General features: G+C 38.1%; 2 protein-coding genes across 4 annotated transcripts; both read right to left on the bottom strand.

Annotated features, from left to right (window-relative positions):
* Positions 1-10,045: 10,045 nt before the first annotated feature.
* On the bottom strand, positions 10,046-10,775 carry KCNE5 (potassium voltage-gated channel subfamily E regulatory subunit 5). Its single transcript, XM_074358813.1, has one exon. The coding sequence runs from the start codon at positions 10,638-10,640 to the stop codon at positions 10,197-10,199; it is 444 nt and encodes a 147-aa protein (XP_074214914.1). The 5' UTR covers positions 10,641-10,775; the 3' UTR covers positions 10,046-10,196.
* A 13,077-nt stretch (positions 10,776-23,852) lies between these two features.
* ACSL4 (acyl-CoA synthetase long chain family member 4) lies at positions 23,853-95,189 on the bottom strand. Of its 3 annotated transcripts, none has more exons than XM_010963671.3 (16): positions 95,005-95,189; positions 69,250-69,302; positions 57,044-57,575; positions 56,623-56,800; positions 55,130-55,239; positions 54,874-55,012; positions 50,863-51,013; positions 50,584-50,707; positions 47,283-47,354; positions 41,162-41,301; positions 40,231-40,403; positions 38,226-38,300; positions 35,820-36,011; positions 34,169-34,283; positions 30,984-31,141; positions 23,853-26,720 (listed from the first exon to the last, which is right to left on the bottom strand). In XM_010963671.3, the coding sequence occupies exons 3-16, from the start codon at positions 57,392-57,394 to the stop codon at positions 26,563-26,565; spliced, it is 2,136 nt and encodes a 711-aa protein (XP_010961973.1). In that variant the 5' UTR covers positions 57,395-57,575; positions 69,250-69,302; positions 95,005-95,189; the 3' UTR covers positions 23,853-26,562. The 3 variants fall into 3 exon arrangements, with proteins under 3 accessions (XP_010961973.1, XP_010961975.1, XP_045379089.1); XM_010963673.3 differs by having other exon boundaries at positions 57,044-57,283; positions 95,005-95,188; XM_045523133.2 differs by having other exon boundaries at positions 57,044-57,280; positions 95,005-95,188.
* Between the last annotated feature and the right edge of the window lie 48,990 nt (positions 95,190-144,179).

Raw genomic sequence — 144,179 nt, 5'->3', positions numbered from 1 at the left:
GTTGCTTAACCTTTCTGATCCCCAGTCCTTTTATATGTTTTTTAAAAAGTGGTTTGACACTACAATCTGGCCATGAAGATTAAATTAGATAACACATGCCTAGAGCAATAATTTTGTAAAAAGAATTAATGCGTATTTATTGAAGTATAATCAATTTACAATGTTGTGTTAATTTCTGGTGCACAGCATAGTGACTCATTTATACATATATATTTCTTTTCATATTCTTTTTCATTATAGGCCATTACAAGATATTAAGTATAGCTTCCTGTGTGATACAGTGGGACCTTGTTGCTTATCTATTTTATATATAGTACTTAGTATCTGCAAATCCTGAACTCCCAATTTATCCCTCCCCACTCCCTTCACATCCCTGGTAACCATAAGTTTGTTTATAATGGGTTTTTAAGCTTACCAAAAAAAAAAGAGAGAGAGAAAACAAATGATACATATTAAAACATAGTTTTTCATTGAAAATCAGAGTTGTTTTATCAGTACTTATCCTAGTGTACGGTCCATATCGAGAACTAAATACATTTTTTGCTGCTGTTATTATTAATATCATTAAGCAGGGAGGGTATAGCTCAAGTGGTAGAGCGCATGCTTAGCATACACAAGGTCCTGGGTCCAATCCCCAGCACCTCTTCCAAAAATAAATAAAATAAGTGAACCTAATTACCTCCCCCCTAAAAATAAATAAATAAAAATAAATAATTAAAAGAATATCATTAAAGCTGTGGCTAGGATCAAGCACACTGGTGGAGAGCTTAATCTTGGCGAGGTGAAGGAGCATGTCTTCCTGAGAGCCGGAAGCTTTTTAGATGGTTATGTGGAGATGGCTCCAATGGAAGTCAAAGAAGCTCCTGTCAGTTGGCGTCAATCTTCTCAGTAATGAAGGAGGTGAAGTCATCTCCTGAGAATGAGGGGGAGGGCTGGGGCTGGGGGCTTGAGGAGAGGGCAGGAAGTTTGGAGCAGCTGCTGTAGGGAATGTGATAGGGAGTCAGCAAGCGAGGAATGAACGGATTGTTGAACAGCCAGAGGGGCCAGCTTAAGGGTAGAGAGCATGCATTGGCAGCGAACCCGATAAGCAGGGTTTCTCCAACAAGCCAAGAGTGGAAACACTCACCTTCAGGGGGTCACCCAGGGCTGCAGATTGGAAAGGCAGGAAGAGGACAAAAGTTGTGGTGGTGAAGGATTCTAGGGTAGGCACAGGAACAGTGGAAATATCCACAAACCTGGGCTAAAAAGGAAGGCTCACCTATTCATTCAAAAGATACTTAAGCATCACATGCTGTGTAAATATCATACAGGTGCCTGGCATGGAAGATGCTGCAAAGAACCAGACACACAAAATCCCTGCATTCAACAGATATCCACACAAAGACTTGTACACAGATGTTAATTGAAGCTTTGTTCATCATTGTGAAAAGCTGGAAACAACCCAGATATCCTTCAACAGGTGAATGGATAAACTGTGATACATTTCTATAATGACTCAGTAATAAGGAGAAACAAACTCTTGATACATGCAACAACGTGGGTGAGTCTCAAAATCAATATGCTGAGTAAAAGAAGTGCATACTGCATGATTACATTCAAATAGAATTCTAGAAAATGCAAATGTATCAATAGCGACAAAAAGCAGATCATTGATTGTCTAGACCAGTAGGAAGAAGGCAGAAAGGATCACAAGGAAACTTTGTGTGTGACGGATGTGTTCATTAACTTGATTTTGGAGATGATTGCACACGTGTGTATACAAAGGCCAAAATCAACCAAGGTTATATATTTTAAATGTGTGCACTTTTTAATGTAATTATACCTCAAAAAGTTACAAAAATAAATTTAAATGTTAAAAAAATTGACCTAAAAATTCCTGCCTTCATGGAACTTACAGTTTACATGGCAAAGATCGACAATAAACTAGTAAGTAAACAAAACAATAATTTTAGACAGCGCTTTGTGCTGTGAAGTTAAAATAAACAGGGTAATGGAATAGAGAATAGGTTGGGGGCAGGGAGAAAGGAGCAACCTAGATAGGATGGTCAAGGAAAGTCTCTGGGGAAGTGGCATTTGGGCTGAGACCTGAATGATAAGAAGGAAATAGTCTTGAGAAGATGTAAAGGAAGAATATTCCAAGCAGAGGAAACAGGACGTGCAAAGCCTCTGAGGCAGGAATGAGCTCGATGTGTTCAAGGAACAGCAAGAAGACTAGTGTAACTTGAATTTAGTGAGCAAGAGTGAAAAGTATCAGAAAATGAGTTTTAGAGACGGCAAGGGTCAGATTGCATGGGGTCTTGTAGATCACAGTGAAGAGTTGAAATTGTATTCTAATTGGATGGGTAATCCAATGGAGGGCCTTAAGTAGAGATGGAACATGATCTGCTTTATGCTTTAATATTGCTCTGGCTGTTGTGTAAAGAACTGACTGCAGGAGGGCAAGGGTAAAGGCAAGAGGACCAGATAGGAAGTGTTACATTAGTCCAGGTAAGAAACGATGGGGGTGTAGACTAGGGTGGTAGAAGAGGGGATTACAAGAAGTTGTCATATGTACAATCCCTTTTGGAAGTAGAGTTGAAAGCACTTCACTCTTAAATTGAATGCGGAAGGGTGAGAGAAAGAGCAGAGTCAATATGACTCCTGTTTTGGCCTAATGATTTACCCAAAAGGAGGAGGATTAATGTGTTAATGCTCTCCAGCCAAAGACCACCAGGAACAAACCTGTAGTTGAAAAAGTTGGCTGTATTACTCGTGTCCGGAAGGGAGAATGCACACCATGGTGAACCATGGGTATCTAAGTAAGAAGTGTAAGAAGTGTTAGAAAGGACTGGTTATTGGATTGGAGCTTATGTTGGGTATTTTTAAGGAAGGTCCAAGGAAGCAAGTGTTCACTGTGGATTGGATGCTATTAGGAAGAGAGGGTAATTCTATGATTGGATGCCTTAATAAGTCTTATCTAGAATGAAGGAAAGCTAGAACAAGACCAAAGCTGTAATGGGTAGAGAAGTAGTAGTCACTCAAATTGACTGTTAGAGGATGTTTAGTACTTTGTGAGTTTCACAGTAACCTTGTTTTTGTCTGTACTTAGATAACATTATAAAATAACCTTGTTTGGTCTCATTCCATTATGGTCACAGAAACATGCTTTGTCTTGTCATTAGACTAGTCTGATGTGGCTGTTCTGTGAGATTATTTCTCTCCCACAGGAGAACATAGCTTACCTGTGAACACCAGGCCAGCTTCTAACCAACAGTGAGGCTTAGATGTAAATGTCAGACCAGTTCCCAGATGGCAGGAAACATTTTTTTTTTCAACTGGAGGAGTAAATTTTGGAGGAAGGGACTCAAATACTCTGATTTGGCCACATAAACTTTGAGACAGGTAGAGATACTCAGGTAGAGATGTTAAGTAGGTAGTCAGACATGAAAGCCTGGAGCTCAGAATTGGGGTTTCAGGGATTTAAAATGTATATTTGGGAATCATCATTGTAAAGATGGTATTTATGAAGATGATTCTTTTGCATGAGACTAGTCGACATCACCAAGGGAGAGAGAATAGATGGAGAAGAGAAGAAGTCCCAGAATGGAGCCTTGGGCAACTCAACATTGAGAGGTTGAGGGGATGAGGAGGAACCAGCCAAGGAGACTAAGAAGAAAAGGGATTGGTGAAGAAGGAGGCAAACCAAGAGACTAAGGTGTTCGGAAGTCAAGAAAAAAAGCTTCAAGGAAGGAGTGATTGGATTGCACTAAATGCTGCTAAGTGTCATGGAAAATGAAGACTGAGAGTTGAGCATTTGATTCAGCAACATGCAGGCTATTGGTGAACATGACAAAGTAGTTTTGCTGGTGGGGTGTAAGTGACAACCTTACATGTATTGGGGTAGGATTAGAAGCTACCACTGATGAACCTTTTCCCTGAACCAGGCACCATGTTAACTATTCAATCTTCACAACAACCCTGGGAAGTAGGTATTAGTTCTTACATCCATTTTACAAATGAAGAAAGGAAGCTTAGAGAAAGTCAAGTCATGTTCTTGACATTACTCAACTGATGAAAAGCAGACCATAGAAGTAGACCCAGGCAGTCTGGCTCTAGAGCCCATACCTTATGCACTACACTATCCTACTTTATTGGATGATGGAGAAAGTCTAAAGATGGGGGCTCTTGAACTTCCAGCCCCTGAGACTTGCTAGAGGGAAAGCCCAATCCTCTGAGGGATGGTGCCAGTTACTTGGGACTGGGATTCAGACTAACCCAGCTGATTCCAGAGCAGCTTCCACCAAGCAGGACTTGTCATTTGGCTATGGCCTTGGTTTGGTACAGATGTATAGGGTGATGGCAGAAAAAATGATAGTAACTTCATTCTTATGGTTCTCAAGGGATCCATCTTAATATTTCTTTTCTCACTTACCTCAGCCATTCCTCTCTGGTGTCCTGTTTGCTAAGTTAGTCTTCCAATGCACAGAGATATAACTGGGGAGCAGGCCAAGGGTTCCTCACCCTTCTTCCTGTCCCAGTTACTCCCATCCCTGCACCCATCCGCCTTCTACCCCAGGAGACTGGCATGGAAATGTAGGTACGCTCCTAGATGGCTAGAGGGTGCAGTCTTCTGAACATCCTCCAGAAGGAGTGGTGATAAATAAAGAGCCAAAGTTCTCTTTTTGAGCTTACTACAATGATGGGACTGCCAGAACTGCCTTACCCAAATCAGATTTGAGGGTCCTAGGACAATCCCCCCTTATACTGCTGTACCTCAGCTGGTATCTGAAAGCCACCATTAAAGATACATTCTTTGGATCATCGCTGGGATGAATAGCAGATTAGATGTAAATGAATAAGATCATTGGACCCTGGCAGTAAGGAAGAAACAATTCTGGCGGACTGGGACTGGGAATGGCAAGGGGAAGTTTGGAACAGGAAGGGGGAATGAGATAAACACCAATCCCACAGTTTTGCCAAGGGCTGGTCCCGACCATGGTGTCCCCAGAAGAGTGGCCCCACAAGAAGAGGAATAAAATTAATGTGCTCCCTGGTCTCCATTCTTTTTATCCCAGGCCTGTGGAGCTGCAGCCCTCACTAGATCACATCTAGATCCTAATAGGGCCAAGGGGAGGCCCCTTGTCCTTCCAGAGACCTGAAGGGTTTTCACAAATGGACATCTTGTGGGTCAGGAATGTGGAAATGTAGCAAATTTGTACTGAAATCTGGTCATTCATGACCACCCTGGTCCTCCCCAGGGTTCTAAGGGCATCTGGCAGTAGGAGCAGGATGTGACTTGAGAAGTTGTGGGAAGTCCAGTACACGTCTCCCCCAAGCATCCTCCCTGATGTGCATAGACATTTCAAGATATCTCTCCTTCCAGATTCCACTGAAGTCCATAACTCGAGATTCTTTCTGGATTTCACCTTTACATTGTCCTGAGGGGTCCAGTATAAAATGTGAATAACCTAGAGGGGGAGTCATCTGAAGCAAACAATTAACCCCTGCTGCTTCTATATAATTTAGCTGCTTGCCTTTTCCTCTGACTTAAAAGGGCACTGTCACAAAAACAATATGGATGTACTTAACACTACTGAACTGTACACTTTTAAAAATGACTAAGGTGGTGAATTTTATGTTATCTGTGGTTTACCACAAGTTTTAAAGAAATGTATCTGAACTATCGCCCTGTTGCTCTGACTATATTCTCTTCAGAGGAAGAGGACCAGGCTGCGGCTTTTACCAAGACCTCGCCCCCCTGAAAACACAGCTGATGAGACTCAGATATAGAGAACAAACTATCGGTTACCAGTGGGGAGACGGGGAGGGGGAATACAGGGGTTGGAGGGAAAGGGGGTTACTATGGGACTATACGAATCCATGTATGTAAAACTTTTGAAAATTGCAAAGCATTATAGAATATAAAGAATCTTTCACTCAATTTAAAAGAGCACAGCTGAGGCGCTGGTGGGGTCACCTGGTCCCTAGGCAGAAAGAAGAATTGCCTTAATCACATTATTTGTCTTCCTGGATAAGCTGTAGCATAGGTTAAGTAACAAAGGAGGCTGAAAAGTGATTTTCCACCCAACTTCTTCTCCCAAAGCCATTCTGATGGGTAGTCCAAGTTCATCTAGGCTTGTTTATTGACCACTCTAATCTATTCACCTTGTTCATGCTCCCTTAACTTCACAAAACATTCTAGATTGCTCTTCTTCCTCCCTCCCTCATGAAGCCCACAGCCTGTGATTCTTTCCCTTCCTTCTCTTCTTTTATGCCCTCTCTCAATCCGTGACCTCTGTCTTCAAGGTCTAGACACCAGTCCTGGTGGAGCCCTGAAAATACAGTATTTATTGTTTTTTTTTTTAAAAAAGGGCACTTGCAAGCCTACAGGTAAAAAAGAGTAGAGTAGGTTGGTGAGACAGTTATGCACAGATTACTAGTCATCCAAGATCCTCAGAATGGGGGAAATAGGCTCAGAAATCTGGGAGCTAGTGGCCAAGTCTCTGCAATCCTCTTCTTTGAGCAAAAGAGTAGACCTATGCGGTAGAGAATTTCTCTCCTCCTCTTGCCCCACCCAACTGTCCAAGGGCACTCCCCCAAGGAAGGAAAAGGAAAACATAAACATTGCACCTTGTACTTCTGCTGTGCTTCTTCTTTCCCATATATTATCTCACTCGATCCTCAAATCCCCACAGCTATGGAGATGGACCCAGAGAGGTTAAGCAGCCCACCCAGAGAAACAAAGCCCGTTAAGTGGCAAAGCCAGGGCTGAACTCCAGTTCTCCTACTTCTCATCCTGGGCTCTCTTCGCAACGCCACAGTGCATTGGCTTTGGCTGTCCAGGTGACATTGTTTGGAAAGCAGCCCCAGTCCCTTTTCTCTTGTTGATACAAATCATGTGCAGATCTTTGGTTTCTAAAGGAAGTGGCAAATTGAAAAGGAGAAGATGGTAACTACACAGAGGGTAAACGGGGTGGGAAGGGATAAATTGGGAATTTGAAATTTGCATCTCTTGAGGAGTGATGGAAATGTTAGCTACTTGATCGTGGTGGTGGTTTCACTGGTGCATACATCTATCAAAATTCATCAAATTGTACTTCTGAAATATGTGTAGTTTACTGTACAGGATCATACCACAATGAAGGTGTTTTTATTTATTTATTTTTGGAGGAGGTACTGGGGATTGAACCCAGGACCTCATGGATGCTAAGCATGCACTTTACCACTTGAGCTATACCCTCCTCCTTGTTTTTTAAAAAAAGGAGAAAACTGTAACTACAAACAGATGAAAGACCCCGTTTACATCCCTCTAGAAAACTGAATGGACAACCCAAAATTATGTCTGTAATGGGAAAAACTTCTGTTTATTTTTGTGCTGTTGATAAGCACTTCCAGACATTGGAACTCAAAACGTCACCTAGCCCCACTTTACTGAAAGCCACAAGTGACAATTAAGGAAGTGTGGTTCTTCTTCTTCATTATTATTATGGAGCAAAGATCTGAACCTGAACTGTAATGGGACCTGCTTACACAGAAGGGAGATGTAGACTGCTGGCGGGAGGGAAGGTTTGGGAAAAAAATCACTCTAATTGATTAGAATCACATTCAGGAGAAGGCTAACATTTTCCCAATCTGTACAGTCAGCTCCTGCTATTCAGGAACACATTATTAAAACTGGGGGGCTGATCAGGCCACTGGTTTTCCTTTCTTCTTGCTATTTCTTGCTGACCACAGTGTGATTGCTTTCATGCTGCTGACACCCCCACTGGCGGCTAGACAGTGGAGTGTCCAGGCTTCTGGGAAACTTCATATTCTGGGACACAGCTGCAACCCTGAAAGCGTTTGGGAAAAGTGACTGGGCAGTAAAGCAAATCACCCTCCCCCTCCAGCTCACTTCTCCCACTGGGAGAACTGTGTGGCTACTCTTCCCTACATGTGCTTAATGAGGACCCTCATCATCATCAGAAGGTTAAAATGTGTTTAAAAGTAGGAATATTTTGGTGGTGGGATTTGTTTCCCACAGCCGGCACATTCATGCTTATTACGCACCTTGTCCCAACTGCTCCCAGCTGCCATTTATTTTTGGTGGGGGGAAGTATATATTTTTTTAATATCTATGAAAAAAGGACAAATGTTTATGCAATTTCAACACCTAAAGCAGTGATTATGCTTCATTATCAAACAACCTTGTGTCCCCAGTTATGCCAGATAAATAAGGGGAATTGTTGTACCTGAAATACAATGTTGGGGACTGTCCCCTGCCCTACATGCCCCTGGCATGGCTGGGTATCTGTGCCATCCCTCCGCATCCCACTTAGGCTTCCTTGCCTGGCCCTAGCATGGCTCTCACAGCATCACCTTTCTTCCTCTCATTGTCTTGGACCGCTGCCCAATCCTAGCCCCCACCTTCAAGGAGAGGTGGTGACTTTAGGGTTGGAACTAGGGCTGGAGAGGAACCTATGGGGCAAGGCCAGTATACCTTTCAAAGAGTGAATCCTGGGAATGAAAGTAAGTTCATTTAACTTATTAATAGCTCCAGTAAAATGCCAGATGGGCCGCAAGGTCAAAACCAGTGACTTGAATGAGGTTGGTGTATTATCAGTGCATTTAAGTAACCCATGATATCTTTGTCCTGCTATTACGGAGAAACCAGCTGTATTGAAGCAAGTCGGCTCAATGCTAAGAAGTGATTTTATGTGTGTTTGATGAAGCCCAAACAGCCATCATCAGGTATAAGCATTTAAACCCTAAGCAAACAAGTTTCTGATGACCTTCAGGGAAGGAAAATAAATCAATAAACCTACACCACTTACCCATCATTGGTTAAGATAACTTAGTTCAAGCATCTTCTCTCTAACTTAAGATATACACTGTTTGGTGGCTTTTTCTCTTTTAATAAGACACTTCTCTGAGAGAGTTATGAAGATGGCTTCTAAAAATTTACTTTGATAAAAGCCAATATGATGGGCATGAGAGTTTTTTTTTTTATGTGTATCCTGAAAAACTGCAAAAGGAAAGTGGGAGATCCTTATTTAGCACTGTGATATTTGAAAGTGCTTCAGAATTAAGGGGAAAATGAGAAGAGGTAATAAAGCAGTTGTAACTTGGAAAGCCTTGAAAAAACAACCCATTCAGCCATATGTAAAGCTTTTCTTCACCCACAGTGACATCTATTGAATTGGAACGAGATTTATAGATATAAGTATCACAACAATCCACCTCCCAAATCTAAACATTGATTCCAAAAGCAAAAGGGATTCCTCCTCTAAATAGTGCTGGGTCTCAAGGCTGCGATCTTTGAGAAAAGAGTCTTAGGTTATTGTTGAAACGACCTTTATTACCTGCCTCTGTCATTCCCCAGGTTACAGTCGTCTGAGCCTCACGTTTCACGGATGAAACAGACAGCTGCCATAACAACTGAATCAATACAGGAGAGGCATTTGGAAGTACTGGGGTAAGATGCTTAGCAATGTTTACCCACGGCAGAAGATGGCAGAGCTACTTAAAATCAGGCAAGTTACCTTTGGGATGACAAATGGATGCAAGAAAACTATACAGTTGAGGTCACAGGTCTTCCCCTCCCTTTTGAGCCCCCCTCCACCTCCAGTCCCCATTAAGTCCATTCTATGCCACAGACTGGTCCCAGTGTCCTGTTAGCTCCCGGCTGAAAGAGGGAGGGAGGGAGGGAAAAGATGTCTGAGGTCTCTTCATTGTCTTTGTCTCTGTCCCTAAGGCAACAGGAAGCTGGAGCTGCCACAGCCGGCCTGGCACTGACAGCCAGCCCGTTGGCTCTGCAGAGTGAGCAGTCCCTGGCAGACCCCGGAGCAGCTGCCAGTTAGACGGCCCAGAGCTGGAATAGACTTCATTGCTTCAGTTCAATGCCAAGTGTTGGACGTGTTGGATTCAGTTCCCAGAGGGCTGGAGCGTGGTGTCAGGGCTGTCTGAAGACAAGAGAGCAGAGGCAGTTTAGTGCAGTGGGATGTGCGGGGGTTGGGTGGGGGCAGAGGGGGGAGAGGAGGGAGAGGGTGGCTGGGAGCGGGTAGGCTGGTGCTTCTTCCAGGGCCTTCAAGACAAGGTCTCCTGGCCTCTCAGCGCTGTCTGGGCCTCAGGTGAGGCGAGCCTGGGGAGGGGAGGAGAGGAAAAGGCGGCAAGGCGGTGCCGCGCCCAGGGATGAGATGAGGAGAGCGCGAGCGAGGCATCGAGCTGGGGCTGCGGTTCTAGACCCCTTCGGTGCCCTGGACGGCAGCCGGGGCCGGCAGCCCGGAGGGGTCGAGCTGACGGCGGCCCGCCGTGGGCGAGCCGGCCGCAGTCTCGGCGTCGGCGGCGGCCGGGGCGCCTCCCGGGACCCACTCGTGCTGGGCGCAGGCCTGCGCCGGCTCGTCCTTGGCCTCGACGAGCTTGCGGGAGCGAGTGTAGGCCAGGATGAGGCCTCCGGCCAGGCAGGCGTAGAAGATCATGATGAGCAGGATGTAGAGATAAGCGTCGTCGCCCTTGGCGCTGGTCACCTCGCGGCCCACGAAGGGATCGGGCACGACCCCCATGCCCATGCTCGGGCCGGGGCCGGGGCCAGCGCCCAGGCTGCTGGCGTTGCCCCGATGGTGCAGCTCGAGCAGCAGGCGGCTCAGCAGGGTCCGCAGCCGCTGGCTCTCGCTGCAGTTCATGGCTGTCGGGGAGTGACACGGCGGCTCCAGGTCGCTGCTGACCTTGCCCCCGTGCCGGGCCGAGGGGGTGTGGGCAAGCGGCGGCGGCGGCGGCGGCGGCGGCGGCAGCACCAGGCTCCGGGGCGGGCGGTACAGTGGCTGGGGGGCCTCCCCGCCCGGCCCTCCTTATCCCCTCACCCCTGCGCCTCCTCCCCTTCCCCACCACGCCCCCTCCGGCCCGAGGCCGCCTCTTCCCAGGCTCCGGCTGTCTCGCCGCCCCGGGGGAAGGGGACAGCTGGTGGGGGGAGGAGAAGGGGACGGGGGAGGAGAAGGGGACGAGGGAGGGGGCGAGGCCGAGAGAGGGGTGGAGGGGGCGGGGGCGCGGAATGCGCGAGGCCCCGGGCGGCAGAGGCTGGCAGGGCGGCTCGCTGGGGCCAAGCCTGGACCCCGGGCTGCGGAAGAGAATTCCTTCCAAGCTCTGGCCACCTGCCCTGCAGGCCCGGCTTTGGCCCAGATACAGCATCTGGCCCCCCAAGGCGGTCCCTGAGCCGGGGTTCCATCAGCTCTCACGGAACGTGGCAGCCAAGACCACTGGTCCACATCCTTAGGGCGGGTGATTACTCCCATAGACAAGGACGTTGGCCTATCTTTCCAGCCCTCATTGATTCCGATGGACCGAGGTGAGCATCTTATTCAGAAGACGCTGAAGACAAATTTGGTGACGGAAGCAGAGTAGGATGCCCTGGGCTTCCAAAAAGGTTTCTGATAATACCCCAGCCTCCTGGGAAGTACCCCTGCTTTGATCTCCTATCACATTTCCAGGGGGGCCTACACATCTTAGCATGGGAGTGTACCATCCATGATGTGACCCTGTTTTCCTTGGGTAAGCCATCTTCCCAGAAATGCAACCAAGTTCTTCCATTACAAGGAGCAGGGATGTTTATAAGGCCCTTTGGCTACATTCTATAGATGTCTCAGGATCTGAAATGTGCCAGTTCTAGAGAATATGCTTACTTCTACATCAAATTAGGCAGATACTCAACTCTGTGCCTCTCCAGGGCTTGGTAACAGATCTAGGCCCTGTTGGCTCATAGGGTAGCCATTTTTTTCTCAGAGGGTATCTTCTTTTAGGGGAAAACAAGGCACTAAGACAGAGATCATCTGTAGTAGGTCAAATTCACAAAGGGAAAGTACTCAAAGGATGATGTGTAGACAGTGAGTAGGGGGGAAAATGAGGTAGAGCTGGTCAGGTCTGGTTGTATATGATTGCCAAGTGAGAATAGAAGGAATGAAAGAAAAGTCTATCTAGCTGCCTGTTCAAGACCATTCAGTCCAGGGGCCATTCAATCTTCAGGTACCATGGGTTAAAAAAGAAGGTTTTCTGATGCCTCTGCCCCAGCCACCCATCAGCCCACCATCCACTCGGGGTCTGTAGCGTTCTGTGCGTTGGAGGGAGGTTGGTACCAAACTATATCCAGGGTCTCAAACAGAGCCTTGCTTAACAACCTCTGTATAACTTTTAGAGACATTCCACGTGACCCTGACCCCTGGCTCCCTCCTAATCACCTTGCCTCAATGTCCTCACTTTAGAAGGGCTCAGGAAAGAAATGTTAAAGTGACCTGGTGTGACTAATGCCAGAGGACACAGCTAGGGAATTCTCAAAGCAGTACCAACTTAAGGACAGGACTGTTAAGTTCAAAGACTCTTCTGATCTGTTAGAGGATTCCCAGAAATCTCTAGGTGTTTTTTTTGTTTTGGAGAGTGGGAGGAAGAAATCTCTTCACTGCAGCACAAAAATCATCATTTAAACTTGTACTTTCAACAGATTTCTGAGCTAGTCGATTCAAGTGGTTAAGTTGCAGGACAAGAAGAATAAAGTTTAACCTTGTTCTTCTCAGTTGTAACGTGTCACTGTTGTCCCATGGGTGGCATCCATGAGCTGCCTCCATTTCTCCCTTCCCTGGAACCTTCTAGAATCAGCGCTTTCTGCCAAAACCACTCTCTGTAAGTAAGTTCACCAACGACCTCCCAGCCTAATTTAAGGGTCTCTCCTCAGTTTGACCTCATCTTTGACCTCAAGGATGAATTCGATACCATCAACCACCCACTCCTTCCTGTAACTGTCCTGCCCTTGGCGCTCATGGCATGGCATTCTCAAGTTTCCCTTCTTATCTCTCTGACCCATAATTCTCTGTCTCCTTTGCTGGCTCCTCTTCATTCCTCCTCCCATTAACTGTTGGAATTCCTGAAGACTCAATCCTCCACTATTCTCTCTTAAAATCCATTTCCTTGGAAAGTGTCTCCTTACATGGTTTCACCTACCACCTGGCATATATTGAGCCAAATTTGAATCTCTAGCTCTGATTCTTAAGAAAGAACGTCTCTCAGATCCATCTGCTCCTTCCTTTCTGGTTTTATTGCCACGAGCTTAATCCAAGCTCTCATTACTTCAGGTCAAATATGCAAACTGAGAGTCTCCTGTCTCCCTGCCTAACATCCAGTGCACCCTGCCATGGCTAGACTAATTCTCCACCAAAACCACTTCTAGCCATTCACCCCTTTGTTTAGAAATCTGGAGATGCTCTCCCATGGCTTCCCTAATGGAGCCCAATCGTCTTTGGTGGGCCTGACGTCCTCCCCACCAAAAGACACCATCTCCTTCCCTTTGCACTTGAAAAACAGCATATTCCCAGAGTCCCTCTCCAATTCTTCGTGCCTTTCACCTTCCTCAAAATACACTGGCAGAAGGAAGCCTTGCTTGATACCCCTATCCGTGCTCTCAGAGTACTTACGATCTGTCCCTACTGTTGTTGCCCTGACTCGGGCTGCAGGATTCAGTACAGAAAATTTGGAAAACACAGAAAAGCACCAAGAAAAAAATGACCACGCATGCCGACACACACACACACACACCATCCATCATTGTTTTGTACCCTATCTTTTTCACTTAACACTCTATTGGGAATTTTTTCCCATGTCAATTACTATTTTTTATAACCTTGTTTTATTGTCTAGACAGGATTCCAGATGATGGAGCTGCCATTATATATTTAAATTAGCTCTTATTGAAAGATTTCTGATTATTTCCGGGTTCTTGCTATTAAAAATAATGTTTTAATGAACACATACAAGGCGAATTCCAATTCTATTAAAAGAAATAATTACCATAGAGAAAGCAAACTGCAAATTTACAGAGCAGGAGATGTGGAGAAGGGGGCGGAAACAGGAATGGAGACTAGTCATAAAATTTAAAAAGGCCCAACCCTCAGAAAAAAACAACAGGTGTGTGTGGGGGGATTCTAGCTTTCTTTTCACCCAAGGGGCTGCTGGACATCCCTTCAAATCCCCGTCCCAGGCCAGCCCTGAATGGCTGAGATGCCAACCCCCTTTTCCCCACTGCACTTAATGAAATTGCAAATCCATCAGACAAGGATTGAGTCTCATTCCTCCCCAGCTTTCCACCCCCATCTATGACTGCCCCATACCTGTCACATAATCATCTGTTTAATCTATTGCCCAGAACTCACTTACTTCCTGAATGGTAATCAAGTGTGTGGACAAAGGGAAGTAATTTATAATCATGTATTTAGACGTTTCAAAAAGTCTTGGAAAAGGTTCTCCTCCATGCCAAGGTTGTTTTAAAAGTACAATTGAGGCGCCATGGGCTAGGAAATGCTTTCGCCATTCCCTGAGACTGTGCGCGCTTCCTGCCAATAGTGCGGCTCCATGGAAGTTGGTTGAATTGAACTGAGTTGAATTTGGCCAGTTGCCAAAGGACAGGCACAGATGGTCAGCACTGCTGGAGTCCAGGAGGCTGGCAAAGCCACAATGGGCTCTGAGGGAGGGGCGGAAAGAAGGACCAACGAGAGAAGCACCAACTATAGACCAAAAAAGAATCATTTGTTCATTCATTCATTCAACAATTATTTATTGCATGTGACATGCAAGGCACTGTGCTGGGTCCTAGAGACACATCCGAGAACAAGTCACACTGGCGAACTGTCTGGCTTTGAATGCTCATGGCTACTTCTTTGCGAGCTGGGGGAGAGCAGAGAGTGCCAGGATCTGGAGCGGGATGAGCAGTGGGCATGAAAGCCAGCCAGAATTCTGGTTTGGAGAGAATTTTGACTCTGGACCCAAGCTTTAAGCACTAGAGTTCAAAGCCTCGTTTGAAAAAGGAAGGTTCCTGGTGGCCTGAGCTCACTGTTGTTGCAACCTGCCCTACCTGCTTCTAGCAGCGCCGTCTTGGGGGTGTCGCCTGCCACAGGTACCATGGTAGGTCCATTCTCAAAAGAGGAAGGTAACTAAATGGAATAGTTTCTGGGTCCAACTGGGGCTTCTCAGTTGTTCCAAGGGAATATGTGCAATATTTGGAGGGATGGGTACCGAGATTTGATAAGGATCAATATTTGTGGGTTGGAATGGACCTCAGGGGTTTCCAGTGCCTACTTTAGGGATTTCTTGGGGATGTTGGTGGGCTTGTGCCAAGGTCACCATATATCCAGGCCACATTCTAGAGCATTCAGTATGGCCCCTGACCTCATTTATCCAATGCCTAGCACATGCTAGGCATATTACATACATTATATTAATGAACCTTACCGCAACTCTATGAGGTGAGTAGAGTTGATATCAAAAATATTTAACAGCACTATGTCTTGGGCACTGACCAATCAGAATGGACTAGCAAACAATCAGATTAGATGCTGGGCTGTAAACAACCAGTATAGCCTTCCAGAGCCACAACATCATGGGGCATAGAAGTAGGAGAGGGGCACAGACTAAATAGCTTCCCGTTTGCCAGAAGATGAAACCAAGATCTCATCTTCTTGGACTTCAGAGCTGTCCTGGGTCATTCTGAACCTCCTTCCTCTCTATGGATACCTCCACTCCTTCCTGTGTTCATGGCAGGTACATAAAAAGCTCCCTTGCCTGCCAACTCCTCTAAAGCAAGGATATTGACTGCAATAGTTTTCTAAGGATGCCACTTGGCTCAGAATTCTGAATGGGTCTCATTGGATTGACAAATGATCACTTTAGTGTTGCCTTCAAGACTCTCTGTGCTCTGGCTTGAAGTTGCCTTCTAGGCATGTTTGCAGCAATAACTACCCAACATCCCAACATGTCTGCAATGCCAGAAACCTTTCCTATTTTTTTTACAAATTAATTTTTATTGAGATATAATTGATATATAACATTGTGTAAGTTTGAGGTGTCAAATATGTTGATTTGATACACTTATATTGCAATATTATTATCACCGTACCATTAGCCAATGCCTCTGTCACATCACATTAATGATCATTTCTTTTTGGTGGGGAGAACATTTAAGACACTTTTTCAACTAGATGAAATTCCACTGTTTGTCCTTAGCAACCCCACAGCACAGGATAACGGTGATATGTGTGTTTGTCAGATGGTCCAGCAATCCTTTTTAAGGCAAGTGCTATATCCCTCCTCTTCATATTCCCCACCTAGCTTGGCACAGTGACTGGCACATAGTAGGTGATCTAGAAATATTTACCTAAGTCTGACACTTCCTCCAACTAAGACTTTTAAGTTTGAAAAAAAAATTCAGTCCATTCAGGATATGGAACTCTGTGGATAGACTTTTTCCCAAAGTAAATTATTATGCAAAATTGCAAATATATAACAAAGTTGAAAGAATTTTCCAACAGTGCCTTGCTACTTACAAGCCAGATGCTATCACTAATGTTTTGCTGTATACTGGTTTTTTCCATCCCTCACCTATCCATCTGTCTATCCAGTGTCTTTTTTTTCTTTTTAAAGTTGTAGGCATCAGTACACTTCACTCCTAAACACTTTCTACATACCTATCCTTAACTCGAGTTCAATATTTGCTTATTATTCTTTTGTTTTCCTTTTGAGGTAAAATATGTGTTTGATGAAATACACAGACATTAACTGTACATTCACTGAGATTTTTAAGGTTTTTTTGGGGGGTGTGAGGGAGGTAATGAGGCTTGTTTTTAGAGGAGGTACTCTGGGGATTGTACCTGGGACGTTGTACATGCTAAACTCGCACTCTACCTCTCAAGCTATACCCTCCCCGCCCTGTTTGCTGAGTTTTGACAAAGGTAACTGTAACTCAGCCCCCTACTAAGATATAGAACATTACCACAACTCAGGAAAGTTTCCTCTCACCCCTCCCCAGGCAATCTCCTCTCTTTACCCCCAGAGGCAACTACTGTTTTGAATTTTCTCCATCATTGATTAGTTTCACCTTTTACAGAACTTTCATATAAATAGAATCATATAGTATGAAGTCTTGTATAAGACTTCTTTTACTCAGCCTGATGTTTTGAAGAATCATCCATGTTGTTGCAGGGACCTGTAGTTTGTCCCTTTTTATCGCTGAGTAGTGCTCCATCGTGTGACAGTATGAGTGTTTATCGATTATCCATTCATTATCCATTCTCCTACTGATGAACACTTGGGTTGTTTCCAGTTTCTATCTATTAGAAGTAAAGTTGCTATGAATGTTCTTACACAAGTCCTTTTGTGGACATGTGTTTTCCTTTTCCTTGGGTAAATCCCTAGGAGTGGAAATGCAGGGTCATAGGGAAGATGCAGCTTAGTTTTGTAACAAACTGCCAGACTTTTTCCCCAAAGCAGTTGTATATTTTTTACACTACCATCAGTAATGTCTGAGGATTCCAAAATTTTGTGATTACTTTTGCAGCTCTCTGCTTCAATCACATACTTAGCTTTGTCTTGTACCCATGGCATGCATTTACTCTTATAATAGGGCCAAGCCTGACTGTGGCTTATTATTTAAAGCCCCCCCCCCACATTTCGCTGACTACTAAATGTATATCCAAACTCTAGATGAGGTAGCTAAAATGTGAGAGTCAACTCTATGTGATAATAGCTTTTACTGAAAGCTTATGTGTGCCGAGCACTGTGTTAAGCACTTTATATGCATTAACTCAATCATTACAAAACCCCTGTGAGTTACATACAATATCATTACCTTTATACAGGTGAGGAAACTTAGGCCTAGAGAGGTTAGCTTGCCCAAAGTCACCTAGCTTGTAGGTAGCCAAGCCGAGACTTGAACAGATTTCATAATTGATTACCACTATGCAATCATGCTGCTGTATAATGTCCTTTGTCCAGATGCTAGCAGAAAAAATAAAGAGCTACTGCCTTCATTCATCTAATCCTCTTGTTAGTCAGCTGAGTATACAGAGGTCCAGAGAGGAGAAGGGACTTGCCTGAAGTCCCCCAGTAGTTAATAGCAGAGCCATCAGAATCCAAGTCTCCCAGTAGCCTTTCCACTCCAGTGGAGACACAGCCTCCTTTAATGCTTTGGGCAATTTGGACTTTATTTCTAGCTTTTCTAACAATGACAAGAGTCTGAAAACCACTTTGAGATTTTTGAAAGAAGTCCATGAATCTAGGAGGGTGGAGGAAGGACAACTTTCCCTTTGGAGCCAAAACATAAGGTCATAAATTGTCAAACTGAAGCCAATTCATGCCTAAACATTATCTTAAAAAATGTTTCTCCCGCCCACTCAGTCTTCTCTGGAAAGGGAAAGAAAACAATGTGGAGACTAAGGGTATTCTGTGGGAAAGGAGTGAGTGAGAATGAAAGAGGCCAGAGGGCACTTTTCTCTTGGACTCCCACAACGCCATCTGGTGGAAGCCTGGGGTTTTCATTTTTCTTCATTCAGAATGTCTTTCAGTTCAAACGGTGTATTGCCCATTTCTGTGCCGGCCTTGCCTTAGGAGCAGGGGATCCAGATGAGACTTGCTTCCAGCAGTGATGGAGCTGACACTATAGGGGGCGGGGAGTAGTCAGACCATTACAACAACGTGTGGTAAAGGCCATATTAGAGGCAAATTGTAGAGCATGGTGCTTAGAACAGCAGCTCCAGCCTGAGACCAACTTCCATTTTCATTCTGGCTTGGCCACCTACCAGCTGTGTTACCTTGACCAGTCACTTAACTTCTCTGTGCGCCTGTTTCCTCTTCTGTAAAATGGAGATAATAATAAAAGCGCTCACTAAAGGATTTTGTGGCAAGGGTTGAATAAGATAATGCTTGGAAAGCACTTAGCATGATGCCTTGAACATATTAAATGTCCGATGATGTCAGCGGTGGTTATTTTACCATTAACAATGAGTGTATGGTGCTGTGGGGGCCCAGAAGAGGGGCATTTAACTCAACCTCAGAGAACTCAGAGCAGACATCACTGAGGATGTGACACTTGAGTTGTTTTGAATAGGAAATAGCCACTCGGACCCTTTCTCCACATGGAAAGCAATATCCGCAACATATGGGTAAGGGAAACCACAGAGTTCACCTCTCTTCACCCCTGCATCCTGAGGGCTGGCACAGCATCCTTGCCTCAGGGGTGCTGGAGGTTTCAGTGAGGGCCTCTCAGCTGGAAGACGATGTGGGAACATTTAGGAATTATTGGAATCAGGACTCAGTCCAAGTGAGAAATTGGTTCCCACAGTGGGTAGGCAAAGCTTGACTTGAAATTAGATGCTAAGAGAAAAATCAAGACCAGTTGTGTCAACTACCACGTATTTGTTTTAATTTTGACTTTGTTTTGGGGGCAATAATGCTTCAGTGGCTCTTTATTCATCCAATACCATGTTCACTAGGCATGATGGAGCCTGCTAATTTCCCATTGCTTCAAAACAAACAGTTCTGGGCCCCTCATCTGCTTTTCAAATTGTGCCTGCCACACACCATGACCACAACTGACTCAATTCATATTGTTTTTCCTTGCAAACCCTAACTCTTCCATGTTATCTGAATTTTACTCATCCTTCAAGGTCTAGACTTTATCATTCATTCATTCCTTCATGAAATATTTTCTTTTTTTAATTGAGGTATAATTGACATATAGCATTAATTAGTTACAGGACAACATAATGCTTTGATATTTGTATACATTGTGAAATGATCATCACAATAAGTCTAGGTAACATCCATCACTATACATACTTACACATTTTTTTTCTTATCAGAACTTTTAAGGTCTACTCCCTCAGTAATTTACAAATATGCAATACAGTCTTATTAACTATAGTCACCATGCTGTACATTGCATCCCCAGGACTTATTTATTTTATAACTGGAAGTTTGTACTTTGACTCCCCTGCACCCATTTCTCCTACACATCCCACAACAAACACCAATGTTTTCTGTATCTACGAGGTTTTTTTTTCGATTTCATATATAAGTGAGATCATGCAGTATTTGTCTTTGTCTGACTTATTTCATTTAGCACAATGGTTTCAAAGTCCATCCATGTTGTTGCATATGGCAAGATTCCTTTTTTTGATGGCTGAATATATATATTATATATATATAATATATATGTATATACATATATATATATCACATTTTATTTATTCACCCGTCAATGTTGTTTCAGTATCTTGGGTATCGTAAATAATGCTGCAGTGAACATGGGGATGTATGTATCCTTTCAAGTTAGTGTTTTCATTTTCTTCATTACTGGATCATATGATAGTTCTGTTTTTTGAGAACCTCCATACTGTTTTCCACAGTGGCTGCACCAATTTACATTCCTACCCACAGTACACAAATGTTCCCTTTTCTCCACATCCTTGCTGACACTTGTTAGTTCTTGTCTTTTGGATAATAGCCACCCTGACAGTTGTGAGCTAATAGCTTGTTGTGGTTTTGACTTGCAAGAAATATTTGCTGAGGATGTACTACGTGCCAGACACAGTGGCAGGCATGAGAGATAGAGCAGTGAACAAGACAGACAGCCTGTCTACCTTCCCAGAGCTGACAGTCTGCCTGGAGCTACAGAGATGAAAACAAAGCAGTGTGGCTATGAGTTAGCAGTGCCTTCCCAGAGGAAGGTATCTCTAGAATAGAGCTTTCCAATTGTTTTCATCATATAGCAGACATAGATAACATATACGACCCCCTTGGATAATGGATAAGAAAGCAGCCTGCCAGGGAGCTCTGGCCACCCCAAGGGCAGAGGGCATCAGTATCTCAGGCCCACCTGGAATCTCTGGGAGATCTCTGGTCGAGAATCTCAAACCATGACCCGTGATATTCCTGTTGCTCTCACCCCACTTTGTCCTTGAGAGCTGATGGGCATGGAAGGGATGCTGCTGCCGATTAATACGCATTCTTTGTTATTAGCTAGAAGTTGGTCAGGGTCACTCTTGCCTCTTCAGCATTAGGCTCAGACTGCAAGCCCCAAGGAAGTTTCCCCAGGCAACTGAAGCCTAAAAGGATCTCAGCCTTTCCCAAATTCCTACATACTTCGAGTCTTCAACCCACAGTTCAGCTTCTAATTCACCCCCAGAGTCTGATACTGTGTGCTGACAGCACAAGATCATTTTTGTCTCTCCTAAAGCACCTAGCAATACTAAACAAGAGAGGGCTCAGAAGTACTTCTTAAGTGTCATGTTTCAAGACAAAACAAATCTTATTGGAACTCAGGAAGGCCTGAAAATAAAAATGGCTTTGCTATCTAAGGAAAGTCCAGTGCCCAACCCATCTTTAAAAACTTCAGAGAGAAAGTCCCAAAGCTGTAAGAGAATAAAGTCATCCAGCCTTCCTCCTGGAGACAGGATGCTGAATCCCCACCGCTCCAGGCCACTTGGGAGTTTTTCTTCTCTGAGTACAACTAAAGGCCAACCAAGATATCCCACAACCCCAGGACATGGGATCGAGAGAATGACTGTTTATATCATAAGCAAAGGGGAAGAATTCACAAGCAAAGAGAGCCCAAGGGGCGTCTTACAGAGAAAACAAAGACTCCTGCTGAAATGAAACAGAAGGGTCCACATCCTTTCCTTCACTTGGACTCCCGGAGAAAGGTTAATTCTCTCACCATCATGAATCCTGATGGCTAATGAAATGCAGAACTGAACTAGAAATGATGCAACCTTGAGAAAGGCTGGGGATCAAATTTGACAAATTTTAACTCATCTCTCTGCATTGCTCACTCACATTTATGATTCAAACAGTCACTAGACAGGGAGGCATCCTTATTTTCCTCTCTGGCCCTGTCCCTCTCCCTGTCACCCTTGGGAACTACCTTGCTACTTTCCTGTGTTGATGCATACAACTCATCATCCCAAATTAAATGTAGGTATTGGAGTGCCCTATCCTAAGGAATGTCAAAGATACAGCTAAGGTAGAGCTGTTGTCCATAAAGAAGAAAATATATGTGGACATGTCTGTAATATCTGTGTGTGTGTGTGTGTGTATACACACACACATACATATATGTATGTCTGATTCTGAGCTTCTTATAACTCCATGAGTTGCCAAAAGCTGGGCACAAGAATAAAGACCTGAGTTCAAAAGAATCCTCGTAATTCTGCTGCAAAAGTCAGTCACATGGATAGGTCAACATATTCTCTTCTTTTCCCTTTCCTTGTGTCCCTAGGAGTCTCTTGACTCTTTTTGTTGGATTGATTTCTTACAACCCCAAGGTCAAACTATGAATTAGGTACAGTTGATGTTTAGTACTTGCAAGTAGTCCCACCACGAGAGCTCATTTCTGATTCTTGATACCCTTAGGTGTGTCTTCCAAGAAGCACCTTGGTTCTACATCTCATTTTCTCAAAATCTCTCAGGTTTTCAAGTGTCAAAGGAAATAGCTAATCTACCAAAGCAAAAGAAAAACTGATCCCACACAAACAGGAGAAGGCCAGGGAAGCCGACAGTTATGGCCACTGTGGTAGAGGAGGCAGGAAGATGAGGGCAGGGGGCAGCTGTCTTTCATGGACTTTGTAGGATAGCTGACTTTCAACCTGTGCTTTCCAAATCGTGGCTTGCAAACTCTCTAGAACCATGCTGTCCAACATGGAGATGAAATTAAAAATTCAGTTCCTCAGTCACACTAACCACATCTCAAATGCTCAATGGCCACACATGGCTAGTGGCACTGTAATGCAGAGCACAAATACCGAACATTTCCAACTTCAGCATTTAAATACATGAAATAGAAAGTCAGTGGGCATGAGTATTTTTTCACATAAACCTTGTCATAAAATATCATTTCATATACACATAAGTGTGTATGCATAGCATTATGGATCATTGTTTTTAAAAAAAAAAAGTTGAAAGCTCTGCTTTAAATTATGTGTGCACAATCTTGATTTTTAAAAAGAGAGAGAGAGAGAACATTAGAGTGACAGTATCTCCTTGTACTGAACATCATTCACAGTCTCATATCCCTATAGGAAACTTGAGATGGAGGGAATCATTAAAAAACAAGCAAAAAACCACCTTGAGACAGCAAACTCACAATATGAAAGCCAGATATGATGGACCTTACAATTAGCATTCCCTATCTCTTTTGTCATTCATCTTTCCGTTTTTGCAAAGAGCATCTTTTTTGAAGCCCAGTCTTTTCTTTCTTTCCTTCCTTCCTTCTTTTCTTCCTTCCTTCCTTTCACAGGAAGAAGAAACTAAAGCTAAAGAGATATTATGAGAGTTGTCCATGGCTACAATAACTAGTGATAGAATGAGCCCAGGTCTTCTCACCTCTAAATCCAGAACTCTTTCCACAAAGTCTTCAGGGACAGCAATCCTTTAAGGCCCTGAGTGTGCTAGCCAATATGTTAAACAACCTGACTGATGAATGTTGCCATGAATAATGATGATGATAATAGCTAACATATGCTTACTATGTTTTAAACACTTCACATGGATTAACTCATTTTTACCCTCGCAACCATACTATGAGGTAGATCCTATTATTAATCAACCTCATTTTTCCGGAAGGAGAAAAGGCAGCAGAGGGATGTTAATGAATGTGTCTGGAGTCACACAGCTAGTGAGTGACAAAGCCAGGAAATAAGTTGAGGCAATGGTTCCAGAGCTCGAACACTATTTTATATACACCTTTGTATAACTCAGATAAATTAATTTCTCCCTAAATTTTAATTAGTCCAAAGGTAACAGTTATCATTTATTAGCACATACTAATAATCAACACAACACAACTATGTTTTGTCCCACAGTATCAGTGCTCTCTACAAAGGGGTTCTACTCTACTAACTGTATGTAAGTAACAGCTTTGGGTTCAAATCCTCCAAACTAATGGATGGGATTTATACAAACCAGGTTAACTGCTTAATGCAATTCCATAAACCTAAAGATGAGTACTTTTGAAATATGTGTTTAAAAGTTTGGCTAAAATTCTTCGACCTTGCAGATTTTATCTCGGCACATAATTAAGCACAAATTGGTATGATAACATGGGTGGATTTATTTCTTAAGATTCGAGTGCAAACTTAAAAACAAGAACAAACAAAGCTTTTCATCAAGAATAAACACAGAAATCTAAGTAACAATCCTGCAATCGTGCATTTTAACAGAAATTACAAATATGAATACATTTTCATTTGTAACTACATTTGAAATTAAAATACTTCTCTCCAAATCCCAAATACCACACAATCTTTTCTCATTTGTTACTCTAGAAACACTTGTCACATGCGATCAGGAAAGCCTTTATGACCAAAGAAACATTATTCTCCTTAACGTCTGACTTTCTGAATCATTCATCTGTTTCTCAGTTCCAAAAAGTGATACAATTATACCTCCACTCTGGGAAAAAAAAAAGAATTAATACAAATATCAAGGAGGCAAGATATTTTCATATAATTAAAGCAAAAGTCACAAGTGTTTGACTTAGAAATGTACCTAAGTGTACAGAATTTTTAAGTACAACTGTATTTATGGCTGATGTGTAATAGTAACAGTGAACGATTTAAACAGGTATAAAAATGTAGGATCAAAATCTTTAGGCTCAAATACTTGAAAAGTCACTATGAATATGGAAAGATCTGTTTACAGAAACATGTATATCTTTTGATGAAAAATCGGGGTAGTGGCATCTCCCTGGTCCCTTGATAATATTTGGATTTTTGCAAACAAATAGCAGCACCCAAACTTAAGTGTTAATCACGTTTCTAAAGGACCTCTACAACAGATTAGTTGGCAGTGTTCTAGCTTTGGGGAGATGGGAGTGGGTGAGGGTGCAAATATCTGAGTATGCATGCACTCACACATTTAAAATCACCATTCCAAAAGGGGGAGAAAGTCACCTATGGAAAAGGTTTAAGGACATCATCCGTAAAGGATCAACAGTGGGCCAGGAACAGTAGGAGCTGAATAGTAGTCTACTTGATAAGAATGGTTTTTCGTTCTCCGAAGGCAAGTTGGGAAGAATGGGAACAATCACATACATGTAACTTCAGGGAGAACCTGCTTCAACTTTTACATTGCAGAACACTGAACATTCTTTACAAAAAACCTTCATCCTTGCTTATAACAACACCAGATGATTTTTTCCTTTTTACCACCATATACATAACATTTAAATATTTTCTTTATAAATATTCTAGAGTAAAAAGAATGTGTTTTGTTGCGGTGGTGGCCCACATCTGTACAAAGCAATGTAAGCAATACATATATATATATATATATATATATATATATATATATATATATATATATATATATGTATGTATATATATAAAATGATTAAGAAAAAAGTGCAAAGAATAACAGTATTAAGAATTTTGCTTTTTACAGTAACTATGGTTCAAGTGTGACTATCCATCAGGGATATATATAATCCCAGACTTTAAAGATTCAAATAAAAAAAGCCTACATGCCAAGTTACTGCACAAGTATCAGTCCCTTATAGAGTAACTTCCCTTCTCCCAAATCCAGCATTTCCAGTTTCTAAACTCTTGTCACAAACAGGAAAAAAAGTCGTAACAGTGTGTTTTTCCCTTTAACTTCCCAAAACTCATCCAAGTTAATTAATTCATTCATATATTCCACACAAGATATTGGGGAAGTCATTTATCATAACCCGCTTTGCTAAAATTAAAGCAAAATAAAAGGCTTTCTGAAATATAAATTACTGACCAAGAATCAAATCAGCAACAGCAAACAGACCTTAAATTACAAGTGTACTTTAATACACTTTAAAATCAATCCCTGTTATCAAAGATAAATTCAGAGTCTAGGTTTCCCAGGTTCAGTGCTGTACAAGGGTGGTAATTCTAAATACTCATGATTTCATCCCCTTTTCTAAAAGAGAAAATGCTTCTTATTAAAATTGGATTAATTTTCTATCATTTTAAGTCTTGGTTTCAGTTGTATTTTGAACAAACATAGAAAGGCAATTTTCAGCATTTTTAAAGATGTACTTTTACTCTTAAGTCATTCCAATAATTACAGTTACTGATTTCAGACCTCCAAGTTTCAAAAAAGCAGTTCAATTTCATTTTAAATATATTACTAGATTTTTTTTGGTGCATTTATATTCTTACTTCAGGCACTGTAATTATTCACAATATTACAATGATTCTATGTCTAACCTACAAAACAATTATGAATCTTAAAATGGTTTCCAAGGTATTATTTCATTCTGTATATTCCATTATGATTCAAGATAAATGGTTGGAAGAGAATTTTGAAGCCCTGTAGCACTTCTGCTTTGAGTAGTGTTAATATGTATTTTTTTTTGTCATGCTTAATATTTAAGCATCTTCTGAACTAGGAAGACAATAGACATTGGAAGTTGCAAATTTCTTCAAACTACATTCTACTCCAACTCCAATTTATTTTGTTCAACATTAAATATTTTTCTTTAACAAAACAAGTACTTCTTAGGCTAATTTTTGAAAACAGAAATTTTGCTCTAAAATTAATAACACAGCTACAGGGAAATAACTTTTCAATTTCGGCTTCACTAGAACTATGCAAAACTAAGTTAAAGTAGACTCAACAACTATTTTAATCACTTTTGGTTTTTGTTTTTATTACCATGTCTTTAGAATGATACACTGTACATTCTAACAGCTCAACAAGGCTTAAAACTCTAGAACTGAAAAACCACCAGGCCACCTCCTGCAAGACTGTAAATAAGAGAGCAGTGTTTTATTTGCCCCCATACATTCGCTCAATGTCTTTGAGGTAATGGTTCTTCAGTTCCTTCCTTTTCAGTTTGAAAGCATCAGTGACCAAGCCAGTTTCAGGGGTCCAGGGCTCGGGGCTTAAGCGCACCTTGATTGGAATTTCAAATCGCTCCAATTTCACTGAAATGAGAAGGGAGGGGTGGGTAGGAGAGACGAGAGAGGGGAAAGGAGGGGGAAGAGCAAGGAGGGTTGGGGAAGTAGGGGAGAGTGGGAGAGAGAGAAACAGTGAATAAAACCTGAATTTTGCCAGATTTACCTAGATGATGCAGGTGATGAGGCACACTGACTTAATGGCATGTTCTAGTTCATTACTGATACCACCACTTGACAAGTTCATTTTATATTTCTCAAAGTACACAGCAATTGTTTCATTATTTTAAATGATATAAGAATAGATCCAGTATATATTGTACTTGAATTAGACAACTCAACACATGGAAGATGTAAGAAAATGGTAGAAATATGGACATAGAAGGAATCAATACAGTATTCAATCATTTTAAATTCAGTAAGTTATATTCCATCAAGTTACTTATTATTAATACGAGGTCAGCCTTAAATCTCTGAAGGCACATTGATAGTAATGCTAGTCTACAGATGAGCTTTATTTTATATGCAATTATTTAAAATAGCAATTTCAAAGCAGCAGACACCTGCATGCTTGAAAACTACTGCTAAACAGCGTAGGTAACTTTAGAAACAACTTTGTTTCAGTGACAAGCACAAAGAACTCAAATTCATGGAAGTTTCTGTTCTAATCCTAGTCTGAGTTTTATGAAAGCTTCATTGAATTAGTGAAGTTCTCACTAAAATGAGAGAAAAATAGAAAGCTGGGTGTGAAAAATAATCTTTCAAATGACTTAGAATCAACTTCCTAAAAGTCGTATCTGAACAGGTAGTAAAGGAACTTAAAACGTGTTCAAATTAACCATACCTACTCTGATGATAGAGCACAGTTCAGCTACACAGAGGTGCCTGAAATAAGCCATCTGCTCCCAACATCACATTTGGATCTCAAGGAAACAGTTAAATTCTCAAATATTGACCTGGCTCCAAAACCTTTTATTTCATATTACTTTCCCTACTTATATAGGTCCTATTCCAGAAACACTGACAATATTGGGACAAAGCTGGCACATTATTTCAATTGCACACAAACAAATTAAGCATATTTATTTTAAAAAAGACTGCATTCGAGGTTTCATAATTTTGGGAACTCTCAATCATTATCTAGCACCACAAGCTCTAGAGAGCAACGGGCAATCACATAGCTTCTGATAAACAGGCTAAACTGCCAACAAGTGAAAAAGATTAGGGGAAGGAAAAACCAAAAATGATCTTACACATGGCATTTTATCAGAATTGCCTAGAACATTATGAAATGTGACCTGCAAATGTCAATTATTTTGCATTCTTATGCTACTATCTCTACCTTGCACTTACGTTTAAAACATGAAGAGGCCTGCTGTGAACGATGTATGATTTCAGATGGATTTAGCTGAATACAATCAAACCTATTTTATACTTTTTCGCCTAAGTCTCTGAAATTATAAACTGAAGCAAAAGGTTGGCAAAATAAATCCTATAGCACAGACAAGCTTATGAGTTATACAGATTTCGCTCATGATTAGTGTTCATTATCCAAATCATGAATTGTTCAATTTCATGCCTCAATCCAAGCACAGGAAAGCTATGTGGGCCTAGCAGGTCCTAGAATTTTATTCCATTTTCCACCTGATTATGATCCAGCCTGACTTTCCCAATTATTGCTTTTACAGAGTTAACTATGAAAGACGAATTAGTCAAGTCACATTCTACTCCATTAGTACATTTCAGAGAGTGACTAAGAATAACAGCCTATTGGCTGAAATACTTTGTAAAATACTACATTCAAAGAAAAACATCAGGGTTCATATCAAAGAAAATTTTGGTAGCCTGGCGACATTAATATAGAAAGTGTGATATACCAATAATATTATAATTAATAAAACCAACTTTAAAAAAAAACATTAAGCTGTCTTTAAAAAGTAACTTACTTTTCCAGTTATGTCAATAGGCAACTGTTATTTAAAACTTTACAGTGTCCAGTGTTAACGATAAGAATCTTCTCCTTGGGGAAAATAGTTTTTCAACTTCAACTTGCTAACAAATGTTACAAACTATATTTTTTAACCAAAATGTAATCTAAGCAGTTAATTTAAAAATCAATAATAGTAGCTTAATTAGGGAAATAGGTGTGTTAATGAATCTCTGATAGGAATATAAACTAGCCCAGTTTTTCCGGGAAAAGGAGTTACTTGGCAACATAAGAGGGAAAAGCCTTTAAAACACGTATTTTCTTTGACTCAGAAATTCCATTTCTAAGGATCCATACTAAGAAAATAATTATATAAGAAAAAAATGTGTATAAAAGATACATATTCTATTGTTTACAGTGGAAGGAAGAAAGTCTAAGAACAAGGACTTAAATGGACACTCCTATACTGGATGACTATTAAAAATGATTGTGCAAATTGTAATAATAACTAAAAAAATTACCATGCAATTCTGTATTGACTTGACTTAGAAAAATGTCGATGATGTTGACAGGTTAAGTATACACACTAGAATGTAATGTCACCACCCAAAGGTAACTACCATCAAGTGGTTTTTACTTCCTCTTTTAAATTTTCTGGATTGTCCAATATTTTATAATATAACTAACATATATACCTATAATCCCCAAAAAATGATATTTTCATTTTTTAGGAGGAAAAGCAACAGGTTAAAACTAGGTTAAAAGCATCCAATTAAACATGAAGAGTACACAGTTGATCTCTGCTCCTCTGCAAAATAATTTGAATGGTTGAAAATAATTTTTAAAATCAAAAAGGTATTATCCATAAGAAAAAAGCAAATAACAAAACAAGAGAAAGAGAACACTGGATGAGAGGAATCAACAAAATCTTAGAAGACCAAAGGCAAACAAACGGACTAGCAGTAACTGACTGGGAGCCAAGAGAGAAGGACGCCGACAAGAGGCAAACCGATCTCCTGAGCCAGAAGACAAGGGGTAGAGGGCAGAGGTGAGGGGAACTCTGAAAATAGGAAGGCTGGTTCCCAGCCTGTTAAGAGGATAGTTCTCCCTCATCCTGCTCCTCCTCAACCAGGCTTAAGACAGGTTTACCTTTTGGGAAAAGTGAACTAGAGAGACTCTGGACTCAAAGACACTAGGTACAATAGAGGCAGGGAGTAAAGCTGAAAACATAAGGATTCAGTGAGAGTAAGACCTACCCATCCCGCCTCCAGCCCCTTTTAAATGTCCTTTCTTTGGCTACCAGAATACTGGCCCCAGATAAGAGACTAGAGAAGTCTTCTTTGGAGAAATGGAATGACATAAGACAATAACATTTGAATAACTTTTCAGTGAAGCCCAGTAAGCTTTCCAAATAGCTTTTTAGTACCTTATTCTCACATATGAATGGACAGACATGGATCCACAGATACATGTGAGGCTATGACCAAAGCAAGCAGAAAGTGGAACTTGGAGGAAGCAGAGATAGTAACAGAGAAGAAAACTTCATAAAAGGGATCCCTTTAACAACCTTAGAGGAATAAGAGACAACACATTAACTGCACCCATGAAAGAGCAACATTATACTATTAAAAGGACACCAAGAAAGCAGGAAAGAGGTCTTGCAAATTAAAATTCTGACATTGGAAATTGGAAATTCAATAGAAGGAAGCAAAGATAAAGTTGAGAGACTCTGCCAGAATATGAAACAAAAAGGAAAAGATAGAATACAAAAGAGAAAATAAGATAATAAGATTGGAGGATGAGAGTAGAAGGTCCAACAGCCTTACAAAAATAGTCCCAGATAAAAACATGAACACAGAACTTGAAGGGGAAAAACTATGAAAGAAAAGCAAGCAAACAAAAAAAAAGGTTAATGGATATTTCCCAGAACTGAAGGGCAAAGAGCTCTAGACAGAAAGAGCCCACATCAAGTACGTATGCACAATAGTAAATGATAAGAGATCCACACCAGGGCACATTATTATGAGCTATCAGAACAAAGATGGACCATTCCAAACACAGGGGAGATGAGCACCTAGCAGGGATGCTGTGACATGCAATAAAGAATTAGTTAGGTTATTCTACTATATGACATTTAAAGATCCTTTCAACATGGAAACTCATTATATATATTTAAGAGGCAGAATTTAAATTTATTTGATTATTAAAACAAATCAAATATACAAATAATATATATAACCTATAATTAGAAAATATGATTTTTTCAGGAGGCAAAGCAACAGGTTAGACATCTTGAAAAGCCTAATGCATAGGACATCACTAAATGACTTTTAGGGACTTCAACAGACGAGCAATTTCTTACTTACTGGTATTTGCAGCTTCTCTAATTTCTTTCAGTATTTCAGCTTCCATGGCAGGGTTATTGCAGATATCAACCCAAGTTCCTTCCACTCCTTTCTGTTGTGCCAAAAGTGTCAATCTTTGCTGATTAGGAACCACAAAACTTATCACATAGGACTGGTCACTAAAAAATTGGAAAATAAAACAAAATAGTAATTAAAACATTAAGAACAATTACTCATAAATGATTCAATAAATAATCCCAAATACATATTTCTTTTATTTGTTACAGTTTCATTAAGAAGTAATAAAACCCATAATACTACCATAAAGACAGACATATAGATAGACCAATGGAATAGAATAGAATCCAGACATAAACCCTTGCATATATGGTTAGATGATCTTCAACAAGTGTGCCATGACCACTCAGTGGGGAAAGGACAGTCTCTTCAACAAACAGTATTGAGAGAACTGGATATCCACATACAAAGGAATGAAGTTGGACCCTTACCTTTCAGCACATAGAAAAATTAATTCAAAATAGATCAAAAGACCTAAACATGTAAGAGCTAAAATTATTAAAAAGAAAAAAAAAAGAAACACCTAAAAGAAAACATATAGGAAAAGATTCACAACACTGAATTTGGCAATGCTTTTTTAGCTATGACACCAAAAGTACAGGCAACAAAAGAAAAAAAAAGATGAATAATACAACAAAAATAAAAAATAATTTCTGTGTACCAAAGGACACAACAGAATATAAAAAGGCAATCTATTGAATTGGACAAAATATTTGCAAATCATGTATCTAATAAGGTGTTAATATCTAGAATGTATTAAGAACTCCTACAACTCAGTATCAACAACAACAACAAAATAACCCCATTAAAAAATGGGCAAAGACCTGAAACCATAAAACTCCCAGAAGAAAACATAGGGGGAAGCTCCTTGACATAGGTCATGGCAATGATTTTTTGAATTTGACACCTAAAGCAAAAGCAACAAAATCAAAAATAAACAAGTATGAATATATAAAGCTAAAGACCTGCACAGTAAAGGAAATCATCAACAAAATGAAAAGGCAACCTATAGAATGGGAAAAAATATTTGAAAATCTTATCTGATAAGGGGTTAATATCCAAAATATCTAAAGAACTTATACAACTTAATAGCAAAAACGATAACACAAAATCAGTTAAAATATAGGCAGGGGAACTGAAAAGACATTTCTCCAAAGAAGACATACAGATGGCCAACAGGTACATGCAAAGGTACTCAATATCACTAATCATCAGAGAAACGCAAATCAAAACAATGAGATATAACTTCACACCTGTTAAAGTGGCTATTATCAAAAAGACAAATAACAAGTGTTGATGAGGATGTTAAAAAAAAGAGAGAACCCTTGTGCACTTTTGGCAGGAATGGAAATTGGTGCAGACACTATGGAAAACAATATGGATGCTCCTCAAAAAATTAAAAACAGAACTACCATGTGATCCAGCAATCCAACTTCTTGGTATATATCCAAAGGAAATTAAAACAAGGTATCAAAGAGATATATGCATTCCCATGTTCATTGCAGCATTAGTCAACAATAGCCAAGATATAGAAACAACCAAGTGCCCATCGTGGATGAATGCATAAGGAAAATGTAGTGTATGTGTACAATGGAATATTACTCAGCCATGAGAAAAATGAAATTTTGCCATTTCCAACAACATGGATGAAACTGGAGGGCATCGTGCTAAGTGAAATAAACCAGACAGAGAAAGGCAAATACTGCATGGTATTCCTTAAATATGGAACCTTTAAAAAAAAAAAAGTCAAACTCTTAGAAACAGAGTATGAAAGTGGTTGCCAGGGGCTGAAGGTGAGGAAAATAGGGAGAGGTTGACAAAAGGATACCAACTTTCAGCTATAAGATAAACAGGGTCTGAGGGTCTAATGTACAACAGGGTGACTATAGTTGATAACATTGTATTGTATAATTGAAATAAGAGAAAAATATTTTAATGGGCAAAAGACTTGACTAGACATTTCTTCAGAGATGATATACCACTGGCCAACAGGCAGATGAAAAGATGCTCAGCATCACTAATCATTAGCGGCAAGATATCCCCTCAAACCCATTACAGTGACTACTATCAAAAAATAGAAAAAAGTGTTGGTGAGGATATGGAGAAATTAAAACCCTTGTACAACTGTTGATGGGAATTAAGAAAACAGTGCTGCCACTATGGAAAAGAGTATGGCAGATCCTCAAAAAATAAAAATAGAACTACCATATGATCCAGCAATCCCACATCTGGGTATATATCCAAAAGAACTGAAAGCAGGATCTTGAACTGATATTTGAATATCCATGTTAATAGTGGTATCATTCACAATAGTCAAGAGGTGGAAGCAAGCCAATTTGTCCATAGACGGATGAATGAATAAACAAAATGTGGCCTATAATTACAATGGGATATTTTTTCAGCCTTGAAAAGGAAGGAATTTTTGACACATGCTACAATGTACATGAACCCTGAGGAACATTTTGCTATGTGAATTAAGCCAGTCACCAAAAAAAACCCCAAAACTGTATGATTCTGAGTAGCCAAATTCATGGAAACAGAAAATAGAATGGTGGTGGCCAGGGGCTGCGGGGAAGGGGAAATGGGGAGTTGCTTAATGGATATAGAGTTTCACTTTTGCAAGATGAAAAATTCTAGAGATTGGCTGCACAGCAATGTGAATATACTTAACACTGGTGAACTGTATACTTAGCAGTGGTTAAAATGGTAAATTTAGGTTTTGTGGTTTTTACAATTAAAAACTTTAAGGGAGTAATAAAGCCCAGAAAAATAAACCGTATTAACATATAAAAAAAGAAAATGGTTCAATCAAGTTTTTAATTTAGATAACTTACTAGCTGTGTTACCTTCTTGGGACAATTACTTATGCTAAGTTTCAGTTGTCATGGATGTTAAATTATATGACTGCTATGGCATAGCTAAGTATTTAGCAAGATACAGTAGGTGGTCTAATAAATAGTTAAAATGCCTGGATTATCTCAAATGATCTTTAAGCTGTTGAATTCAAGAACTTTCATAAATGTGTAACATTCCTCAACTCTGAAAGTTTGGTGTTTCCCTTATATCAGTTTTTCCCAATTATTCTTTTACTGTAAGTATATGAAACACAAATGCAACTTTAAAATTACCTTTTGGCAAAAGCACAGATGTTATCAATAAGTGGACAGTTCTTCAGTGCAGCTTCTACTTTCCCAAGAGATACATATTCTCCAGCTTGTAATTTCACCAGATCTTTCTTACGATCTGTAAACCATGAAACATGTTAAGTTATCCATAGTACGTTTATTAAGGTATGTGCAGTTCTGATTTTCTTTCAATCTCATTGCCTTAATCTTTATTTAGAAAGACACTTCTAAAATCCTGTTATGTATACTGCTTGCCCATACACATCAGTTAAAAAGAAAATGCCCAGTTAAAGAAGTAGTGGCTAAAATGTTACATCCTACACCAAAAGCTTTAATATCTTATTATAATCTTTAATACTACAATGAACTTAATAGAAGGAACGAAGACCTTGGAGCATTAGATCTGAATAGTAGTAGTTTTGTCCATTGCTAGCTATGTGATCCTGGGCACGTCAGCTGACCTCTCCAACCCTCAATTTTATCAGGGATAATGATGCCTTCCTCATACAGGCATGTAGCACAATGTCCAGCATATGGAAGACAGTCAATAAGTGTTAATTCCCTATTTGCTAGATTTGACACTATCTTGTTAAAGTGACAGTGCTCTAATAACGTGCTGGCACAGGATGGCACAGCTTGGATAATCACCAGGTTGCCTTATATACTTTGTGTGAGTGTTGACTTGCCTACCCCTAGGCCGGGACCCCACTTTACATGCCAACAGAGCCAACTTTTGATTGCAGTACAATTAAGGATCAAGGGTGAAAAAAAGGGGAGAAGGGAGGTTATTGGGTCTAAATTGAACCATGTCTCTTGGGAAGTTCTCTGGCAGATCAAACTTCTAGGCAAAGAATCAATTTTCCCAGGAAATCACTAACTATATTTAGGTCACATATGGGTCCAGAGACAGATTTAAATGGGCCACTAGAGATATGACAGTAAATTTTATGGCTCAAAAAGAACTTGAATAGGACCCATCAGAGTGGCCCTTATCAGGCAGTCAAATTTTTAACTTTGCCTGACTAAAGCAAACAGTGTAAGGGCTATTTTGGAGTACCTTTGAACTTAAAAGTCTGTTTCAGTAGGCTCAGTAAGAGCAGTGCCAAATCAACTGGCATTCTCAGAAGAACAGATTAATGTTGAGGACTGACATTATAATTCTCCAAGAGTCCAGGCTAGTTAGAGCCATATAAATGACCACTAGGGCAAATAACATGTCCACAATGCCTCTTGGGTGGCGAGGTAAATGGAGAAGAAGGCCTAGAATAGGGGATGTTACAATAGATGGTTATACAGAACCACATGTAGTTAACAAAAACAAAACAAACAGAAAAACTTATGAGCAATTTTTGTTTTCTCATTACCCTGTCCATCCTTCCCCCTGTCAAACGCTGCTTCTGCTACCACTTACTAAAGTGCAGAGATTGCCCTGCTCTAAACATTTAATATCTATCAACTCATTTAATCCTAACAAAACCCGTGGGATTGTTGTCCCTACTTTACAGATGGAAAAGCACAGACAAAATTTCAATAACTTATCTAAAAGTTAAACCAGTGGAATCATCAACCCTATTCATGACTTGACCAATATTGCCTTTCATATATGTTAAAGTTGCAAAAGCTAAAGAAAAGTGCAAAAAGAGAATCCACTGACCTATAATCTGTAAACACCCATCAGGATGGAATTCTCCAATATCACCAGTGCAAAACCACCTTTGGCCATTTTCATCCACAGAATAATCCTCAGCCGTTTTCTCTTCATTTTTAAAATATCCCATGGAGATATTCTGTCCACCGATTACGATTTCACCTCTGGGGTTTGGCTTGTCATGAATTGTATAACCGCCTGGAAGTCATAAAAGCAAATTAGTTATTACTATAAAACAAGATTTACTTGAATTAATTCTTAAAGCTCCTTTGCTAATATTTTTCTGCTGATCAAATTTTACTTCCCCTTATAGGAGCATATTAGTTTACATTTACTCAGATTTGTGTGAGGATAGTGGATGACTGTGATTTCAGAAGTACCAGGGAAGGCTCAATGATAATCACCAACCAACACCCATCCCAAAACTTCCCAGGATCATAAAATTTCCCACTTAGAACATCTTCAAAGCTTCACAGAGCTCTGTTAAGACAAAATTACCTCTGAGAAGGGTAACACTTCAAGTTGTTATAAGTTAATTATTAATATGTTGATATTAAATGTATTTCAGATATATTCTAAGAAGATTTTAATCAAAGAAAGCAAGTAGTAAGTGCCTATCAAAGGCAACACCATTAAGTGAGAAATTTTATTTTCTTAACTTTGCCTATGACCACTCATAGCTTTAAAAGTAGAAGCACTGAAATAATTGACAATAACTACTAAAAATTTGATCATATCCATTATATGTTTATTACTGAATAAAGCTTACTTTAAGGAAAATATGCAAAAAATCTGAGTTCATAAATGGAGACATCGGTTACATTTTATGTCATTAAAGAATTAAAAGCAGAGTTCCTTTCAGCTGTTAGCTATTCTTATAAATGTAAAGCTATTCAACATTTCAATATGACAAAACCTACTGTGTGCCAAACATTAAGATCATTCTTATTATATAAAGCAAAGGTTCTTTCATAGCAAGGAAAACTCCAAATATGGACCCACTCCCCAAAACTGACATTAAAACACAGTACCTGAAAATGAGAAAATAAAAATCAAGGGCAAAATTCTCCTTATCATGTTTTATGATATACCTTGTTTCTCTGATTTCAATGCTTAATAAATAACCAACTTAATAAAACAATTTTGATGCTGATGCCCAATACATGCAGACATATACTCCCTATAATTCTTCAGATTTTCATTTTAGAATTGGATAGGAATTACCATGGGAGAAAGGAGAAGGACTTATTCTCACATGTAAAACATTTGGGAATGAAGTTGGCTTTTCAATGTAGTATTTCAAAAGGAATGGTTATTTCCTCATAGAGCACCAACAATAATGCACAGAATAAAAAAATGACATAGGAGAAATACTTTTCAAAACTTCACATCTATGTCAGATAAAGCCCGTTCATTTTCTTGGGTTTGAACAGCTTAAAGGATGTGTCCTACAAGGTAACTGGTCCTTAAAAGTTTCAGTCTATGGCTCCATCCCAAGGTAAATATTTTCTTTCAAAATCTTAAGCTTTTTTTTTTAAAGACAACATATTGTACTATGTTTATCAAACTTGCTTAGAGGCTAAAACTTAATTATCCCATCCACTAAAAAGAAAAGGCAATTATGTAATAGAGATGCTAAATATTACTAAGGCAGCAATCATATTACAATACATAAATGTATCAAATTAACATGTATACCTTAAATTTATACAATGTTATATGTTAAAGATATTAAATTTAAAAATAAAATAAAATCTTAGGCTTTTTAATTACTCTTCCTTTATCTGACATGGCTAGGCTATTAATTACTTGTTTTGCAGTCAATGAATATGTTTAATATTTTTCACAATTTCATCATGGGAAGACTGGTTTACTTTTACCTTCAGCTGATTTACTAAAAGAATTATTATCAATGTCTGTAAAGCACAGGTTTCGTCTAAGTGGCTCACGTTTTATAGTTACTTATAAAAATTAAACTATACAAAGAGCTGAACAATTGATTCTCAACCTTAAAAATGTTTGTTGGGGTCAAGAGCTAGGAAATTGGACTGTGTGTGTGTGTGTGTGTGTGTGTGTGTGTATTATTAGTCACTCTATCCCCTGAAAATCTGGGATTTCATTTCCCAGCCCAAACCTCCTTACTAGCAAAGTTGAGCTTCAAAGGATAGGAAATCCATCCTTCTCCAAACCCAGGGAATGCCCTACTGAGAATTTTTCTTCTTCACTATCAAGTATCCCTAAGTTCAGAATCTAAAGATGTTACTGAGGAAAAAGAAAGCACAAGGAGCAAGCAACAGCAAAGACTCGCTTGCTACTGCAGACAACCTAACACTTAAAAAAAATAAAAGTCTAGAGGCTCATGGTAGTTTTCAGCATATCTAGAAACACTAGAGCTTGTCATAAAATGCTTACCTTCCTGCCAGTCTTTTAGCTTAATTTCACAGCAAATAAGAGGGGCTCCAACTCTGCCAGTAGTATAGTCAGTAACTATAAGAGAAAAAGCAACAAACGTTAGTTAGGGTAACACATTTCAGATTCGTACCAATGAGATAACAGGAATACTGCAGCTAGAGTCAGATTCTGAAAGATGACAAAAGAAGAGGCCACAGTGAGAGGATTGCAGTGTGACCATTTTCCAATATTTCAGCTTCATTTTAACAGTGCAATTGATCCCAATGTCATTACACCATTTTCGCTTCTCATGGCTATATTTCAGATAATTACGAACATAAATCTCTGTTAAAGGAAGAGAGTTGGCATCACCATTATCTACCCAAGATTCTGGTAAGACAAATTTTCATTGGAATTCCTCCTCTGCAGCTCATTGACTGGATGTGTATCTTGGACAAGTTACTTAAATTCTCTGAGCCTCCACTTCCTCATCTATCTAAATGGGGATAACATCGGAACCCATTTCACGTAGGGATATGCCGCGGGAATTAAATGAGATGATGCGTGGACAAGGCTCAACACTTCTGGCAAGAACCAAGTGTTCAAATAAATGTCGGCGGTTATTATTAAACATGATGAGGAGGAGGGTGGTGTCCTTTTGTAATTTGTGATTATTGCTAGCAATAATCAAGTATTTATGGACAACCTATTTTATACCTAGCATTATATTAAACATTGTGAGGAAAACATATTAAAGGTAAGGAGACCCTGCCCTCAATGAGTTTACAAACTACCTGGGGAGAAAAGCATATGAAATAATTTTGAACACATTTAAACACTAAACTGCAGGGTATTGATGGTGAGCACAACAGTACCTTAGAGACTAGAAAGATCAATGTAAAACGAAATAGGTGGGAAAGACTTCATTGAAGAGTTGTACATGAGAAGATGGCCATGATCAGACAGCAAAAAGGTCATTCCAAGAGAAAGGAACAGAAAATACAAGAGAGAGTGAGAAGATGGGCTTGTCTCGAGACAAGAGCCAGGTGTGTTCATACATGGGAGATAATGGGAAATAACGATGAATAGGGACAACAGTGCCTGGATCAAGATGCCTTGAAAGTCAGGTTCACCAGGTAGGAAGCAGTGTTTGAGGTGGATGTGTCTAACAGAAGACAGGATGAATCAAAAGTGATATAATAGAGGCAGACATGTCAGTTGAAAGGCTATCACCTCAGGGCAGTGTGAAATAATAAAAGGCTGGATGCCAAAGGTGGCATGCAGGGGAGGAAGAAATCCAGTGAAGAAATGGGAAGATCTGATGAAAGTTAAAGATATCCAAAATAAACAATCAGAGGACTTCAAAGCTAGGATGGTAACAACACAAGCAATTTGGCAGTGGAGAGATGGTTTTGGATAATGGCATTTACTTTGGCCACAATGAGTTTAAAGTGAAACTGAGTTAATAAAAGAAATTACTGTACCCCATTGTTTCACAACCTGGGGTAATTTGCCCCTTAGGGGATATTTGACAACGTCTGGAGATATATTTCACTGTCACATAATTTAGATGCTCTCTAATGGCTAAACATCTTACAGAATTATCTGGCTGAAAATTTCAATAGTGCCAAAGTTGAGAAACCCTGCTATAGGCTATTGAAAACAACAGAAGAGAAAGCAAACAAGAAGTCAAGGTAGGAACATAGATTCACAAGGGAGCACAAAAGTGCTACCTTATTCCAAGAGTCCTTTCTCCAAGGAAGTGATCATTTAGAGGGAGAAGATTAAAAGACCACAGAGACAGAGATTTGAGGACTAACAATGTAGCAGAAATACTTATGAGGCTTCAAATAAAGGGTACACATGACTCAGCTAAAATTTCCTAAAACTCAAAAACTATGTAGATTTGCACTGAATCTGACATTACTTAAAAGGTATAAAGTCACCGTGGTTCCCAAAGACAATGCAAATTGGCTTTACTAGTAGCGATTAATAGAGAATTATTTGCCATGTTAAAAATGCTTACCTTCAGTAACTGTCCCAGCACCACAGGATTCTGTCAACCCATAACCCTGACCAATTGGGCAGCAGAAGCAGACATTCATGAATCGGTGTGTCTGTGGGGATAGGGGGGCTCCACCAGACAGCATCATACGAACATTCCCTCCTAGCAGAGCCTTCACCTTCTTAAACAGTATCCTTGATAAAAGGGGGAATCAATGACTTTAATACATGCATAGATTAATCTTGGTGACACACTAATTTGTACATTCTGGAAAAGATTTCTCAACTTTGGTCTAACATCTAAATTTCAGAACCGTGATGATAATGAGAAATGCCCCCCAACAACTAGTAACACCTTGAAAAAATGCCAGAAAAACTCTTTAAAATGCAAAAGAAATGTGCAGTGTCAGGAAATGAAAGAAAATGATGATGTCAAAGGGAAAAACTATAGTTATCTTTGGGGCATTTAGTCATCTATCTTATTTCCCTTCCAATGAAAAATATTTCCCCACCTTGACTCCCTAGCACCACATTTAAAATAACTGTTACATTCATATACTTAATACACTATTTTATGAATAAATCAGGAAACTTCATGCAGAATAAGTCTTGAAAATCACATTTTTTTTAGTTAGAAATGGCACTTTTTAAACTCAAATGTCTTGATACAAAAGTCTATTCCTGTTTTCCTTCCTAAGGCCAAATTTTATAATTAAATCTTAAATATGTACTCAGTTATTAAAATTTGTTAAATGGCCAAGGTCAGAGTTCAGAGTCCTCTGCTAGCTGTATAAGCAATGAGACTTAGAAATGGATAAAAGAGAAATTCAACCTCATGACCATGGTGGTGATGCTCAAACTAAATTAACTTACCATTTACTTATTCATCTTCTAGATGTAAAACCACGAAAAGATTTAAAGGCTCAAACTAACAGTCTGTGAGATATACTTACAGATTGCAAAGTGGTGCATCATATCCCTTCTTGATTTGTTCCAACTTGTAATCATATCCTATCTTGAACAGAGTTTTCTGAATATAATTCATCTCTTGGACTTTGCTCATAACATTCTTATAAATTCTATCCATGATTTCCTAAAAGGTAAGCAACATATTCCATCATTGGAAAAGAACTGCATCAACACTGAGACAGTCTTTAGTTGAAAATACCTTATTTACAATATCTTAGGTAATAGAAATAGTTATTATATAATTAATTTCACTGACTTGTTCACTGTTTCAAAACATGAAGGACAAGTATAGGGTTTCTTCAGTTCTATATAGTAAGTTTGTCTTAAAAGATTTAAATGTTATAGAGTGTAAATAATTCATTCACCTGTCACATAAAGATAATTTTTTAAAAATTCTTTTTTTAACCATTTGTACTTTATTTACATATTTATTTTACAATATCATATTTTTAAATTGAAGTATAGTTAATGTACAATAATTACATGTTCCAGGTATACAATATAGTGATTCGCAAATTTTTAAAGGTTATACTCCATTTATAGTTATCATAAAATATTGGCTATATTCCCCATGTTGTACAATACATCCTTGTAGCTTATTTTATACCTAATCGTTTGCACCTCTTAATCCTCCACCTTCATCTTGCCTTCTCTCTCCCCACTGGTAACCAATAGTTCCTTCTCTACATCTGTGAGTCTGTTTCTTTTCTGTCATATTCACTAGTTTGTTATTTTTTTTAGATTGCATATGTAAGTGATATCTTCAGTATTTAGTCTTTCTCTGTCTGACTTATTTCACTTAGCATAATGCCCTCCAAGTCCATCCATGCTGTACACCAGAAACTAATACAACATTTTAAATCAACTGTACTTCAATTAAAAAGCAAACAAACAAACAACCCATTTAAAATATGGGTAGAAGAACTGAACAGATGTTTTTCCAAAAGAGGAAATGCAGGTGACCAATAGGAACATGAAAAGTTGCTCAACATCACTAATATCAGAGAAATGCAAGTCCAAATCACAATCAGATACCATCTCACACCTGTTAGAATGGCCATCATCAAAAAGAACACAAATAAATGTTGGCAAGGATGTGGAGAAAAGGGAATCCTTGTACACTGTTGGTGGGAATGTAAATTGGTGCAGCCACTATGAAAAACAATATGGAGGTTTCTCAAAAACCTAAAAACAGAACCACCATATGGCCCAGTAATTCCATTCCTGGGCATATATCTAAGAAAAACAGAAACATCAATTCAAAAAGATACATATACCCTACTATTAACATCAACATTATTTATAATTGCCAAGATATGGAAGCATCCTAAGTGCACATCAATAGATGAATGGATAAAGAAGATGCAGCATATATATGCAATGGAATACAACCCACCCATAAGAAAGGAGGATATTTTGCCATCTGTGGCCCTTCATTCACTTTTTTTTCCACTTTAAAAACTAGAATTTTATAACTGACATAAACATTTCCATGGCATCAAAAACAACAAAACACCTAGAAATAAACTTAACCAAGGAGGTTACCTATACTCTGAAAACTATAAAACACTGACGAAGGAAATTGAAGATGATACAAAGAAACGGAAAGATATCTTGTGCTCTTGGATTGGAAGAAGCAACATTATCAAAATGGCCACACTACCCAATGCAATCTGATCCAATGCAACCCCTGTCAAAATACTCACAATATTTTTCACAGAACTAGAACAAACAATTCCAAAATTTATATGGAATCATAAAAGACCCTGAACTGCCAAAGCAATCTTTTGTAGGTCTTTTTTTTTTTTTTTCTCTCTTTCTTCTTTTTGTTCTCTTTTCTTATGTTTTGATGACTAGAGAAGTTCTTTTAACATTTGTTGTAAAGCTGGTTTGGTGGTGCTGAAATCTTTTAGTTTTTGTTTATCTGTGAAGCTTTTGATTTCTCCCTCAAATCTGACCAAGAGCCTTGCTGCATAGAGTATTCTTGGTTATAGGTTTTCCCCTTTCATCACTTTAAATATATCTTGCCACTCCCTTCTGGCCTGTAGAGTTTCTGCTGAAAAATCAGCTGATAACCTCATGGGAGTTCCCCTTGTATGTTATTTGTTGCTTTTCTCTTGCTAATTTTAAAATTTTCTCCTTATCTTTAATTTTTGTCAATTTGATGACTATGTGCCTTGCTGTGTTCCTCTTTGGGTTGATCCTGTGTGGAACTCTGTGCTTCCTGGACTTGGGTGACTGTTTCCTTTCCCAAGTTGGAGAAGTTTTCCATTATTATCTCTTCAAAGATTTTCTCAGGTCCTTTCTCTCTCTCTTCTCTTTCTGGGACCCCTATAATGCGAATATTAGTGCAATTCATATTGTCCCAGAGTGCTCTTAAACTATTCTCATTTTTTTCATTCTTTTTTTTTTCTTTTTCTGTTCTGTAGTAGTGATTTCCACTAATCTGTCTTCTAGCTCATTGATCCATTCTTCTGCCTCATTTAGTCTATTCTTGGTTCCTTCTAGTGTGTTATATTCATTTCAGTGATTTTATTCTTCAATTCTGTTTGGGTATTCTTTATGTTTTCTAACTCTTTGCTAAAAACTTCACTCTGTACATGTACACTCCTTTTGAGTTCTCTGAACATCTTCGCCATCATTACTTTAAACTCTTTCTCAGATAAATTGCCTATCGCCTCATCACTTATTTCTTCTGGGATTTTATCTTGTGCCTTGGCCTAGAAGATATTCCTCTGCTGCCTTACATTGTCTAGATTTCTATTTGTATTTATAAAAAATTCTTGTCTTTCAAATATATTCAGTCATTCTCATATAGCACCAAAACACTCAACTATGTAAAATCTAATGCTAATTTTTTTCTTTATTACTACTATCTTGGGACTCTTACAGCATAGCTAAGAGCTTTACAGTTTCTTAAAATTCCTATGTCCCTATAATTTAGGCATTTATACTCCATTTTAAGAGAAGCTAAAATAACAAAAGAAAATAGGATTCTTGCTCACAGCTCCCTGGAAAATTAGAAGTAGGACTAGATTTGGGATATACTAACTCCCAAGCTAATACATGCAAAACAAAAAACCAAACAAACTAAAAACAAACAAACATACTCTATCACTAAATGATATTTTCTTGGCATTACTTAGCAAAAATTAACAATAATTATTGCTTAAAGCACACCTATTCATAAATCCCTTGCATTTTGCTAAGTGAAATAACTCAGACAGGAAAAGACAAATACTGTATGGTTTCAATTACATGTGGAATCAAAAAAGCTGAACTCACAGCAACAGAGAGTAGACTGGTAGTTTCCAGGATATAGGGGGAGGGGGAAACGGGAGGATATTGTTCAAAGGATACAAACTTCCAGTTAAAGATGAGTAAGTCTAGAGATCTAATGTATAGCATGGTGACTATAGTTAATAAGACTGTAAAAATAGTTAACAAGACTTGAAATTTGTTAAAAGAATAGATCTTAAACTGTTCTTATCATAAACACACAAACGGTAACTCTGTGAGGTGATAAGTATGTTAACATTATGGTAACCATTTTGATATATGTGTGTGTGTGTGTGTGTGTGTGTATAATTATCACATTGTATACCTTAAACTGACACAATGCTGTATTTCAATTATATGTCAACAAAGCTGGGGGGCACAGCATTCAAGCACGGTACAATGTTGTTTTCTCCATTTCCACAAAAAGAATCACTACTGTGTAACTGAAATCTTTATCTATACCTGTGATTGAGAAATCCCAAAGGTTCCCTAAAGAGACTTTAACATCCTATAACTAACCCTCTTAAGAAGGTATATGGTATGCAAATATCAAATCATTATGTAGCAAACCTGGAACAAACATAATATTGTATGCCAAATATATTTTAAACTGAAAAGAATCACCTCCTAAGGGAAGTAAGTAAATTGTATCATGTGGATGCCTACCAATAAATCAGGTATAGTTTAAGAAAAAGTATATGGGATGTTGGGCAGAAAAAAAGCATATGGGTGTGAGACAGATATGTGAAAACCACCCCTGATACTAGATACTAATCTGAGGCACAGAAAGGCCTCACTGAGTAAGGAACACAATGAAGCTGCAACAAGTTGGCAGGATTTATTGTCAGCACATTTAGTTAACCCTTTACAGCAACCTAATGTTACATGATGTTCAGTTGACTCCCTGTTTATAAGTAGTGATTTACATTGAATTCTCACACTGACTACGTGACTATTACAATACTACATGAATCTTTTATTCTGACTCAGGAAAGAAAGAAACTCAGAAAATAGAATCTATCAAAACCAATTCTCAATAAAAATATTTTTTAAAAGGTCTATTTACAGAGGATTGGGAGGAGCTAAGGGGGCCAGTAAGGTTTGGTGAAGCATCAGTGGACTAGCAACATGAGAGATCGTTTACTATCCTTAAGCCTGAAGAAGTAAGAGAAGAGAAACATAGTTGGACCTGGTGAAGGGTGGTAGCCACAGGAAAGACCGGGTTAGAGCCAATGGGAAAGAGACTGTCCAATGAGCGCCTGACAGCAACTGACAAAAATCACAGCCCAGCAGGGAAGGAGCAAAGGCAATAAGCATGCAGACTTCTCTCTCTTTCCCTGCCCTCTGATCTCGCATGAGTACTAACAAGTGGCTGAGCCCAACCAGAAATGAGAAGGCAAGCACTTCCTCCTGGTAATTCACCCACAGAGGTTAGCCTCCCTAGACACAAAGTAAGGAATAATGAACAATGGGGTAATTAAAGGATACATAGTGTATCAGCTAACTCCTGTTTCTCTTTTGGGCCTAAATTCAGACATTACTTCCTAGACTCCTTGGCCACTTCCCCTCCCTAATTATGTTCTCTGATACGGTTTCCTAGGGACTTCTGGGTAATAAAGCTAACGTATTGTTTCCCAAAACAAAAGATAAAAAACAGTCCTAAACGGACAGCCATAGTGGTTAAGAAGACTCTGGGATCAGACTGATATAGTTCAAGCTTTAACCACCACCTCTGGGCTCTGTGACCTTAGGCAAGTTTTTTTTTTTTTTCTTTTTAAAATGGGGATAACAGGACCTACGTAGCAGAGTTTTGGGTAGGATTAAGTGAGATAATCCACCTAAAGCACTTACCACAGTGTCTGGAGCATAGTTAAGTACTATGCTACCTATTATTAGCATCATTTCATATGTTTTTAATCAGAAGCCTATCCTTTCCACTTGTAAACTTGCTAAATTCTACAGCACCCCTAAATAAAAAGGCAAACGCAGTTCTGATCTGTTCTAATTCTTTGGTTATTTGGTAATTTTATAATTAGAAGCTTTAAAAATTATCTTTCATCTGTAATTCTTAGAAAAACTTGGACTGAACACTTCGTTATCTAAACTCAGACTTTTCATGTGCAAAAAATAATTCTTTGAAAGATATTGGAGTAAGATTTCAAGTCTGTAATATAAACAATATCAATACTCCCACTGGAGTTTCCAAAGCCTATAGGTGCTAGAATATATTTGATTATACAAGTTAGAAGCACTGTGTTAAATATTTCACAATTTATCATTACAAGACTATAAAATGTAATATCTTATTTTTGTAAAAAGCAGTATTTCACATAAGGATTTTGAATACCTCGAATTCAGCCTTTTTTTTCTTTAGGAGCTCTCTCAAATGATAATTTTCTCAGTCTTTCTTAGTCACCATAAGGGTCAGGAGGCTTGGGTTCTAGGCCAGCTCTGTAACCTTGGATACACTGTCCCAGTTCTCTAGGATGGCCTAGGCTGCCTCATTTTTTAAATGAAGTGATTAAACAAGATGATCTTTAGAGTGTATTCTACCTTTAAAATATGATCAATTCTTTGACTAGGTAATTTGAGCTAGGTCAGTTTCATCACCTAATTTTCAAGTCCCAGCAAACCTTAACAGGCATACATCACAGAAGTTTGCCATTTCATCTTTCCCCACCACTTATCTAAGATTTTAAAGGAATCATTTTACCTAATTTCCACAAGGTAAAACTATTTTAAAATGTAAACAAATACACCTGAGAGCGTTACTTTTTTAAAAGTCCAAGTGCAGGTAAAGAATTGACATTGCCAATCTATACTCACCGGGACAGCTGCCATGAGTGTGGGCTTCAGTACAGTGCAGTCTCCTTTGCTTCCCTTTTTAATTTTGCTGGACTACAGTAAAGAAAAAGTACATAGGATTAGGGAAACCAGCCTTAGCAAACAAGGTTATAATTCAAGTATGAACAAGAGTGCAGACAGACATATACACATGGAATTTGATCTGCTGTATGAATTATCTGTTCCAATTATCAGAACCTACATCTGAGGTATGAGTATATCAGTGCTTTAACCTGTGGATTATTTCTTCTAGCATATTTCAGCCTTCCTTAGAGGAGAAATTCTGATCCAGAATAAAGGAGAATGGGATATTTTGTTAAACTGGGCGTTCTTATTAATAACATATCATCAAACAGCACAGACCATCCATTTTCCAAAAGAAACCCCACCCAAAAAGACTCAACTAAGGTAGATCAAACACTAAAACAAAACTGAAGATAATTTTAACTTCCTTTGATTCGCCGAAAGGCAAAGCCACATCTCAAAGTCATCACTATGAACATCAATTAATATCATATGGGAATACTAATTTGATAACATTTTGGTTCATAGAACACTGAAGACATTGCCAGTGATTTTCTGGGGATATGCACATATATACGTAAATGTGTGTATATTTCTTCTTTTTCTTTCTTATAAACATAAATACTATTTGGGATTTCAAATATCAGATGAGTAGGTAGAAAAACTGATAAAGTCACCCACTGAAAAAGGTAGGTAAAAATCAGAATCTGCTATAATGCAGTTCATTAGTCTGTAAGTTTAGATGTTATCATGTGATAGCCATGGTTAACACGGGCAAGAACAAACTCAGCTCTTAAGAAGCAGTGTGATCCACCAGTACCACCAGCTTTGCCATATAGAAGGTTCTGCTGGTAGAACCTAACTGCTTTGATCCTATTCTTCTTTAAGATGGATAAAGGAAATAAAACAACTCCTTGTGTTTTATGTAGGTGCAAGCATGGGCACATGCATACGACACACAGGGGGGCTGCTCTGTAGAGAGAAAGGCAGGCTCTGGTGTCCTTCAAGACAGAGCTGCCCTCCACATGCCGCTGACCAGTTTCTGCTATAGGGAATGGTTCCAGGGTAGCAGTAGCCACAAGGAGCCCTTCCTTGCTTTTGTAAATTAGTCTTAGTAATGCTATCAGTGCTCCTGCCTTATAATCACAGTAACCCTAGTTATGACAATATCACTACCATCTGCCGGCTTCTAATACAGTCTGCCTATTCTCTCACCTTTTTCTGATTTCCTACCTGAGGGAGGTTCCTGGGTTTTAGATTCCTAGTCAGATTGAGACATTTTATTATAAAGTTCATTAACAAGGTAGGTGTGAATGCCCCTGACATTTTCTTAACAAGCCTCTAATGTACTGCTTGGCCTAAGAGACAGCAAGAATGAAGTCAGACCAGCAACAGACTCCAACTGCCCCCCTTCACCACACTGAGGCTATTGTTTTCAGAAAAGCAGTGAAAACAAGGATCGCTAGTCTCCGGCTTCTGACTTTTCCCAACAGGAAAAAAACAGTCTTACTCAAAGCTTATGGAAATATTTTTCACATTTTGAAAATGTCTCCCTGTCTATGGCCATGCCACCCTGAATGCGCTTGATCTCATCGGAAAATATCTCTGAACATAAGAGAAACCCACTACAATGCATCAAAACATAATCACAGGTTTTTGTAAAACTTTTGTTTTACAATGCAAACCCCAGTCTTACTCATAGATCTATTTTGACCTTGCTGAATTAAGTCCTGTTTAATAGCTTACTTGATAGTTTACATACTCTCTCCATTACTATTCTAGTGGGTTTTAAATGTGAACTTTTAGCTGAGTGGTATGGTTAAACACAGCAGCTCTCCATCTTTTAAAGAGGTTGTGTTCCTTAAAGTACAAAGTAGGTAGTTGCTAAGAACACAGAACATTTTCTCCTAGAAAAGCCCCTTAAAAAGTGGTTGGATTATCCTTGGAGGTGGGGGTCTAATAACTAGGAGGAACATTCTGAGTTGCTAAAAATGTTCTTTTTGTTCTTGATCTAGAGGTTGATGATCCAGAGGTCTATATGTATGTGCCTATTACATTTAATCAAGCAGTACACTTATGATTTAAGCACTTTAAGTTATATATCCAAAAAACAAAACAAGCAAAAAATGATGGTTGGACTTTTAATCTCCCCACAATTTATTTAAATTTTTTTGCCTTAATATTATATAACTTACCAATCTTTCCCAAAAATGGTATTTCTACCAAAAAATAAAAAGTATTATAATTTCTAACTGTGAGCACCAAGGGCACATCTTCTTAGCAAATGCATGCTCCATTGGGACTCCCAATTAAAAGGCAACACTGCCTGGAGTTCTGAAAAATTAACAGCTGGGCTTCCAGTGATGGAAGTAGCAGAAGCCATACAGAAAGCCAAGTCATTCCTACCTATACTCAGTCTATCTTTCAACATCCTGAACCCCACAGCCCCCATAGAAGCTCTTTTTTCCACCAATGTCTGGTTGAAGCTTTTCTATATCAACTATTTCAAAGAAGAAATTAAACAGAACTGTGGACAGCAGGTGCTCAATGTGTGATTTCAAATGAGGTTAAAATACATGAGTTAGCCTGACCCATTGTTGGGCTTCCCGCTATGAACAACAGGGAGAAAGGGAGAACCGTGACTCAGGGTAGAAAGCTGAAGGCTGCCTTTGGACATGCTGTAGTGCTGTCCAACAGAACTTTCCACGATGATGGAAATGTCTGCACTGTCCAATATGGCAGCCACTAGTCACATGAAACTATTGAGAACTTGAAACGTGGCTAGAACAACTGAGAAATTAAATTTTTCTAATCTAATTTTAATTAATCTGTATTTCAATACAGGGCTAGTAGCTACTGTATTGGATAGCACAGCTCTAGAGAAAACTCAGAGCCAAAATGGGCCAAAGTCCAACCACCACATCTCCCCCAGAACCCACCGCTGTTCATGGATAATATGTCAAAAAGGCTCAATGTATTTATATTCTTTATCCCAGCTCTCCAAAATATAAAACCTAATAGAGAAAAATAAGATGAAAGTAATTATTAGTCTCAAAATAATTCAAAAAATAAGTAGATAAAGCAATGCTAACAAGTCTACAAGGTCATTTACTATAGCTGCATAGTGTTCATGGGAACTATTTTTGAAGTCAAGGTGAAAGTTTCAGCTGAATTAAAATATCTCATGTTTTAGTAGTATGTTCTCAGTCAAACACTGTGACTTAGTATGATCATGCCAATATACTGAAAAGCTTGTCACCTGGTCAGAGAGTGTAAGTGGAGAAGAATATCCAATCCTACAGCCATAGGTGAAGCAAGATATCTCTGCTGTCAATTCTAGTACATGAGCCAAAGGCAGGTAGCCAATGTATGTGTCCTTTGGTCTAAAACAAAATGAGAGAAACATTTTAGCCATTCTTAAAAAGACACTGCATATTAGAAACATCAATAACCTCATCATTTTAATACAGATTGAGTTTAGAGAATGCTAAACATGAGCTCTGATTTCTAAGAAGAAAGTTGACTAATTCTCTCTTACCCCAGTCCAGGAATCCTCTCACATTGGCCTGTCATTCCAGCTATCAAATTGCTATGATGCATCATCACCCCCTTAGGTCGGCCAGTAGAACCACTGGTATACATGACGATAGCCATGTCCGAAGGAGTGGGTCTATTTGGAGGAACGCTCACTAAATGAATGAAAAAGCACATTTTCCTTAGTTTAAAAGTTAAATTGCTAAAGGAAGATAAGTTTGTTTAGAGTTTGGCGTAATCAGAAACTATTTACAACAAATACTCTCAATTGATAATCAACACGAAAATGGTTATCAAATTCTGGTTACCTGCAATGAGAACCTAAACTCAATCTGGCCCATTTTCTGGATGTTTAGCCTAATCCCTGTCTGCTCATTCCTCTCCACATTATTGTTCACAGGGCAGTGTTGTGGAAAGATTTCTAGGACTTTGGAGAATCAAAAAGATAGAGTATTGTGTGTTACTTCCTCAGGTCTCAGTTCTCTCATCTCTAAAATGGGACGATTGACCTAGATTATGGTTTTTGACCACTAGTGAGCATGAGAATCACCTGTGAACTTAAACAAAATATTATCTTTGGACCCTAGTCCTGAAAATTCTGATTCTGTATGTCTGGGATGTATAAAAAGCTCCACAGGTGACACTCACATACACTCCTGATACGTTTAACATGTTATTTTTTAAGATTAGATTCCAAGTACCAGGTAAAATCCAAAGGACAGCAAACCAAACCTATCTTTTCTATGCTTTTGATTGTTGCTTCTTGAAATTTATGCAGGAAATCATTTTTTGTATTGGAAGTGCATTTAGATAAAAATTATAGAAGATCGTTTCTCTGCTACAGACATACATACCATCCCCCCACACACCTATAGTTAGAATACTTGCTATGTGTGTCTGGCTTGGGGGTTCATTTGGGTCTTCCAGATTTAGAGCTTCTTCCCCTATCAGGGTCAGATCATACTGATCATCCAAATCAGACAGGAACTTTAGGACACCAAGAGACAGAGACTGTATGGAGGGGTTTACATGCCCTTCGTTCCCTACCAAAGGTAATATCTAAACAGTACCAAACTTCATTTCTTCTAGCCCTCTGTCCTCAGGTAGGAACGCGGAATCATCTTAAGGGTCCTGAGCCCCAGTGCTGTATCTGCCTACTGAATGATTGGGGGAGGGAAATAAAGAGGTCTTCCCAACAGATTAGAGTCAGCCATCTTGAGCAAGGATCAGCAGGCTTTCTTTTGCAAAGGACCAGATAGTAAAATATTTGAGACTTTAAGGGCCATATGGTCTCTGCCAAAACTACCCATCTCTGCTGTTGTAGAGTGAAAGGAACCATAGACAGTTGTTAAACAAACGCATGTGGCTGTGTTCCAATCCACCTTTATTTAGACAAATAGATGCAGGCTGTAATTTGTCAACCTATGTGCTAGAGTTATGCTTTTCAAAGAGGACCTTTTTCCCTCTAATAATTTATGGATGGATGCATTTGTAAAATACAATAAAAGTGAATTGCTGGAAAACTAAAGTTAAAAAGACATAACATACAAGCTTAAAATTTTTAGTTTAAACAGGTAACAAATTACATTTCAATAAATAAAGTTAGAATAGTCACAGGGAAAAAGCATTAGAAAAACTGTCAATGTTCCCTGAAAGTGCCTTCCAGCCTATTCATAAAGAGAATTACTATTACAAGACAGACATTTTTTGTCATTCCACAATACTAAACAAAAAGTTGGGTAAAATTGCAATTTCCCATTTATTAAGTGCCTACATGCACACTCTAAACAAACCCTGTATATATCAATATTTTAAATTTTAATGTGACATAAATTTGCTTCTAGCTGTTAATTTATCTAATCTGGGTTGGATGAACAACAGTGCTGCTTTGCTACTTACAAGAGATAATGTGTATCTAAATTGTTCTTACTTTTTTTTAAAAAAAATAGCTTTACTGAGTTATAATTGATATATAAAGAACTTAATATATTAATGTGTACAATTTGATGATTGAACATAGACAAACATCCGTGATACCACTACCACAATCAGGGGAATAGACATACCTATCAACTCCCTAAGCTTCCTTGTGTTCCTTTGTTGTTGTTGTTGTTTTTCATTTGACCTTTAAGGTGACATCAGCTCTAAAATTCTAACATGCTAAGTTTTAAACAGCACATTGGGGCCTTCACTTTCAAGATAGTGTATCATGCTAACCTAGTAACATCCTTTCCTTTCCAGAACACACCAAAATGCCAAGAATCCACAACTATGTTATCAGAATAAAGTAAAAAGTTTGATAAGGTTATTGGATTTTAAAAAAATCAGTTTATATTCTGTATGATTCATATTCTGTATGATACTATAATGATAATATATGCCATTATACATTTGTCCAGACCCACAGGATGTACAACACTAAGAAGGATCCCTAATGTAAACTATGGATTTGCAGTGATAATGACATGTCAATGTAGGGTCATCAATTATAACAAACAGACCACTCTGATGGGGAATGTTGGTAACAGGGGAGGCTGTGCATTGTAGGGGCAGGAGGTATATAGGAAATCTCTATACCTTCCCCTCACTTTTGCTGTGAAACTAAAACTGCTCTACGAAGTAAACTTAAAAAAATCAGTTTGTAAAATGAATTAATTTTTATATACAAGTTAAAATAACAATTTCAAACAGTGTGATTTACCACTGAAATAACCAAAGATAAAGTTATACTTAAATTGGATAATGCTAATGCTCCTTAAAGATAGCTACCGTTGTACTTTATAAAACAAGCACAAAGGAACTGCACCCTTCTTCTGATGACTAATGGAAGCAGCAGCAGTAAATATGTTATGCTCTTCTCAGGCTAAGTATACAATGTGATACTTCACTTCTTGCCATCATCATAACAACTGTCTACTCAGGTAAAGTATCACAAAAAATGTGTCTTATTAACCAGAGAGATGAGTGGAACTAGATGGGATATGTGGTCTATCATGTTATTGCTCACACAAAATTATGAGGATAAATATACCCCATAGTTTCTAGGCGAATCTTTTGGTGAATCAGCAGTATTGGCAACAGATCCCTAAAGATCAGGACTTCCCAGCCAAGTTTACCCCAATCTTGCAGGGTCAACCTGGTGTTGAGAGACAGTTCTCCATGGGTCTCTTGAGTTTCTGCACATCTTGTGAGCAGAGCCACTGACTTTGTTCCGGACTATCTTTCCAAGGATGCTTGCACAGTGAACGGCCTTGGAAGACAGAGAAAGTGTCTCTGGCAAAGGGCAAGCATGCTCGCTGTCGCTGTTCAGTACAATAAAGATAATAGCTTTCTCCATGGCAAAGGGCAGGCATACTTACTGCTTGTTATGAAAGACTTAGGTTCCTCATCTAGTAGAGTATTGCGATCTTCTCATTAAACATGAGAAATAAAAACATCTAAATGGAGTATTTCATTTTCTCAACCCTCTATCCTGATGACCAACTGACATTTTGCTAAAAGACACATTTAACTTGTTTTAAATGAAATACCAGCTATGACATCAATGGTAGAACAAATTCAGGTATTGTCATGGCAAACAGCTGTGCAGCCATGACTAACAGGATTAAAATCACTAGCATTATGCATTAAAAAAAAAAGAAAGTTTACTGAATGGAAGGCCTCAGATCTTTTCCTTATGTGAGGTCCAGATTAGAAGGTTATAGCAGGTTTTTGTGAAAAAGAAAAGTTTGGCAGCAACTGCCAGAAGTCTGAACTATTAACTGCCTCTCAACTATTTCATACATTTTCAAACAGCAGTTACCTTTTTGAGGAGAAAGGGAGAGAAAACCTCAATCATATATGGTCTTGATAGTTTTTTTTAAGACTTTAAATGTTATTTTTTTATTGAGTTACACAAAACTTTTTTTTTAATCAGAGAACTTTACAGTTTTTACTTGCATTACCTCTTTTCCTAACCTACTGGAATAACAAGCCTTGAATGGATTAATAAATTTGTTTTAACTGCTTTACTTACAGTTTTCTGGCTTGGATCCCAACTCTTCTACTGATTGCATGCTGTGAATCTCAAATCCTTCAGGGTATTCTGCTTTATTGACAGACTTATTGTCCACATAAATGATATGTTTAACACAGGTGATATCTAACAATGCAGTCTATTGAGCAGAAAGAAAATTCAATTATTAAATATGAGCCTGCAGTAAACTCAAGTACTGAACACTTTCCTATGCTGTCAAACACTACTATGAATTAAAAGAAAATTTCTTATTTACCTTAAGTTTACTTTCCAGAAGTTCAACACTAGTAATCAGATAGGTAGCCTCAGATTCATTTAACCCATGAACTACAGCTTCTTTGCCAAGTGTGGCATACAAAGTCACAACTACATATAAAAAAATAAACACAAAAGTTAAATGATAAATATTTATTAGATATATTATTTAAGTCAACCTTTAATGATGGATACACTCACAGATGCAAAGACATTTTATAATCTAATTTGGTCTCACAGTCACTGCCATTATCCTTCAACCTTGCCTCAAACTCCCAAATTTTCCTTAAAAATCCTCAGGATGCTAACTTTCTAAACATAAAGAAACCCAGAAATACTGGAAGTGCTACAACTGGTCAAAAATCAGTCAATTAAGATTCTGAAGGCCAGTAGGTTCCAGCTGAACCCCTAATTCAGGTCAGAGCTAGCCCAGCTAGGGCTCTCCTGTGACACACACTTTCATTGGTCATAGCACCAAAGAATGGATAAGTCCTTGAGAATCCTCAAATTTTGAGGGTCTCAAGTCAGAAGATCAGCCATGAGTCATGTTCTCAGTCCTTCAGTCTTTCCAGGAAGCTCTTTCAGTGGGTCCAATGTCCGAGCTGATTGGTGACCTCCAAGCCTTAACTGGAGGGGCCAAGGAGATTGACTCTTTAGGAGCTACCAGACAAAGAAAACATGCCCTGACACCAGGATCAGTCAGAATCAAAGAACATCTGCTAAATTTAGATTAGACTTGGAAATTCAGCTCTAGGCTGGTAACCAAACCAGTAACATGGTTAAGAAGGGCCACTTCTCCTAAGCTGTAGATTATAGAAGTTGGATGAATGGGTCTATTGGGGATCATTTTCATATTATCCATGTTTGTTTGTTTGAAATGCAAACTCTTGATTCTTACACTAGGCCTACAGCGCTCTATTTCATTCAGTACATAATTGATAGCTTGGTATGTGGTCAGGCATTGTTCTGGGCATTTAATTTTTAAAAATAATTTCTTGCACAATGCCCAAAACAAATGCTTATGAATCAGAAATAAACCCAATCTTACCTTCTGTCCAACATAACTAATGCCAGTTCAAGTTGTTACATGTTTATTTCACATGTAAAATGGAATAAGTCAAATAAGAGATCTCGAGGTGAAGCAATAAACTAGAATCATCCTAAGCAATGATTTTGTTTGTTTTAATCATTATTTTGTGTGTCACTCCTTAAAAACTACCTCTAAGCCCCAAATATTTCAGGTATAATTCATTTCCAATTGAAAAGTAAAATTCTAAAGTCTATCCATTAAGCTGGCAATTCCCATACTAGCTCTTAGAAGTTACTGTCTTTAACAGGAGCTATCAGATATCTTTTAACTATATTACATCCTGTTTTGTGGACGTAATTTATGCAGAAAAACAGCTAAAGAACACTTGCTTTGAAAACAAGAGGATGTCAGGACAATTTCACACATAAGCAAAACCCGCTCTCTCCCCCTCCAAAAACACTTACGAGGAAAGTTGTTCTTAAAGCAGGTCTGTGCTGCAATCATCCATTCAGCCCTGGTCTCGCAGAAAATGGCAATAGTGCTCTTTGGTTTTAGTCCCAATGCAGTGAGTCCACTACCAAAGTTATTCACTCTGCGGTTCACATCAAGATAGCTCATCCATTTATAATTTCCAAGAATTAACTGTTAAAGTGAGACATTCTGTAACATTAGTATATGTATTCAAACAAGCCATTAAAATACTATTCAAAGTGTAGAACTCTAAAAATGCCCTGAAATGAAGACATGGAAGCTCTGAGCATCTTCTGAGAATTACTTATACAGCACTGTAATGGAATGTCAGCCTGTTTTAAATGCACTTGATTTATCATAAAGTAAAATGTACCTTCCCCTTTTAAAAAAATAGAAAGTACAAAAATGCTTTACCTTCTTAAAAACCTTTCCATTTGGCTGCATTTCATTTTCTTCACTTAGGATTTCCCTGGTCCCAAGGCTGTCCTTCTTCCCAAACTTGGCTACGGCATGATCAAATAATTTATCCAGGGTGTCTGCTCCAGGGATGTCTATGACAGCTAGCGAGTCGAAGTGAGTGACAGAGCGGTATGGACTTCCAGGTTTGTCTGAAGTGGGCTTAGCTTTTATTCTCTTTGCCATAGCGTTTTTCTTCTTGGCATTGGTAAGAAAATACCATGGAATAAATATAAGGGCACTGTATATTGTTATTAACAAGTGGATAGGCAGCAAAATAATGGTGAGCACATTCTGCTTAAGTTTCATAGTGGCAAGGCTTCTAAAATGGTGTTTTATTTCTTGTTATTCTTTGGCTTCGGAAAGCCTGATTTTGCTGAAGAAGGCAATAATGGAAGCAGCAGTAAGAGTAGCAGAATAGTCAAGGCAGTTCAATTTTAATGATAAAGATAAGAGTTAGTAATCTTTGGAAGCCGACAATAAAGTACACCTGCAGGTGAAGACAATGAACCAGGCAGAGAGCAGGAAAAAAAAAACAAAACAAAAACAAAACAAGAGAGTATTAACAAGTTGATAGCACCATTGATTTAAATACTCAGGTCTTTATTAGTTTATATAATTGATTTGATACAAGAAAGCGGAAATAACTGGTTTGAAAGACTGGCATTTTCCATTTAAATTATTATTGCCATAAACTCCTGAATTTAATTTTTGTAGGTTTTTAAGTATACTGGTAATCTGCACATTGTTCTAGAAGTCAGTCAAGTAACACTATAATGCTTATATGAGTGCATGCATATGATATTTAAGTTTGCCTAAACTTTGGGAGAGTAGAGAATGCCAATTATGAGGTTTCTCTTAAATATGTGTATGTAAACCAGACAGCTTTAAATAGGATTTGGTTTTGTATCCAAAAGAGGGAAAAAATTCCACCAATTTAGGTTTATTTCTCAAAGATCAACCCAGAAATATTATTCTGAGCTCTTCATTAAGGTAAATTCCCCAGTAATGTTATTCACTATCCCCCAAATTGGAGCAACACAATCAGAAAATCATTTCCTATGTGTCCCCTTTGTGCTCAAAATTGCACTAGTTGCCTGGGAGGAGTAGTACTAAGTCCCGAGTAGCGTAAGTCTTGGCCCTTGCCCGTTATGAGTTAACGCTTGTGAGGCCGTCAGCACACAAAGTAGATCCAGTGTTTTTCAAACTTTTTTGCAGGAGAGAGGAGCAGCTAAACCATTTCTTCAAATAAACACTTGTGTAGACCTGCCATATATAAACACTAAAGTAGAATTGCTCTGGCTGGAGCAGGGACTGGCGGGTGCCCAGAGTCCCACCCTGGACTTCTGGAACCCCACTCCCAAGGTTACCACTGAAGCCTTCCTGGTGAAAAGCCTGCGGAAATACATAAGTGCTGTGGTGTGCAGTGCAAGCAAGAAATGTGGTATGAGTTCGGAGCAAGTGCAAAATGGTCAACAGTAACTAGGGGAGGCTTTGTGGAGATTAGACTTAAGCTGGACCTTATGCCAGGGATCTGGAAACAAAGGAGAAAGAATGGAGGTCATTCCAGGCTAGGGAACCACATGAAGAAAGATACAGAGGTAGGAATGAGAAGACTTTGAGAGAGTAGAGAGTGTCAGTGGTAAGGACACTTGCCTGACTGGGGCACAGACCACTCAGTGGCTGAATGGGCTATGGCAGTACAGGATCTGACAAATCAGGCAGAGTCATTCTGATTTGATTTGGAAGGAAACTGGAGGCCACCACGAGTCAGAAAAGCAGTGCCAATCGGAAAGGAGCTGCAGAAACAGCCTCAAGGATAATAACCTCTCTTAGGGAGCCTGCCTTCAGCTGCAAAAGGTATTTTGTTGAGTGGCAGTATATTTCAACTATAAAAATTAAATTATTAGTTCACTTTGAGGAGACAAATTGGAGTCCATCCTTCTGCAACTCTTGTGGAAATTGACAGACTACTGACCCCAAGATAGTTGTTTGTTTTTACACTGATTATGAAATGGTAGCTTAATCCCGCCTCTGGTTTTTGTTCATGTCCTTCAATTGAGTGTGGTGAAATGAGTAAGAAATTACATATGAAAAGACCTGGGTTTCAGACCCTATCTCTGTCACTAACTGGCTATGTAACCTTGAGCAAAACCATCTGTCTGAGCTTAAGATCTGACAAGATCAGTAGCCCTTAACGTCCTAGAGCTGGTGGGCCCCTTTGCGAATCCAATGAGAACTATGAACCCAGCTCCCCTCAGATAGCTATGTAAAATGGTACATACACATTCAGGGGATTTGTGAGCTCCCTGGAACCCATCCCTGAACACCAAAGGTGTTCTACCCCTAAACTAAGAATTTCTGACCTAGGTGATTTCCTGGAGTCCTTCTGACTTTAAATTTTATGATTTATTATACCTAGAAATTGCTTTCTCGGTCTAACAAACTTTGTCATTCATTTTTTTCAAGATAAGGTATGTCAGTTTTCATCATAGTACCTAATCCTCAATATGCAAGATCCCCTCTAACAATCCTCTCCTCCATCAGACATTTCATGACTATCCAAATCCACAACAATCTTTCCTTTTTCTAATTTCCCACATCACTTGAAATGTCTACCACTCATGCTGATCCTTGATTATACCATCATTTTTAAACCTCTAAGCACCTAAGTATAGAGCACAGACCAGTAGTTCTCAACCCTATCAAACCCAACATCTCTTTCTTATAACAAATACCTTATAATGCTCTTTTGTAAACCTTAAAGGACAATCACAGATGACAGTCTACCTATGCACACAGTTTTGGAAATAATTCCTTACTGCTAATATAAAGAAATACCAAAAGGAAACTAATTCAAAATAAAATAATATTTATTTCAATACGTAAATTCTCAGGGACCATACTAGAAGACAAACAAAAGTCGTCAGATTGAAAAAATGTCCCAAGGGTGGAGTACCACCTCACCTTCGCTTGAGACATTGTCAGAATGGGGTCTGAAGATACATAAAAGTAAGTAGAAGGCAGCTTTTGAAGGCCTTATCATCTAGTTGGATTTAAACTGCACTGAATGTTTTTTGGACATTCATGTTGTTATATACACTTAATCTTTTATACATATTTGCCTTAAGCCTTGTAGGTAGGGAAACATCCTCTGATTCCTCATACTACAGAGGTGCACACACACAGAGTATGCAAGACTCTAAGAATATTCAGGTAAAGAGAGATCCAGTCCAGAGGCTTCTCTAATTCTCTCTGATGGTGCTTAGAAGGGCGTGGGTCATTCATCTGAATAAAACCTTATATGGGCATGAAAACACAAGTACAGATAAAAGCCAAAAGCAGAGTTGCTTTGGTGGGGGAGGCTGTGACAGTCCAGGAAGGGACTCCCTGGAATCTCCATTTCAGCTGAATATTTGAGCCACTGGTATTGTCTGATCCTTCATCTCAAAGAGCAGTGAATTAGTGACAGTGCAGATTGTAACCAAGGCCTGTCCCCAAGTCTGGTGCTTTTTCAAGTCCCCAGCCAGCCTCTGCCCACTTTTGCCTGTCATCTAAAAATCCTTCCTCGTCAAAGATTTTCCAGGGTTACACTTAGTCTATTGACAAATTTGTTTCAAAAAAAGATTTGAACACCTACTATGTGTAAGTTTTGAGCATTTAGAACAAAAATAAGTAACAGCTGCTCTCAATCCTTTATATGCACGTGTGCAGGTACACATGGGTTCATAAGTATGGTGGGGGGCAGGGAAATGAGTCCACAGGTATATAAGGTAGAAGATGGTAAATCTCATCAGAGAAGCAAGAAAAAAATGCTAAAGCTATTCAAAAGAAGGGTGAGACTGCATCAAGTTTGGGGGAAAAGAAGAGATTAGGAAGTAGAACCATTCAGAAAGGTTGCACAAAAAACAGAGTATTGGGGGTCGGTGCGGTGTGAAGGATGAGTATATTTTCAAAAAGAGAGGACAATAATTGGGAAATGAGGACAGTCCTGTCAAGAGAGTGAATGGGTCGGGGCAGAAGTGCAGGATGTATCTGAAGACAGCAATTAGTGTAGCAGACTCTTTCCAGCTTTCTGTATAAAGTGCCATTCCTCTTTCATCATCTATGTCAATGGGAAAATGGAATTATTTCTTAGTCAGCACTACTAGAATGCCTCTACAGCACGAGACATGGGAGAGTGATGATTTGGCAACTCAAGATGAAACACCCTGCTAGGGGAAATGAATTGTTCTCTAAGGAAGAGAAAGTCTGATATCCTGGGTGGTGAGCGAACTAAATGAAGTTAGGAGATCTAGCTTCTAACCTCAATGTCTGCTGTTAAGTTTGACTTGAACAAGATATATGGCCTTTCACCTAAAAGCTCTGTATCAGTGGCATCAAATGTAAAACAGGAATACTGCTTGTGTTATCTCCTTCACGGCACTGCCAGGAGAATCCTACATCTTATCCAGCTTTAATTACAGGGTGGTTAATATTCGGTCCCTGGAATACACTTTCAACCCTCATCGTCTCTCCTACTTTGTTGTACTTACTGGCTAAACCACAACCTGGTGAAATCCAGTTCTCCACCTAATCAGCACCTGTCCCCACGTAGCTGAATTTGGCTGGAGAAACATCCGACTGTGCTGAACATCACCCTTTAGGTCCATGGTCCCTCACTCAAGTGGGCCCTCAATGTGGCCCAGAAACCGCATTGCATTGCGCTTGGCCATTCACAGGCTTGCTCTCCTGCACGTCACATTTTGTTCTGTCTCTTCAGATCACCAAGACTCATCCCTCCACCATCCTCATCCTCAGCTGCTGACCTAGCTTATCATCTGGCTGAGAAAACCGCAACATTCTGAAGAGAGCTTCCACAGACTCCCACCAGTGTCTCCGCATCTACTCACATCTGTGGCCATGTGCTCTTTTCTCTCCTGTGACTAGAGATGGACTAATGATGCTCCCAGGGAAGGCTGACCCCTTCACTGTGCATGACACCCTTTCTAGACAAGATCTGGTGGTGCCACTCCACTGATTCTTCCCTCTCTCCAGCCTCATTCATTTTTCTGGCTCGACTGAGTTGGTCCATCAGCATCCTCACAGTCTATTGTTTATTTCGTCTTCAAAACCATTCCCTCTCTTGTACCTTCTTCTCCAACTACAGCCTCGTTTCTTCTCCTTCTCTGTAGGACTCCCTAAAAAAGCTGCCTGCGCACTGTAACCCAGATCTCTATCTTTTCATGAACCCGTCACACTCGGGCTTTTCCCCTATCACTCCACAAAATTGCTCTGATCAAGGTCACTGATGACTTCCATGTTGGCAGATCCCAAGGTCATGTAAAGCTCAGTCCTCATCCCCATTGACCCACACCAGCATTTAACCCAGCTGACCCCTCTTTTCCTGCTGGAAAGTTCTTCACTTGGCTTCCAGGAGACCCCATTCTTCATGTTTTCTTCCAACTTCCCTAGCCATTCCTTGTCTTCTTTGCTGCTTCTTCCTCACCTCCCTGACCTCTAAATGCTATAGTGCTCAGTCCTTGAAACTTTTCTTTCTCTATCCTCTCTCCCATGGTGATACCATTTAGTCTCATCGCTTTAATCAGCACGTATGTGGTGATAATTCCCCAAATCTCTCCCCTTAGCCTGGAAGTCTCCCTTAAATACCACGTTTGTAGATCCAATTGAGTCCTCAACAGATCCATTAGATATCAGTTACATACTCACACTCAAATACATATGTTCAAAACTGAGCCTTGATCATCCTTCCACGAACCTATCCCACCCAGTCCTGCCTGTCTCCATAGTGCCCATTACTTTGACCAAAAACCTACAATCAAATTCACTTTCCCTCCTCTTTCTCACACATTCCACACCCAATTCCTCAGCAAGTCCTATCGACTCTACTTACAAAATAAAGATCAGATTCCATTACTTTTCACCTTCAAGCCACTATCCCCTCTCATCTGGATAAATGCAATAGCCAATCTGATCTCCCTGTGTCCACCTTTCTAGTAAATTCTAAACTTAGCCACCAGAGTTGTTCCAGTTAAAATATGTTAGATCATGCCACTCCTCTGCTCAAAATCTGTCAAAGAATCTGCCTTTGACTCACTTGGAAGAATAGCCCTTACTCTGACCTGTGAGATGGGCTCTGTTCCCCATCTCACCTTTCCGACTTCATCTCCCACACTTTCCCCTGGCTCCTCCCTTCTGCTACAGTCCCACTTGTTCCTTACTGTTTGGGGAACACACCAAGCATGATCCTGTCTCTGGGCCTTTGCACATGCGATTCTCTCTGCCTGGAGTGCTCTTCCGAGACACCTGCATAGCCTATTCTCTCCTCTCCTTTTTGTCTTTACTCAAAGCTCACCTCAGTGAGGCCTTCTCCAGCAGCTCTAAAATTGAACCCCAAGACCTCCAATTCCTTTCTCGCTTTATTTTCCTCCTTTGCACTTATCACTAGTGTGTCATATGCTTTATTTTTCACGTTTATTATTGATGTCCCCATTACAACATCAGCTCCACAAGGCAGAGTTTACTGTTTGCTGCTGAATCCTCCTACAACAGTACCTCTGTGTGTTAGCTGTCTGATAAGTGTTTTGACTGATATAGGAATGGACATAGAATTGCTCTAAAACCGTAAAGTAAAAATGAACATAAGTGCAATAGCCTGAAGACAACCAAACTTAGTCATCTTTCTTTAAAAAACCATTTGTCCATCCCAACACTCTAGGAAATGGCATACTCATCAAATTCCTGGTAATTAAATTTGAACATGTTTTTAGTTGCTTGATAGAAAATATGAAACTGGAAAAACTGCCTGTTGCACAGAGGGAAGAGCCTGGTGTTTTAAAAGCAGGAGGCAGACATAATTTGTACTCTGTGCTTTTTCACGGATGCCTTTCACAAAGGTATGCTGTCCTGCCATGTATGACAAGGAATACTGCTGTCCCACCATCAGCAGGACATGAACTCTGAGCTGTATATCCTTGAAGTCAACTGATGCATTTGTATTTCAGCTGGAAAAGGGCAGGCCATCAGCTGCAGTCAGGGGATAGCTGATGGTTCCTGCTGATGCTTAGCATTCCATGTGGGAATCAGGTTAACAACCACTTATTGAGCATTGACTACAGGCTAGGCACTGTGCTCAGTCCTCTACATACATTGTCTCATTTAACCCTTCAGGAAACCCCTTTGAGGTAATACCCTGATGATATAACTGATGATGTAACAGTCTCAGACAGATACTTTGCCCAAGGTAACAAAGCTAAATAGGGATTCTGACCCAGGTCTATCTGATTTTAAAGTCCATGCTTCTAGCTGTATTATCTGTGACCTTCATCGCACTGGCATAATCTAAATGGATGAGAGTGACAAACTTTGTGAATGAAAAAATTCTGGTAACAACTTTAGCACTGATCTGTCCCACAGCCTAAGGCATTTTTATAGGGATAAAAAGCCCTTTAGGTGTCTAAAGTCTTAGAAGTTTAAGTGAGAAATCAGATGCAATTCTATTTTTTGTTGTTCTGAGGTCAAGTTTAATGTGAAGTATTTCATTCCAGTTACTTCAAACGCTCTGAGATAGTTAGGTTAAACACAAGAAGCATTAGTGATATATTAAGCTCTAGTACACAAAGTAAACACACACTATATATTGATTAAAGTCTGAATTTAAAAGAAGAAATCATCTCCCCCAGAAGCATGTGAAACAACACCAATTTAAGAATTAAAGAGAAAAACTAATAAACTGAAGTCAATTAATGCCAAGACTTTTTCTCAAAAGTTTTAGAAAACAGACTAAACCAAGCAAGGATCAATGCATCTACCAGGTTGATACATGTGATAAGGACAAATTAACTTCATCTGTCCTTGATATAATACCTTATGAAAATGTAAAAAAGATCAATTTGATAATCAATAATTAACTATGTCAGTGCTACATTAAGAAATCACATTTTCAAATCATACATTATTTCAAGGTAATTTAAATACCAAATAAAGAGATAATTTGCCTTCTGAAAAGGATAAGCCATATCCACTTAACATTAAATCAGAAAACAATTATAAAACATCCAAGAGATTAAGCAGATAAGCATACCTGTTACACTTTAAAAGATCATATTCCTACATACATATTGTTTCACCAAGACTTTTGTAAAGGGGTGGAGTACTTTTTTAAAAATCCTATTTTCTTTCACACACTATTAAAATCTCCAAAGTATTTTAAATAGGAGAAAGCTCATATACATGTTTTTTTTTTAAAAAAGGTTGCATTTGATTAATGAAATCAAACTTTATAGGAGCTATACTACAATATAATTAATTTTATATTTTAATATTAAAACTTTTTAAATGTTAGTATTTTAAGAAAATAAAAAGCATCAAGAGTAGCTAAGCTAGTAGGATCTTTTGCTTTCAGTCTGCAAGACTGAATAATCATGTGCAATATATATCCATCTGCCCCTTGTAAGTCTCATCTGACTCAAAGTTGGTAAACCAACTCAATCAATATGAAATAGCTTATACAGTCAAACTTTAAACCTGTATACAGTAATTATAATAAATATATTTGAAAACTGAAAAAAAAAGCAAAATAAAAACAAATCCATAGGGTGAACATACAGATGTTCTATACCACCATGCTGCACCTGTACCTAGCTATTTTGCCTAGGAGAGTCTCACAACTCTGACTGATCTTTGGGTGTGTCTCTAACTAGATTAACCAAACCTATTTACTTCATCACCTGGAGAGGTGTTAACTCCTGAAGTCGCCATCCTATGAGCCTCTTCCCAGCTTTCCCCAGCAAACAAAGCACCTCAGCAGCCATGTTGAAGATACTCTCATGCTCTAGCACATACTCTCTCCCATAATGCCTTAAGAACATCCCCAGCACGCATCAGATAAGGCTTTTTCTAGGTCATAGGATAATATAATTGGTATCCTGTCTGTATGTGTTGAAATGATGAGATCTAGTGTTGAAATGAGATCTAGGAGCCAATGTTGCTGCCTACACACTTCACACACACTGTGTATGATTACTTATCTATCCTTCATTTTAAATGATCACAACACACTTGATTTTTATCTATGTCACTTTCTAAAGTCAGGAGTGGGTTGTATATAATTTAATCCAAAACTTAACATGTAAGGAATTTTGAAGATAAATCGTGCTAGAAGTAGCACCTACTGGCAAAGCGTGATCTTACAATCCAACTTTGTCAGGCATCATGAAAAGGGGAGAAAAACTAGGTTCAAGGAGTTATGCGTTTGGGGAGAAATAGAATGGGTCCAGTGCTGTAGAAGGGGAGCAGACAGTACAACAGCAATTCCAGTGTTCTACAGCTGCTGTTAAAGGTCCCTGTAGACAAAACCTGCTGCTAAAATAGATGGCCCATCACACGTGGTGTAGACTTGAATTTTGTCTGTAAAGTCTTCCATTTACTGAGTGTTTTTTTCCCTTTATAATCTTAACATAAGTTAATCAAAATAATTGGTTTACAGAGCTGAATTTTCAAATTAGCTCATAGTTATAACACATGTTTTCGTCTGAGTGAGAAAATATAGACTCTATCTCCTGTCATCTTACCTATTTGTTACACATCTATCTCCTGTCATCTTATCTACTTATTATGATAAATTAATAAACCTGTGGACTGCCAACACAACCATGAGCACAGGGCAAAAAAAAAAAAAACCTGTAACCAGTAATGATACTTCCCACAGGAATATCTTTGTGCTACAGGGAGAATTTTGCAACTATACCTTTTTTGGGGGCACATGACCTACCCTCTGCATTTGCTAAAGGAGAAGCCAGGTGAATAGGTTAGTTCTCTACTAATGCTGTTTCCCAGTACTTCATACTGGTAAAAAAGTATGCAACAATGTAGTTTTAAACCATTTCTTACAGAATGGTCAAATAAATCACCACAGTGCAGCCACCTGGCCACCACAATGTGAAATTGTATCATGGTAGGGAAAAAAAAACAAACACCTCACCCTGTTCTTCTGTATTAAATATACCTTATAAGTGAGATTAATAAAAGAATTCAAAGACTGATAAATCTTTTGAAGCTTGAAATCTTACAGCTTCTCAGTCAACTCTTAAATATCAGCAATAGTAAAGAAGAGAAGGGAACAGATGCTCCAAAGACAGCAGACAATTCAGAATGGATTTTTGTTCATAACAGTTCATTCTGGGTGTGCCTGACATTTGAGAAATCAAAGGGTTTTTAATTAAAGAAGGAAGCCACATGAAACCAAATACAGGAAGCCAGGGGAAAGCACTCCTAGAGTTGACATCTCCATGTTAGGGATGGGGAGTACTTTCCATTCTGTCCTCTCTTCACGTTCATTTTTTCTGGCCCATGCATGCTTCACAACCATGAGCGAGGCAAGGGAGATAAGGCAACTAAGTATTTCTGTTTTGAAGTGTATTCTGGGACCGCCAAGGCAAAGCTATGCCAAGTGAAGAGGAGTCCCCAAAGTGCCTGTAAACTCTTGAACACAACTGGCCAGATGTCCTTGCTAATGCTTCTGGCACCTCCTAACCTTCACCTTTGTAGGCTTTTCTCTTTTACATCTAGATGGGCTGCAGGCCAATTGCCATAAATGTTTATCTATGTGTATAGGCGGTGTGTATGTGTTTGTGTTTGTGTATAAGTGTGTGTGTATGTGAGAGACAGAGAGAGAGAATAAAAATGAGAACAACCTCTCAGTGAATAAATAAGTTAACTGTAGAAGCCTGAATACTACAGCCCTCACAACTGCACCATAGGCTAGCATTTCCCAAATGCTAACCTTATTATCTCTCACCTCCTTTTCAGCCATAGGATAGCATGCTGCCTGTGTAGCTGAAACCAGAGACAGCTAATTCTGCTCTGTTGATGAAAATCTTTGGTCATGTTTAAGATTTTCCTAATGCAGGCTAATCAGTAGACTTTAACACTTAGCTGTACAAGAACAATGTCTTTGGAATTTCTTTATACTTGGAATTCAAAAATAGTTATTAGTACATAAGAACTACTAGACCTTCTGCTTCAATTTCATAACATATTATAGTGAAAGCAATTATCAGAAGACCAGAAATACAAGAGCAGCAGCAATGTATACAGGATTTTGGTCCTGGTTCAGCAGCTTGCTGAGCTGTACAACCTGGAACAGATTATTAACCTCTCATCTGTTTCTTCATCTGTAAGATGAGAAAGTTGGATTCAGATTTTAGGATATCACAGATCAGTAAAAGTTTTAAAAACAAAGAAAGACAGTTGAGGAGAGTGACACAACTGCCAATTCTTTGTCAGGTAGGGACATAAAGACAAAAAAACCAAAACCAATTATTTACTATCACCATCGTTTCAGAAAATACAGAATGTGTCTAACTCTACAAAATTAGAAGGCTATATCTTATAAAAAGAAGTAATCCTTTCAATGGAAAAAGCTCAGCTTTAAAAATCTCATGGCCTCTTGTCTCCTCACTGACTAGGGCACTGGTCTAAAAGCCAATGTTCAGGAACCCCCAGACCAGGTAATTTTCAAAGTCCAAGGCTCAAACACTATAATTCTAAGTTTAGGTGCTCTGTTGTATGTCTTTTACCCTGTATTATGGTCTAGAGTAGGTGTCTTAGTGAAAGACAGTGCTAGTACTTAAATTTTCCAAAATCAGAAATATATTTAAGTCAGTTTGAGAAATAGTAACCAGAATAAGCTTAAGTTTACTGGAGAAAGTATACACTACTAGAGATTCAACTTTATCAATAATAATGAACCATTCACTGGACATTTACTATGAAGCTCATTTTACGGATGAGGAAATGGAGGCAAAGGGAAGCTAAACAGCTCACCAAAGATACACGGCCTCTACACCTTAGTAGTCAGATATGGAACTCTAATCTGTGGTCCATTTTTTGGTAAGACTCAAAAGGAAAAAAAATTTATTTAGATTGTAATTATCACTTACGCTTTCATAAATGAGTGATAGATGGTATACATTTTAGAAGTTGCACAGAGCAAAAAGTCTTCCTAGTTTATTTTTCCAAATATTGCCTTTTTAACACAAACATAAATATCAGCAAGGGTTTTCCAATAGAAGGAGTTGAGATGCCTGATAGTTTGGTCACTTAATTTTCTCCAAAAGCTGACAAAATTACAAATTTAGAATTTTTAAAAGACAAATACTTACAGATTTCCTCTTTTTCTCTTAAGAAGAACCCGTATATCTTTTGTGATTTCAATCTGCAATAAGAGACAACATTTATGAGTTCAGTGAAATGAGAGAATATTGCTTTGAAAAAGAAACCTGAAGTGTTGTTTCACCCTCCCCGTGCACCTTAGCTTATGATGAGCCAGGTACTACAGGGAAATTAAGAAAGGACTAGAAGTAGTGCTATTAGGATCTCACAAAAGTAACTGAGCGTGGCACTAAGAAACGCTAGTCAAAACTCTACAGGAAAACAGTGAGATTGAAAAATAGGCAGAGAACTGAATAGACATTTTCCCAAAGAAGACATACGGAAGGCCAAAAATGTACATGGAAAGGTGCTCAAAATCACTAATCATCAGGGAAATGCAAATCAAAACCATAGTGAGATATCATCTCACACCTGTTCAAATGGCTGTCATCAAAAAGATAAGAGGTAACAAGTGTTGGTGAGGATGTGGGGAAAGGGAAGCCTTGTGCATTGTTGGTAGGAATGGAAAGTGATGCAGCCACTATGGAAAACAGTATGGAGATTCCTCAAAAAACTAAAAATACAACTATCATATGATCCAGCAATCCCACTTCTGCTTATACATGCAAAGGAAATGAAAACAGGGTATCAAGGACTTTGTTGATGCACCCCCATGTTTATTAAAGCATTATTCACAATAGCCAAGACATAGAGACAACCTAAGTGTCTGCCAAGGAATGAATGGATAAAACAGAGGGGAAACCTTGGTACGTACATATTAAAATAAAGTCCAAAGAGCTCAAAAAGAGAACACTGGAGAAGAAAAACTGTATTTCTTGTACAAGTGCCTGCATTTCCCCAAAGATTAATTCAGATAACTAACAAACAACAAAAACCAACCTTCTATAAAATCATTTAAAGACTTATAGGTGGTGGTGAGGGGGAAGACAAAACTATCCAGTATCTGCTTAATTTGAAAAAAAAAAGTTCCATCAGTGAATATCTGCAAAGGATACTTAACACTTAACACTTGGTCCTTGGTACTATGGAGGAAGAAGCTGGAGAGGATAATCAGAAGCGTAAGAGAACTCTCTCAGGTGGATGAGAGCCCCAGCATCAACCTCCTGCTAATTTCTAGTCTCACAGCCCTCAATTAATTGGGCAGGACAGCTCAACTCTCAGATGCTTTGTTTGTTTGTTTGTTTATTCTTGCTTTTATTTCTATTGCTTGGGTAGACTGCCCTAGGAGAGCATTTTTGAGATGTATGTCAGATAATGTTTTGCCTATATTTTCTTCTAGGTCAGATGCTCTTTCATGCAAAGGACAGACGTGGTTTTTCTCAGCACCTATAACTTTAAAGGACATTTCTTCCATCATAAAAAAGAAAGCAAGCAAGGGCTCCCCAGTAGATAAAAGGGAACCAAATCATATTTTCTAACCTAGCCTAATTAAGTTTTGCTACTCAACAGGAAAACTGACCCTGCACTTGCCTCTCTCCTAGCCTCCTCCCTACGAAATAGCAGCCTCCTCTCAAAGTCATTCTATTAAAATAAATTGAAGAAATAATTTCATATAAAAGAACTAAGCAGATTATCATCATGCAGTTTCTATTTACAGACTGATCGGGAATAGGGATGATCTGGCTAAAATTATAATGCAAATTTTAGTCATACTTTTCACTTTCACGGATATGCAAGTTTTTGCAACATAAAGGAAGTTCGAAATCCTTAGCGTAGCAAATTTTTAAACTGATTGAAACATATAACATGATTTGTTTCCACTTAAAAATCACCTGGTAGCATGAAAAAAGAGGTAATACAGCATCTAAAGTTTATCATCTTTCAATTCGGGCATGAGGCAGTACTGAGAAAGCCTTACCAAATACCAGCAAAACAGTGTCCCTGCAGCTAACAAGAGAGTCATTAAGGAAAAGGCAATACAAATATAAGGCAGCGTTGTTCAACCTCATGTTTTGAGACAAACTTCAAAACAAACCATTAATGTACTTAGTTTCTGCCCTCTCCACAAATAGTTTATTGACCAATATTTTAGAAACATTCTTCTAGAAGTAAAGTCAATCCTAAAAATGTGATAGCATCAGTTGGAAATGTTTCAGGCATGATGAATCTTCCTCCAGCCTTAATGTCTCAAGGACCAATCTTAATAAGTTTAAAAGAGAACATTTTGGGAAAGAATGGAAAATGTTAACAAAGCCCTAAGCACGTCGTGTCCAAATCTAAAAGTAAATTCTGGAAAGTCCCTTACAAAACAGTTTCCTAAGCAATGGATTTTCACAGCTCTTATTTTAGATAAATATATATATAACTTATATACTGGCAAGTACTAGTGGATGAAAACTGCCATGCTAGAATATGAATGGGCCAGGAGCTCAAAATGTTCCTAAGATTATAGATCACTTGATTTGAAAACATTAAAACATATTAAAGTAATATTATACCCTAAGTAAAACTACCCAAAATCTGTTGTGTATAGTTTAAAGAGCATGGAGATAATTCAAGACTCTAGTCTAGTCTTAGACCAGCCACAGATCAGTCATAGACTAGAATGTTGCTTCACGGAAAAGTTAGATAACCAAAAAGTACTTATAAAACATTCATGATATCTTAATAAAGCTGCTTTAAAAATTCAAACATTACAAAATATAAAATACAAAGTGAAAGGATCATTTTTATTCAATCCCCTAGAAATAACAGCTTTTAATGGTTTGGCATTTACCCTTGGGGACTTTTTTTTCTAAGCATACTCTAATACATACACATACTCAATTTTAAAAAATTGAATCAAACTACCTACACAGGTTTGCAACTTTTTTTTAGAAAAAAAAAGACTCTTACATGTCTTTCCATGCCAGAACACACAGATCCATGGTATTCCATTGTATGACCATATCAAAATTAAGTCCAACCAATCATCCTTATTTATGGACATTCTGGATTTTCTAATTTCTCATCATTAGAAATACAGCAATGAAAACCCTAACAATATATTTATGCCAGTTTTTCTATAGGATATACTTCTAGCAGAACTGCTGGGTCAAAAGCGAATGACCATTTTAGGTTTTAGTCTATTAAAATTGTCCTCCAGGTCTAGAAGCAGAGACACAATAGCAATGATCATATCCAGCACCCAGATCTTGTGTTTCCGATTACCCATCTCCAGTAAAAAGAACCAGAGCTCTTTGAAGTAGCTGGTCCCAAAGCCAGGGCAGGAAAAATGCAAGTTGGGCCTGATATCTTCTGGTGCCAGAAAGTGCAGGAGGAGAGGGGGTAGGAGGAGGAGGAGAAGAGGAAGAGGAAGAAGAAGAAGAAGAAGAGGAGGAGGAGGAGGAGGAGGAAGGAGAAGAATGAGAAGGAGGAGAAGGAGAAGAGGAGGAGGAGGAGAAAAAGGAAGAGGAAGAGGATGGAAAAGGGGGAAGAAGAAGAAGAAGGAGAAGAGGAGGAGGGGGAGGACGGGGGAGGGGGAGGGGAGGAGAAGACAAAGAAGAAATGTTTAAAAGACACAGGGGCCAACCGAAAAGAGTTTCCAATGGTCAAAGCTGGAGAAACTTAAGCAAAATAAATAACAGCAGTATTAGATTATATTCCAAAGAATAAAATAAATATCCATGAGTCCATACTAACACAAGTAAATGATTGAATAAATAAGTGAGAGAGAAGGCACAAATCTTCCTTACAGAGGAATTCTAATTAATAAATGTGGAAGGAATATAGGAAATAGCAAATCTCCATCAGAATACCACAGTAATAATTGCTGCAGGCAAAAATCCATCAGTGGATGCTAACACTGGTGAGTGAAAATGTAAAGTTGAAACCAGATATATGCATGGTCTCAAAGTATCTCCCCCAAATTTGTATTAATAAAATATAACATAGAATGAGTATTAATATTTATAAATCATAAAAAGAAAAATTGTAACTTTGCTGTGAAGAAACACAGTTGAGCACCTTAACCAGGTGTTCAAGGTTACCATGACCAGTAATAGGGCATGTGGACATCACGTACCCCCTGACGCTATGCACTGAGAAAGACACAAGGTGGCCTCTGTAGTATTCTTGCTCAAATTGCATAATCTCAACCTAATTGAAAAAACATTAGATAAGCCCCAGTTAGGAATATAATACAAGGTAACCGACTAGTATTCTTCACAGTTATCAAGGTCATAAAAGACAAAGACTGAGGAACTGTCATGGATTGGAAAGAGGCTAAGGAGACATGACAATTAAATGTAATGTGGGATCCTGGATTGGATCCTGGAACAGGAAAAAAAAGATGTTAGCAGAAACACTGATAAAATTTAAATAACGTGCCTAATTTAGTTAATAGTTCTGTATCAACATTAATGTCTTAGTTTTGATGATTGTATTATACATTATGTAGGATGTTAACATTAGGGGGAGCTAGGTAAAAAGCCCATGGAAATGGTATTCTAGTTTTACAACTGTTTTGGAAAAGTCTTGAGTTTATTTCCAAAACAAAATTTTAATGCCCTCTAAAAAAAGAATATACCATTTCACATTCCCACCGGACTATACTAATATGCCCATTTCCCTACCACAGCCCCTGTACTGGATTAAACTGTTTGATAGGTACAAAAAAAACTACTCTGTTTTGGTATTTTTCAATGAACATATAAAAATTTCACTATATCTGAATTTCTTTTATGAGTGACTTGCTCAAGTCCTTTGCCCATTTTTTCACCTGATCATTTTTTTCTTAGTGATTCAGAAGAGCCCTTTGTATATTAAGGAAATAAGACCTTTGTCTCTCATATTACAAATATCTTTACCAGTATTTTTCTCTTTGATTTGAGTTCTTTAGGCTAAATACGGGTTTTTTAATTTTCAGGTAATAAAATGTATCAATAGCTTCTTTTGTGGCTTCTGGGTCATTTTTCCACTTCAAGACTATAAAAATTATTCCCTCATAGTCCCTAAAAGTGTGATTACCAAGCCAAAGATAGATCTTTTACGGGTGTGTGTGGGAGGGTGAGATGGGAAAGGAGGTTCTTGATATATATTACAAAATTACTGTCTAGAAAGGCTATACCTACTTATACTCCCATCAGCAGCATTAAATATTTTATTATAAAATAATTTATTAATTTAAAGGAAAAAATTTACCTTGTCTTCCAACCGAAAGAAACCACTTATTACCTTAAAAAAAAAGTGTCATAGCCACATTCTCTGAAGTTCTCTTGTTTCAGAAACTTTATTCATGTCCTTCTTTCTACCCAGAATTCTGCTTAAAAGCCACCTTTTCTAAGATACCTTCACTAATACCGCAAGTAAAAATTTCTAGCCTTCATTTGAACTTCTACAGCTCTTCTCTAATAGCTCTAAACTTGTATTATACTTCCTTGTATTGTTTATGAATTTATCTTAATCACTTATCTAAACAGTAGGCTCATACAGGGCAAGGATTGTGTCTTAACTTTGTATCACTCTGGCTTCAAATATTTGTTGGAATGGATAAGAGAAATAAACTAACAGTTGTCAGAGAATATAGCTGGTTTCAGTCATTATTTTTTCTTCACAATTAATATCAGCTTTCACTTCACTTGTAACTATTTTTAAGCTAGGATTTTTTTTTAATTATCATCTTCAGCAGATATTTTAGGAAAGTACTTGTAACAACAACAACAAAAAAAAAACCTACCATCATATTTAGAATGCTGATAATCAATCTTAGCCAAGCAGAAAAGCCTTCACTTTACTCCTAACTCAAAAATTATTCTTTTCAGTTCTGGAAGAACATATAAATTACACATCTATGACAACAATGAATACTTTTTACATAGTTAAATCTACAATATTCTGCAGTAATTTCTTTGTTTCACTTTCTCAGTTTTGAAGCAATGTTTATTTATGCTTCACCCATTGTCGTTACCCAAACTCAAAGACATGGTCTAGTTTGAATGCCAAGAGGAATACTTCAACTCTAGCTAAGAATTCTGTTATCACCCATTTTGTTACATAACTTCTCTCTATATAATTAGTATGGTAAATTATATATGCACACACATTTAGTTTTACCATTAGTATGGTTTTATATACACACACACATATATACACACATTCGTATGTTACATACATATATTAGTACATTTATACATATAAACACACATTAGTATGGTGATATATAATACATATATATTAATATATATACACACACACTTAGTTTTATCGTTAGTATAGTTATACACACACACACACACACACACAATTTACATATCACATACATATGTAAATCATGTGTGTGTATAAAAATGACAAGTACCTAACCCAGACAGTACAGTACTGGGAAAAGAAGATAAACTACACACATATAAATTCCACCCCTTATGTACAAAGTTATAGACTTTCAGAGCTGAAATAGGCTTTAAAATGAGAGTAATGAACTAGTCTCTGAAAAGGAAGTGTCCTCCCCCTCCTCTCCAAATGACCATAGGAGCTAAAATAGGGTCTACTTTCCAGAACATTAGGAAAGCATCCTGTGTGCTTCCCTATACAGCAAAATGAAGAATTTCTTTCTAATCAGTATCAATTAGCTTTACTCTTAAGATGAATGCAAGAATATTAGAAAATAACAAAAAAGTAGAAAGATTCATCCCTCTGGTTACCTACAATAAAATTTACAACAGTATCAAGACGGAAAGGCACGTTCTTTGAAAAGCTCTCAATATACCAACTGCATTTAAGTAAAAAACTTTTAAAGCCACAAACATCCATAAATCCTACTTGTAAGGTCCACCTAAGACAGTTTCACTGGGGAGAAAAAGTTCTAATAAATGAAAATTGCCGTCACATTGGTAATTCTTGACTCAGGACCAACAATTTTATGATACTGATTTTAAAAACTTTTTTAAATAAAAATAAAAAAAAATAAAAACTTTTAAGACGAATAAATTGCATAATATCAAACACTGGACTTGTCAAATCTTTTCTTTTCAAGTTTACTCAAGAAGTGTGTTGATACAAGGCTTTCATTAAAATGCTAAGGACCTGAACAATATTTGAAAGAAGTATTTGTTACTTTAAGAGATCTTGACCAGAAACTACTGCTGTGTAACAATCAAAACTTCCCAATTGAGCAAAGTTGGGCAATTTTTGCCAAAAGTAACATTTTGTTTTTCAGGACATGAGTCAATAAATACAGGCACAGAAAGCACTAACATAATGAATAGTCACTTGTGGAGCAATAATTTTAGGAGAAAAACATTAGCACTTTCCCCTACATCAAAGATGAGAGTGATAAATTACTTGAGAAAGGAAAAATACATTTTTTAGAAACACAGACTCAGAGCTAAAATACAGCCTGTTTTGATGATTCTCAAAGTATCTGGGGCCACCAGTTCCTTGCAGTACTACTGTTTATAATATTACATGCCCATTGTCATTTCTGCCAGGAATAATTTTTATTTACTAAAACAGACAGCAGTGTACTGGGGTTTCATCGAGAGTAATGCCAAATAAGAATAAAGAAATTATTCAGTGTTGCCAAATGTATGCAAAAGGGCACTTTATAGCCTGTTGACAGAAGTGTAAATTGGTCCAAGCTTTATAGAAAGCAATTTGGCAATAGGCATCAAGAGGCTGTAAGTCATACACACCCCATGACCTAGGAATTTCACTCTCTTCTTCTAGGAATATCCAAAGGAAAAAGTCAGAGATGGACACACACAAAAATGTAGACTAGAGTTGCCACTGTGATATAGATAACAGAAAAACTAGGAATAACCTCAAATGCCCAAAAGGAGACTGGTAAAATAACGATGTAGGTTTATGACTGAATACTACACAGTCATCAAATGCAGCATTGTCAAAGATATTTAAGGACAGGAAAAAACGTTCAAGATATATGAAGTAAAACTGGTTTAAGGTGAAACTTAAACATATATATGCAGGCTACAAGCGGGAATGTTCATCTCTAGGTTGTAGAATTATAGGTGATTTTTAGTTTTGTCCTGCTATTTTTTGCTACATTTTCTGAAACTTCTTCAGTAAATATACTACTTTTGTCACTTAATAAATAAGTAGAAAATACAGCACCAGTCTTTCAATTAATGCTAGTGTGTGTCTATGTGTGTGTGTGTGTGTGTGTGTTGATAAGTGACGACTATGACCCATACGGCATTTGGCCCTACTCACATAGCCAAGTGGTAACTAGGAAAAGGAGCCCAAAGTTGACTTCAACTACACTACAGAAAGATTAGACACTTCTGTTTGTAAACTAGAATCAAAGTAAAATAACTTCTTTTCACTCATGTAATATAACCTATGAAGTGAAATAAAACAAACTTTCTTTTTCTTCCTATAACTACAACATTAAATGTTTCTTTAAGCTAAGCATCCCTGCAGTCCCCTATGTCAAAATGTGACAAAAATTCACTACTACTAGCAAGTGAACAGCCAATATCAAAAAGCCAGAAAATCATGCCAGAAAAACAGATGGAAATATAATTTCTTTTTTTTAACCTTTTATTTTATTTTTTTAACATTTTTTATTGATTTATATTTTACAATGTTGTGTCAAATACCAGTGTAGAGCACAATTTTTCACTTATACATTCATTGTCACATTTTTTTCTCTGTGAGCTAACATAAGATCTTGCATATATTTCCCTGTGCTATACAGTATAATCTTGTTTATCTATTCTACAATTTTGAAATCCCAGTCTATCTCTTCCTACCCCCCGCCCTATAATTTCTTTAAAGTCCAGAGTTCCACTCACTTACCCTATTAAAACAAACAGGGACTCAAATGCCAGATGATATTGGCCTAAGATTTAATAGGTACGAGAATAGTCATACTCAAACTCCTCTGTCTCATGAGGAAAATGTTTTTTGTTAATCAGAATCAGCCCCTTAGAAGGAAATGAGGCCTGCCCCTGCCCCGGAAAAGGTACCACGAGCAAAAGCCACCAAATAGGTATCACTTCTTTGCTTCCCACCCGGGTGATGAGAGGGATGATGAAGGGAGGGGGTTTCAGAAGTTAGCTCTCCATCAGTACCCACTTGTTTACAACCTGAACTCTGGGACCAACTAACTACGCAGAACTTTAGAGAATATCGCCTTACCTAAGACTGTCTTGCTTCAGACATTCCAGTCAACTGTGATATCATGTTACAAATGCGTACTAGCTGACTTCAAAAAGAAGTAGGAGGCAGAAAAGGCTGACTCACCTCTGTCCCTCAAAGTTTTCATTTCAAAATGTTTCAGGCAAAAGTAAAGTATCAGTAAGTAACCTCACTTCCTGTCAGGCCCACACAGCTCTGAATGTGTCCTGTAATAACCTCGACAGGCCTAACAGCACCGAGTTCACAATACCAAAATTTATAAAAAGAACACAGCTGCTTCACATGCAATTCCACTGCAATATACAATAATACATTTACTTGAAAATTGATGTTTCTACTCCAGCGTAAAGGGAAAGCTATCTGTGGCTGCTGGTTAACTCAGTTCGGTTGAGCCAGTGCTTCTGAAACTAAGCTCACAAATTTGATCCCTGTGTGATTTGGTTAAAACAAAGGTGATCACGTTTCCCACCTTGCCAATGTCTGTCCCCTGGTTTACACACGTTGTCCCAGAGTAATTCTTATCAGAGACCCCTCCCCGATCTTCTTTGGTTTGTTTTTTTTCTTTGTAAAAACATTCCTAGTGATGACTTGAGTAATAACCCTAACTCTGGTCCCACAGAGAACATGGCAAAACACTTCCAAGTACTAACTCCTGATTGAATCCACAGTCATATACAAATGGGCAAGTAAATGAAAGAACCAGTTTTGTGCTGTTAAACACACACACACACACACACACACGGCTATTCCAAGAGTTTCAACAATATCAACTTACAACAAGCTTAAATAGTTTATGTACAACTGAATATTTATAATCCAACTTCTAAAATTCATCTCCTAAAATGAAACTGTAGTTAATTCCTCATCTTGCAAAACACACACTTGTATTTTAAATACATAAATGATAAATCAGATCCACTACAAGAAAATATCTCCATTGATAGGTTTTCTCCTTTATATGACTTTAAAAGGCTACAGTCCTATTTAAGAAGTTGTGTTTACCCTTTAACTTAAGTCAGAGAAAAGGATATTGCCAAATGAACTTTAGTGAGCAAACAAAAATTCTAGCCTTGCGGGGGATATATATCTTATGCTCATTTTTAAAATACAACCAATTATAACTTCCCATCTATGATTTTTCTGGAAAACATGGATTTTCTGGAAAATAGCAACTGTAGAGCTGCATATCAAATGAGGTATTTGATTCCCAGTCAATAATAAAAGACTAAAGCAAACCAGAGAGTTTCCAGGCTAACCCAGATGCTGTAAGCTTAAGGAATTTTTCACATATTTATAAGCTCCCGTTCTTGGAAGAGTCTGTGCCTAGCACAGCCTAAAGTTCAATTTACCAAGAAAGATTTTGTTTAACTTGGCCCATCAGGGAAAAAAAAAAAAAAGGTCGCAGATTGACAAAATAAGGTGCTATGCTCCACCGAAGGCTAAGGGGGTGGGGTGGGGGAGGGGGCCAAAGACACTCGGGTATAACACAGTGCCCTGCAGAAGGGGAGACTATTATGGTAGCTGTGAGCAAATATGCTGGAGCCAGACGGCCTGGGTCCAGTTCCTGGCGATGCCACTTACTAGGGTTGGGCAACCACGGGCAAGTTATTTAACTTGCCTCATTTGCCACATCTCTAAAACGGAGGGAATGCTACTGCTACCTCTCAGGACTGTTGTGAAGCTTAAATGAGTTGATCTCACAGCTCCAGCCATCATAAACTTCACTTAGGTTCTCAAAAGCACCACACTTAATCTCTCACCTCTGCCTCTAGCACATGTTTTTTCATCTGCCAAGAACATTCTCTTCTCTCTTTTCCTGGCTTCCTTTAGGTCTTAGTTTAAATGACACTTCTAAAAAGCCTTCCCTGACCTCCCCACATTATGTGAGGTGCCTCTGCTATTTGCTCTCCAAGCACCCATGTAGCACAGCACCTAAACTTGTTCAAGTTTCTGGTGCTCTACTGGGCTGTAAGCTCCTTACAGACAGAGGTCATGTCTGTCCCGATCGCAGCTATAATCCCTAGGACCTAGCCCAGTACAAGCACACAGTAGGTGCTTACTAAATAGTTCTTGAATGAAGTAACAAGTCATACTAAAGAGAAAGGAAACCAAAGAATGATTTACAAGTTAAATCTTTCACTCTAGGCAGAAATTGATGCCTCTTCACCACTGAGATCTTTGGGGATGTTTCCTCTTATATACTGAGAATCTTGAAATTAAATACAAGAAGTGCCATATTCTGGCAGAGGACAAATTTGATGCCCATTTTCGGTAAGAATTATGACTTCATACACAGAGCAAATAACAGTCTGTTCTGTATGTTTACATTTATTTTATGTCTCATATTCCCAAACCTTTACTTAAATAAGGATATTGCAGCAAAATTACATGGTTAGTTCATCTCTCTGATTATTATCAGCTGGGTTAAATGAAATCCATTAGTACCACTAGCATAAGTGGGGAGAAGAAAAGGAAGGTAAGACCACGTGGAGGAACATGAAGGAAAGAAAAAAAGTGAAAGCAGAGGTAAAGCAACATCAGCTGCTTGTCTACAACGTACCACTAGGTGGCACTAGTGCCCCTGGCTATCCAATACAGATAATGGACCCAGCCAACACAGCCATCAATCAGGCTGTATCTTACAGAGCTTAGGTAAAATGCTCAGAAGTCCATTTTCAACACTGGAGTTCAAGTTCTCTGCATGTGTCATCAACACAGGCATAGGTCTTCAGGATGCTGTGTTTATCAGAGACACCTGGAAGGTAGTTTGTCAATATTTTTGCCTGGCCAAAATGTTTCAGAGTCAGCTCACCATTATAAACGCAGAGATTCTCAGTAGAGTGAGAAGGGAGGAAAGGAATCAGAATACCCTAGATAGATTTTTCAAACTACTAGGTTGAATCATATAAAATTACCAATAGTCAAAATCAGTTACATACCAAAAAAGCCCCAGCAATTCCCAATGATTCAACCCAATACACATATTTAGAATCATGGCTTAATGAGCCATTGTTACTGATAAGAGTGTTGCATTTCTCAGGTTTGCTGTGGGGGGAAGGTTTGAGAAACAAGCACAGTGTGGCCTTAAATCATGAAGAATTAACTGCGCAAAAAAAAATGGAAACAATAAAATATCTAAGGATAGGGAATAGATTAAACTACACTAAAAATAGCAGACATGGGAAGATGTTCACCAAAAAAAAAAAGTAAATGCTATATCAAATGTAAAAAAAAAAGCAAATTACAAAGCAGTATATAGAACACATTTTTTTTAGGGGAATCCAAACAGTTTTGGGGGATTGGATTTATATTATCCATAGAAAAAATATGCAAGGATAGATACTAAAAATCTCAATAGTTGTCCCTGGGTAGGGGGATTGCCTGTACTTTGCTTTGACTTTTTATCTATATGTGTTTTCTAAAATAAACATATATAACAATTTTGGATCCTGGAACAGGGGAAAAAAGACTTACAGAAAAACTAGGTAAATCCAAGTAAATTCTAGAGTTTAGTTAAGAGTACTGCACCAATGCCATGTTACGTAAAATGTTATTAACATTAGGGTGATCTAAGGAAAGATATATATGACCTCTGAACTATCTTTGCAAATTCGCTGTAAATCTAAAATTATTCTTAAATGAAACATTTTTTTTAAAAAGCCATATATTAAGATCACATTTTTTAAATCTAGAAGAAAAAATCCATTTGGTTAAGAGATCCCTACATTTAAACGAGAATATGGAAGAATAAAACTTCATTGATAGAAAGTCACTATGCCCTATAGAATGACAACTGAAAGTTGTAAAGGCTTAATGACATATTCAGAGACTTTCATAATATGAAAGTGATGTTACCCTGTTGGGCACAGACTCACTGAAGTAGGAAACAAATGGTTAAGTCTGTATTTTCTTTGGTTTTGTAATCATCATTGTTGAAGACTAACCATCATAACAGCATTTAAGGGAAGGAATTAAAAATAAGTATGGCAAGCAACAGCCCTTTTCCTTTGTAATATTTTTAAAAATCTAGTTTCCCAAATCCTAGGCAGCTACAGACACATGCACATGCATCTGTTCAAGGACTATTCAGTGAGCATTTACTATGCCCTGTCCTTGTGGAATGCACTGTTCAATAGCTAATACTGTGAGTTAACATGAGACTAACACAGAGAGCAGACATATGTGTACAAAAGGAGAGGAGGGTCACCCATGAATCAACCCTCGACCCTATAATAATAACCCAACCAGATGATTATATACTTTTTAAAAAGCTAATAATAATAGCTACCCTCTGGGATTATCCAGTTATACCTGTTACTGCTTAAGTACCAGCTGACTTGCCCAAAAATGGATTTTCCCCCAAACTTCCTTTAAATATTGGGGCAAGGAAAATTACACAAAGCCAAGGGATGAAAGTGAGGTTCTGAAAAGGAATAAAAGAAAGGAAAATGCAGAGCTAAAAAATGCAAACAGAAAATCAAAAGGTCTTGATCAATTTTATCTACAGACTACTATCCAGCTGTTCCAAACAGGTTATAAACTTCTGGTTATAATACTACTCCAGTAAATGTAAAATTTGGAATAGGTTAGTTCTGCTGCAGAACACACCCAAAGGAGGTTTGGAGGTTTCATGACTTGAGGATTGAAAATGCTTCCCAAAAAGGGGGCACTTTTACATAAGATGAGATCCAAAGCAAGAATTTCAAAAAGTGGTTTAAAGAGAAGCACCAGTATACTAAAAACTCCCAAGCAGAGCAAAAGTCTTTTTCCCATCTCAGTGAAACACTGTGTTTAAGGAAGGGGAGTTATGTGTCCCCATATAAACGTCAGCCGAGAAATTTGCTACAATTTCAAGTGTTGATATTTCCTACTAGTAAATATTTCCTATTTGTCCCTAAAACATTTAATTTCTGCTACATCTACAAAGTAATTTGCCTTTAAAGCAGCCCTTTGCAGTTTTTTATGTATTTCAGTGAAAATATATCATCGTTAAATTATGTTATAATTCAAGCCTCCGTGAAGCATCTGTAACCAATGTGAGCAGTAGTAAAAGGCAAGAAGGTGGTTTGTTTTCTCATGGACTACATGAGGCAATCTGCTGCTTACTCTTCTTCAAAAGCAAAACTAAGGTCAACACAGACGAGGTTTCGAAAACAAACGTTCTCTGTTAACCATACATCTTGAGGTCTGCTAGTTAAGCGACAGTGACAGGTCAGCTTTTTAATGAATAAGAAAAGGTATTATCAAAATGCTTCAAGCACATTTTATGGTTCCCAGGGCTGCTAAGCCTGAAAGTAGAAGAGAAACGCATTGAGGTTCAGTGCTTGGTGCCAAACCCAGGCAACATCCTGATCTTTCATCGGCAGTGGGGCAGTGCCGGTAAAAGCAAGAAAAAATTTTTTAAAAAAACATCCAGCAATAGCGGGACATGGCCCATGGCCCCAGACCTGGCCAAGTACCAAGCTCAACACAAATTCTAAAAGTTTAGATCATTCCACAGAACAATTTTATGCAACCCAAATATGTAGCTGTGTGACTTTGAAATATCATTGATTTTCTTTCACACGAGAGGTAGAGGTCAGCAGCAGAGGCAGCAAATCTAAGAACTGATTTTCCATCCTAAACAAATTCCTAATTACTCCTCTCAAAGCAGAAGAAACATTTTCTCATGATCTCACGACAAAACGTTATGACATCTAGAAGAGACCAGGCAAATAAAATGACCTTAGTGTCACATTAGCTAGGAAGGATGCAAAATTAAAGAAATCAACTCTAGGTTGAAAAGCAATTCTTTCAACCCAAATTAGCTGCTTCGAAATGAGTTGCTTGCATCTCATCAAAGTCATAAAATAACATATTATGTGGTTTATAACAACAATACCACCTTTGAAAAAGACAAATAGAGTTTTGACTAAATTCTGCAGATTTCTGCTGGAGACTGTGATATCATCAAATTAAACACTGAAGGGCTTCTAAATATACTCTTAGCTTAGAGACCCAATGAGCTACAACTTGTTTTTAAAATATGTCTCTAAACTACAAACTGGAGTTGAGTTTCCTGGTTTTCAAAATTCACGGTTCACTCTGGCTATAGACCACATATTCACTGCCACCTCCTTCTCCTTTGCTTATGCCGTAGTACAGCATCCACCTCCTCTTTCCTGTGGCAACATGACCTAAGCAGCATGGCCCTTAAATCAAAGGCAGGCAGGGAGGTGGCCAACAGTCTTCCTCAGCTGAAGACAATTAGAAACAAGATTGCAAGCAAGCACTTTCTCCCCAAAGGGTTAAAAAAAACTTCAATCTTTAATTTAGGTTTTTTTTTTTTGATAAAAAGATCAGCTGTCTGAACATTAAGAACAACTCTCCCATTCCACCAAATGTACATCAGTGCAATCATAGGCCAATCACTTCACAGAGACATTTCATGTAACCAAAGAACAATGGCTTAAATGCAGGGTACCAGGGAGATAAGATTGGGAAGCTATCTGAGCACTGGAATATTGTCCCAAGAGACAGAGGTGCCACCTTTGCAGAACCCTTATGCTTATAGCAGCTCCAGAGGGACCTTACAGAGCTAGGATTCAAGTCAGCCCGCAGGGCTGGTGCAAGTGTCTTTTGAACCCCACTGAATACTTTGTACTTCTGGGGTCGAGAATAATCCCTCATTCAGTTCTACCAACCCAGTCCTAAAAAAAAAATGCTGTACAAATGAGGTTGGGGAACTCCCATTTTAAAATAGGAATGAAAAAGGAGGCAGAGACTCACCAGGGATGTTTCCATTCTGCGGTTGTCTCTTCTAAAACTACTTGTAAAGATATCATTTCTTGCGGGGGGGCAGGGTACTTCCTAAAGAAAGCTACTCCCCTACAAATATTTTAACACTCGACAATCTCTTGGTGATCAAGAGAGTATTAAAATTAATGTAAATATGTGTACAAATTAAAAACCTGCTTTCACATAAAAATCTAAGCAAAAGAATCCAAAAATTTCTGGTGGAAAATTTGAGTTGCATAACATCCTTACAAGTTCAGTCATTTTGCTTAAAAATGTGTAATATGCAATATATTTGAATGAATATGCTAATGCTGACATTTCTTTCTATTTGGGGAAATAAACACAACACAGCTTTCCATCTGCAGGTTGCTATAACTCACCGACAATGAGCCTGAACGCTGCCTTTTCTAGTTTCCAAGGTATGGAAACCACTTGCTTCACACAAATGTTAACCTACTCCCGTAAGGAAATGCCTGGGCACAGAGGGAATCCCAATCTTTTCCCAAAGGCTTTAAACCATCCTAGACGAACCTGCAATTGACCAAATCCTGAAGGTTTCTGTCATTCCAAATATAAGAATACCATTATCCCTGGCTTGCTTTTCTCTTTTTTGCTCTGTTTGTCTGAAACACATTCATCTGACAGTTGTTTATAGCTAGTTCCCCAGTTCTACCCCTCAGTCAAGTTATGATTTTTCAACTACTTTTTTAAGCTACTTCTCAACTTATTATCTTCAGTGGTCATGTGGAACAAAGCACCTTTTAGTTGGATTCATCCCATGAGATACTGCTGCTGGTTGTCTTCTCTTCTGTTTCCAAAGCCAAGACTGAACTTTAAGCTCATTCAACCAAGTTCCTGTTTCCTGTCTGTGGGAAGTTTTCAGCTTTCAGTTCATTTGAGAAGCAGAAATGACTAACATATTCTGAGAATAATGATCACCATCTCAGTGGAAGCAGTTCTGCCCATTTCTCCAGGCTTTCTTCGATCACTCATCACTCAGGTACCCCCAGGAAGTGATCCTTCAAAACCCTATCATTACATTTTTTATAGTATTGAAATGCTTTAGGCACATATTGAAGAAATCTTACGAGAAAACAGGCATTTCACCATGTCTTCCACCGTCTTAACTTCCTAGAGTCCACCATAAATGTTTTCAATTCCTCCGTTAGTAGTCTAATCTCACACGCCCTTGTCGTTAATCAAGTTAGAAATAGGAAACATCCATCCTGACTCTGTCATTAAATCTGCTAACTTGACAGCACCTAAGAAAGAAAAATCCTCTTGCTGCAAAATCAATTCCAAAAAGGCCAAAATGCGCAAGATGCACAGCCTTGGAGAACAGAGATGCTGTTCCATTCACCGTAACAAAAATATGAGAGCTACGATAGGCCGTTACATTAACACCACTGTCTACAAGGTAGAATCTTTTTTTGTTACTCTATTGAATTCATTGTAAAGTAAGATATTTTCACCTCTAAGCCCCACAGCATAAATCCAGAAGTGGTTATAACCAGCCTTCAGCAGATGTGCTTACTCAGTGCTTATAGATGACATTCCAGCAGAATATATACAGACCCAAATCAAACTTGGTCCTCAAACAGTTACCCCAATGATCAATTTTATATACTACAGGCTGAGATACCATAGACAAAGATGCATGCTGCTACACAGACCTAGATTTTCTTTACTTTTCTAAGTTGTGAAAGAACATAACTGCACCCACATATTTACCAAAAATTAGTCAGTCTTTGAACCAAAATAACTGTTCAAGCTCAGCTTTCAAATCTTCATTAAAACCAAACTCTGCCCAAAAGATTCCTAATGACAGTTTAATATATTGCATTTATACATCACTACTAGTAACTACAACTTTAAAAACATGTGCATAGTTAAATTCAAAACAGAACTAAACTGGTTTAACATTGAGAATTTATAAATTCCTTGCTTATTTACTTTTGGTGACCATGACTTTGTTTTGAGGTTATAGTTTGTCCTAGAAACCAGTTATTTTAACTAGAACACTACATTTACATGACACAGTGTTGTCCTTTTTCCCACTAAGACGTCTTTTTCATTTATTCAGAGCTACTGATCATGAAAGATGTTCACAGTACAGAGTCAAGTTAAAGGAAGCAAGTTACAAATCGGTATGAACAGTAAGAACTCATTTTTTTGTAGAAAGAAGATATGTATGTTTGTACTTGTGCATGTGCATGTAAACGTGTGCATGCAAGCGTCCATACATGTGTGTACACAAACGTGTCCACAAGCATATGTACCAAAAAGTTGACAAGAGATCTCTCTGGGTATGGGATTATGGTACTTTTATTCTTTTTTATACTTATATTTTCAGTGTAGAAAATTTAGAAAATACAAATAGTACTTTAACAAAGGGAGACAATTATTTAAAAAAATAACAATAACTTGAGTGCTAAGTACAAGGCACTGCATTTCTAGCACAGTGTCACTGGATAATGCACAATGAAGGAATCACATTGTAAGTATCCTCCAGTGTGTAAATGTTGCATATGATGAATCTGAATAATTACTATCAAAATAATAATCATAACTTAAAATGCCTTATAGAACTGTATAGGGTAAAAAGTAAAAGTATCCCTATACTGCCTTCCTCTAACACCACTCCCTTTTCCTATAGAGATAACTATTCGTGGTATGCATCAATAGAACCATTTTGTATAATCTATACACGTGGTAAGGTTTTATTTTTTTAAATATGTGGAGTCACGGTATATGGACTGTTCTATAACTCCCTCCCCTGCCCCTCCCGCCTTTAACAACATACTTTGGAATTCTTACATCATTTTATACAGGTCTGAGGAGTTTTTTTCCTTTAATAGCCCCATGTTGTTCCATAGAACAGCATGTTATTATTTAAAACAGTCCCCTTCTGATGGACATTTAGGTTGCTGCCAAGTTTTCACAGTCATGACCAGTTACAACACAGTGAAATCTTGTATGTATCTCTATACAAATGTGCAGATATTTCCCTAGAACAGTTTCCTACAGAATTGCTGGGTCAAAATAGATGCACATTTTTAGATGAGAGGATTTTGGTATTCTTTATCAAAAAGCTCCACAATCTGCACTCTCATTAACAGTACCTGACAGTGACCATTTCTTTCTACGGGTGGATAGTATAGTTTTTGCCATTGTATTTGGTGAGAAATGGTTTTCATTTCCCTAATTACTAGAGTGAATTTGAGCATCTTTTCTTTTTTATTCATTTTTTTCTTTCTTTTTCTGGGAAAAGTCAATTCACAACCCTCTGCTACTTTTTCTAATAGGTGCCTTTTTCTTATTGATCTCTAGAAGCTCTTTATATATGATAGATCATATAGTAGAAGTCTTTTATTTAATGGTATTTGAAACAGCTAACTGACTAATGGAAAAGGTCAAGTAAGGTGAACAATTATTAAAAAATGTGCATGACAAACACTTCATTTTATCTTCGTTTTATTTTATCAGTGGTAAATGTACACTCATTCATCAAACTTTTGATACAGGGCCAAGAGGCCAAGACTTTTCTTTAACTCCAGGCCCACTGATTTTAAAGAAATTTACACTAAATACTTAGATAATGTAGAACTTCAAATGACTTAAAAGACACTTGCAACGAACTATGAATGAAGACCCCTGTAAACTTCTATATTTATTTTATACCAATATTTTATCATTGTCTTACACCTAACTGGACAGTTATAACTTGCTTTCATCAACTCTTTCCAAAACATTCAATTTGTTTTGTTATAATGACCCTATTCCCCCAGCTTCAACAATTATCTATATGTGAATTTTATTTCCTTTATGTCTCTATGCATGCCACATCTCCACCTCCCCATATAATTTGAAGCAAATCCCAGATATCATATCATTTCATCCATAAATCTTCAGTAAAAAGAACTTCAATTCTCCACTACTCAGATTGTATCAAGTAATAAAATATGAAAATAAATTACATATTTACAAAAATAAGAACAATGAGCATATATAGGTTCAGTAAGAAAAACATCTGTTCTACTGATGGGTCCACAAGCATACTGGAGACCAACCTACTGATAGCAAGTGTTCAGTGCACAGTGTATTTTACAAAAGAAATAAAAAGCATCATTTAATATGGTGAGTCAGTTAAGTGAAAGTCACTTAAAGCTTCCACTGCATATGTAGAAGTTATTTTCCCCCAATCTATCACATGCCTTTTTAATTTCATTATGGAGTCTTCAGTTTTACAGAAGATTTTAAAATATATACTTAGATTTTTTAAATACATCCTTAATTTATTTTTGTGTATGATGTGAGACAGGGATCCATTTCTTTCCAAATGTACAGCCAATGGTCCTAACTCAATTTCCATTTTCAACATCACTCATAGGGAGGGCATTTAGAAGAACTGAAGTGTCAACTTCTAACTTACAAAAGAAAGCTGTGCAAGCAAAATAATAAGCCATTGGTCTTAAGTTCAGCTTGATAGGCTCAAACTACCATGTCTTTAGAGATCACAGTAGTTTTGGGAGCAGAAGCAATAGTGCTGCCATACCTGGCATTGCCATTATCACTCTGGCTCACAACAGGATCTCCAAAGGACATGGCGACTGCGTAGACCTCTTTCTGAATCTCACTCGTTGTCTTACTTGTAAATTTACATTCACACTTAAATAGCCCACACTTAGCAACAACAACAACAAAATCAACCTTCCCGACTCTCTATCCATTCCTTAATGCTGCTCCTAGACCACAGTGCCTTGTAGACTTAGTAAAGAAAATGAATACATTCTTCGGAACCACAACTTCTCATGGAAATATACCTAAAAGGGACTAAAAGTCAAGGTAAAGTTTGTTAAATTTCCTTTATATCACAGAGACTCAATAGTTTATAAGGTTGCTTTATCTCTGGGCATACTTTCTGTGTAAAGGACCAGAGAGTAAATTGGGTTTCAGGGCCTTAAGTTCTCTGTTTCAACTCTGATACTGCATTCTGAATGCAGCCAGACAACACATAAATGAATGAATGTGGCTATATTCCAACAGAAATTCATTTACAAAAACAGGTGGTGGGCAGGATTTGGCCACTGGCAATATTTTATCGGCCCTTGCCTAATACCAATGATTGATCTTTTTCACATAGGAACCCACTACCCTGGCTATACACGCATTTGAGCAAATATGGTCACACTGAAGAGACAAATAATCATTTCATTACCACCTTACAGAAATGAATACTCTCAAAATCAATCACTAAGCTTTTCCTGTAAGCTCTTCTCATAATATGAGCACATATATTTTTCCAAGTATAACATTGTAAGTCACCTTAAAACTAATGTTTATTTTAAAAGATAAGATGAAAATTAAGCAGCTACTATAAAAGGAAAATATGCAATCTAGACAGACAAATTCAACAGTCTGTTATTCATTATTCTGAGTAGAAAAAGCCTACTAAATCCATCATTATATTCACAACTTCACTACACAACATGCAGAAGTAGACTTTCCAAGTACATTTAAATGAGAACACAAACTTGTTCTTTGGATTACTTACCAGAAATGTTGATTAAAAACTGCACAGTTTTGCCAAAATATTTTAAATTTAGAAAGTGAAACCAAAAATCTCCTTGGCATATGACGTGTCTATTTAATTTTAAAATATTAATTGTAATGTTTCATTTGATGGCCTGGTAGGGCAGGAATATTTTTTTTGGCAGAAATATATTTTTAAGGCACAAAAGGATGGCAGCCATTTTAATATGGGGAGAGCACATATGAGTATGTATTCACACTCTAAGCCATTAAGACCACTTGTTCTCAGAAAACATCTAAGCTCTGAGATTGTTCAAAGAAAAAAAAATGTTCACACGGCTTACAGAAATACTGGATGCTATACAGAACAGCAAGGAATAAAATTAAACAATGAAAGTACATAAGATCCCTAGACACTAAAGGCATGATTCATAAAAGGAAGAATTGGTAAACCAAACTTCATCAAAATTAAAGTGTTCTGTGAAACTTCCTTGTGAAGAGGATGAAATTTCCCTATGCCAGTCTGGGAGAATATATTTGCAAACCACGTATCCAACAAAGCACTAGTATTGAGAATATATAAAGAATGCTCAGAAATCAACAGTGAAAAAAAAATCCAACTAGAAAATCGACAAAAGACAACATACATTTCACTGAAGAGGATACAGAGATGGCAGATAAGCACATGAAATGATGTTCAACATCATTAGCCATCAGGGAAATGCAAATTAAAACTATGACAAGATATCACTACATACATACCTACCAGAATGGCTAAAATAAAAAAAATAGCGACAACACCAAGTGCTGACAAGAATGAGGACTATTAGTGCATTGCTGGTGGGAATGTAAAATGGCACAACCATGCTGGAAAACAGTTCAGCAGTTCCTTATAAAACTAAATATGCAATTACCATACAATGAGCAATTGTTCTCTTGGGCATCTATCCCAGAGAAATGGAAATTTGTTTAATGGAAATTTGTTTATATAAAAACCAGTACACAATTAGTAATAGAAGCTTTACTCAAAACTTAAAAAATATGGAAAACAGCCTGATGTCTTTCAGTGGGTGAATGATTAAGTTATAATACATCCACACCATGGAATACAACTCAGGAATGAAAAGGAATTATCATTACAAGATACATTCCCTGTATGAATCTCCAGGGAATAACACTGAGCAGTAAAAAAGCTGATCTCAAAAGATTACATATTGCATGATTTCATTTATATTGTGTCCTTGAAATGATGAAATTATAAGCAAGGAAAACAGATTAGTGGTTGTCAGGGATCGGGGAGGGAGGGAGATGGCTGTGGCTATAAAAGGGCAACATTAGTTATCTTTGGGGTGATGGAACTGTTCTGTATCTTGACTGGTGGTGGTTATACAAATTTACACATGTGATAACACTGCATAGAACTAAGTACACACACGCAAAAGAGTGCATGTAAAACTGTGGATCTCTGAATCAGGTGGCTGCACTGTATCTATTTCAATTTCCTTACGATATTATGCTACAGTCTATGCCAGATGTTACCACTGGGGAAAATTAAAGGGTATTATTTCTTACAATTGTATGAGAATCTACAACTGTCTTAAAATAAATAGTTAAAAGAGTATATAAGACCAGCCAATAGCAGGAGTGGAAAAAAATAAAGCTTTTATTTTTGCTAAAGTCTCAATAATAGAACATCAAGGAAAGAAAAAAAAAGGAATGCCAAGAAGAGAGTCTACAGCCTACAATTAATAAAACCACCTCCTCCTCCCCTGTGGAGACTTAACATCCCCACGATTTTCTCTGTCCCTGATTTGATTGTTGTTGTTAATAAGAATTGATAATACTGTCTCTCCACAACCCCTAACCATCACCACCATCCCACACTATAAAACTAAAGCCTTCAGCGTAAGGATTGTTTTCTTAACCATCATATCCTAGTGGCGTGGCACAAAATAAGTGATAGATGGAGGAGTGAGATAAGTTGAATGAACGAACAAATGAATGAATGAATGCCTCCATATTCTTTTCAAGTGCCTAGCCAATTACAGGTAAAAGGCAGTATGTACATATTCCAGGACCAATTTCTTAAAAGCCTTGAATGTTTAAAAAGAAATATACAAAATAGATAAACAAGTTCATACTGTATAGCACAGGGAACTATATCCAATATCTTGTAGTAACTTATGGTGAAAAAGAATAGGAAAACGAATACATGTATGATCATATATGACTAAAGTATTGTACTGTACACCAGAAATTGACACAACATTGTAAACTGACTATACTTCAATAAAAAAAAATATATATATACACAAATAAGAAGATATAAAGTGTGGTATTCACACATTTCACCTGCAAGCCTAAGTTAACAATAACTGACTTTTGTAAAGTGCTTCTCAATGTATAGGCTTCTACATATAATAATTCATTTGATAAAGATGAATTAAGAATTATGCGTATATAGATTGGAACTAGTATACGGAGAAAAATGTTCTAAACAACTAAGGATTTAGCTTAGCTGATTTTAACTAAGGATTTATGGCATAGCCTTAATGCAAATTGCCATATATATACACATATATAACTATATATGTATGCAATTCAAATTGGAGGACTTAAGGATCATTCCATCAACATCAAGACACTTTCACAGACGCAAAAATGAAGAGTGGTAAAGTGACTTGTTCAAGGTTAGACTATTAGCTAGCGCTGGGCTGGAACCCGAGCCTCTCCAGAGTCAATCATTTCTCTTCTCACTGACTTGGGCAAGCCTCTCCTTTCTCCAGCCATCTCACCTGTACCCAAAACTGTCAAACAAAAATCTTCATCTGAATCACTTATTTTTAAAATAGGCGGTTTTTTTAGGGGGGGGGATTGAATTTATCAAGATTTCAATTGCTGCATTACATCTTGTGTAGATTTTTAGGTGTCAAATTACTTCTCCTATTAGAACAATAAGGTACTCTATGGTGCAAGTATACTAACAGTTTAATGTTTCATCCTCCACCTAAGTGGCAGACAGAGTGTTAATTCTTACAGGAGTCTTAAATGTCTTACACTTCAGTGGCTTCTACATAAAAGATGGACTATTTTACAATTCAAGGAAGAGGTCTTACACTATTAAAATCTTGATTGATATGTTCATTGACAGTACAGTGATTGAATCTCCACTTATGTCTAAAGAACAGATAAAACTATTTGTTGGAGGCAATATAAAAAAGCTAAAGTGACAGGCAAGTACCGGGAAACCGGGCTTTCATCAGATTAAATCTCCGTTATGCAGCAACATGTTACTAAGCATGAATTTAGAGATCCTAGAATCAAAACACTAGAAGGAACCTTCGTTCAACATCCTCATTTTTGTACATGAGGAAACTGAGGCGTTGATTAAATCATTAACCCATAAAGCAGACGGCTTACTTTTTCAAAGAGATTCATTTAAATGCCATTTTGCCCTTAATCTGCATCTCCCGGTTGTTTCTTAGAGCGATGATCGATTTTTTTAAGGTGAAAAGAGCTATTAGAGCAAAGTCATTTCAAGAGGGTGAAAAAAATGCCTTTGAAGGAGGAGATACTGGAGTGAAGAGCAGAAATGACGTCTTATTTAAAATATGTAACCCCTTAATGGGGGTTAGGCAATGAATCATATTATCCACGATTTTTCTCTGTGCTATAGACATCAACCACAGTTATTTCTGTAGGGTATTCGAATGAGAGGAAGAGGAAGTGAATAGAGCTAATGCTAAATATATAGCAGCGAGGGAGGACAGGGATGTAGATAGGTAGAATAGGAAAAATTAAGGACATGCTTCCTATACAATCCAACCGTTTTCTAACATACGTAAAGATACGGAAGCTAAGAGGATATCGGAAGCTAGGGCATCTCTCAAATTCGAAGGGCGGATGCTTTGAGAGCCAGAGCCCCGAGCTCTCAGATGTAGAGTGACTCGAAGGGGACAAAATGGAGTTGAGGTCCAGGGGCGCCCTAAAGGTCGTTTGGAGGTCTGGCGACCTTTTATTGGGCTCCTTTGGAAAAGGTCACGGTAAAGCCTAGTACCCCAATCGGGAAGATGCTTCTGGCCTTCAGAGGGCGGTGAGCGGCAGGAAGGGGCAGGCCAGTGTCCCGAGGACCCCAGACCTCAGCAAAGGAGATGATATCGAGACCTCGGGATTCTTCCCGGGCCTGGGGGATGCGGGCGCGTAAATCGCCCGGGCTCAAGAAGAAAGCAAGCGGATTCCGGGGACGGGAACGTCCCCTTAACCTCCTCCAGGCTCAGGTGTGGGACGGTGGGGCGGCCGGAGCCCTGCGACAGGGCAGGGATGCCGGGGCCGGAGCCTAGAGGGCGGGGGTCACTCACCGGAGGCGCTGCCCACGGAGTCTTCGCAGCCGGCCGGCGTTCGGCACTCGAGAAGCTGGCGGAAAGGAGCCGCGTGCCCGCTAGCGCTGGGACGAGGAGGGGCGCGCCGCGGAGGCCGGAGAAAAAGCCGCAGCGGCGCGCGCGCACCAGGAGGGCCGGCGGAGGCGGAGCGAGGCGCGGTGCCGCGCGGGCCCGGAAAAGACGCGCCCGGAGGGGCGGGCGGAGCGGGGGCGCGCGGTGGTGTGGCACAGCCGGCCGAATCGCGAGCGACGGCCCGCTCGGCCCACCCACGCTCCCGCCTCCGCTTGCCCAGACGTCAGCCAAAAAGGAGGGGCTGAGCGGGGGGCTAACGGCAAAGGGGGGCTCTGCGGGGGAGCCGAGCGGGTAACGGCTCCCCGCAGGCTCGCCGAAGGGTCCGGCTCCCGTCCCCGAGGCTGAGTGATGGAGCGTGTTTTCAGGAGGTCCGGGCGCCTATCTGATTTCAGCGAGGTGCGGAACGGGCACACGCCCCACCTGTGCTCCCTTCGCAGGACTCCACCCCAGAATGAAAGTTCCCCTCGGGTCATCTTCCAGCTGCCCTTTCAAGATATTTATCATCCGTACTTCACTGCTCTTTCTTTAGAGAGAGATCTTAACGTTCCTTGCCTAAGACATCCTGCTCCTCCAAGCCCCAGCTAACGCCTCTGTTCCCTTTATCTCGCCTCTCCCTGCGTTAAGACCCCAGCGGCCATCCCCCCTTAGGAAATATCACAAGAATGCAGGGTTTTCACTTTATTCCTTGCATTTCCATGACGGTGTAATAGCAAAAGAGCTCACAACTGATAAGGAAAAGTCACCACAGCACTGTGACATCTTACTGGCCCAGTCCTACAAACACTGTTTCCAAGAGTTTCAAGAAATTGCTGTTAAAAATAAAATGCTGGCGAACCGTCTCGGGACTTCAAAAGGGACAGACCATAACTGCAAATGAGCCACGACAAACTGCCAGCAATATATCACCAAGAGAGAAAGCACCAGTATTCTCCCAGTTCCCCGATGCGTAATGGAGTCCCCTACCTCCCTTTTCTTGCTAGAAATGGCCATGTTATTTCACTTGCTATTTTCCATCTTCTCATAGAATTACTGGAGGTAACAAAGTGTCTGTGTGTGTGACCATCTCAGATTACAGGCTAGGCTCGTTCTTAAACTTTAGTATGTATCCGTATCATCTGGGGTGCTTGTTAAAATATGGATCCTTGGATCTGAATGGAGCTGAGAAAATTGAGTCTAATAACCACCTCAGGTGACACTATAGGTGGTTGGAGGCCCACAACTGGGGAACATAGAGCTACAGACTTTGTATGTTACTTCTTTGAAGTGGGATTGCTCATCCAATTTCCAACAGGCCCACCCACTTATATATAATATACCTATAAATATTTCTGTGGCAGTCATATAACTTTATCGAGACTGACCTAGAAAATTCAGGACTTCAAACAACAAGTTTGTCATGTTTATTTTATGACATTTTGTTGTAATACCAAAAATAAGGAATCATTTATCAGCTATATAATTCACTGGGTACCTATAGGGTATAGAGCACTACTGTGTATAGTAAGGTTAATACAAACAAAATCAAAGAAATGATCATCCCTGCTCCCAACAAACTTAGTGTCTCATTGTGGAATTAAAACACAGACCCAGTACAGACCCAGTGTAGCACATAAATCAGACCAAGATGAAAAAGAACATGTAATGAGAACACTTTTGTCAATTTCCTTTACTAGCAGTCACTTAGCCCAGACCTTTTCAATTAGGAAATTTCCTCTGAACACTGAGTCAGTCCTAGGTTACTGACTTTCCTCCAACTTTACAAAGTATAAAGGAAAGAGCCTGAAGCTATTAGTTTTTGTTTGTATGTATAAATATGTGTACATACATACCCATGCATAAGCATGTATGTAAATATAGATACAGAGATATTTATCAGACAAAAAAACTACTTGAATTTTCCAGATCTTTATCACTTCTGCTATTCATTAATGCTGAAAGTTCTGGCTACCTTTATCATCTGCCATATCTCACCTTTTCCTCCACAGTTAACCATAACCAGGATGATGAGGAAAGAAGAGCTAAATCTCTGAAAAGGAAACCAAGTGTATCAACGCTATTTCTAGCTTCTCCTTTTTCACTTTTTCAGGGCCAAAACAAACCTTGTTTAATTTCTTGTCAGAAACCCCTCCAGAACTACTACCCAGGAGCAAAACATTCCCCCAACCAGCTGTCTGACATTTTAGAGAGAACATTTGCACTATTGTTTACTAGTCAGGAAGACGGGGGTTATTATCCCTGTTTTACAGATGGAGAGACAGATGCAGATTACACGACTTGTCTAGTCGTACAACTAACTAGTAGCAGAGCCTGGATTTCCTACCACAGTTCTCGTGGCTCCTAGACCAGCGGGCTTGCCACTACATCAGGCTTCCTAGGTAATAAGTCCCACCCAGAACTACCAGTCCAAGTAGAAACAGAAGAGATAAACTTATGAAAATGGAAAAGAGGAAAATGTACAGTGCAATTGATAGATTCAAAAATACAACATAAAAAGCACTAAAAGCGTGGAAATTAAACAGAAGGCAAGCAGAATTTACCAGGACAGCTCTGTTAGCAGGTACTGATATTTAGATCTTGCCCATTTTACTCTCCTGTAACAAGAAGCTGAAACAGATAGCCAGGCTGCTTTTGGCATTAGTTATTTATGGAAGGGCAGAAAACAACTGTTCTTCATTGACTGTGTAATAAGGCTTTGCGTGTTAAACATAATTCACATGTTTGTAAAATAATAATTTCCTCCTTGGTCCAACTACAAGCAGCAGGACTTTATAATAATATTTGCATAAACAGGTGATGTTATGTTTTGTCATTCATGAGATCTTATTTTTTTTTCAGACCCAATAACCAAGTCAAATGTCTTCACTAGCATGTCTGAAACAACTGCTGAAATCAAAAACCTAGACAGAAGATGACCTCACTGTGAACATAAATAATAACCTAAGCTACTTCTTTCAAAACTGGTCAAAGACATAGTAGCTAGATTTAATGTTATTTTTTTGAGAAATGGTTGTTTTATCTTTTCAAATAACCATTTCTTTTCATTCCAGTACATTTCACTGGTTTTTAAGTTAATTGAAAAGTGAAAACAAATGGAAAGACATCTAATGTGTCTTGATGGGAATACACAGGATAGTGAAGACTTGATTTTTCCCAAATTCATCTATAAAGTCAGTGCAGTCCAAATCAAAATCCCAGCAGGATTTTAATGAGTCTTGACTTCAGGTTCTCCCATTGACTCATTCTTTGTCTTTTTAAAAACGAATTCCTATCCCCTCTAAATGAAAGCTTCTGCAGCATCCTTGCAAATTGCTTTAGCAACCTTCCCCCAAAGGAAAAAAAGGAACAAAATATTCATATTACCCATGAGGCCAGAGGCAAATGAAATGGGTGGTAGTAGTCATCAAATCTGCAAGAAAGTTTTTTTTTTTTTTTTGAATATTTTGGCCAATTTTCTGTACTGATTCTAGCCCAGTAATGTTAGGGGGAAAGGTCATCAATATCATAACTCACCTTAAAGCTCTCTTTATTTTCCTTTCCTTTTCACATACGAGAAGATTAGATTTCATCACCCATTCTTAAAAGAGAAATCAAGTAACAAAAAATTTTAATGTCCACTACTCAGAATCATGGACCACTAGAGCTTAGAGGCCACACAGAGATAGAGCAGCAGGAGGGGAAGTATATGGGTTTTGGACTTGGACCACCTTAGACAAAGTTACATAACGTCTTCAGTGCCTCAGCTTCCTCATCTGTGAGTTGGGGATAATAATGTTATCTCATTCATAAGGCTCTTCTGAGGGAGGATTAAATGAAATCATGCTCATAAAATGCCTGGCTTATGGCAAGCATGTAGACAATGGTGGCCATTAATTACCAGCTTTGACCTCCTCATTTTACAGATGAGAAAAAAGGAAGCAAGAACCAAAACTTCCATTACACCACACCTAATCTTTCTCTGGATTCTCTTACTTTTGAGTAACTTTCTTTAAAGCCAAGGGCTAAATTCCTTTCAAAGGGGTCTACAACCACCATTTTCACTTTCATTCACTAAATCACTCTCTAACCTCCAAGCTAACCCCCACTCTTTTCAATCCTGTAAATATACCCTTTGCTAATGCCTTCTATGAATTGGACAAACCCCATCATTACACCTAAATATTCATCTGCTTAAACCTTCCAACATTCATTCAAAGCAATCATTCTTCAAACTAAAATACTGTAAGAAAACTGTCTCCTTCACTTGGACAATATATTGGTACAGGCCAAGTTATTGTTATTCAAATGGAAAATCTTTAGCAAGTGTTATTTCATTTTACCCTCCCAATGAGCATATAAGGTAGACACTATTATGGTTCTAGCAGAAATGTACATGTGACTGAATAAGTAATGTTTCACAGGTCCATCTCATCATCACATAAACACATCTCATTTTGGAACATCCTACTTCTATATTAGACCCATGGAAAACTCCTCCTATGAAAAGACTTTTAAAGCAAATATCTTGAAGGTGAACTCATAGATTTTGAGGGTCACTTTTAGCTGTGATATATGTCTAATCTGTCTATACAGGCAGCTTTCAGAGTCGGTGGCTAACCTCCACTTTTTGCAAGCTCATTTCAATGGTATTATGAAAGAGTTCAACAAATCTGATTTTGTTGCCACTGGGCAAAATTTAGGTATGGCAATCTAGATCCAGTGTGTAAGAGTACCATTTTCCTTATATTCTTGAAAACATTGAAAATTATCAATCTTTAAAAATCTTGTGGGGGGTAAGGTTTAGCTCAGTGGTAGAGTGCCTGCTTAGCAAGCACAAGGTGCTGGGTTCAATCCCCAGTACCTCCAGTTAAAAAATAAATAAGTTAATAAATCTAACTACCTCTCCCTCCACTCCCCCCAAAAAAGTATATAGTGCTGTATGTCAATTATATCTCAATAAAACTGGAAGGAAAAAAATTTTAATAAAAATCTTGCCAATCTGATAGGCAAACAATGCTATCTTGTTTAATTTGCTTTCATTAAAATATTTGATAACTTTTTATATTTTTCTATAAAAGTAATAGCTATTCATCATGGAAAATAACACCAAAAATGTACAAAGAATGCTTTTTAAATCCACAATTCTGTTGCCCTGAGAGAACTGCTGTTAATATTTTGATGTATTTTTATCAGTTTCTTCTACATACTTCTTCCAAAATTGGATTTTGTGTGCTTTTTAACTTGACATTTAACATGAGCTCTCCCCATGTTACTAAAACTTCTTTAAAAACATTGTTTAGGGCTGCATAATATTCTAGCATATAGATGTCACATAATTTATTTAACTAGTCACCTATTGTTTGCTGGACATTTAGGCTGGCTCATAAATTTTTCCAGTACTATAAATGATGCCATTATGAACATTCTTGAACAAATTTGTGTCTCTCTAATTATTTTCTTATAATAACTCCTAGGTATAGACTTACTGAATCAAATGATACATTTCATGGTAACTGACTCATGTCACCAAAACACTTTTCCTCTGATTTTCAAAAGAAATTGAAAATTGTAATTTGTAGCAATAGACCCATTTATAAATAGGCCACAAGAAGAAAACAAATGCTCGTACTGATCTGCTGTGAAATCACAAAGGTAATGTTAAATAAAACTAAATATAATGATTCTTTAAATAAGTCACCAACACAAAATAGTGTTTGATTCAGGGTAAAGAGGTTGTGTCTTTTGTATAGGATTTGAGTTTGGGGGATTTTTTTGGGAGAAGTACAATATTTTGACATTCTACTGGGGGAAAAAAGTTGAGGGAGCGACAGCTTAATTGAAAGAACATGCTAACCTTAAAAGTCCCTTCAGCTTCAGTCACACTTCCCTCTCCCACACCCCATACTCTACCCTGTTTCCTGGCATCTTACAGAGGCTGATGCTTTTTGGGAAATAAACAAGCTGACCCGGGGCTGAGAGAAAGACTAAATACAGAAACCAAAAAAAGGGTTGATGCAATGAACACTTGTAAATTGAAAGAAAGAGGAAAGAGAGAAGAGAGAGAGAGAGAGAGAGAGAAAGAAAGAAAGAAAGAAAGAAAGAAAGAAAGAAAGAAAGAAAGAAAGAAAGAAAGAAAGAAAGAAAGAAAGAAAGAAAGGAAGGAAGGAAGGAAGGAAGGAAGGAAGGAAGGAAGGAAGGAAGGAAGAAAGAAAGAAAGAAAGAAAGAAAGAAAGAAAGAAAGAAAGAAAGAAAGAAAGAAAGAAAGAAAGGAAGGAAGAAAGAAAAAGAAAGGAAGAGAAAAAGTAAGGAAGAAAGAGCCAAGAGGTAATAAATATATCAAAAATGGGTCTTAAGATAATGCAGAACAGATCAGTTTTCTAATAAAGTTCTGTGGTCATAAATTTAATAGAGCCTTTATCTTATCTACTACAGTTTGTAATGTGCAAATATTTCTAAACTTGGAAGTAAACACCAAAACAAAGACCATGTCAACTTGTCTCATCTGAGATGACCAGCTTCACCCTTTCCATTGGCTTTATGTTTTAATCCCAAGATTATGAACGCACTCATGCTATACTGTATCTAAATGTAACATAACCCTTCCCAGATAGACCATAAGCTCTTGACTTCGCCAAGGATTAAAGTTGCTAGTTGTACTCTCCTGGCAATGAGATGACCCAGAGCTCCCTGGGTCCTGTGTTAGAAGGATACCTCTGTGATGACAGGCAAAATCACCCTGTGAATCTTTTGGTATAACTTTTTCTTACAAGTAAAGGGAGGGGGTAGTTTCAAAATCCAGTATCTTCCTGCAGAAAGTAAAACATATCATCAGACTAAGTGAAAGTCAAGGAATCCTCATTTGAGGTCACAAAAGTGATGGAATTTAAGACTGGAAAAGTTCAGGAGATGAGAAATGCTTTAGCCACCGAGTAGGAAATAGTGCTATGTCCTGTCATGAGCCAGTTGCACGATGTTTGATAAACAAACATCTATGACACACATTGCAAAATGTAGATTAAGTAACCTCAGGGCAGAGGACAGATCATCTCACGTATAAAGTACCGAGGCACTTAGCCAGTGCACAAAGAGGAGCATAGCTTCAAAACTTGAAAGTCTGTGTCCCTGGGCCTTATTTTTTCCCCTTTTTAACTTATTCTGTTGACATAGGTTTGAACTGAGGCAACAGTTTTAATTCTTATATACACAAACAAAGAAAGAGTTTGCATTTCCTTTGAAATTTAGCATAATGCACAAACTTCTCCAGTAGAATTTTACAGCTGTAATGAACTTTAAGGATAATCTAGAGTCCAACCATTCATATATTTACAAATGAGGAAACTGGGGCTTCAAGAGGTTAAGTAATTTATCCAAGGTTACAGCATGAGTTATTTCAGAACTGGAAACTGGAACACAGATCTCCTGACTGAGCTCAAAGCTCATCCTACTTTGCCACATTGCCTAAATCATATCAACTTCCCAGAAGTTTGACAATCCTAATCATAAGTAAAATTATCATAACCGTACTTATTAAAGTACTCTGAATTGCTCAGATAAAAAGCATCAGAAATATCTAAGGAAAATATGGTCTGTTCAGTTTACGTGGAATGTGTCTGAGAAAGCAAAAGGAAATTTTGAGGGGAAAGATGATTTCCTCTCCATTAGTTAATTTGTTAAGAAAAAAATGCAAACTTTTCCAATATATTTGTCAGTTATCTGCATGTGGTCAATCTACTCTACAAAGGTCAAATCCAGGTTGCAACCTTCTCTTTACCTAATGGATACATGGTGTTCATAGTCAGTTTGCCCCATCTATATGCCTTCCATATTTCCTGTCTGCCACTCTCATGACATTCCTGCTATTTCATTTAACTGTATCAGCAAATATTCAAAGCCAGTAAGACCTGATATCAGAAAGGAACTTTCCAGTGTTACGGAAAATGTGACATTCTCGGGGTTGAGGCCAGGAAGACATTTGGGGCATCTGCCAAATATAATTTTATAACACTGACTCTCTTATTCCTGTTTACCTTCTGATCTTTCTATCTTCTCTACTATGTCAAAGAAACTGTAAAAGTTCAGAAATATTCTAATGTCAGAAATAACCTACATTGAAAATGTTCAATAAACACGTGAAACTATGCTCAGCATCATTAGTCATTAGGGAAATGTTAATCAAAACCACAATAAAAGTAACACTTCACATCCACTAGGAAGGCTATGTTTTTAAAAAAGGAAAATAACAAGTGTTGACAAGCATATGGAGAAATTGGATACACACACACACACACTCATACACATACACAATGGAATATTACTCAGCCATAAAAAAGAATGAAATAATGCCCATTTGCAGCAAAATGGATGGACCTAGAAATTATCATTGTAGGTGAAGTAAGTCAGAGAAAGACAAATATCATATGATATCACTCATATGTGGAATCTAAAAAAAGATACAAATGAACTTATTCACACAGACAGAGAAAACAAACTTATGGTTTTCAAAGGGGAAAGTTGGGGGAGAGATAAATTGGGAGTTTGGTATTAGCAGATACACACCACTATATATAAAATAAAAAACAAGGTCCTACTGTATGGCACAGGGAACTATATTCACTATCTTGTAATAAACTATAATAGAAAATAATCTGAAATAGATTATATATATATATACATATATATATATACCTATTTGTGTATATATAGGTAGATACACAGAAATCACTTTGCTGTGCACCAGAAACTAACACAACGTTGTAAATCAACTGTAACAAAGAAAATAAAGAATATGTTTTGTGTGGAGACGTGCTTTAGATAAGGTGATAAGGAAAATCTTTACTGAGAAGATGATGTTTAGGCTGAGATGGGGATGATGAAAGGGAAGTAGCCATGCCCAAGTCTGGGGAAAGAGCAGTCCAGGCAGAAGGATCATCAAGTCCAAAGGTCATAAAGCAGTCTGAACTTGGACCTTGTATAGCTGGATGAATCAAGAGAACCAAGGGCAGAGTCGCATGGAAAGAAGACAGAAAGGTAGAGAGAGCCTGGTTTTTCAGGGTTGTGTAAGCTACCATAAGAATTTTGATTTTACTTAAGTGCACCTATGCTCTGGAAGATTCCACTGGATTTGAATAGTCTGGATAGCTGCCTCAACTTTCCAGATCATTTTGTCAATACATAGTCTGAGAGAGACTAAATCTACTTTATATCTATATAACACCAAAAGAATTATTCATTTTATGCATTCCAACAAAGTTATTTAACTCTGACTCTGTGCCAGAAACACAACTTTTACTCACTGACTTCAATTGTGAAATTAGAACTGTATTTCCATATGCAACATCTAACAGAGTAGAACATCTGAGGCTCTAGAGCAGGCTTTCTCAACCTTGGTGCTGTTGACATTTGAGGTAGATAACTCTTTGTTGTGGAGATCTGTCCTGTGCATTATAGGACCAACATCCCTGGTCTCTGCCCACTAGATGCCATAAGCACCCTACCCAGACCATTATAAAAATATAAATGTCTGTCATAAACATCCAGGAGTCCATACTCATGTAAATGAACAATGAATAAATAAATATGAGAGAAGAGACAAATCTCCCATACAGAATTCCAAATAATTTATGTAGATATTCCTCCTTTGACAAGATGGAGCATTACTACTCACCCTGCAAGTGAGGGGTACACATAGTGACTTGCTTCCAAAGAGTATGGGATGGGAGGAAAATAATTTACAGTGGAGAAAACTCACAACACTATCTTGGACAGGTGGTCAAGATTAACACCATTAGTGATAAGTCATGTTGATAGCCTTAGATATGATGTAATGAGAATGGCACTTCACCTCTATCATCCTCCCCCTTAAAAACCCACAACCCCAGTCTAATCATGAGAATAACCTCAGGCAAATCCCAAACGAGGAACAGTCTACAAAATAACCGACCTATACTCCTCAAAACTGTCAAGATCGTCAAAAGCAAGTAAAGTCTGAGAAACTGTCACTTAGAGAAGTCAAAGGAGACGTGACAATTAATGCAATGTGGTTTCCTTGATGGGATTCTGAAGCAGAAAAAAAGATATTGGATAACAACTAAGGAAATCTGAATAAGGGGTGAAATTTGGTTAATAATAATGTGTCAATATTGTTTCTTTACTTGTAACAATATATCACACTAATGTGAGATGTTAACAATAGGGGAAACTAACTAGATGTATTCAGGAAGTCTCTGTACTGTGTTGGCAACTTTTTTGTAACTCTAAAACTATACTAAAGTCTAAAACATTATTTTAAAAACATGTCTGCAGACATTACCAGATGTCCCCTAGAGGGCAAAATCTCCCCCTATTGAGAACCACAGCTCTAGATCAATCTAACCATTTGCTTTTTCATTATAGTACTTTCCATCCTTTATAATATTTTACCAACTCCAGATTCTTCCCTATGTTGTCAGAAACTCTTGATGTTCAAGAATTTTTCTTATGACTTTAAGATCTCCTGAGTCCTCACCCACAGCTTCCAGAATTTTCTTCCTTTCCACTTTTGTCTGGCAATTCACAACATACCAACTGAAGTGGGGTTCATTGTCATTTCCCTCATAGGTAACAATATATAACAAATCAAGTCTGTAAATTCTTCTATTTCAAGACATGGGGTAATGGTTTGAATATTTGTTTCTTTTTTATGGTTTGAAAATCTTCATAGTGAGATGACTAATTAAAAAGGGCTACTTGCATGTGTTCTTTGTTGGAATAACTGTAGTTTGAGAGTGCTATCTCCATATTAAGGCTGCTTTGCCTGGAAAGATATTCCAATGAATTATGGAATAGAAGTCTGCTTTGAATATGAAATAGAATTAATTTAAGACAAAGAGGTCTACCAAACTCAACATCATCAATCACTTTCCATAGCACTCTGTGATGAAAACTTATCATAGCTTGTGTTTGTTCAGCTTTGAATGCTAATTAATTTCTGTCCTCTTCTGGAGCTAAAGATGAAGGAAAAAAAGAATTTGACTCAATATTGAAATTATACCTGAAAAAGTAAAAGGGAGCAGTAAGAAAGAATGACAAAGATAGTCACTGACTCTTTCAAGGTTTAATTCTCTTTCTGAAGTGGTGGTTCCTTTTATACCACTGCTTCCTTCCTCTGATATGGTCTTCCTATTTCCACCTAATCCCTAATAGAAACATAGCCTATGCTTTTGTTATATGTGTAACAGACTATCTTGACTAGGCTGAAGCTAGTGCTAGAACTTTGTCTGAAAGAAATCACCTGACACTTTACACATTTCCTTCCTTTACCTATTCGCATAAGTCTGTACGCTTGGAGACTTTGTGGTTTGGGCTGAAGAAGGAGTGGTAAGTTGGATTTTTGTTTGTTGTTTTTTTTCTGGGGCACATAGAAGAGATAGAGCTTGAAAGAATAGAAGGAAAGATACAATGTTGGTGCTCTGGCTAGCTCTTTGGAGTCAAGACTCAGTGTGGAAGATAAAGCCAAAAGCTGAAGAAGCCATTTCATGAAGGACCTTCTGTGACTCTAGGCTCAAATATTTATGATTAGGACCAAACTGGCAAAATTAATACAAAGTTGAATGAGGGTCCCAGATTTCAAAACCTCAAGAACTAGAAGCTCAGCACTATATGCATGAAGGTCATCAGCAACAGAGGTAGTGATGAGGTGCCTCATCTAGCAGGCTGGACTATAAGAATATGAGTGAGCTTGTTACAGACACATGTGGTAAACCCTCCTGCTGAGAATGGCTAGAAATAATTGGAGAGTCTTTGAAAACGGGGTTAAATTCCTCTGTGGGCAAGTGGGGCCTTGTAGTTGATGAAATTTGGATAGTAGTGTTCATGTGATTTCATTTCACTAGCTGCAAAAGTCTGGGGTATTTGTGTTACATAATTCTTGTTTTCTAGGTCTCACTTCTAATAAAAACTGGGACTTCTTAAGCCTATCTCTATCATAGAAGACTATTGCTTCAGGCCTAAGCTATCATTCCCTTCCCAGATCTAAAGGAATTCTACCGCAGTTTCCATTGAGAGTCCTTTGAACTATCTTATCTAATGCCTTATTAACTGGCTACAGCTCTCATCCTCTGTAAATTCCCAAGACTTAGTCTTCCTTTGATAATCTCTTAAATCAGCAAGGACACTCCTCCTTCAGAAGAGTCATCTAGCTTTATCACCCCTTGGTAAGCTCTAAGTATCCTTTTATAAACACATCCCACATAGAGTCACTTACCTCTTTCAGCAACCAATGTTTCTTTTTATGAAACATTACTTTGCTGAAAATCCAGACTTTTGCAACTCTTGGAAAAATATAACATTATTTTGCTTTTTGCTTCATTTTCTTTGAACTGTTTAATTAATATGGAATAACAAGGATTCATGCTTGCTGCATTGTGACAGTTACATAAAAAATTTCAGTGAACACTAAGATCTCTAGACCATATTACCAACTGACAAAAGATTTAGCACAAATTTCCTGAACAATATTCACTTGTCTTATTGCTAAGATTCAGGTGAGATCCATTTAAGTTACCATAATAATACAGGCAGTTATATTGTAGATTTTGGTATCCTGACCATTCCCCTCTATCACCAAGGATATAAAAAAGATTTTGTAGTAGGTTCATTTTTATCTTTGTCAGCCCAGACTAATAACCAAGCAAGGAATTTAGAAACCAGTCTTTGCAGTAAGCTTCCAGTTTGCTTCTCAATTAACACGTAATTCATACAAGATCCAAGTGCTCCTGTGGTCTGAGTGTGTGCTATGGAAAACATTCACAAGATGACATGAAGAGGATGAAGAAAATAAATACAAATACTACTGAGGTCATATATTAACTATGACAATGGAAACATTGCATAACATCCTAAGATAATCATGGAGATAGACAACTAAAAATTAGTGACAAATGCTGCTATCTAGACAAAGCAGAAAGCGCAAATTATAAAATTGACATCTCAAGAGATTTAAATAAGCAAAAATAGTGTTAAAGCAATATCAATCTTTAGATCAATCCAAAAATCTTCAGGATTGGGTATAGTTTCTTTAATAACTATATCATCATTGCCTTTAAAATCAAATGAAATACCAGGATCACCAAAAAAAGAAGGTCTTAGAATTAAGGTAAGTGGAATTATACTAGATTAGGTGCACATTCTAACAGTTTCCACATAGCAAGTACAAATTACGAACTATAAACAGGTAATGCCCCTCCCCAAGTAAATGTAAGGTAAAGCAGAGCTCTGAGGATTTTCCTATTACTATAATACTTCAGACATACTTAGCAGACAACAATCATGCGAGTCATCAACAAGTAGAACCTATGATGATGTGCCTTCTACTGCACTAGGTGCCATGGGGGATGTGAAAGGGACATAAGATATAATCTCTTATTGTGGAGACAAGACTTGAATACATAAACTGGAGGAAGCTATAAAGCAAAACAAATGGCCTAAATGCTGTGGTGCTGACTAGAAGTGTCAGAATACATCCAAAAAAGCCAAGGTGGTGGAGAGTTTCACAGAGAAGTCTGGACTTAAGCCAGGTGGACACTGAAGGAGAGCAAGAGAGGATAACAGAGTGCTTCCTTAAAAAAAGAGACAATATGAGCAAAGGCAGAAACTGGGAATGAACATGACATGTCAAGGAGAGTCTGAAGACTGACCTGATAGGAAGAGAAGATTCATGTTGGGGAAGAGCTGAAAGCAAGTTTGGGAGAGTCAGACTGCAAATTGGAATGGACTCTTAGAACTGTAAACTGTGAAAGGCCACAGAAATGACAGCTAGATCTCCTTATGCACATGAATGTACAGAAAACTGCCTCACATTTAGCCTCTTCAATCACTCTTGCACACATGAAGGACTCTGCCAACAGTGGCATCTTTTAATACTACAAGAGGAGGTGATGATGATGCAGAGATGGATCTAAGTAAACATAAATAAGAATGGCTTGGGGTGCAGTCCCTGTCTCCTAAGAGGGAACCGTTATTGCTTCCTCCACTGAGTTTGAAGTCCTTTTATTACAAAAGACCTAACCTTTGCCTGGTGAGAACAATAGCTATTTGCTCAGTTGTACAGTAATTCACTCTGTAACACAGATCAGATTACTTTTTTTATATTTAAATTTTTTATTTAAGCATTACAGAGATAACATCTACATTGGAAGGTGGCATTAAAAATACAACAGGAACTTCTGATTTCCTGTCCTGCAGGCAAGAAGCTTGGAAGTCTGCACTCCATCCTGACAAAAAGTAAAAGGCTGAACAAGCTGAAAAATCAACAGCTCTTCTTAGACCCACAAAAGAAGCAAAACCACAAGGTAAAATGCTGCCCTCAAATTGAAGAGACAGGAAGTCATGCAGGCAGATATAGAGAGTTACAGCTTACCTAAGCAGAAACCTCCACAGAAACCATTACTGGAATAAGGAACCTTGAATTGTAATTGATGAATTACTGGAGGCTGAGTGTGGACAAGTCTGGGAGTTAAAAATTCCAGGGGGAGGATCCCACACTTTTATGAGTTTTACCTCCTGGAGCTCTTACTAGGTTCTTACAGGGAAGTAAAAAGGGACATCCCCTCAGGCTTCTGGCAGGGGGAGGGGGAAAGTAGCCATTTTGAAATAAGCCAGAGCATTGTGTTCTTAACAAGGCTTACCCTCAAGAGAATCTATTTTACCAGAGCCTAACCTGTTCAGGTTTTATTGGAGCCTAACTGACCTTGGGGAAAAGAAATACTCAATTTCAGCTTGCTCTGGCTTTCCACCTGGGGAAAGGGAAATATCCAATTCTGGGGGAAGGGAAATACTCCAGTTCCCTTCAGCCATCCTGTCCTACCTAATGTGAGGGGGGAGGACTGAGAAACACTGGTGAATTTTGTAGCCCATGGGTACAGGTTTATTAAAAGACTGAGGCCTAATCAGAGGACTATAGAAAACTTTCCCTCTCCCCTACTCCTTACCAGCATATCATTAAAGGCCTATGTACTGGAGATCTTTTCCTTTAGTACGTCATGTCTTGCTTTCAATGAAAAATTATGAGGCATACTAAATGGCAAAAAATACAGTTTGAAGAGACAAAGTAAGCATCAGAACCAGACTGAGTATGGCAGGGATATTGGAATTATAGCCATGAATTTGAAACAACTATGATTAATATGCTAAGGACTCTAATGAAAAAGTAAACAGTATGCAAGAACTGGTGGATAATATAAGCAGAGAGATAGAAATTCTAAAAAAGAATACATAAGAAGCACTAGAGATCAAACACACTGTAATAGAAATGAAGAATGCCTTTGATAGTCTCATTTGTAGACTGGACATGACTGAGGAAAGAATCTCTGAGTTTGAGGATATGTCAATAGAAACCTCCAAAACTTAAAAGCAAAATAAACCCAAAGTAAGCATAGGGAAGAAAACAATAAAAATTAGAGAAGAAATCAATGAAATTGAAAACAAAAAAATCAGTGGGGAAAATCAACAAAACCAAGAGTTGGTTCTTTGAAAATATCAATAAAATCAATAAACCTCTTGGTAGGCTAACTAAGGAAAAAAGAGAGATTACAGGAATTACTAATATTAGAAACTAAATAGGGGACATCATTAAAGATCCTATAAAAAAAAGATCCTATGAACATTAAAAGGATAATAAAGGAATACTATGAACAACTCTATGCCCATATATTTCTTAGCCTAGGTGAAATGGACCAATTCCTTGAAAGACATAATCTACCAAAACTCACACAAAAAGAAATAGACAATCTGAATAGGCCTATATCTATTAAAGAAATTGAATCAATAATTAATAACCTTCTAAAACAGAAAGCACCAGAGCCAGATAGGTTCACTTGTGGATTCTATCAGACATTTAAGGAAGAAATTATACCAATTCTCTGCAATATCTTACAGGAGATAGAAAGAGAGGGAATATTTCCTAACTCATTCTTATTGCCCTAATGCCAAAATCAGACAGACATTACAAGGAAAGGAAACCACAGATCAATATCTCTCAGGAATATATAAGCCAAAATCCTCAACAAAATCCAACAATGTATATAAAGAATTCTACATCATGACCAAGTGGGATTGGTGAAAGAATAGGCAAACAGATCAATGGAAAAGAATAGAGAGTTCAGACATAGACCCACAAAAATATAGTCAACTGATCTTTGACAAAGGAGCAAAATCTATACAATGGAGAAAAGAAATTCCTGTCAACAAATGGTTCTTGAAGAATTGAACATCCATGTGCAAAACAAAACAAAACAAAACAAAAACAAGAACAAACAACTAGTATAGCTCTAGTTACACTCTCCACAAAAATTAACTGAAGATGGATCATAGACCTAAATATAAAATGCAAACTATAAAACTCCTAAAAGATGAAATAGGAGAAAACCTAGATGACCTCAGGTATGGTGATGATTTTTTTAAGATAGGACACCAAAGCCAAGATCCAGGAAAGAAATAATTGATAAGTTGGACTTCATTAAAATTAAAACCTTCAGTTCTGTGAAACATGAGGTCAAGAGAATGAGAAGACAAGACACAGATTGGGAGAAAATATTTGCCAAAAACATATCTGATAAAGGATTGTTGTTCAAAATACACAAAAAGCAATTCCACAATATGAAAATGAGTAACTGAATTAAAAAATGAACAAATGACCTGAACAGATACCTCACCAAAGAAGATATACAGATGGCAAATAAGCATATGAAAAGATGCTATGCATCATATATTATTACAGAGATGCAAATTAAAACAATAATAAGATACCACTACATACCTATTAGAATGGCCAAAATTCAGAACACTGACAAAATGCTGGTGAGGATGTAAAGACACAGGAACTTTTATTTATTGGTGGGAATACAAAATGATGCAGCCACTTTAGAAGCTAGTTTGGCAATTTCTTATAAAATTAAATATACTTTTATATGATAGAGCATTCACACTCCTTCATATTTATCCAGATAAGCAGAAGCTTATGTCTACACAAAAACCTGCATGGATGGTTATAGCAGCTTTATTCATAATTCCCAAAACCTGGAAGCAGCTAGATGTACCACAGATGTCCTTCAGTAGGCGAATGGATAAATAAACTGTGGTACATCCAGATGATGGAATACTATTCAATGTTAAAAATAAATGAGCTATCAAGCAATGAAAAGATACGGAGGAACCTTAAATGCATAGTACTAAGTGACAGAAGCTAATCTGAAAAGATTACATACTATGTGATTCCAACCATGTGACATTCTGGAAAAGGCAAAACTATGGTAACTACACAAAGGTCAGTGGTTGCCAGGGGTAAGTGGGGAGAGAGGGATGAATAGGCAGAACACAGGATTTTCAGGGCAGTGAAAATATTCTGTGTGATACTGTAATGGTGGCTACATGTCATTATATATTTTTCAAAACCCATAGAATGTACAACCACAAGAGTGAACCCTAATGTAAACTATGGACTTTGGATGGTTATAATCTGTCAGTGTAGGCTCATCGATTGTAACAAATGTTGCACTCTGGTTCAGGATGTTGATAGTGTGGGAGGTAGTGCATGGGGGCAGAGAGTATATGGGAACTCTTTGTACTTTCTGCTCAATTTTGCTGTGAACCTAAGATTGCTCTTAAAAAATGAAGTCTATTCAAAAGGGGGTAAACCACAATGGACAAAATATTAAAAATTTAATTATTCTAATGGCACTAATAAGGTGGCATTCTTTTTAATGGTTGACATCAGAAATTCCAATTGCAAAAGTCTATTTCTTTTATTCCATGGGTATTTAAATTTATGGGAGCCCTAACTAGGTTTATTTTTGTTTTTTACCACCCTTGAATGTACTGTTACAAAACATAGGCAACTATTTAAACTTAGACATGGCTATGGAATCCCACCAGTAAATTTAAAGAATGTGAAAAACTGAAAAAGCCCAGTATTTGTTCTCTAGGGGAAAAAAGTACTAACCCAATGTACTTAAACATACTCAGTCATTCAACATGTATTTATTAAAAGTGCCTACTATGTGTCGCGCACATAGTGTGTGCTAGGCGCTAAGAATACTGTGGTAAGTTCTTGCTCTCAAAGAGCTGACAATCTAGTGGGGGAACAGACAATAATCAAGTAATTACACTAACAGATGTCAAAAAGAATCTGTATAGTGCTACAAAGTCTAGTCCACAGTGCCAAGACACTTGGTAACAGCTGAAGCTGGCATGGTCGGGGGATCGAGGAAGGCTCCCTGAGGGAGTTACTCAAAATGAGATCTAAAGGATGAGCAAGAGATGAGAGAAAGGCAGGAATAACAAGGAACTCATGCAAATAAATACATATATCCAAAAGCCCCATAGCAGGAGAGAGCATAGTGACATGAAGAACTTAAAGACAAATGTGGCTGTAAGTGAAGAGAGTGAAAGGGTTTGAGATGAGATTGGAGAAATAAGTATGTGCCAGATCATACAGGGCCTTGTAGGCTGCATTAGGGAGTTTTGTTTGTGCTTACTGGAAGAGTGATGGGAAGCCATAAAGCTTTTAAGCATGAGGCTGATATGGTGTCCCTTATGCTGAGACCATTCTGGTTGTCATCAAGAGAACAGATGAAAGGGGAGCCAGAGTGAATGTGGGTAGATGAGGAGCTCTTGCAGTAGACTAGGAAAGAGGTGATGGTAGGATGGTGGTAGTGGAGATAGGAAGTGGATGGATTCTGGACATTTTAAGAAATAAAATAAGCAAAATTTGACAACAACAACTCAAAAATCCTGAATTCTTTCTTTCACTTTGCCACTCAATTATTTGATAATGTTCAAAAAATGACTCTTCTCTATTTAAATCAGCATTCCATTTGTTGAAGGGGATTGTACCATTTTTAGGAGGGGGTACTTTTTACCACATATCACCAGGAAGTTGCTAGAAAATATACCATTAATACTTCTAAATAAAACTAGAAAAAATATATATACAGTATACACTTTTTATGCCATTTATATCTTTCTTTTTAGGTTTTTTTTCCTGTATACACTGTTAAATTGAGAATATGATGGCAGAAGTTTAACTTGTTGAAGTATTGAGCCTTATTAGTCAGACACGTGGGACTCAGGAATAGCTGCTGTACTCTTCTAGAGTGGTTTCTGGAAGGGTGGGGAAAGGATAGCCCCTGTAATGTGATCTTCAAGATGGAATTGGTTGGGTCCTACATACCCAACCATTCTCTGATTGGAAAGCTATGCTTTCAAAGTATATAGGCTTCTGGTCAGTGACTTTGCCCTGGGAGAATCAGAGACACAGAGAGAGAGAGAGAGAGAGAGAGAGAGAGAGAGAGAGAGAGAGAGAGAGAGAGAGAGAGAGAGAGATCCCTTGCCTTCTTACTCAATTCTGTAGTGCATATTTTTATGCCCTTGGGAGCCAGAAGGGAGAAACAAGCTAGTAATTTGGTGGACTCAACATCCTGAACTCTGAGTCAAAAAGTTACTCAATAATCCTTTTAGCAGCCAGTGAGGGGGTGGTTTATTTAGAGTCAGGAGTCTCCTGCTCTGATATTGACTCATCCTCTGGGTGATCTTGGGGTGAACCATATCAACTCCTGCCGTTTTCCTATCAGCAATGCGACTTATCCCCGTCATCTCTTGGGGTTGTTATGAGAGTCTGATGAGATCACAAATCTGAAAGCATTTTGAAAATGTCAGACATTATCATGCCACAATGTAAGCCAGCCATCGATTGGGAACTAGTCTATCTCGATTAAGACACAACTTTGTTACACCACACATGTATCAATTCCTGTTCTAATTGTCTTATTTCCAAATCATGTTTCCTTTGAAAATACAGGTCTCTGAGCTATTGAGATATACGCTAGCTGCTTTTACCACTGCAACTAAATATCAAAATAACTAAATAAAACAGTGTTGTATTAATGGTCCAATTTACAACTGGAAACTCTAAAACAAAAACTGTAAAACCAAGATGAGTTTTCATCATAACATGAGTTCAAAGGCCTTGACTGAACCCACTTAACCTTACATTATCTAGTTCCCAACTATCTCTTTGACTTCACCATGTACCATCCCCCTTCCCTCATTCTGCTTTTGCCCTTTAGCAAAGGCCTCCTCCCTGTTCCTTGAATAACTCAAGCACAGTAACTCTCTTGCCCCACAGCCTTTGCTTTGCTGCTGCTCATGCGGTTCCCTCTGACATCCCTCATTTCATTCATTTCAGTGGGTCCCTAACTACTCCATTAAACTTCCTGAACTACCCTCCCTAGAGTATCACATACCCCTAACACTGATCACCCATTTTTCTCTCTCTCCCTCCTTCCTCTTAACTTGCTTTAGTATTCTTCATAACTCTTATAACCACCTGACATCCTGTATTTGTTTTTCTGTTTTCCTCCCAACGAGAACATAAGCTCTATGAGAGCAGGGGATTCTTGTCTGGTTTGTTCCACTGTTAAATCCTTAGTACTTAGGGCATATAGACACACAATAGCTGTTGAACAGAAGCATGGAAGAACCTATTCCTACCACTCCTCTGACTGGCAAAATCTTTCCTAACACAGCACCTGGCAACCACGAGCTCTAGGAATCAGAATGGGATGCAAAGTAAGCAAGATGCTTACATGATCATGATTTTGCAAAAACATGGAGAGGAACATCAAGATTGTACATGGTATTTTGACCTAACAGAAGCCTTTAAGGCCCTCAACAGAACGGGGCTGTGGCAACTTTTGAAGAAATTGGGCTGTCTTGTGGTGTCTAGCAGGTTCACAAGTTTCCCCTCACTAAAACAGTATGGCCCATTAGTGGAAATTGGACATCTCATCTAGGTGTCCCTTAAACTTGTTATCTTACCAAATTAAGGGAGTTGGGGTCAGCTACAAGCTATAATGAGCATTAATTGTCAGGATAGATTCACTAATAACCAAGTCGTAGAGTGCAACCAGACTCCTGGCCATGTGAGTTCACTGCAACACAAACCAGAGAATAGAGGATATAAAATTTGCTGCTGCCAATGCTGACCCCAAATGGTGCAGTTATCATCACAGAAGGCAGAAGCAAAGCTTTGTGCACAAACTGAAGCACAATATGTCCTGTCGGCGGAGGGAATCTCAATTTTGGTGCAATTTGAGCATCTGCTCTTTAAATGATCCCATGTCTGAGATCACATGACCTCTTTATGACAGGAGGGTTTGATCTGTCAGAGTACATCACTGAACTAACCAGAGCACAAAAGGACAGTGAACAAGATGTAGAAAGGAAAAAAAAAAAAAAAAAAAAAGAGCTAAGCATTGATTGTGGAGACAAAACTGGTTTCATGTAGTCTGTTCAATCATATCAGGAAACTTGAATGAAACAGGTTAGATTTTGTAGTCATATTTCATTAAGTGAAATGTGTTCTCATTATTTTTAATCTTTACAGAGTGAAGTTTATTGATTCTGTACTATAATTAATTAATTACTGTTTACTTTGATATTCCATTTTGTTTACAAGGAAGAACTAATCAAAGTATTAAGATATTTCTACTTCCTCTCACATGCTCCCTTAGCCAGATCCCTAAGCAGCAAATCCAACACTTGGAACTATTTCCTCATTTACTGGCAATGACCTAACAAGAGGTGAAACTCCTAGAGAAGAATTCTTTGCCTTCATCCTCTTCCTTTTCCGTGTTAGCTCACTTCTAACAACAAAAAAGACATTTATTGATTGAGTTTTATGTGTCTGGAAGTCTGCAAAGCACCAGGATTTTAAAAGTGTTTCCACATCTTACCTCCAAATCTCAAAACTTTCAGTGATCCCACTTGGAAACAACAGCACATAAAATGTCTTCGTATTTGGAAATTAGAAATAGTATGGCTTTTTTGGAGTGAAAGAATCAAATGGGCAGGATGGTGGATTGGTTAAAAGCACAGGTCTTGTCTGGAGTCAGTTTTCCAAATCAAATTCTTGTTCGGGTAGTTGCACGAGCTGTGTGACATTGGCATGCTGTGTAACCTCTCTTTATCTTATTTTCCTCATCTGTGAAGTAGGAATAGTCATAATAGCCTATGTACAATAGAGCTGTTGTGAGGAATAAATGAGATAATCCCATGTAAGGTGTTTAGACCTAAGCCTAGTTCATTGAAACTGCTCAGTAAATATTAGCTATCATTATGCAAGGAACTCAAAATTTGCAGGCTTCTACTAGGGCCAACTCTGGCTACAAATGAAAGAACCCCTTCTTTTGAGAAGATTGTGTGGAAAGACTATTAGTTGTCTAATATTCTTTTCTGTGAAGCACTCACACACAGTGATCATTGTAAGTATGTAACCAGGAAGTCCAGCAATACATCTTTAAATTACACTCAGATACTGGGCTTTCAAAAAAAACCATACATTTCTGTAAAAAGGAGTTGGCAAACTTTCTCTGAAAAGAGCCAGATGGGAGCTATTTTAGGCTTCACAGGACAGACAGTTTCTGTTGCAACTACTCAACTCTGCTGCTGTGGGGCAGAATCAGTAACAGGCAATATGAGCAATAAATAAATGGGCATAGCTGTGTTCCAATAAAACTTTATTTACAAAAACAGGCTGTGGGCCAGATTTGGCCCATGGGCATAGTTTACCCACCCTGTGCAAATAATTATCCTAGCCTATCAGGGTTCTAGTGGCCACTTCAGCTGAGTAATCATAGGCAGCAAATAATTGGAGAGGAGAATAAAGGAAGTGAGAAAAACTGAAGAAACTGGAGGGTAAGCAGTGGCTCCTCCAATGTCCCTCCCCCATCCTAAATGGTATCAGATGCCTTCCATGACAAGGGAACAGCATGCTCCATTCATTCTCTTCTTCATTTAACACATAATGGTGAGGCACTCACCATGTCCCAGGCACTGTGCTGTGACCTGTAATGCTGAGTGGAAACAGACCTAGTCCCTGCCTTCGTGTAAACTACAATCTCATCAGGTAGGGATAGGGATCAACATCAGTCAAATAACCACACAAAAAAATGGAACTCCACCCCACCTGTGCTAGCTCCTGTCCAAGCTTTGAAGAGGAAGTTTGCTTTAGTCATGGAGCACAAGGTGGGCTTTCCTGAGGAAACTAAACCTAAAACTTGAGCTGATATATGACAAATGAGGAGTAATTAGGGAAAAGGGTAGAAGATCATTCCAAGCCAAGGGAGCAGCATGGGCTCTTTGATAGTAGAAAATATGGTGCATTCAAGGAATGAAAATAAGGTCACTATAGTTTGAGTCCAGAAAGCCAGGTAGAGCATGCTGGCAGCTGGGGCTGAGAGGAGAGGTAGAAGTCAGACCACACAGGACCATGTAGTAGCAATCAATTATTTTTTTAGTCAGCAAACATTTACCAAAAACTGTTAGGCTCTGTGAGTACTGTGGTGAATGAGGAAGGCAGACATTAAACAAACAAAATTCAAATAAATCTACAATTGCAAAGTTCTGCCTCCAGAAGTTCAATGCCCTGAAACTCTGTCCAGTGGCCTGATATATTTTTTTCTTAATTACCTGGCTTGTTCCCAAGTGCAGTCCCAATTTGACCAAGCGCCCTGGTTAATATATTACTCACTTTATCTATTTCTTTTTGGAATAATGAATAGATTTGCTATAACATCCCTGGGGCTTAGCCTGTGAAACACCATGTTTCACATTACTTCCAGGTTATAATAATGAGCCACTGATAGTCTCTTTTTTGGGGGTTTGAGCTTCCAGACACACATGGCCCCCTTGTGTTTTTCATACTGATAAGTCTTTATCGCCTGCTGTTGAGGATGGTATCATGGGCTACACTGTGACAATTAATTAGATCTAAGTATTTGACATCTGAATTCAGTTGTTTAAATCTGAGCTCTTTTTTTTTTTTTAGCACCTGCTTCTCATACATATTTATTCCTGTGGGAAACTCTGTCAATATATTCAAGCTTACATTTTTCAACCCTTAGAAGAAACAGGGATCTGTTATGGGGAATTGCAAGCTTAACAAATGCTGTTTGATGTTGATGACTGAAAACCCAACAAGACTTTTAAACAGTTTCAAAGTGATTTCATTACCATGATACTGTTTCACTCTTAACTCCTTGGCCTATTTTTCTATCAAAGAAGGAAATTAAAATGTTATGGAATGACTTGCTTTATATGAACCTGGGCTTATTGCTATCCAGTACTTGAAGCTAGTCTAGAGGGGTAAATGGATTATTGGATGATCTCTCCTGCAGCAGTTCTGATTCTCAAAGTGTAATCCGCAGATGCTTGAGGGTTCCCATGACCCTTTAGGGACATTGGAAAAGTCAAAATTACTTTCATAATAATCTTAAGCTACGATTTGCTTTTCTCTGGAGTGTTGCCATTTATGCTGATGGTAAAAAAGCAATGGTGGATAAAACTGCTGCCGCCTCAGTGTGAATCAAAGCAGAGGCACGAAACTATAGTACTAGCCATTGTATTCTTTCCCACCGTTCACCTGCAGAAAAAGAAATGCCATTTTGTTTGGGAATGTCCTTGATGAAGCAGTAGAAATTATAATTATTGTTCATTAAAATGTTATTTTTGTTAACATGTGATTCATTATTATTTTTGTTTTTAGACTAATACTTCAAAATGTCTTCATTTTGATTTCTAATTTGATCAACGTAGATAGCTAGAGCTCACATAAACAAAAGATCTCTGAAGTCCTAAATAATTTTTAAGAATGTAAGAGATTCTTCATACCAAAATATTTGAGAACAGCTGCTCTTAACTTTCCAAATGTCACTCTTATCAAGACAAGTTTCCTCTTCAGTTATGGATGGTATGCAGCCTTTTCATATCTCCAGGTCTATCTCATCTTCATAACTTCTCAAAAACACTGCCTAAAGACTCTAAATAATCTTCTAAAATTCCTTAAACACTCTCCATTGCAGTCAACCAATTTGTTTCTCCTCACTCTCTCCTAGCATGGTGTTTTGGAAAGAATAACCTGGACTTTCCAGACTTTTGGTGTAGTGGGCAGTGGTAGTTGTGGGTTTTGTCTACCCCACACATTTCCCCATTGTTCTTTGTCTAGTAACATCATTCCTTTCCCTTTAGAGAACCCTTTTCCTATTCTTTGTCTACCTGGTGAAGCTGTCAATCAAGTGCTCCACCCTTACCCCCAACTCTGCACTACAAGAATGGGTAATGATCCAGGCTTGGCCCAACCATAACACTGCAGCTCCTGGGGAATGATGATTGGTCCAATGGAGAGGGCATATGACCTAAGTTAAGTGAATTGGAATCCTTACCCAAAATTTTCTGAAGTAAGGGTAGTCCTCACTCTGATCATGAGTTGTTAAGGGCGTATGACTGGGGCTACTACCCACCACCTTTCCCACCATATAAATATAGAGTGTATATAGAATGAATCCAAGCAGAGACAGAAAGAAAGAAAGATGAATGGAGAGAAAGTTCTGTAAATGTTCAGTCCTTATTTCAATCTCTGAGGCCCTGGATCCTGGCAAATTTTTCTCCCTTCAATTCTGCCCAGTACCACAGAATTATGTGAACAAATAAATCCACTTTTTGTGTTCAAGTTACCTTTCCAGTTGAAGGAGTTTGGACTAGTACATTTGAGAAAGTTCTTTAACCTTCTGACTTCAGTTTCCTTATGAGACTATCCACCCCCTCAACTCACAGCTTGAGAGGATTTAATGAGACAGTATTAAAACACATTGAAAACTATAAAGCATTATTCAAGTGTTAAGTATAATAAATATTTTCTCTCTCCACCTCAGTAGCAAGGTGGCTAGCCGTGGTGCCCTAAACCATTTTTCAGACCACTAAGTATTCTCATCCCAAATCCTTGGCTCCAAGAATGCCAAGTAAGTAAGTCAAGTAAGGTTTAGAAACCCTTTATAACACAGTTACTAACTCTAGAAGTTTCACCCTACACTTTGGCCAGTTCAAGAATTATGAGGATGCCTGGAAAGTAGTGACTATTCAGGAATCTATTTGGAGGTCTGGACCAGATCTCAGAAAACATTCCTGAACAAAGCCATCAACTCTTCCTTGCTGAGAAGGTTTAGTCAACCAAAAATAAGGAAAGACTAGAAGGTCTTCAGAAGATTGTCACATGTTAACCAAAGAGGACTCCCACACAACTAAATGCCACTGGATCTGAAGCATAAATGAATGAACCAAAAACAAACAAAAAACACACAAAAAACCCTTCAAATTGTGGGAGGAACACAGTCAGGTGAATCATCTATAGCATATGAAGTTTAGGGTGTAGGAGGGGCCTAAATGCTACAGGAACATTAGAGGCTTTTACAGTGTGCATGACAGTTCTAAGTTACCAGGATATTTTAGCCAAGTATTCTCTCGCTGTGGCCCAGGCTATCCAAGGACTCCGTTGGATCAGAACCAAGGTGTTCTCATCACTAGTGACTACTTTCTACTTCACCTTTTTGGAGAAGGACACAGGGAAACGTGAGATCTCCTGGGGGACACTCTTTGGTTCTGTTTAATCAAAAGCTTGGCTTCCCCTTAAATGTCTCTTTTTTTTTTTTTGCTTTGTAATATTTATTCTTATAAATGCCTCTTCTTTTATTTCTCACTGAATCCCTAACTGAATTTGAATACATGGCTACAGAGAGCATGATTTCCCAGGTGAGGCTTTCCACCAGGATGTGGATCATCTCAGCAGGAATGCAGGAAAGGAATTTTATTTCAATTGTTAAAATAGCAATCCTCCCCACTCATCTCAAAAAAAATTCAAGGACAGTGAGCCAGGCATTTGTAGTTTATATTCCAGGTAAATACGTACCATTTTTAATCATTAGATGAGGAACAAGAATGGCTTTTAATTTTGAAAGAGGATTCGATCATTAACATTGTATCATTTTCAGTTCTGCCAAGGACCTGCCAGATGGCTTTGTTTCTAAGGGGGAATGTCTTACTCGTCACTCAGCTTTCTTTTCAATATAACAATGTGACAAATCTCCCTCCCTTCCGGTAGTCCTCAGGCTGTCTCAGAAGTGTTAAATTCAAAGATGAACAACACGTATCTGCTGAAGCCCTGACTACAATACCACCACGCCACACACACAACCGCCCTCAACTGTCATTGAGCTTATTCCCTCTGTTAAAAAGTAAATTTAATCTCTGATAATTTGGGTTCACCTGCCTTAGGGGGTAGTATTCCCTTTATAGGGAATCACACAGGAATCAATTCTGCAGTGATGAAGTAAATTTGAAACATGAAACTTGTAGCTTTACCAGACCAAACTGGAAAAAATAAATAAATAAAGTCAGCTGAGTTCTCCGCAGAGCAGGGCAGCCAGGTGAGGCCAGAGCCATGCTCTAAACAGCCCCCAATGACCCAAACCACCTCAGTGCTGGCCCTGCTGACTGAACAGACCAGAAGAGTGAGAGCAAGTCAGACTTTCACTAGCTCCGCCTTTCTGGAAAGCATGTTTATTTGTTTGATATTGGGAAACAATCAGTTAATGTTCCACTCCATTCAGGTGTAGCACTATTACTTTTTTATACGTTACTACTTTTTCATAATGAGGTGGAAATGCCGGGGGAGGGGACAGGGGTTGGAACAGTCAGCTGCTTCTCTGACAAGTAGCAATTTTCGTATGACCCTGTTACAAGGCCATTTGGCACACTTTGCTTCCTGACCCAACTCAGTCAGGTAAAATATAGGCTCCAGGGCACCCCCAGTTCACCCTCCCCAACTCCCGAGTTGTTCTAGCTCCATGCATGCCTTCCAGGCCTGCTTTTCTGATGGGAAATAGAACCAGTATTTCAGGAGAGAATATTAGGCAGCACTAGTAAACACTGCAAACATTGCTACAGACAGACAGTGGTCCACTGAGCTTGGGATAGGCCTTTGACTAGGGCCATTTATGGCTATCTATGACAATGGTTTTGACTAGGCTACTTATCTAGAGCTTACCCAAAAGAATCACATTTGCATCTCAAGGATGAACCAATGTGGCCTTGAGACCCAGTCTTCAAGCCCCTTGATTCACTTGCACAGATTCTGTCAGCCTCTGAGCAAGAAAACACAAAGACCCAATTTCTGGGAGTTCGGCATTTGCAGATACTAATTACTGTATTCAAAATAGATGAACAACAAGGTCCTACTGTGTAGCACAGGGAACTATATTCAATACCTTATAATAGCCTATAATGAAAAAGAACATGAACAGGAATATATATACCTGTATAACTGAATCACTATGCTGTACACCAGAAATTAACACAACATTGTAAACTGACTATACTTCAGTAAAAAAAAAAAAAAAAAAAAAAAAGACCCAATTGCCCCAATTACTAGAAGATAATGCAATCTGACTCATTCAAAGAACAAATTGTGGGGATAATTATTTCCACCTATTTAGACCTCTTCCAAAACATTAAGCAGAAACCTACCACCCAACATGGATATTGGTCCAGAATAAAAATAACATTTATTGAACACTTATAAAAGGCTTGGCAGTCAAGTGCTTTACACAGATTTCCATTTAATCCTCATATCAACCCTTTGAGGAAGGTATTAATATTGACTCCACTGCTCATTCTTTGGGAGTTAGAAGTCTGTTGCCCAATCCTGTGCTCTTAACCACTATGCTACTCTGCGTCATTGTAGGAGGATGATAAGGCTTCTGTGAACCGAATAGACCAGATCAATGCTACTAAAAAGTGTGGGTCACAGACCAGTGGTGGTTTATGAACTGCTTGTCACTGGTCTGCGATAAGTCAGAAATTAAGAATTAACTTTTACAAGGGGAGGGTATAGCATGCAAGAGGCCCTGGGTTCAATCCCCAGTACTTCCATCAAAAAAATAAACAAAACCTAATTACCTCCAACCCTCATCCAAAAAACAGTAAGCTACTTAGAAAAAAAAGAAAGAAAACAAACAAAGAAAACCCACTTGAAAAAAAGAGTTAGCTCTTACAAACACAGCAATGTAACAGTATTTTTATGTCTGTTGGACCTAATTATTAAAAATTTGGGGCTTGGTTTTTATTTAATATCACTTTATAGTAATTCATTCTTATTGTATTTTTAATTGAGGTATAGCTGAGATACAATATTATGTATAAGTTTCAGGTATACAATTTTTAAAGATTATACTCCATTTATAGTTCTTATAAAAGATTGGCTATATTCCCTGTGCTATAACAATATATCCTTGTAGCTTATTTATTTCATACATAGTAGTTTGTACCTCTTAATCCCATACCCCTATCTTGCCCCTCCCCTCTTTCCTAGCCTCCCTGGTAACCACTAGTTTCTTCTCTATATCTGTGAGTCTGCTTCTTTGTTGTTATGTTCACTAGTTTGTTTTATTTCTAGGTTCCACATACAAGTGATATCATATAGTATTTGTCTTTCTCTGTCTGACTTGATTTCACTAAGCATAATACCTTCCAAGTCTGTCTATGTTGTTACAAATGACAAAATCTCATTCTTTTTTATGGCTGTGTGTTATCCTAGCCTCAGAGTGTGTGTGTGTGATGTCTTCTTTATCCATTCATCTGTTGATGGACTCATTTTATTTTTAAAAATCATCATTCCATGATGGATTGGAATTTTTTAAAAATAAGAAAAAAGAAAGACAGACAGACAGACAGACAGACTGGTTTTTCACTAGGATAGTCTGAGAAGCACTGGACTAAACAGCATCATATCTTCATGATGACCACTGTAGTAAGGAAAATGGAAGGTAGTGAAGTTTGAGCTTCTTCATGAGATTTCTGAGAGTTTTCTTTCTTTCTTATCAGGCCCCTCCACTTCTTCCTGATAAACTTACCAATTGTTCTGTTGGGTTTTAGGACAACAGTCAATAACACCCCTTTTCCTATTCCTAATTTGAAAGCAGCTGAGACACAAACACCAGAGTCAGATAGGAGATGAAAATATCAGTTACAAACCTGGACTGGAGGACAGAGATGATATGTGAGACCTCAACGGTTTCTTAATACCTCCCTCCACCCCTGAATTAGGGAGCCTCACTCACCTAGTCACTGGTTCAGAGAGGATAAGCTCAGGCCTTCTCCCACAAGCTAAGAGCAGATCACAACAAATCCCTGAGACAGAGGACCTGGAAATGGCAGAGCAGAGCAGTCTCAATTTCTCCTCAAAAGCTCATTACTCAGAAAAGTCTTTCTTCACTTGGTAGGGCATAAGGGAGGGTCAAGGAGAGAGACCATGGGCATCCCTCTAGGCTATGTTCCCTCAAGAAAATCTGAGGTTAAGGGAACAGAGTTTCCCCTAGAAGATGTCATTTATCCATTCCTTTAATGCTCATCTCTGAATATTCTACTAAAATATACCCACTCCTATTCTATGAGCTTCATTTTTCCCATCATTTAAACAGCTCTTGAAAGTCTATCTCCACCAGACAAGTCTTGATAACTGGCAGTAATCCCTTCTTCAAGCTCCTTGACTCAACTCTCTGGTAAATGCACTTACCTTTTATTTGCACTCAGTGAAAATATGTAATTTATCAAATTAATGTCAGGCATTAATTTTTCAAGTTCTGAATTTGTTTCCTGTACTTCTGCCATGGAATTGTCTACACCATTCAAAATCCCATGAGGGTAGGGGATCATGCATATGCACACCTATTTGCTACAGCTCAGTGTACCAATAGGTATTTAATGACTGTATTGATTGCAGGGATGATGAGGATGCAGATGGTGGTAAAAAATATCTCTCTTGGCTATTTGCATTTAAGTTTTTAACCTTGACTGATGAACCAGTTTTCCTATTTCTACTCTTGTTTTCTGGTAATACCTGATTTGTAACTTTTGTCCCAGACTATCAGGTCTCAGCCAAATAGTTTTCAACAACATGCTAACATTAGGGAAATTAGATGCCTCTCATAAAATATGGGACTTGACTTTTTGAAATTCAGTTCTTCTACAGAGTAGTTCTTAATGTACAGTATTCGTACTGCTGGATAGGGTTACAGGGCCATTGCAACACTGTGGTACGGTCAATTTTGCCTTCTAATGCTTACAGTCTTCCTTTCCTGCCCTCCTTGTCACTGATCCTCCTTCTAGGTGTCTAGAGCTCTCACAGCACCTCCTGTGGCATATTCCAGAGCTGCCCCCATGGCATCCCTCTCAGACCTGCCCTTTCTGTGTGCATTCTAGACTTTTTCATCCCACTCTTTTGCCAATCCTCTTTAGAAGATTCTGTTGCATTCTAACATGGGAGAAGTAACATTAGTGGTGGGAATGTCCTAAACTAAGGCAGATCACTAGGAGGATATCTGGGAGCAAGGAGGCTTTTAATCACCCTTCAGATCACACACATGGCTGCCTACGTGTAAGGTCAAGTCTATGGGTTAATATTTGTATCACCTTGTATAAGTACATAATTATATTTTAAGGGATGAGCTATATAATTACATATATGGATATGTATACATCTTTCAGAAGTGCATGTCTGTGCAATCCCCTGATTAGGACATCAATAAAACCTCTTCTTTGTTCACCTGGTACCCCTAGTTTCTGGCAGTAAGGAAAGTGCATCCATGTTGAGCTCATAAAATTAATTACTACTTTCTCTTTAAAAACAAAAAAAAAAGCTCTGCTAAATATAAACTTAGTTAAATGGTGATCTGATTCTCCGAATCTGGGTGTTATGAAATTGGCCAGCCTGGAATGTACTGGCCACCATCTACCACTTAGCAACATGGAAACCCCACTTTCAAGCCTCCCTTGAACTCAAAACTGGCTTGACTTACAGCGGACCTCTCTGAATGACCCTTCTTAACACAAAACAGCTTCCCTCACCCTTGATTAAGTTCCTGGTCCTAAGAAACTCCAGACTAGCTTAGGAGCCCAAGATATGTTGCCAGGTAACCCTAACTCCCCACCTCCAACCCTGTGGCCTTGTAGCATTTGCTACTGCTTCATTTGTATTCTGTTTATGTCTATAACTCAGGAGAATATGGAAATTTGAAATAAGCAAAAAAGATGACTGGGTGTCTCCAATAGAAACGGTGCATTAGTTAGAAGAGATTCTTCTGGGTTATCTGATTCCAGTCTTTCATTTCCTTTGAGCTATTTTAAAACTCTGTAAATTGGAGATTAGTAGTAGCAATGAAAAATAATTCTTGTCTGTAGACATACAAATAATTTCTGCCTGGTGGAGGTACAATTGACTTACCTCCTCCACCCCATCCCCCATGGAAAAGCCAGTATCCAATCTATTTTTAAATTCATTTCAACATTTCTTTACTCCATACAAATGTGTGTATCTTCAACTATTCCTTTGAACTGGTTGTAGCATCTTACCAGTTCTCTCATTAATAAGAAGTAAAATAAAATCTTTAACACATTCATTTTATACCTGTATGAGAGTCACAATTAACAGGTGTAAGCTTCTTTTAGGCAGAGGCTTTGCTGGAGCTGGAGTGGTTAAGTGCTTCCACTTACCGGCTCTAGACCCAGGGCAAATTATTTACTGCTCTGTGCATCAGGACCCACCTATGGGCTAGAATAAGAATACCTTCTGTCTCTCCGAAGGGCTTGCCACAAAGATAAAATGAGTCTGTATACAGAACAGAATTGTAAAACTAAAAAGTGTTAAATGTAGAGTCTTCACTTTTCCCTGTGTGCCAGAGTAAATGTTGCCCACAGTTTAACACTCAGCATGATTCTTACTTCTACCACATGAAAATTTTTTTTGCCACCCTGTTGTCATCCTTCTCTCAATTCATATTGTATTTATATGAGTTTATATGAGCAATATATCAATCATTATTTATTCCCCTCTAATGATTTCATGTGTGTTAATTTCATCTCGTCGGGTAGACTGTAAGTTTCTTTAGGGCCAGGGCAATGCCGTCAACTTGCCTTGATTTCCCTGTGGCATCTAGCCATGATAGATTCCTGATAGAATAACTTTCTTGATTGAAATGGAATATTATTCTGATGTAAACATAGTACCTACCTTGCAAATGGTATGCACTCAATTGAAGATGATGAAGTTGAAGATGCTTACTACGATCACCATCAATCAAGAATTTATATAGCAGAAAAGCTGATTCAGGAATATTCTGCCTTCAGAAAAGAAGACAGATTAGCGGAAAAATAGCTAATTTGAATGGAAGTATTAATACATATTGCGCACTCTTGTAAGTCCTTTACATAGAGGAACCCACTTGAGACTCACAACAACCCTATGAGGTAGGTATTGTTATTACCCCCCATTTTACAAATGAGGAAATTGAGACACAAAGATATTAAATAACTTGCCCCAAGGTCACCCAGCTAGCAAGTGAAGACTGGCTCCAGAGTCTGGGCTATTAACTACTATGTTGAGAAGAAGAAACGTGTGACGCAAAAGAATTATCTGGAGGAGTGAGTTGTCCATTATTTTAATATGATAGTAATTTTGATTGTGAAAGGAATTAAAATAAGAAGGTAGCAATGAGGAAGAAAGAAGGATGTTAGCAAGGAAGAAAGAACAGTAATGATAACAGTCAGGTGTTAAGAATATGTGACCCTGGGCAAGTCATTTGTCTTCTTAGTAAGATTGTTGTGGGTATGACATGAGAAAATTTATGTAAAGTGCATAAAGTGGTGCCTGGCATATAGTAAGCCCTCCATAAATGGTATTGTTATTGTTTTTTAAATTAGTATTGTCTTTTATTATCATTAACCACAGTAGATGAAGATAGCTTCTCTTATTAATGTCAGGGTCTGGGATTTTACCCTACTTGCAGGCTAACAAATTAGCTTGCTGAACGTTCATGAATGCTGACAGAGGACAGGAGACTACTCGTTCAGGGATAAAGGGTTTTACTCAAGCACAGCAAGCAACAGGAGCATCTGCATATTTGCATCGGTCCCCTTTGCTCTCAGTTCCCACAAGGATGGCATGTGGGAACCCAGGTAGATGCTGAACACATGGTGGCTTTGAATTACTGTTGAGGAACACTGAGCTTAGGGGATCGATAGCTTTTATAGTAAGCAGTAAGCAAGCCTGCTCTTTCTCCAGGAACAGTAATTGCCTCATCTTTCAAGGTTGTATGCAGAAACACAGCTCTGAGAAACAGCCCAGGTAAAGAGCAGTCAGGGCTTTACATGATTGACATACCCAGTAACACCATGCGGGAACACTCAGGGGCTATGGCACATTGCTTCTCACAACAACAATCATCATCATCATCAATTATTATTATGAATCAAGGTAAAGGAAGATGACTTCTTACCTTTTTTTCCATTTATATCTTTATACATTCCACACTATACCTTCTCACTCTGGACCATGATTTTGGTATTTTGAGGGATTATGTAACGACTCAAGTAAAAAAGGGTCTGTTCTCTTAGCTCCTCCAATTTCCCTGTCATGACTGCAGACTTAGGCTCCTCTCACTCTTGCTTCCTAGTTTACTTCAACCCGAGCCATCATATAGACTTTTACTTTCCTTTCTTCCCCTGCATTAAGATATTTTGAAAAAGCATTAATTTTGTGGCTCTGGAACAGGCATGTTATCTTCCAGCATAATAGCTCAGTCTGGAAATATTGCTTTATCTCTATGGATCTGAATAAAGCATCACTTTTTAGACAAGCTATGGCTTTCTCCAAAATGAGCTTTGAAGCATTATAACCAGCGTAAATTTCACTGGGCTACCTGGAATAGGCATCTACATTTCACTGGATATTAACTGTGCCTAGCACTATTATAACACAATATACACCAGAAATGCTTTTTTAAAATCACAATTAAAAAGTGTTAGTGGGAAAAGAGAACTTAGATGTGGTTGTATTAATTTCTTAGGGCTGCTGTAAAAAAGTAAGACAAACTGGGATAGCTAGAAACAACAGAAACTTACTCTCTCATATTCCAAAGACCCTAGGAAAGATTCTTGCTTGTCTCTTCCAGCTTCTGGTAGCCCCAGGAATTCCTTGGCTTGCAGCTTCATAACTCTAATCTCTGCCTCCATCTTCACATGGAGTTCTCCCTGTGTGTCTCTATTCTCCTCTTACAAAGACACCAGGCATGTTGGATTAAGGGTCCCTCCTACTCCAGTATGACCTCATATTAACTAATTACATCAGCAATGACTTTATTTCCATGTAAGATCACATTTTGAGGTACTGCTAGCTAAGATTTCAGCGTATCTTTTGGGAGCAAACAATTCAATCCACAACATTGACTAATCTATTTCTTTTATTTTACAGATAATAAAAATGAGGCACAAGATGTACTCATGGTCACTGCTCTCCAAACTCCATGTCTTTCTGGATTTCGGACCCTTCCCATCTTCTCCTTTAAGAATTGTGGGAGCCCTCATACCTTGCATAACTCCTTGGACATCTAACCTATTTACCTAACTCCTTGGACATGTAACACATTCTTTGTGTTAACTTTGAATATCTGATTCTTCACTTTCCTGAGTCCCATTCTGATGAATAACCCTTGACCTGATGCCACCCATGTCCCAAAGTGTAGGTCATAGGAAGCAGTCCTCGTGTTTCTGAATACTTCAGGGTGAAGAGACAATAGGCATTGGAGGACATTTGTGACTTTGCTTCAAAAAATAGAGTCGAAATGAGCTTCTTGGAGAACATGTGGGCCAGCAGAAAATTAATATAGAGAATATTCATACATGGGAGAATTTACTATCAAAAGTCTTCTTGGAATGGCAGGCAAGTTGTAGGCATATAATGTAAAATGATACAGAACAAAACTAACAAATCTGACAAAGGTCTTTTTTTCAGACTATCACAGGGCAAGTATCAGCAAGTAAAACCTTTAGACCATTTCTCAACTTAAAGCCTTCTCCTGGCTCTAGGGATTTGGTCATGTTCCCCTGGGGCTTATAAAACACATAGGTGATTCAGAACTTCCTTCACTGGAATAATGATTCAAAGCCAACCCCTCTAGTTTGGCAAGCTTTCCCTCAGTTTTCTTGGGGATTTTTTTTCTTTACCTAATGCTGAAAGTATTTTACGAATGAATTAAGAGATATTTATCTTAACGCAACTGCAAAATACCTATCTAAAGGCTATATCAAGTTCATACCTATCACTGAATGGACTTATGGTATTATTTTGTATTGTTTAAATGTGCTCAGTACCTTAAAACCTCTTGTTGCAGTTATACTCTGAAAACATCAACTACATAAAGAAGGGAGGGAAAACCTAGGGTTGATAATTAGCTGAATTCCTCAAATTTCAAGAAAGATCATAGCACGTTCAAGATCCAAGAAAATCTTTTAACCAAAATGTGGACTTCCTCAGCACTCATTTTTGCCTCTAGAGTTCATCACATTTCAAAACCAGGGGCAACTAACAAGGTTATTCCTGACTGTTGAAATAGAATTGGTAGAGTTGGTCTGCCAACTCTACCATAAGTCTCATCCGTAATTTTGGGTTAAAAAGAAAAACAGAGTGTTGTCTTTCTTTAATATCCATGTTGAGCCAATCCCATTCAAAAGTAGATACACTATTAGCAAGGTAATAGAAATAAAAGTAAAAATAAGCAAATGGGACCCAATTAAACTTATAAGATTTTGCACAGAAAAAAAAAACCATAAACAAAACAAAAAGATAACCTATGGAATGGGAAACAATATTTGCAAACGATGCAGCTGACAAGGGCTTAATTTCCAGAATATGCAAACAGCTCATACAACTCAATAAAAACAACAACAACAAAAACACGACCCAATCAAAAATGGGCAGAAGACCTAAACAGACATTCCTCCAATGAAGACATACAAAAGACCAATAGGCACATGAAAAACTGCTCAATATCACTGATTATTGGAGAAATGCAAATCAAAACTATAATGAGGTATCACCTCACACCAGTCAGAATGGCCACCATTAAAAAGTCCACAAACAATAAATGCTAGAGAAGGTGTGGATAAAAGGGAACCTTTCTACACTGTTGGTGGGAATGTAGTTTGGTGCAGCCATTATGGAAAACAGTATGGAGGTTCCTTAAAAATCTAAAAATAGACTTACCATATGATCCAGTAATCCCACTCCTGGGCATATATTTCAAGGAAGCTAATTCGAAAAGATACATGCACCCCAGTGTTCACAGCAGCACTATTTACAATAGCCAAGTCATGGAAACAACCTAAATGTCCATCAACAGTTGATTGGATAAAGAAGATCTGATATAGATATCTACAATGGAATACTACTCAGTCATAAAAAAGAATAAAATAATGCCATTTGCAGCAACATGGATGGACCTGGAGATTGTTGTTCTAGGTGAAGTAAGCCAGAAAGAGAAACAAAAATACCACATGATATCACTTTATGTGGAATCTAAAAAAAAAATGAACTTATTTATAAAACAGAAACAGACTCACAGACATAGGAAATAAACTTGTGGTTACCAGGGGAGAGAGCAGGGGATGAAGGGATAAATTGGGAGTTTGGGATTTGCAGATACTAACTACTATATATAAAATAGACAAACAACAGGTTCTACTGTATAGCACAGAGAACTAAATTTAATATTTTGTAATAGCCTATACTGAAAAAGAATATGAAAAGGAATATATATACACATATAACTGAATCACTATGGTGTACACCAGAAATTAACACAACATTGTAAACAGACTATACTTCAATTAAAAAAAAAAAAAGTAGAGACACTACTAATGGTGGTTGCCAGGGGCTGAGGGGAAGAAGGGGAGAGGGGAAGGGAATTATTGTTTAATGAGTAGGAGTTTCCCCCAATATCCAAAAGTAGAGCATTCCTGTGAAACCTTAAGCCAAAATGGTATAAAGTAAAGAAACAAGTTCTTTGGGATACATCTTGTGTCCCAAGGAAATTATTGTATGAATGCACAAAATAAATTGAGATAAATCACAGATGCTCAGACACACAGTTCAAAGCTATGGCAGCTTGATGCTGAGATGCTGAGTGTAGTTCCTGGGGAAAGTGCTCAGGTGCACTGCCTCTATAACGGCTGGCTGCAAAACAAATACTGAATATTTTTTTCGCTTTTTGCCTTTTTTTTTTTTTTTTTTGTAAAAGTGAAAATCCTCTTTGGATTTCTTTTGTTTAGCAAAAAGCAGGTACTTTCATAAAAGTAAAGTGATGTAAAGTGAATTTTAGAAAGGGGGGTGATCTATTATATAACAAGGTGAATCTACTTAACACTTCTGAACCGTACACTTGAAAATGGTTAAGATGGTAAATTTTGTTATGTTTTCTTTATCATAATTAAAAATAAAAATAATTAATTAAAAAATAGATGGGCTACTGTGATTGAATAGGAGTCCCAAAGCTTCAGCCACCCAAAAACCTCTCCTAAACTGCCTACTTTAGTATCTAACAATCTGCCTATGCCTGTTAGAGTTCCTCTTTCAAGTAAAAAATTTCTAGATAAAATCCCTATTTAAATTGCATATAGATTTGCAAAGGGAAAATGGATGGTTAGATAACTGTTAACATGAACTAGTTTATTTAAAATGCATAGGTAAATTTGCAGCAACATGGAAAGAATTGGGCAGTATTATGTTAAGTGAAATAAGTCAGACAGAAAAATAAAAATACTATATGAATTCACTTATCTGTGGAATCTTAAAAATACAACAAACTAGTGAATATAACAACAAAAAAAGAAGCAGACTCACAGATATAGAGAGCAAACCAATGGTTACCAGTGGGTAGGGGGGCACTATAGGCATGGAGAAGTAGGAGGTATAAACTATATAGGGGTGTAAAATAGGCTCACGGATGTATTGCACAACATGGAGAATAAAGCCAATAATTTTGTAATAACTGTGTAAATGGAAAGCAACCTTTAAAATGTGTAAAAATTAAAAATTCCCCTCAAATTAAAATGTATAGCTAAGAAACCAGGAAATAAAGTTAGATGATATTTGTTGGAGGGGAGGAATCTCAGAAGTTGAAAACATGGGATAACCTAAGAGTACAGTCACAGGAAGGATGAGTGAACTATGAGAACTATGATTGAGGTGGGAGTCCCTGGAATAGGCGGCAAGTTCATCAGTATGAATGCCTGAAAGACTTAGGAGCATGCCTACCATGCAATTTACCTACTGCACAAACAAAGACAGGTTCGTCCCGAGTCAAAAGTAAGAACATGGGATGCTGATAATATCAAGGACCAGGACAAAGGTCCAGGACTTAAAAACAGAAGCCAAGTCCAGATATCCAAGAAAGCTAGGTACACAGCAGGTCATGTCTGGTGAAGAACCCAGAAATGAATGGTTATGGCAAAGCCCAAAGTCTGAAACCAGACAAGAAGGGGAAGCAGAGTCAGCTGACAGGCAGAATGAGTATCTCTTGTCTGAGTGAAGGTTTAGGAAATTATAAAATTAGAATAGAGAGTGGTTCTGGGACACACTGGACAGAATGGACATGGAACTCAGGCAAAGGTAACAAGGGTTAGAAACCAGATTAGAAGTTTTGATGTCAAAGATTAGAACAGAGGTAAGAAGTCCTGGCAACAGGTAAAAGGGATGAATAAGGGCTTGACACTAATCCAGTTTGTCTGAGATTTGGAACTTAACATAATTCCTGTTAAATCAAGAACCAGTCCTGGAAAACTTCATCAAAACCTTGTAGGTGAGAGTTGCTGTTTGGAACTCTCTGGCTAAGATGTGAGTGTATGAGCAAGACAAAGCATAAATTTTGTCAGGAAGACTCTGGCACTTTGGTATTGAAGAAACAGGGAAAGGAAGGTGATTTTAAAAGCATAGGCTTTTAGTTTTTATCTTTCACTTATTCTGAGACCTTGATGTTTCTCATTTGGTGCTCTTAGTAAACATGTACCTGTCTGTTTTTGCTGTCCTTCCTCCATTCATTCAGCATTTCCCACCAATGTCTGGAGATTCCAAGACAAGAGCCTATATGCAGTCTTATGTCTGTTTTAGGCATTCTATGAAAAATGTTTTTATAACTCTGCCTTAATAACCTGATAATTTTTATATATAATTTTTCTATTCCATTTAGAGTGCTGTCAGAAATGTACAAGAGTGATTTAACAACAATTATGCCTTCAAAGTGGTGTTTATTTAACTTTATATTGAGCTTTAAACATAGTAGGTTAAGTGAAATGATCTGCCTGACTGGGTCATTCAGACCTACCTACACACAAAGCTCCACCCCGGTATAGGGACCAACAGTGTTGGTCTAAGAGATTTAGAGTCCTAGGCCAGTAGCTGTGGTGTCTCAGCAGTAAGCCAGCTGTGGTATTAGTCTGTATTGAGTCCACCCCACCTCCCCTATCAGATGGAGGTTGGACAAAGTGTAGGACCAACTGGAAGACTTTAGTGGAACTGGAATAGAAAACAATTTCCCTGTGGCTAGAGTGTAAAAAGCCTGAGAGCACAGCCAGGCTTTCCAGGTGTTCTTGGAGTGTGCCATGAACCAAAGCCAAGGCAGTATGTTTAATTATAGAGGCAGCATTCCAATAGGTTCGACAGAGAGCAAGAGCTAAAGTCTGGAATCAGACTAAGGGCAAAACAAAATAAAATAAATGCAAATAAATAACAACAACAAACTAAGAAGTAAGAGAGTTGAGCGAATAAAATCAAGCATGAAGAAATTCTCAAGAAAAAGTGAGTACAGAAGCCTCTCACTTTTTTTATTCACCCGTTCACAGCACAGACTTAAATAGGTTGGTATAGAAGGTTCATACAAAGTGGCTCGAGTAGAAGAGTCTGGCTTCTTTGTGCTCAGAATTTGGTAATTAGACTCTTGCCTTGTTGCTTTTGACTTGGCCTTCATCTTGCTCCTTTCTCTCCGCACACCTGATTTGGTCATCTCAGAATCCTAATTCCTCTAGACCAAGAGCCCTTTCATTTCCCTCTCTCTCTCTCTCTCTCTCTCTCCCTCTCTCTCTCTCTCTCTCTCTCTCTCTGTCATCTCTGCTTAAACCTCAATCTCCTCTACTTGTTTACTGATATTCATAGCCATTCCAATGCTTTGGTTATAGCCAAATGCTACTCTCAGTAAGCTCTTCTAGGCTACTGGGGAACACACCTACAGTCCCTAGTGAGAGCCCTTTGATGCTGCTGATCTATTTACCTAGTGCCTGTTGTTAGACTTTACCAATGTGCTTTACACTGGTCCAGATGTCCTCTCGTTGCACAATAAATGCTTATTGAATTTAACTTCCTGGAAACTTCCCAGATTGCCTGCCCTGCTCCAGTGGGTCTGAACCTCCCTGGTGAGGTTCAGAGGTTGCCAGGTGTCTGGTTTTGACAAAGACAGTCCAGCATTTGAGCTTATTGTCTGGTAAAAAAAATACCAGACATGCGACTATTCCTTTTTTTCCAATTAAATAAATCATACCATTATGTTATCACAGAAATTGTATATATATAAGCAGTGAAATCTAATAAAAGCTAGTAATTGTTATCTGTGGATGTTCTATGTCATGTCTTTTCAAAATTAAGGTTTTGGACACTAATCTCTTGTATGCAGTATTTTTGCAGATATAATTTAGCAACCCTATCTAGGTTATTGTTCTGCCAAACACATTTTACAATATCAGAAAATATAGAGGAGAAATAGCAGTTAGCTTGTATCTTGGAAAAGAAATGTAATGATAGGAATGCCATTAACATCAACAAAAATATATCGAGCACTGCTTTAGTGATTTGAGCACAGCTTTAAAGTAAATGCAATGATTGCTGATATTTCTACTTCCTAAAGGGAGGATAAAAGACTTCAGCACAGCTTCATTAGACAGCTTTCTTTAGAGAGTGATACAGGTAGATAGATATATCAAGATAAGCATGAGCATGGTTACAAAAATAAAATAGGAGGCATCTGCTTTTCAGAAGATGAATTAGATGTACTTTTGCTTATTTCTCCTGCTAAGTACAACTAAGAACCCTGAATATTATATATAAAACAAACATAAGAAGACTGCAAAGTCCAGAGAAGAAAGCAGACCAACCAGGGACTTTAGGACCCAAGGAATGACACGGTGCTGATTTCCCCAGACATTCCTTTTGCCTCATGTATTCCAGACTTGAAGGTGAAGAAGCTGGCAACCCAGAAACACCAACAGGCACAGAAAAAAATATGTCTAAGCCATTAAGCCTGTTCTATTTAGCCAAAGAACAAGGCAAGGGGCAGCCTAGCAAAGCAGAAAACTTTCAGCCAATACCACTCTACTCCTGCTAAACACCACAGAAAACACTGTGACTCTCATCCCCACTCATGACAGCAAATGCTGCCTGACAAGCCTAGACTTACCTCCTCTCCAGGCTGTAATGAAGTACTTCAACGACCCAACATAGGTGGGTGTGGTCAGAGAAAGCCAAGTAGGAAGCCCAGACTTTCATCTTGGCTGGCCAGTAATAATCTCTCCTCCACCAGCCATGGTGTCAGTGGAGATTATTGTAGGGAGCCAGAACTTCCACCCTCATGTGGCAGTAACAAGGAGCCCCCAATTCAAGTGTCAACAGAAGCCAAGTGGGGAACCCAGACATCTACTTCCACCTGAAATTAATGAAGGAGCCCTACCCCTTGCTCTACTAGAAGGGTATCAGAGAAAGTCAGCAAAAACAGAAGGTTTAAAGGAGGTATAATGTCTCATAATATAATATGAATATGCCCAGGTTTTGATCTAAAATCATTCATCGTATAAAGAACCAGGATGATCTCAAACTGAATAAGAATAGACAATCTATAGATGCCAACGTTGAGATGAAAACAATGTTAGAATTATCTGACAAAGATTTTAAAGCAGCTATGATTAAAAATACTTCCACAAACAATTACAAATGCATTTGAGACAAATGAAAAAAATAGAAAATCTCAGAAAAATAGAAGACATAAAGAACTAAATAAACAAGTAGAAATTTTAGAATGTAACAACACAATAATCAAGATAAAAAGCTCTATTCAACAGCAGAATGGAGGAGACAGAGAAAAGAATCCACAAACTAGAAGGTAGAGCAAAAGAAATTCCTTGAACCACAGAGAGAAAATAGACTGAAAAGAAAAAGACAGACACTCAAGGACCTTTGGACCTATAATAAAAGATCTAACACTTATGTCATCAGAGTCCCAGAAAGAGAAAAGAAAAGGCTAAAAGAGTGCTCAAGGAAAGCTGAAAATGTCCCAAATTTGGCAAGAGACAGAAACCTACACATCAGATTCAAGAAGCTGAACAGATCCCAAAGAAAATAAACTGAAATGAAAGCCAGACAAAGAGATATCATCATTAAATTTATAACTAAAAACAAAGTAACAATCTTGAAAGCAGCCAGAGAAAAACACCTTGCCTATGGAGAAAAATAATTTGAATGACAGCTTATTTCTCATCAGAAACCATGGGGGCCAGAATGAAGCAGCACAATAATTTACGTGTTTTGAAAGAAAAGAATGATCAACCTAGAATCCTATATCCAGGAAAAAAATATCCTTGAGAAATGAAGCGGAATGAAAACATTTTCAGATGTGGGAAAACTAAGAGAATTTTTTGCTAGCTAACCTACCTAAAGTAATAGCTATCAGATATTCTATAAACAGAAAGGAAATGATAAAAGAAGGACTCTTGGTATATCAGGAAGGAAGAACACAGTGAGCAAAAATAATATGGGTAAATACAATGGGCTTTATTTCTCCTCTTGAGTTTTCTGAATTATATTTAATAACTGAAGCAAAGATCATTGCATTGCCTAATGTAGTTCTAAATGTACATAGAGAAAGCATTTAAAACAATTATAAACAGGAGAAGATAGCGATATAAAAGGAGGTAAAGTTTCTACACTTCACTCAGACTGGTAAAACAACCCTAGAAGCCCATGATAAGTTATGTGCAGATAATGTAAGACCTAGACCAACCACCAAATTTTCTTTTTCTTTTCTTTTTGTTTTGTGCATGTATTCTCTTTTTTGTTGTTGTTGTTGGTATATTTTCAAAGAGCTGCACAACAAAATACTACAAATAATAAAAATAGAATTCTAATAAATGTTCAAGTAACCCACAAGAAGTTAGGGAAAGAAAACAGAAAGATGAAAAACGAAGAGAACAAACAGAAAATAAACAAAAAATAAAATGGCATACTTAAGCCTTAACATATCAACAATTAAATATAGTTTAAATACACCAATTGAAAGACAGAGATTAGCTGAGTGGATTAAAAATATGACATAGCATTATGCTAGCTAAAAGAATCTCACTTCATATATAACTATATGGGCAGGCTGAAAGTAAAAGAATGGGAAAAGTTACATCACGCAAACATTAATCAAGGGAAAGTAAGAATTGCTAAATAGATAAACTAGACTTAAGAGCAAATAAAATGATCAATGTTATAGAGGAACATTATATAATGATAATAGGGTCAGCCTCCAAGAAGAATAACAATCCTAAATGTGCATACACTAAAGTTAGCCTAAAAATATGTGAAGCAAAAACTGATAGAACTCAAAGGAGAAATAGACAAACGCACAATTATAGTTGGAGACGTCAACACCCCATCTCAAAAGTTGATATTGTTTATGCTGATACTCAACAACCAGTCAGGAAATCAGCAAGGATATGGAAGAATTCAACATCATTAGCCAACAGGATCTAATTGACATTTATAGAAGACTCCTCAAAACAACAGCAAAATACACATTATTTTCAAGCACCCACAGGACACATAACAAGATATACTATGTCTTGAGACATAAAACAAGCATCAACAAATCCAAAAGATCTGAAATCATACAGAAAGTGTTCTCCAATCTCAGTGAAACAAAACATAAATCAATAACAGGAAAATTTCCGAACACTTGAAAACTAAACAACATACCTCTAAATCTATAAATCAAAGAGGAAATCTCAAAGGAAATTTTTTTAAAAGAGCTGAATGAAAATGAAAATACAATATATCAAAATCTGTGGGACATAGGTTAAGAAGTCCTGAAAGAGGTATTTATAGCACCAAATGCTTATATTTGAAAAGAGGCAAGTCTCAAATCAATAATCTGAGCTCCTACCTCAAAAACATAGAAAAATAAAAGCAAAATAAAGCCAGAGCAACCACAAAGAAGGAAATAATAAAATTAAGAGCAAAAACTATGAGATTTTAAAGAGAAAAACAATCAAGAAAATCAATGAAACAAACACCTGGTTCTTTGAAAAGGTCAATAAAGTTGACAAACTTCTAGCAAGACTGACAAAGAAAAAAGAAAGACAAGTTACCAGTATCAGGACTGAAACAGAGGCTATTACTACTGACCTTGCAGACATCAAGGGATATTATGGGAATACTACAAACGATTTTACACACATATATTTGGCAACATAGAGGAAATGAATGAATTCCTCAAAACACAAACTACGATAACTCACACAGATTAGAAAGGAAGAAATAAAACCGCCAATATTTGTGGATGACATAATTGTCTATATAGAATATCACAAAGATTCTACAAAAAATTCCTAAAACTAATAAATGAGTTCAGCAAGGTCACAGGATACATGATAAACATACAAAAAAATCAATTGTATTTTTACATACTAGCAATGAACACATGGACACCAAAATTTAAAATACAATATTTATAATTGCTCAAGAAAAAAAGAAATCTTATATGTGAACCTAATAAAATATGTATAGGATATGTATACTAAAAAGTACACAATGCTCATAAAAGAAAATCGAAATAAATAGAAAGACATACTGTATTCCTGGATTGGAAGCCTCAAAACTGTTAATATGTTTATTCTCCTCCAAACTGATATACAGATTTAATGAAATGCCTATCAAAACATTAGCAAAATTTGTTTGTAGAGACAGACGAGATTAACCTAAAATTTATATGGAAAGGCAAAGGAACTAGAATAAGTAAAACAATTTTGAAAAACAAGAATAAAATGGGAAGAATCAGTCTAGCCGATTTCAAGACAATGTATAAGTTCCCTACTATTGCTGGAACTAATGACCATAATTTAGTGGTTTTAAACAATATTTTTTTTTTTTTTACAGTTCTCCTAAATCAAGCTTGTTGGGCTAAAATCAAGGTGTCAACAAGGCTGTAATCCTTTTGGAGGCTCTAGGAAAGAATCCATTTTCTTGCCTTTTCCAGCTTCTAGAAATCACCTATATCCCTTGCCTTATGGCCCCTTTCTCACAATGGCATTTATGCTCATTTCTACTCCCATCATCAAATCTCTTCTCTCTGACTCTGATCCTCCTGCCTCCTTTGTAATTACATTGGGCCCACCTGGATAATCCAAAATAATCTCCCCATCTCAAGATCTTTAATTTAATCACAGATGCAAAGTCTCTTATCATGTAAGGTAACAGTGACAGATTAGGACATGACATCTGCAAGGGTCCATTATTCAGCCTGCCAGACTACAGTAATCTAGACTGTATGATATTTGTGGAGGGATAGACATATAGATCAATGGAACAAAACAGAGAACCCCAAAATATGCCCAACTGATTTTTGACAAATGTGCAAAAGCAATTCAATGGAGGAAAGATAGCCTCTTCAATAAATAGTGCTGGAGCAACAGGAAATCCCCCCCCCCCACAAATGAACCTCAACCTAAGTCTCATGCCTTATACAAAAGTTAACTCAAAATGGATTACAGACAAATTTAAAATTTAACCTATAAAACTTTGAGAAAAAATAGGAGAAAATCTTTGGAATCTAGGATTTCTTCCTCCCTAACAGTTGGCAATGAGGATGGGATTCATCTTTACTGGGTAGATCCTTGTCCCAAGGCTGTCTCACTTAAGAGATCTTGGGACACTTGAAAACACCCAGCAAAATTCTTACCATGTTAGTCTCCTGGATCTCTGCATGAAGGCAGAGTCCTTAGACTTGACACCAAAAGCATGATCCATAAAAGGAAAACTTAAGTTGAACCTCATCAAAAGTAAAAACTTTTGCCCCGCAAAAGACCCTGTTAAGAGGATGAAAGACTAGTTATAGAGCAGGAGAAAACGTACACAAAGCACATATCTGACAAGGACCTACTATAGAAGATATAGACAAAACTCTCAATACCAAACAGTAAAAAAAAAAAAAGTCCAGTTCAAAACTGGGCAAAGTCATGAACAGATCTCACCAAAGATGATATACAGATGATAAATAAGCACATAAAAAGATACATCATTTGTCACTATGAAATGCAAATTAAAATCTGAACAAGATATCACCATACACCTATCAGAATGCTTAATATAAAAAAATAGTGACAACATCAAATGCTGGTGAGGAAGCAGAGAAACTGGGTCACTCAGACATTCTTGGTGGGAACGTCAAGTGGTAAAACCACTCTGGAAAACAGTTTGGCAGTTTCTTATAAAACTAAATAGGCAACTACCGTATAACCCTGGCATTTACTTGAGATAAATGAAGACTTATGTTCACACAAAAATACATAGATGGATATTTACAGCAGCTTTATTTATAGTGAGTCAAAACTGGAAACAACCCAGATGCCTTTCAACAGATGAATTGTTAGACAATTAGTAGTGCATCCAAATCATGGAACACTACTGAGGAATAAAAGAAACAAACTACCAATACACATAACAATCTGAATGAATCTCCAGAGATGCTGAATGAAAAAAGCTAATCCCAAAGGTTACATACTGTATGATTTCACTTATCTGACATTCTTGAAATGATAAAAATTATAGAAATAGAGAACAGCTTAGTGGTTGCCAGAGGTTAAGGAGTGGGTTGTAGGCAGGAAGGAAGTGAGTGTAGCTATAAAACAGCAACATGAAGGTAATGGAACTGTTCTATCTCGACTGTGTCGATATCAATATCCTGCTTGTGATAGTGTGCTATGGTTTTGCAAGATGTTACCATCAGGGGAAATTGGGTAGAGTACAAGAGATCTCTCTGTATTATTCCTTACAATTGCATGTGAATCTAAAATTATCTCAACATTGGAAGTTTTATTTAAAAATAAATACATGATAGTAAGAGATGAGGACCCATAGGTAAAATGGGAATCCCTGAGTCTGTACTGATTGATATAAATAAACAAATCCTTTAAAAAAATAGTACATAAAGGCTTAAAATGAAAAGTGGTGATCTCTCCTTCTTCACTCCCCAGTCACATTTCTCAAGGATAACCACTCCCAACACTTAAAACTGGGTTCTTCTTTTATTTACCTACATATTTCTATATGTAATCTGTAAACTTATATTGCTTATAGTGCTGGAAGTTTAGGTGACTACAAAAGATAAGCAAAAAAATAAATAAAGTACAAGAATTAGAAAGGGTGATACAAAATTGTTATTTGCAGATGATATAATTGGTTACATAGAAAATCCAAAACATCTGCAGACAAACAATTAGAACTATAGAGTTTGACAAATGCTGTATATAAGATCAACACACTAAAATTAGAAATAAAACAATAATGTATTAGAAATTATAAAAAGGAAAGATGTAGAACCTTATATGAAGAAAATTATAAAACATTAGTAAAGTACATAAAGGAAGACCTGAATAAATGAAAAAAATATCATGTTTGTAGATGGAAAGTCTTATATGATTATATTAAGATGTCAGTCCTCCCCAAAATGAATCAATAAACTCAATGCGGTTATAATAATAATCCCAACGTGGGATGATGAAAGAGCCAAGAACAATCCTAACTCACACCATATACAAAACAAGTTTCAGATGGATTAAAGAGCTATATATGACAAGCAAAACTTTAAAACTTGTAGTAGAATGTGGAGGAGGGTATCTTTATGATCTCAAGGCAGGGAAGGATTTCTTAAACCAAGCACAAAAAGCCTAAACCAAAAAGAAATTCTTAATATATTTTAATTAATTATATTTTGAAACTATTATACCACAAAAAATATCAAAATATAAAAAAGACAGTTCACATACCGGAGAAGATAACTGTAGCGCATATAACTAAGAAAGAATTTGTACCCAGAATATATATCCGTAAGTAAAAAGGAAAACAACCCTAAAGGGGAAGGGGAGGACGGACACATAAACAAGTGATTCATAGAACAGGAAACCTAAATAGACAATAAGCATGTGAAAATATACTCATCCTCATAGTCACCGGAGAAATGCAAATTAAAGCAACAAGATACTATATAACACCTTTCAGATTGGCTGAAAATTTAAAAAGACAGCAGCACCAAGTGTTAGTGGGGACATGGGGAAAT

This window comes from Camelus bactrianus, chromosome X, assembly GCF_048773025.1.
Source record: "Camelus bactrianus isolate YW-2024 breed Bactrian camel chromosome X, ASM4877302v1, whole genome shotgun sequence".
Taxonomy (NCBI): Eukaryota; Metazoa; Chordata; class Mammalia; order Artiodactyla; family Camelidae; genus Camelus; species Camelus bactrianus.
The sequence above is the reverse complement of the archived record's forward strand: the minus strand, read 5'-3'. Positions and strand labels throughout refer to the sequence as shown.

Bases quoted from the DNA above. Each gene is read 5' to 3' on its own strand.
- KCNE5 (XM_074358813.1), bottom strand. From the start codon at position 10,640: ATGAACTGCAGCGAGAGCCAGCGGCTGCGGACCCTGCTGAGCCGCCTG.
- ACSL4 (XM_010963671.3), bottom strand. From the start codon at position 57,394: ATGAAACTTAAGCAGAATGTGCTCACCATTATTTTGCTGCCTATCCAC. The intron at 38,301-40,230 runs GTAAGCATTTTT...TTTCTCTTATAG, and splicing joins TGCTGGGACAGTTACTGAAG to TTACTGACTATACTACTGGC. The intron at 34,284-35,819 runs GTCAGTGGATTC...CATGGTTTACAG, and splicing joins TGGGTGTTTACAGATTATAG to ATCGTAAGAAAGATCTGGTG.